At 38.2% G+C, this 144,179-nt stretch overlaps 1 protein-coding gene across 12 annotated transcripts; it reads right to left on the bottom strand.

The window, feature by feature from the left end:
- Nucleotides 1-69,736: 69,736 nt before the first annotated feature.
- PWWP3B (PWWP domain containing 3B) lies at nucleotides 69,737-134,866 on the bottom strand. 12 transcript variants are annotated; one of them, XM_061409329.1, is made up of 10 exons: nucleotides 134,726-134,866; nucleotides 131,587-131,772; nucleotides 128,856-128,935; nucleotides 127,051-127,156; nucleotides 126,241-126,339; nucleotides 124,634-124,808; nucleotides 123,428-123,545; nucleotides 106,586-106,717; nucleotides 103,702-103,780; nucleotides 99,035-102,954 (listed from the first exon to the last, which is right to left on the bottom strand). In XM_061409329.1, exon 10 carries the CDS (start codon nucleotides 102,727-102,729, stop codon nucleotides 100,645-100,647), a length of 2,085 nt encoding a protein of 694 aa, XP_061265313.1. In that variant the 5' UTR covers nucleotides 102,730-102,954; nucleotides 103,702-103,780; nucleotides 106,586-106,717; nucleotides 123,428-123,545; nucleotides 124,634-124,808; nucleotides 126,241-126,339; nucleotides 127,051-127,156; nucleotides 128,856-128,935; nucleotides 131,587-131,772; nucleotides 134,726-134,866; the 3' UTR covers nucleotides 99,035-100,644. The 12 variants fall into 12 exon arrangements, 11 of the variants coding, with proteins under 11 accessions (XP_061265313.1, XP_061265319.1, XP_061265318.1 ...); XR_009734943.1 differs by lacking the exons at nucleotides 99,035-102,954; nucleotides 123,428-123,545 and adding an exon at nucleotides 69,737-71,746; XM_061409335.1 differs by lacking the exon at nucleotides 123,428-123,545 and having other exon boundaries at nucleotides 127,051-127,184.
- Between the last annotated feature and the right edge of the window lie 9,313 nt (nucleotides 134,867-144,179).

The following is a 144,179-nucleotide window of genomic DNA, read 5'->3' as shown; positions in this document are numbered from 1 at the left end:
GTAGCCCAATCCCTTGGAATAACCTGGAAATTACATATTCCTTACAGACCCCAATCCTTGGGAAAAGTAGAAAAGGCAAATTCTATTCTCAAAAAGCACCTAACCAAACTCTCTCTAGAACTACAAAGGCCACAGACTGAACTCCCTTCCATGGCTTTGGCTCACGTTAGGGCTACTCCACAGGCCCCATCTTTCCTCAGTCCTTTTAAGCTCATGTATGGATGCCCTTTTCTCTTAGGTCAGTTCCCTACTGCCAGCCCCTTGCTGGGAGATTATCTTCCTACCCTTAACCTCATTAGACACCTCATGAGAGAACATGCAGATTGCTCTCTCCCAAAGCCTTATCAAAGGAATTCAGCCGACTTAACACTCATACCCCAGAGTCCTGCTTAAAACCTTACACCATAAGGATCTGCAACCTCGATGGACTGGTCCATTTGAGGTCATTCTAAACATACCAACAGCTGTTAAACTAGCAGGTCATTCCTCTTGGTTTCACATCTCTAGATTAAAGCAGGCCCCAGAAAACTCTCCATCTCTGCCAAGAAACATTCCCTGCTCAGACACTCCTTGCTACACCAGTACTGTTCTGGGACTCACCAGGCTTTGACTGGATCAAATTCCAGAAAAAACAGAACAGCCAAAAGCAAATATTGATAAGTAAAGCAAAAACAGATGTATTGATTACTAATTGGAATGGGATTTCCCTTACTTAGCCTATTCACAGTAGGATTTTACTTATGTCTTCCCCTGAGTGGACTATCATTCAAAAGCTTTCCCTCTGTTTTACCTACTTCTCCATAGTTCTTGTTTTTTGGGGCGTGGCCCTCCTCTTACTGTGATCAACCTAGATGAATTCATCATCCACTTTCCTTCACATAATAACACAAGCACTTACCTTTCCTGGAAACACCACTGTTACTGGTCTCCCCTAACTCCCTGACCTTATAACCGATCTTTGGCTACAGGGAGATTTCAGAGTTCACAACAACCCAAATTGATTTCTACACCTGGATTCTTAGTTTTATCATTTTCTCCCCTTAGTCATGACACGTCACATCATTATTTTACTCTTACTCCCTCTTCTTTTGCAGTTCAAACTTCACATTAATACCTTTCCTATAACTCACCCTGCCCCAAACCTTGCCTACCTATTAAGAACTCTATATCTGACCCATCGTTTACTCAGTACCTCGAACCCAACCTTGGCCAGTGATTGCTGGATTTGCTTATCCATCTCCTTGCCCAGAAGATCAGCACTCCCCATTTCCACAGATAAATGGGCTCACAAAAACACTTCTCTTTATCACAAAGATAGAGGAGAATCTCTCTTTTTATCATACATATGTTATTTATACTCAATTGATCAAATTCACAATCCCGACAAGATACTGACCTCCTTCCTTACAGATCTCACTTCTCCTCATAAAGGACCAGCTATAGGAGGACCCACCACTTCTGACATTTGTCTACAAGAACAGGCTCCTTTCTGTTTTTCCAGATAAAGCTCTATAAATAATTCTTACTCCCAACTAGGAACTATACCGCCACACCTCTGTAATCACATTTCACATCTCTCCTTCCCTTCAGGCCGATCTATTATGTCTCAGGAACTGCAGGACATTCTCTTACTTTCTCAGGGAGACTCACTTCTGCATATGTGGTAAATACTCCTCTTGTAGGGGCTTCACTGGTGAGTTCACTGTCAGTTTCAGAGACTACTAACAAGTTCCCAGAAAGACTCGTATTTGCTATTGATTTAAGCTGTTGTCTTCTTACTCGTGGAATATTTTTCTTATGTGGAACCACTACCTATTTATGTATTCCACTTACTGGACAGGAACATGTACCCTGGTATATCTGGCTCCAGATACTTTTATTGCTCCTAACAATTAGACCCTTCTATCCCACTAACTCATAACTGACCCAGATGGGAAATTCAATTCATTCCTCTATTAATCAGTTTAAGAATAGCTGCTGGGATTGGGACAGGGACCCCAGGACTCACAACCTCTTTAAATTACTATCAAAGCCTTTCTAAAGACCTCACTGAGAGCCTAGAAGAAAGAGCTACCAGCCGTCAGTTCAGTTCAGTCATTCAGTCATGTCTGACTCTTTGTGACCCCATGGACTGAAGCACACCAGGCCGCCCTGTCCATCAGCAATTCCCGGAGTTTACTCAAACTCATGTCCATTGAATCAGTGAAGCTATCCAACCATCACATCCTCTGTCATCCCCATCTCCTCCTGCCTTCAATTTTTCCCAGCATCGAGGTCTTTTCCAATGAGTCAGTTCTTTGCATCAGGTGGCCAAAGTATTGGTGTTTCAGCTTCAGCATCAGTCCTTCCAATGAATATTCAGGACTAATTTCCTTTAGGATGGACTGGTTGGATCTCCTTGCAGTCCAACGGACTCTCAAGAGTCTTCTACAACACCACAGTTCAAAAGCATCAATTCTTCTGTGCTCAGCTTTCTTTATAGTCCAACTCTCACATCCATACATGACCAATGGGAAAACCATAGCCTTGACTAGATGGACCTTTGTTGGCAAAGTAATGTCTCTGCTGTTTAATATGCTGTCTAAAATCCCACGGGCGGAGGAGCTTGGTAGGCTGCAGTCCACGGGGTCCCAAAGAGTCGGACAGGACTGACTGACTTCACTTTCACTTTCACTTTCACTTTCACTTTCATGCATTGGAGAAGGAAATGGCAACCCACTCCAGTGTTCTTGCCTGGAGAATCCCAGGGACAGGGGAGCCTGGGGGACTGCCGTCTATGGGGTCACACAGAGTTGGACACGACTGAAGCGACTTAGCAGCAGCTAGGTTGGTCATAACTTTTCTTCCAAGGAGCAACTGTCTCTTAATTTCATGGCTGCAGTCACCATCTGCAGTGATTTTGGAGCCCCCAAAAATAAAGTCTGCCGCTGTTTCCACTGTTTCTCCATCTATTTGCCATGAAGTGATGGGACTGGATGCCATGACCTTAGTTTTCTGAATGTTGAGTTTAAAGCCAACTTTTTCACTCTCATCAAGAGGCTCTTTAGTTCTTCTTTGCTTTCCGTCATAAGGGTGGTGTCATCTGCATATCTGAGGTTATTGATGTTCCTCCAGCCAATCCTGATTCCAGCTTGTGCTTTATCTAGCCCAGCGTTTCTCATGATGTACTCTGCATATAGGTTAAATAAGCAAGGTGACAATATACAGCCTTGATGTATTCCTTTTCCTATTTGGAACCAGTCTGTTGTTCCATGCCCAGTTCTAACTATTACTTGCTGACCTGCATACAGATTTTTCAAGAGGCAGATGAGGTAGTTTGGTATTCCCATCTCTTTCAGAATTTTCCAGTTTATTGTGATCCACACAAAGGTTTTGACATAGTCAATAAAGCAGAAAAAGATGTTTTTCTGCAACTCTCTTGCTTTTTCAATGATCCAGTGGATGTTGGCAATTTGATCTCTGTTTCCTCTGCCTTTTCTAGATCCAGCCTGAGCATCTGGAAGTTCATGGTTCATGTATTGTTGAAGCCTGGCTTGGAGAATTTTGAGCATTACTTTACTAGCGTGTGAGATGAGTGCAATTGTGGAGAAGGGAATAGCAAACCACTTGAATATTCTTGCCTTGAGAACCTCATGAACAGTATGAAAAGACTACCAGCCTTATCACTATCCAAAACCAGCTAGATTCCCTGGCAGCCATGGTCCTCCAAAACAGAAGAGGATTAGACCTTCTCACAGCAGAAAAAGGAGGCCTATGCCTATTTTTGAAGGAAGCCTACCAACTGTATGCCAATAAATCAGGCGTTGTTAAGGAAGCAGCAAGAAATCTGACAAACAGGGCCTTGAGAACATGTCAACACCTCAGTAACTCATGGGAAAACTGGTTAAGCAATTGGAATTGGATGCCCTGGGTCCTTCCTTTCTTGGCCCTCTCCTTCTACTTACCCTTATTCTAACTTTCAGCCCATGTTTAATGCATCTTTTTTCAAAATTTCTTCAGGATCACTTACAAGCCTTCACCAATCGAACTGTCCATGAGCTACTTCTAACTCGCTCAAATTATCAAAAACTTCGACCCCACACAAATCCCCTTGACCCACATTCCACCCTTTTCTTATCTCACCCCCATGACACCCTTGTCCTGCATGAAGCAGTTACAGAAGATTGACCTTCGGCCTTTATCCTAAATCAAAAAGGCGGAAATGATAGGGTCCACATGGGGTCTCACTGATAAGATGGTTCATTATGTTGACCTTGCAAACAAAGAATAAATCACAGTGATCCTTGAAACTGACCAAATTGCCCAAATGGCATCCTGTTAGCTCACTGGCGCCTATCTTCTCAAAGCTGCAAGACCACCAGATTCCAGACCTCCAGCTATGTGATCTTCCCTTCAAAGAATTTTTCATTGGTGGAGTATAAGAAAGACCCTGACAGAAAAAGAGAATGCTGGTTCTCCTTAAAGGCCAGTCACCCTCTCTTTTCCCTCTAATACATTTCCATTTCTTGTCTGACTGCCCGGCTTGCTGTCTTTTTCTCTGCACTCGCCTTACAGACTGCACCTTACATACACCTGGCAAAATTGGGCTTGACAGTAAATGCATCTGTATTGCCTAGTGACTCTGAAAGCCCATTAGTTCTGTATTTATGTCACCTTATCTTACATGGATGAGAACCCATGATCTGGACCAACATAATGGCTAAACATATCATTTCTTTCAAAGATAGAAAAGTTGGTGTGAAAATCAATGAAAAATGGAGAGAAGGAACAATAGTAGTTGAGGTTAAAAGAATGACTAAATGGGTTATAGAATAATGGAAATTCAATACTGATGTCTCAAGAGAGTCTCAGAGGAAGAAAAGGTTATCATCTCTTAGCACAACTAGACCCTAATGCTCAAAAGGATGAAGTCACATATTTTCCAAGACCACCCCTGCTTTTTGAACCAGATAGGTCAAATAGAAAGCTGTAAACCCAATTGGCATTACTCTTGGAAGGACTTTGGTCATTCAATATGATGAAACTTTCTTGCGCGCTAAATCGCTTCAGTTGTGTACAACTCTGTGGGACCCTATGGACTGTAGTTTTCCAGGGTCCTCTGTCCATGGGATTCTCCAGGCAAGAATCCTGAAGTAGATTGCCATGCCCTCCTCCAAGGGATCTTCCCTACCCAGGGATTGAACCTGCGTCTCTTACATCTCCTGTATTGGTAGGCAGGTTCTTTACCACTAGCACCACCTGGGAAGCCTATGATGAAACCTGCCCTATAGTTAATGACTGAGGTTGGGAAGATGCTCCAATGGAGTAGGAAATGGCAACGTGCTCCAGTATTCTTCTCTGGGAGATTCCATGGACAGAGGAGCCTGGTGGGCTACAGTCCATAGAGTCACAAAGAGTCAGACATGACTGAGTGACTGAGCATGGGTGGAATCACTAGCAATGTTCCAGTATCTTTTGACTCTTATGTTTAAGGTTATATCGAGTACAAAGGGTATCATTTGGGAAGGCATTTGCAGAAACTACTCCCTATTGAGCAGTTGGTCCATGGAATATATAGCTCCTGGCAGACTAATTAATCTGTGTTATAAAAAACTAGAAAGGTCCCTGGTTATAATGAATGAAAGGTACCAGCAGGCTTCCCACCATGCCACAATATATTGTGCACAGAAATATATTACTCTTGTTTTTGTGGATGGAATATAAAAAAGATTCTTAGTGGGAGTAAAGCAGTGGACATCACATGATATGTTCCAATTCCCCTAGGGAATGATCCCATCTTGAGCAACTACCTTAAATAAATGTCATATGACAATACTGATACAGATGAACCAATGTATTAGTAGCGTGAGTGAAAGCCTTCTTAGTGTATAATACTGATAGAAAATGACTGTCCTAGGATAGGATGGATTTAGCTAACCATTAGCTCTAGAGTATGTTAAATAGTTCTGCACAAATTTATCACAAGGTACAAATAATGGTAGATTAAGATGGAAAATGACTAATCAAAATAGTATAAAATATGAAAATATTTCCCTTGGTAGATGGATTAGTCATTTTATTAAATCTATCCCTTCCCTATGGTGGCTTCTCCAACTCTTAGGCATATTCATGATTATACTATTGCTATATTTGTTATATAAATGCTATACCAAATGTAGATGCACAGAAAAATATGATAATATTTCTACAAGGGGGTTTACATCAAGTGTCAGGAAGCTGACTGGACAGGAAAGGATTAACTAAGCTAGCCTGGATTCCTCAATGCCTGCATTTTCTAAAGAAAGTTCTCTCTTCAGAACCAGCCTTTGACTAACTCCTGGGAAATAGTCTCTGTATGCTGGAATATTCTACCTGACCAGTTTGATTTTGTATGTCAGGTGAGTTTATAATTTATGCTGAAGGCCCGTTTTGGCTTGGGAATAGGACGAGGGGCAAAGGCTTAAATAGGTGAGATCAGTCACATGCATGTGTGATTGACTGCCCTGTAATCCCTAGCCACCAAAGCTCAGGTGAGCTTCCTTGGTTGGCAATGCTTCACATGAGTTGTCAACACATTGTTTCTGGAGAAATTTAAGCATATCTTCGTGTAATCCACTGGGAGGGGTCACTGGAAAGCTTGAGACTGGTTTCTCCTGAATGTCATCTCATGTACCTTTTCCCTTTCATATTTTGACCCATTTGACCTGAATTTTCACTGTAATAAACTGTAACTGTAGACATAACAGCTTTAAAAAATTTACTTAAGTCTTTGGAGCAAATGAATGAGCATGAGTGTGAAACAACTTGTGTATTTAAAGGTAGGCCACGTGGAAGAAAATTTAAGTCAAGATAAATAAACCAAGTTCAGAATGTTCCTTAATGTGATTTTGTTCATTCATTATTTGGAGTGGTAGAGATTAGAGTGGTTGACCTCTCAACTATGAATCTGACCCTCAGAATGAACATATGTATCACAGTTTCCACACAATGCTACACTCATGTAGGAGGTATGGTAACATTTTGGTTTTATGAGCATCTGTGTTATTATTTTAGGCTGATCATACAGAATTACAGGCAGAGAAGGTGGAAAACCTGCATCATTTACAGGCCTATTCAAAATCTATCACCACAGTGTGTGTCTTGTTTTTGTGGGTTGAGGTGTATATATTTGGGGTTGAGGATGCTTTATTCATTTTTATTGTGGAAGACATACTGGCAGTTCTTATTAAAAGAATCCTGAAGAGGATGCATCACCTGCCTCTTAGTTGATTCTATGAACTAAGATGATAGGGCACCTATGCTAGATGGGGCAATTTGATATTTCATAAAACAGAGCTCTCTCTACTTTTCTAAGCAAGCTTACTTGTTTTAGAAACTTTCTTTATAGTGCCTTAATGATGTGTCATATGCTATTACATATCTGCATAGAATAATAATAATTTTCACACTAAGAAACACACACAGATGAGGTTATAAGACAGGAGTTGGTGTTTCTTTTCAGTGAATTGTCAGATATTAGATACCCTATAATATTTTGGAGGTCATACAAATATCTGTCCTAATTACTCAACTCTGCCATTGTAACAGGAAAACAGCTGTAGACATCAAGATAAAAAATGGGGAGGGTAACTCTGTTCAAATATGATAGATTTTTTTAAGGCAGTGGGCCAGGTATAGTCACCAGGATTTAATTTGTTGACCCCTGTTATAAAGGATTAGATTTTAAATGTTTGGGAAAATTTAATATTATTTTGGGGGGCTCCAATTCATCACCTTGCTTACAACTACTCATGTAGCTGAGCATTATTTTGAAAACCAGCTCTCTAAAGGAATATTTGTCTTTTCCCACCAGTCATTTAAATCTCAACATGGCTTCCCTTCACCTGTAGCATAAAGCACAAGACCCTTAACAAAGACTGTTTTATGTCAGTGCGAGCTGGTAGATATTGTTGATAATGCAGTAAGTAATTTATTCTATTAATTATTTTTTGAGGAAAAAGTATAGTCTTTTCAGTATGCGTTGCTTACTTTCTTGCATGAAAGAGGAAGCAGATGGTAGGTGAGAGATATCTGAATCTCTTAATCAACATTCTTTAGAGTGTGCATGGGTGCTGTGGCCAGGATTCTGATAATCGTGTTTGTCCTTTACCACTTGCCTCCCATTTGGATCTGATATTTGAGAATACCACAGGGAGGCAGGAAATCAAGGGAAGAGAGAAGCAGGTTTCATTTCCTTTCTTCTTCCTTTTGGTCTCAGTGTCATCCCAACAAAGGCCCTTCACACAGCAGTGGTTTAAGTAGGAGCACTAAGAACAGCTTTGATATTTCTTCTCATTACAGGGACATTGGACATCACACCCCTTCAGAAAATTCAGCAGCATCAGGAAGCTAGTTACTTCTGTCAACTTAAAAAAATACACAAGGTGAGAGTTGTGAGTTAAGTTTTATTTGGGGCAAAATGAGGACTATAGCCTGGGAGACAGCATTTCAGATAGCTCTGAGAAACTGCTCCCAAGAGGAAAGAGGGAAAGGTCAGTATATATGTGATTTTGGTGGAGGGGGAGTTCATGAAATCAAGCATGTATTTTTGAAGAAGGTTTCTGCTAGTCACAAGGAGCAGATGTTATCATGAAAACATTTACTGCTTTTCTAGACATAAGGAGATGCAATAATTAATTGGGCCCATAAAATCAGCTTTCTGAAAATATCTTATTTGAAGATCTGTTCTGCCAGATTTTCCAGAGCACAGAGGGCATCATTTCTGGCCTCCACCTTGAACTCCCTTCAAGAGGTGTTGAAGGTCAGCAGCTGTAGCAGCACATGTGATTTAATCCTTGTAGAGGTAGATGTTGTTGTTCAGTCACTAAGTATTGTCTGACTCTCTGTGACCCCATGGACTGCAGCATGCCAGGCTTCCTTATCCTTCACTATCTCCCTGAGTTTGCTCAAACTCATGTCCATTGAGTCAGTGATGCCATCCAACCATCTCATCCTCTGTTGTCCCCTTCTCTTCCTGCCCTCAATCTTTCCCATCATTAGGGTCTTTTCCAATGAGTCAGCTCTTCACATTAGGTGGACAAAGTATTGGAGCTATAGCTACAAGTGCCAGTTTGTAGTTGACACCTCTTTCTCCTTTACATCTGAGTTCTAGCACTCAAGAAGCCTCCTCTGAGATCCTAAGTTTCAGCACCAACCAAGCTTCTCTCCTTCCTCAGAGATAAGTTCTTGAGCTTGTGGGGTCACTTCTCAGAGTCCCTTTAAGAATCACCATTAGCTGTCTATCCCCCTTTCCTCAGAAGTCTGGGTTCCAGCAATTAGGGTCCTGTCTTCCGTCTATTTTGATATTCATATCCCGTTGGTTTGCCCTACCCTAGGAGTGGTAATTCCTTCTTGTTCTTCCTATCGCTGTATAGCATTAGTCTTCCTATTTGTCTATTTAAATATCACTAGCATGCTAAAGCTGAAACTCCAGTACTTTGGCCACCTCATGCGAAGAGTTGACTCATTGGAAAAGACTCTGATGCTGGGAGGGATTGGGGGCAGGAGAAGAAGGGGACGACAGAAGATGAGATGGCTGGATGGCATCACTGACTCAATGGATGTGAGTCTGAGTGAACTCCGGGAGTTGGTGATGGACAGGGAGGCCTGGCATGCTGCGATTCATGGGGTCACAAAGAGTCGGACACGACTGAGTGACTGAGGGTCACAAAGAGTCAGACACGACTGAGTGACTGAACTGAACTGAACTGAACTGAGCCTATTAAGCAATTCCTCCTATTAAATTCTCATTCTTACAAAAGTGTGATTTCTAAACAAAAATCCAACTTCAACCTACCTGATATGTCTGTGTTTCTGACTGGATCCTGCCTTTGCTTTTCATGACTACATCTTGGATCTGCTGTTTGAATATCTCTCATAATTGGTGTGTGTGTAAGGGGGGATTCTCTGTCAATTTTTTTTTTCTTCAAACATTTCTTCTTCCCATATTTGTCTCCATATCCTTCTGGAAATCCAATTATATATATAGCTTTGAAATCACATTTTGTCTCCTACATCTTTTATATAGTTTTTTTTTTTTTTTGCAGTTTCTCTAGTTTCATCTGTACTTTTAAAGCTAACATGTATCTCATTATTTCTCCCTTTGCTGTGTCTAATTTGTTATACAGTTGAATCCTGATTTCAGCAATTTGCAGGAGGGGAACTATGCTTCCAGATTTCTCCCACTATTTTGGGATAGAAGGGAGGGAATGCAGAAGGAGAAGCAGTCAGGAAACAATAGTGCAGATATAGGGCAGGGTCCAGGTTCCTCCTCAAGGGATATACATAACAATGTCTTTGAATTCTTCTGCAGGAACTAAGGCCCCCCCACGCATGTGGAGGATGACAACTTTGCTTGAGAACAAGATTCCTGAAGCAGTGCCTCACTATCAACCAATCAGAAGAAAGTCTGGACACAGTGGAAGATAATGAAGTCTTTGACCCTCTCACAGAATAATTAATTTCCTTTTCTCCCTTTGAAAACTTCCATGATCCATCAAAATATTTGGAGTTGGTTTTTGGATAGAATCTGCCTTCTCCCCAGGTTGCCAGCCTCCTGAATAAAGCAACTTTTCCTTTCCACCCAACACTGTCTCTCGAGTATTAGCTTTCAAATGTGAGCAGCAGAGCCTGAGTTCGTTAACAATAGGGCACTTAAATGGTTTTACTGAAGAGATTTTCATATCAATTGTTTATCTTAAGAATATGTTAGTCTTTTGGTAGAAACATAACTCAAATTATTATTCATGGGCTTTGTGGAATGTGCCCCATCAAAGTGATTCATATTAAGATGTAGACAAGTGAGACTTCTGAGGGATGTGAAAATATACCATGGAATTATTTTATTGGGTTGGCAAAAATTTTTGTTTGGGTTCTCCATAAGATCTTACAGAAAAATCAGAATGAAACTTTTGGCCAATCCAATAAAAGGCTATTCATATAGTTTATAAAAAACATATGTATGGATACAATATTTATATTTGTCAGTACTATTTCACTAAACATAATCCCTTCCAGGTTTTTCTATGTTGTTGGGAATGGCAAAATTAAAATTATTTTTTATTGGCAAATAATATTCCATTGTAAATATATACCACTGCTCCTTTACTAAATACTGTATGTTTTCACTTATATGTGGAAATTGAAAAATAAATGAATGAACATAACAAAACAGAAACAGACTCATAGATACAGAGAACAAACTAGTGATTACCATTGGGGAGAGGGGTTGGGAGGGGCAAGACAGGGGAAGGGGATTAAGAGGTAAAACTACTATGTATAAAATAAATAAGCTATAAGCTTCAGCAATACGTGAACCATAAACTTCCAGATGTTCAAGCTGGTTTTAGAAAAGGCAGAGGAACCAGAGATCAAATTGCCAACATCCACTGGATCATCGAAAAAGCAAGAGAGCTCCAGAAAAACATCTACTTCTGCTTTATTGACTATGCCAAAGCCTTTGACTGTGTGGATCACAATAAACTGTAGAAAATTCTGAAAGAGATGGGAATACCAGACCACCTGACCTGCCTCTTGAGAAAACTATATGCAGGTCATGAAGCAACAGTTAGAACTGGACATGGAACAACAGACTGGTTCCAAATAGGAAAAGGAGTACATCAAGGCTGTATATTGTCACCCTGCTTATTTAACTCCTATGCAGAGCACATCATGAGAAATGCTGGGCTGGATGAAGCACAAGCTGGAATCAAGGTTGCTGGGAGAAATATCAATAAGCTCAGATATGCAGATGACACCACCCTTATGGCAGAAATTGAAGAGGAACGAAAAAGCCTCTTGATGAAAGTGAAAGTAGAGAGTGAAAAAGTTGGCTTAAAGCTCAACATTCAGAAAACGAAGATCATGGCATCTGGTCCCATCACTTCATGGGAAATGGATGGGGAAACAGTGGAAACAGTGTCAGATTTTATTTTGGGGGGCTCCAAAATCACTGCAGATGGTGACTTCAGCCATGAAATTAAAAGACCCTTACTCCTTGGAAGGAAAGTTATGACCAACCTATATAGCATATTCAAAAGCAGAGACATTACTTTGCCAACAAAGGTCCATCTAGTCAAGGCTATGGTTTTTCCTGTGGTCATCTACGGATGTGAGAGTCGGACTGTGAGGAAAGCTGAGCGCTGAAGAATTGATGCTTTTGACCTGTGGTGTTGGAGAAGACTCTTGAGAGTCCCTTGCACTGCAAGGAGATCCAACCAGTCCATTCTAAAGGAGATCAGCCCTGGGATTTCTTTGGAAGGAATGATGCTAAAGGTGAAACTCCAGTACTTTGGCCGCCTCATGCGAAGAGTTGACTCATTGGAAAAGACTCTGATGCTGGGAGGGATTGGGGGCAGGAGGAGAAGGGGCCGACAGAGGATGAGATGGCTGGATGGCATCACTAACTTGATGGACGTGAGTCTGAGTGAACTCTGGGAGTTGGTGATGGACAGGGAGGCCTGGCGTGCTGTGATTCATGGAGTCAAAAAGAGTCGGACATGACTGAGCGACTGAACTGAACTGAACTGAACTGAAGGACATAATGAACAGCACAGGGTATATAACCAACATTTTATAACTTTCTATAAAATATCAAATCATTGTGTTGTACACCCAAAACTAATGTTACATTGTAAGTCAACCATAGTTCAATAAAAAATAATAGGAAGAACAGGATGGCGGAGGAGTAGGTGGACATGGAGTCCATCTCTCTCCACTGACACTTCAGGAGTACACCTTCAGACACAGAACTGCATGCAGAACACCAGCTGAGAGTGTACAGGAGACCTGACCAGTGGAAAAGAATACGTAGAACCACGCAAAACTCAGTAGGATGAAGGAACTAGGGGGAAAAACAGGAGTGTTGTAGGACTGGACCTGCCCTCAGCAGTTGGGGGAAAAGAAGTAGGGGTCTGATCCCCACATCAGGGCAATTATCTGAATTAGGGGAGAAACATTTAAGGCTGAGAGTGAAACAGCTGATCTGTGGCAGCCTAAATGGAATGAGACTCAGACAGTCCTTGCTGCAGCCATACATACCCCAGACAAGAACGCTGGTTCCCTGGAAAGTGCAGAGGTTAGGAGCTGAAGTTTAGGGATTGTGGGGCAATCCCAGGGCGAGGGCTGCTGTTGACTGTGGAGAGACAGATTCAGGAAATGTGAGGGAGGAGATTGTGGAAAATGCTGGTGGAGGAAAGCCAGGCACCCATGGAAGCAAGGTGATACTGCTGAGTCATGCATAGGGGGTGGAGCCATCACCATAGCCTCCCTCTCCCCACAAGCCAGCATCAGCTGCTGAACAATAGAGAGGCTGGCCCATCAAATGCCTGACACACTGAACCACAGAGTAAGACCCCAGCCAGGGTGCTCCTTTAAGTGACTGATGCACCTAACTACAGAGTAGGACCCCACCCAGGGTGCCGCTTTGAGTGCTTGATCCACCGATCTACAGAGTAGAACCCCAGGCAAGGGATCCCTCTAGTGGTTGAACAGGTGGAGCTACAGAGAAAGACTGGCCAAAGAGGCCTTCTGATCACCAGCTGCAAGAGGCTCGAAAAAAGACTTTGATAGGGCCTAACTCCTGTGGCAGAGGCAGTCCGTGTCCCTGCACACTTGGCGCTGCCAGGGTCCCCTCAAGACAAGCAGCTGCGCCACCTTCACGCTCAACTATCACTGGGGCAGAGCTGCCACAGGCAAAAAAAGTCTTGCATCTATGCACGCAGGGTCGCTTCGGTCATGTCCGACTCTGTGTCTCTGTAGACTGTGGCCCACCAGGGTTCTCTGTCAGAGAGGGGGTTCTCCAGGCAAGAATACTGGAGCATCTTGGCCAATACTGGTTACCACACCCTTATACAGCACTATATTTCCTGCTGCCCTAGCCTCCAACCCCGCTGAGTAGCCGGTGCTGCCAGAATCCCTGCGACCCAAGAAGCTGCACCATATCCACACCTGATCCTCACAGGGGCAAACCCAAGCCCTCCAGGGCAGCATCAGGAGCAAAACCCCAGTGGATGACCCACATGTGGAGGTGGAAATAAAGCCACAGTTGAAACCCAGGGGCAGAGCGGCTAAGGACGAAGACCCAAAACCTAACCACCAGTTGTACAAGCTGCAGATTAAATCCACACAATCAACTAGGCAGACTCAGTGTCTATGGAATATATAAAAGGTCATTGAGAGCACTCACAAAAGAAAACACACTAGTTCTGATAGCTGTGGATATTGGAGGCAAGAACACACAGGAGTAAGATCAGATTAGAATCTGAGCTGCCCCCACAGCAGGTCCAGAAATCAGCACAGAGTTGGAGGGCATCCTAGGGAGGTAAGGTAGACTGTGACTCCCAGCGAGGGCAAGGACTCTGACAGCAACGACTCAAGAAAAACATTTATTATTCTTATTTTTTGACTAGTTCTTTAGATTCTTTTGGATTTTTTCACCCTCCCCCACCCTTTTCACCCTCTGTTGTAGCTGTCAATTTTGTTGGCACTAAGAAATCCAATTAAGCTTTTGAGCTTTTTTTTTTCCTCAGTCACATTTTTTTTGTTGTCATAAACCTCTGCCTCTACTTTAGGCTTTTGCAGTTCTGTGGAGTTTACTCCTTTTTATTTTTTTCTCTCTCTTATTAATTTTAATTTTTTAAACCTAATATTATTTTTTTACATTTATTCCTTTGCTTTTCCTACTGTTCTTTTCCCCTTGCAGTTAAACTTCAATGTATATAAATCTTCTTTATCTATTTCTATATAACTTTGTATATCTATCCTTCCTTACTTTTCTTTCTCTCCTTTCCTCTCAACATATTTGTTAGTTTTATTTTCATTTCTTTATTCCCCAATTGGCATCTTGCTTTAGTTTTGTTTTCCTGTTTGTGCCTTAATTAGTTTTGTTCTGGTAAATATAATTTTTGATTTCCTTTGTTCGCTGGGTCAATCTATTGTAGTTTATTTTTATTGGACTCTTTTCACTTTGCTTATTGGGTATATATGTATATGTGTATATTCAATTATTTTAATTATTATTTGCCTGATTTTGTAACTGTGATTTATCTGGGGTTTATCTTTGATTTCTCATTTTTTGATATTTGTTTTAATTTTGCTTAATACTGTAACAAACCACTTGTGAAATCTTCATTCCTGACCGAGATCAAGCCCTGAGCCTTTGGAGTGGGAGCACTGACTCCAAGACCCTAGACTACCAGAGAACTAACCCTAAGGAGTATCAAATAGTGAGAACTCCCACAAAGGAAACCACTTGCTTACAAGACCCAGCATCACCCAACCACCAGTAGCACCCTGTGCAGGATGCTTCATCTAAACAACAAACAAAACAAAAATACAAACTCAGTAATCAGCATACAGGATTCCCACCTTACCCAGCCTTGCCCATCAGAGGAAAAACAAACAAACAAAAACTCAGCACAAATCTCACACTATATGAAGCTCACACAAACCACTGGACCAACCTTAGGAGGGCAGAAACCAAAAGGAAGAAAGAATTCAACCTTCTTCAAGGAAAGAATTCAATTTTACTTGAAGCCTGGGAAAAGGAGACCTCAAACACAATAAGTTAAAAAAAATAATGAAAAGGCAGAGAAATATTACACAAATGAAGAGACTAACTAGCAACAAAGAAGTCCAAATAAATGGAGAGGAAATAGGCAAACTACCTGAAAAAGAATTCAGAATAATGATAGTAAAGATGATCAAAAAACCTTGAAAACAAAATGGAGAAAATGCAAGAATCAATTAACAGAGACCTAGAAGAATTAAAGAATAAACATACAGAGACAAACAACACAATTACTGAAATTAAAAATGCTCTAGAAGGAACCAATACCAGAATATCTGAAGCAGAAGAATGAATGAGTGAGCTGGAAGATAAAATGGTGGAAATAACTTCTGAAGAGCAGAATAAAGTAAAAAGAATGAAAAGAACCGAGGTTAGTGTCAGAGACCTCTGAGACAATATCAAACACACTAACATTCGAATTATAGGGGTCCCCAAAGAAGAAGAGAAAAAAGAAAGGGTATGAGAAAATTTTTGAAGAGATTATAGTTGAAAATTTCCCTGAAATGGAAAAGGAAACAGTCAATCAAGTCCAAGAGGCACAGACATTCCATACAGGAGAAACCCAAGGAGAAACACATAAAGACACATACTAATCAAACCAGCAAAGACTAAACACAAAGAAAGAATATTAAAAGCAGCAAGGGAGAAGCAACAAGTAACATATAATGGAAACGTCATATGCTTAACAGGTGATCTTTCAGCAGAAACTCTTTAGGCCAGGAGGGAATGGCAAGATATATTTAAAGTACTGAAAGGGAAAAATATACAGCCAAGATTACTGTACCCAGCAAGAACCTCATTCAAAATTGATGGAGAAATCAAAAGCTTTTAAGAATAGCAAGTTAAGAGAAATCAGTACCACCAAACCACCTTTACAACAAATGTTAAAGGGACTAATATAGTCAAGAAATACAAGAGAAGGAAAAAGATCACAAAATCAACCCCAACAATTAAAAAAATGGCAATAGGAACATATATATCAATAATTACTTTAAATGGAAATGGATTAAATGCTCCAACCAAAAGACACAGACTGGCTGAGTGGATACAAAAACAAGACCCATATATATGCTGTCTACAAGAAACCCACTTTAGACCTCAGAATACATACAGAGTGAAAGTGAGAGGATGGAAAAATATATTCCATGCAAATGGGAAGCAAAAGAAAGCTGGAGTAGCAATCCTCATATCAGACAAAATAGACTTTAAAATAAAGAAGATTACAAGAGATAAGGAAGGACACTACGTAATGATCAAGGGATCAATCCAGAGGAAGACATAACAATTGTAAATATTTATGCACCAAACATATGAGCATTTCAATACATAAGAGAATACTAACAGGTATAAAAGGAGAAATTGACAGTAACACAATAATAGTAGGAGTCTTTAACACCCCACTAACACCAATGGACAGACCATAAAACAGAAAATTAATAAGGAAAACACAAGTCTCAAATGATACATTAGATGAGATGGATCTTATTGATATCTTCAGGACATTCCATCCAAATGCAGAATAATACACCTTTTTCTCAAGTGCACATGAAACATTCTCCAGGATAGACCACATCTTGGGTCACAAATCAAACCTCAGTAAATTTTAAAAAATTTAAATCATGTCAAGCATCTTCTCAAACCACAATGCCTTGAGACCAGATATCAATTACAAGAAAAAAACTGTAAGAAACACAAACACGTGGAGATAAAACAACACGTTTCTATGTAAACAACAGGTTACTGAAGAAATCAAAAGGGAAATAAAAAATTTCTAGAAACAAATGACAATGAAAATATATGGGATGAAGCAAAATTATATCAATACAATCCTACCTCGAGAAACAAGAAAAACATTGACTAGACAACCTAGCTTTAAACCTAAAACAACTGGAAAAAGAAGAACAAAAGAACCTTAAAATTAGTAGAAGGAAAGAAATAATAAAGATCTGAGCAAAAAGAAATGAAAAAGAAATGAAAGAAACAATAGTAAAGATTAATACAACTAAAAGCTGTTTTTTTGAGAAGATAAATAAAACTGACAATCCTTTAGCCAGACTCATCAACAAAAAAAAAGAGAGAAGAATCAAATCAACAAAATTAGAAATTAAAAAGGAGAGGTTACAACAGACAATGCAGAAATACAAAGATTATGAACAACTATATGGCAATAAAATGGACAACCGGGAAGAAATGGACATATTCTTAGACAAGTTCAATCTTCCAAGACTGAACCAGGAAGAAATAGAAAATATGAACAACCCAATTACAAGCACTGAAATTGAAGCTGTGATCAAAAATCTCCCCCAAAACAAAAGCCCAGGACCAGATGACTTCACAGGAGAATTCTATCAAACATTTATAGAAGAGCTAATGCCTATCCTTTTAAAACTCTTTCAAAAAATTGCAGAGAAAGGAACACTTCCATACTCATTCTATGAGGCCACCATCACACTGATATCAAAACCAAAGACAACACAAAGAAAGAAAACTACAGGCCAATATCAATGATGAACACAGATGCAAAAATCCTCAACAAAATTTTAGCAAATAGAATTCAGAAACACATCAAAAAGCTCATACACCATGATCAAGTTGGATTCATTCCAGGGATGCAAGAATTCTTCAATGTACACAAATCAATTAATGTGTTACACCATATTAACAAATTCAAAGGTAAAAACCTTTTGATAATCTCAATAGGCCTTTGACAAAATTCAGCACCCATTTATGATTAAAACTCTTCAAAAAATGGGCATAGAAGGAACCTTCCTCAACATAGTAAAGGCCATATATGATGAACCTACAGCAAACCTTATTCTCAATGGTGAAAAGCTGAAAGCATTTCCCCTAAGATCAGGAACAAGACAAGGTTGTCCACTTTCACCACTATTATTCAACATAGTTTTGCAAGTCTTAGCTACAGTAATCAGAGAAGAAAAAGAAATAAAAGGAATTCAGATCGGAAAAGAAGAAGTAAAGCTCTCACTGTTTGCAGATGACATGATACTGTACATAGAAATCCCTAAAGATAGTATCAGAAAATTACTAGAGCTAATCAGTGAATTTAGCAAAGTAGCAGGATATAAAATCAATACACAGAAATCACTTGCATTTCTATATACTAATAGTGAAAGATCAAAAAGAGAAATTAAGGAATCAATCCCATTCACCACTGCAACAAAAAGAATAAAATATCTAGGAATAAACTTACTTAAGGAAACAAAGAACTGTAAATAGAAAATTATAAGACACTAATGAAGAAATCAAAGATGAAATAAACAGATGGAGAGAATGGGTAGGAAGAATTGATATTGTGAAAATGACTAACCTACAAAACACAATTTACAGATTCAATGTGATCCTTATCAAATTACCAATGACATTTTTCACAGAACTAGAACAAAAAATTTCACAATTCACATGGAAACACAAAAGACTCTGAACAGCAAAAGCAGTCTTGAGAAAGAAGAATGGACCTGGAGGAATCAACTTTCCTGGGCTTCAGATTATACTACAAAGCTACAGTCATTAAGATAGTATGGTGCTGGCACAAAAACATAAATATAGATCAATGAAACAAAATAGAAAATCCAGAGATAAATCCACGCACCTATGGGCACTTTATCTTTGACAAAGGAGGCAAAAATATATAATTGGCAAAGACAGCCTCTTCAATAAATGGTGCTGGGAAAACTGGACAGCTACATGTAAAATAATAAATTTAGAGCACTTCATAACACCATACACAAAGATAAACTCAAAATGGATTAAAGATCTAAATGTAAGACCAGCAACTACAAAACTATTAGAAGAAAACATAAGCAGAACACTTGATGACATAAATCATAGCAAGATCCTCTATGACCCACCTCCTAGAGTAATGGAAATAAAAACAAAAGTAAACAAGTGGGACCTGATTACACTTAAAAGCTTTTGCACAGCCAAGGAAATTATAAGCAATATAAAAAGCCAACCCTCAGAATGGGAGAAAATATAGCAAATGAAATAACTGACAAAGGACTAATTTCCAAAATATTCAAGCAGCTCACACAACTCAATACCAGGAAAACCAACAACCCAATCAAAAAATGGGAAAAAGACCTACACATACATTTATCCAAAGAAGACATACAGATGGCTAACAGACACATGAAAAGATGCCCAACATCACTCATTATCAGAGAAATGCAAATCAAAATTACAATGAGATATCACCTCACACCAGTCAGAATGGTCATCATCAAAATGTCTACAAACAATAAATGCTAGAGGGTGTGGAAAAAAGGGAACACTCTTGCACTGTTGGTGGGAATGTAAATTGATATAGCCACTATGGAAGACACTATGGAGATTCCTTAAAAAACTATGGAATAAAACCACCATATGACCCAGGATTCCCACTCCTAGGCATATACCCTGAGGAAACCAAAATGGAAAGAGACATATGTATCCCATTGTTCATTGTAGCACTATTTAAAATAGCTAGAACATGAAAATAACCTGAATGTCCATCGACAGATGAATGGATAAAGTGGTGGTACATATATAAAGGAATGCATTTGAGTCAATTGTGATGAGGTGGATGAACTTAGAACCTATTATATAGAGTGAAGTGAGTCATAAAGAGAAAGATAAATATCACATTCTAACACATATATACATAATCTAGAAAAACGGTACTAAAGAATTTATTTACAGGGCAGCAGTGGAGAAACAGACATAGAGAATAGACATATGGACATGGGGAGAAGGGAGGAGAGGGTGAGATATATGGAAAGAGTAACATGGAAACTTATATTAACATGTGTAAAATAGATAGCCAATGGGAATTTGCTGTATGGCTGAGGAAACTCAAACAGGGGCTCTGTATCAACCTAGAGGGGGGGATTGGGAGGGAGATGGGAGGGAGGTTCAAAAGGGAGAGGATATACCTATGCATACTATGGCTAATTCATGTTGAGGTTTGACAGAAAGCAGCAAAATTCTGTAAAGCAATTATCCTTTGATTAAAAATAAATTTTAAAAATCTAAAAATGAAAAGAAAAAATATATTAAAAGTAACAGGTATATATGTATGGATAGAATAAAAATTTGGATACATAGATACTCATGTTTACTTTGAAAGTCTCTACTAGTTCTTAGAATTTTCAATAAGCTTTCCTATGATGAAGGGGGAAAAAGAGATGGAAATAATATATGCCATTGTGCTATACACAGTATTCTGTTTTGAGAGAAAGACAGTTAGACATGCAGGTTAGCCTTGTCATTAGGTGATGGTGAAATATTCCATGGGCTGGATAGTCTTGCCTGTAAACCTTGTCTCTAGTTGACCTAGTGTCCTGGGTATGTTTCCTTTTCGTTCTCATTGTGCTGAATACCAGCTCTGGTCAGCAGGTGGCACTTATACCTGTGATTTCTCAGAACAGAGAGGTATTACATTTACTTTTTGAAAAGAATGCTTAAGACACAACATGGAGCAAATTCCAAACACATATAAATCCATACATGCCTTGGAATAATATTGCTAATTTACAAAGCAAGGCGGAACACTATGCAGTGATGTGGAATAAGTTGCATTACAAATGAAAATTCTAGAATGTCATCATTTATTGAAAAAATGTGAGGGGGCAAAATGCCTCCAAAATAGGGTGTACACACTCTCATGTCTCCTTAACTAAGGAGGACAGATCCTATGAGCCTTTACATAGGCTAAGCAGAGACATGAGGGATATTGTAGACCTGATCTTACCACTTTGCAATGCAGGTGACATTTTGCATTCTGGTTGTTGTGTTGTACTTTTTGGAGATAAACGGTGAGAGTTTGATGTTTTGAAAGTCAGCTCATGACACTGTATGAAGCAGATTTACGGCTGCCTTCCTGAATTCTACAAAACAGCTTTCTCAAACTTTTTGTTCTGAAGACCCCAAAAAGCTTTATTTAGGTGGCTTATATTTGCCAGTATTTGAAAACGAGAAAATAATACTGAGCACTTTTAATGTATTTATTCACTTAAAGTAGAAACGTTAAACCCATTTCATGCTTGAATAAAAAGCATACACTTTTGGAAAAATAAGCATATTTTCGAAAACAAAAATATTCTATTTTCTTTAGTGACCTTTGATCAATCTTTTAAAGATAAGAGACATTATCACTTTATTTCACCAAAATGGAGAATAAGGAACAGAGTGGTTAAGTGGCATTGGGAAAGTCACACTGGGGGATGAATGACAGATCTGAGACTCAAATCCTCCTCTATTTTTCTGAAATTAAAATGAGTGACCACAGCACCTCACTATTTGCTCTCCCTGAGAAACTAAATAGGCCAGCTAGTCTTAATAGTCTTGATAACCACCTTCATTTCCTGTATGTTAAGAACCTTTTGAAATCCTTTATGTAGTTTGCACAATGGTGTATCTCTAATCAATAAGGGCCCTTCTCCTGTGGCTCCCACACAGTAGGGGATGATCTTGTTTTGCTCTGAAGTGGGTAGATCCAGTGGTGGGCTGGAGCTTGCTTAGACCAGGACAAGAAAGCTGGTTCTCTGCATCACTTGCTAACGCAGTTCTCATTGACATCATCTCAGTGGCTAAAAATAGCAGGTCACAGTGTGTGTGTGTGTGTGTGTGTGTGTGTGTGTGTGTGTGAAGGGGGTTGGTAAAGGGGTTAAACCAGGGAACCTGGAACTGCTGGAAACCAGACTGCACCGCCTCCTCCTCTGGGGGCCTGTTACATGTGCACTATTGCTCAGGACCAATCACATAGGCATTGCCTCTAGGCTTATTATAGGAGAAAGTGCTGCATCGCTTTGCTGCTTTGTTGAATGTGAATGACTATGAGACAGAACTTGTCCATGCTTGTGCACCCTGATGACTTTGTGCAGTCCTTATCAATCTTATTAGATTAAAAAAAAATCTCAAGGTGGTTGTAACAAACCTACTTCTAAGATTATCCCCTGACAGTGTGGTTTCAGCATCAACTGGGCAAAGCAGATTACAAATGTGAGATACTTCGATTTATCTCCCTGCTTCCCCAGGGCCCCGGCCACTTCGCGGTTGTTTCTCCTCGAGTTGTGGCTCTTCTCAGGAACCATTTTCTCCTCGAAGCCCTAATAATACACACTTGTCGAAATGTAGGCACAACTTCCTTTGACCCTGGCAAAAACCTGATTTTCTAGTTTGCCTTCATCTGACATCCAGATACTTTATGCTCTGTGGGTCATTTTAAAGTGACCAGCAACTCAAATACAACCTGTCTTGTATTTTGGCAGACCAAAAGGTGGTTTGTAACAGAAACTGGAACATGAGTCTGTGTCTCTAATAGGGAACCATACTGCTTAACCCTTCTTTACTTCCTTGCTAATCCCTTGTGTAAAAAGCTTGCTTTCTCTATAAGAAATGCCTCTACCATGGCAAGTATTGTCTCCAATATTTCCTTCATTAGATTGGGATGGCATAAGTGACTAAGATCAAGTATAACACTATGATTCTGAGAATGTGCTTTCATTTCCTGGTCTCCTTGAAAAGCTAGCATGAACAAGAGCATTTTGATGACATTCTGGTTTCTATGACAACTGGAATATGCCATTTTATCCTGCAGGCAGGAACATTTAACAAGGATGGTACAGGCTGGATGGACTAGCAGCAAAAATCTGCAGCCTAGTATGTGATTACTATCACTGTGAGATAGTGTATGTGTGTGCATGCTTGTGTACATGTCTTTGGAAAGGTGAGGTGTTTAGTTGGGGATTAGGGACTTTAAGCTCTCTTGTTTTATTGAAGAAATTGGAAATTCCCACTAAAGAGAATCTGAGGTGATGAGTCACCTTTCTGTGTTTTTCTGTGTCCTAAGATGACTCCTGTTGTGTGAGGGCATTGCGATCTGAGTTTTTTAAAGCAGAGACCTCCAAATATGTCTGATATTTGGACCTCCAAAGATGTCTTACATCTTTGTTTAAAAAAGGTTTTTGCTTAAACTCTTAAAGATGTATTTTGCTCATTTTATATCTCTACCAAGGAATTATTATGTGTGTCAGGGGAGTGTATTCTCCTCGGCTCTGTCTCATCTCAACAAAAATTTGAAGCAACGGTCGTTAGAGCCCTTGGCGTGTCATAGCTCTCAGACAGACCGTGTTATAGCTCTCGGGTCTTGGACAGACTGTGTTATACCTCTCAGGTCTCGAACAGACTGTGTTATAGCTCTTAGATCAATGTTACAGCTCTATGTTACAGCTCTATTTTATTTAGAAAATAGCAGGAAAATCCATCCTCAAGGTGTGAGGGCATGCCAACCCAAAGATGCGAAGAGAAGACAGTGGGGGGAGTGCACCAGTGTGCAGGAGAGAGAGAGAGACCCCTGGACCTTTGGCTCCTTTTTTTTTATATGTTTTTTCTTCCCCCTGGGCCTGCCCTATGTAAATCAGGCTAGCCAGGAGTGCTGTTTGTTCTACCTGAGGTCCTCACTCTGGTCCTCGGACCTTCCTGTGTTCTATTTTTGTGGGCTTTTCCCTTCCTTGTCTTTTAGCCACCACCATTCTGGACTCCTGTTTCCTATTCTAGCTACCTAACATGTGTATGTTATGGGAGAGAACATGTGAAGTCAAGATACAATGAGATAAATGAGTGGGATTAGAAAATCTAATGTAACTGTGTGTAACTTCAGAGTTGAAAGGTGTGCACCTTGAGCAATTGACACATAGATTAAGAAAGATCTTCTCTTTATAAAACAAACTTGCTGTCATCACACTACTAATTAAAATCCGTAAATGGCTCCCCATTTATCACATAAGCATAAGGTACAAGCTCTTTAACAAAGGTTCTGATTTTTGTTTTTGTGGTTTAGGAAGTAGCTGTTGCTGGTGTTGTAATTATTTATGTATTTATTATGTTTTAAAAGAAAGCCGTGGCATCTAAAGGAACTGCTGTTGTTCAGTCATGTTTGACTCTGCGACCCCAAGGACTGCAGCACCCTAGGCTTCCCTGTCCTTCACTATCTCCTGGAATTTGCTCAAACTCATGTCCATTGAGTTGATGATGCCATTCAACTATCTTATCCTCTGTGTCTCCTTCTCCTCCTATCCTTAATCTTTCCCAGAATTATGGTCTTTTCCAATGAATCAGCTCTTCACATCAGGTGGTCAAAGCACTGGTGCTTCAGCTAAAGGAATTATTGTTGCATTTGTTGTCAGAATATGAGCTTAGAAAGACATAAGTACTAGGTAAAGGGTATCTATGTCTCTTCTCTGCACCAAATCTTACACAGTGGTCTGTGATGCTGAGACTCTCATACTATTGTTAAATGAATTATTATTTGAGTTGTTATTTGTTTCAACAATTAATAAGGAAACCAGTAAACTACTGAACATTTTTCAAACAAGAAATTAAGATACTGATATCTTTGTGTATGAATTGCTAAGAATAGGAATCATTTGCATTGCCATGAATGGAAACAATGGCATTACTATCATTTTTCTACATGTCAATTTCTTTCTCTTATAGACTGGTAAAGTAGTCTAATCAATCAAAGATGATGAAAAGGTCATACCTCTATAGAATGAGCTAATCCCTGCAGGACCCATTAGCCAATGTGTGACATTCCACTGTAGGGTCCCAGGAATTTCTTGTGCCTATTTCTGAGTCTTTGACATGTTTTCCAGGCAGGGTGGTATTAAGAAAAGGGCTCATTTTAAGAGAATTCCTCACTAGAACTGGTTTTTATTTTTTTATTCCCTGCACAAGTGGTCAATGTCACCACTCTGATCAGCAGGTGGAACTTATTGTGCTCATTGTATGTGGCTGAAGAACAGATTACTGAATAGTCTCAATAAAAATTCTCTTTATTTATTCTCAGTAAAGGAAATAAGCAAATTTCCTGCCATCACACCACTAACTGAAAACTGTAAATGATTCTCCATTTATTATATAAGCATAAGAGTTCCTTAACAAATGTTCTGATTTTTGGTTTTGCGTTTTAGAAAATGGATGTTGTTAACATTACACTTAACCTCTGTATTTATTGTGCTTCAAAAAAAAAAAATACATAGCAGGAATTCCCTGGTGATCCTGGGGCTAAGACTCCATGCTCCCAGTGCAGGGGACCTGGGTTGGATACCTGGTCAGGGAAATAGATCCCACATGCTGCAACTAAGAGTTCCTGTGCTGCAACTAAGACCTGGTGCAGCCAAATAAATAAATATTTTTTTAAAAATATATAACATCTAAAAGATTTGCTTTTGCATTCTTTGTCAAGTATATGCTTTAGGAAGAAGTAGGTGCTTTGTCTCAATATGCCAGCAAGTTTGGAAAACTCAGCAGTGGCCACAGGACTGGAAAAGATCAGTTTTCATTCCAATCCCAAAGAAAGGCAATGCCAAAGAATGCTTAAACTACCGCACAATTGCACTCATCTCACACGCTAGTAAAGTAATGCTCAAAGTTCTCCAAGCCAGGCTTCAGCAATACGTGAACCATGAACTTCCTGATGTTCAAGCTGGTTTTATAAAAGGCAGAGGAACCAGATATCAAATTGCCAATATCTGCTGGATCATGGAAAAAGCAAGAGAGTTCCAGACAAACATCTATTTCTGCTTTATTGACTATGCCAAAGCCTTTGACTGTGTGGATCACAATAAACTGTGGAAAATTCTGAAAGAGATGGGAATACCAGACCACCTGATCTGCCTCTTGAGAAATTTGTATGCAGGTCAGGAAACAACAGTTAGAACTGGACATGGAACAACAGACTGGTTCCAAATAGGAAAAGGAGTTCGTCAAGGCTGTATATTGTCACCCTGTTTATTTAACTCCTATGCAGAGTACATAATGAGAAACGCTGGACAGGAAGAAACACAGCTGGAATCAAGATTGCTGGGAGAAATATCAATAACCTCAGATATACAGATAACACCACCCTTATGGCAGAAAGTGAAGAGGAACTAAAAAGCATCTTGATGAAAGTGAAAGTGGAGAGTGAAAAAGTTGGCTTAAAGCTTAACATTCAGAAAATGAAGATCATGGCATCCGGTCCCACCACTTCATGGGAAATAGATGGGGAAACAGTGGAAACAGTGTCAGACTTTATTTTTCTGGGCTCCAAAATCACTGCAGATGGTGCCTGCAGCCGTGAAATTAAAAGACGCTTACTCCTTGGAAGGAAAGTTATGACCAACCTAGACAGCATATTCAAAAGCAGAGACATTACTTTGCCAACACAGTTTCGTCTAGTCAAGGCTATGGTTTTTCCTGTGGTCATGTATGGATGTGAGAGTTGGACTGTGAAGAAGGCTGAGCACCGAAGAATTGATGCTTTTGAACTGTGGTGTTGGAGAAGATTCTTGAGAGTCCCTTGGACTGCAAGGAGATCCAACCAGTCCATTCTGAAGGAGATCAGCCCTGGGATTTCTTTGGAAGGACTGATGCTAAAGCTGAAACTCCAGTACTTTGGCCACCTCATGCGAAGAGTTGATTCATTGGAAAAGACTCTGATGCTGGGAGGGATTGGGGGCAGGAGGAGAAGGGGACGACAGAGGATGAGATGGCTGGATGGCATCACTGACTCAATGGATGTGAGTCTGGGTGAACTCCGGGAGTTGGTGATGGACAGGGAGGCCTGGCGTGTTGCGATTCATGGGGTCGCAAAGAGTCAGACACGACTGAGTGACTGATCTTATCTGAGGTGCTTTGTAAAAGATACCTAAGTCCGTTGGCTTCATATGCTATACTCTGTTCATGATGCTGGGACTAGGAGTCTCCCAAGCTCCTTTTTCCTTCACTAGCCTGCCAGTCAGGTTCACAAAAAGGAAAGAGAAGCAGAATGTGCCTTCCTCTCTGTTCTTATTCTTTTTAGTGTCACCTGAATAAAAGCTGTAAACAAAAATAAGGCCATATAATTTCAGAAGTGGTAGAATATTCAAAATAGAATTCTAAGTTAACTCTGATTTTGTTTTTAAAGGAAAGAAAATTAAAAAAGAGGGCCCTTGCTTGTTAATCATGACTGTTTTTGGTTTTGTATCTTCTCTTTTATGTTTTTCTCATTGGCTTTGTTTTCTAGGAGTTTTACTATAACTGGCCTACAGATGTGTTTGCACGTGTGCATGTATGTGAAATATGTTTTTGTTTTAAAGCACATGTGGAATATTCTGCTTGATATTCTTCATTATTTTGGAAAATTCTCAGCTATTGTTCTTGCTTTCCCAGGTTCTTTTCTGGTACTCTTTACAGATCTTTTAGGTATGTAGGTACATAAATTTTGATAAGAAATATTTCCTTTGATCAATATAAAATAGTAGCCTAAGAACTTTTCAAAGATATTTTTCTTACATTCTCTTTGTAAGGTATCATTTTGCTATGGTTACATTCTTTTCACACTTTTATCTGATATTTTATCTCTTATCGCCTTAAAATCTCTATAAAGTCATATTAAAGTGCATATGTACATATAAATGAATCCTCTGTGTAATATTTTATAGTATTAAAGGGAAAAAAATCAGGTCTACATTTGCTCTGCATTTCCATCCTTGTTGCTCTCTTGTTTCATGTGTTATCAGATTTCAGCTTACCATTCAAGACTCAAATTTATCCCATTTTTATCTTAAGATAAACATGCATATCATTGCTCTCTACTGGTAGTGTTTTACATTTGCACTTCATTGATCTCTAACCTGATTATATTAACCAGAATTTTTCTTCTGTGTCAGTGCATTTAGATCTGTATCAGTCTTTGTAATGGATAAATAATATATCCTTCTTGACTTAAACTCAATGTTTTAGTCTGTCCCATGGATAGCACTTTCCTTATACCCAATTTTGTCATTGTTATGATGAACTACAATGTGATGACCTATTTTGTGTACATGAGCAACTCCTTAAACTTGTGCACAACACAGGGAAATCAGTAAGTTCTGAAAGACACATTTTGTTCTCTCACTTGAATGTTGCAATTATAAAGGTCTCAACTTCAGGAAAATAAGATACTCTTGACTTTTAAACTCAGAACACTATGCATGATATTATTACAAATACAGGGTACACTAGATACCTTTCCTGTGGCAGAGTAATAGGTAACCTTTGAAAGAAACTTGGCCTGCTGGACTGGAGAAACAACCTGAATTTTTTATGAGCTTTGACAGGGAGACTATTCGGTTTAGTCAGTTCAGTTGCTCAGTCAGGTCCAACTCTTTGCAATCCTATGAACCACAGCATGCCAGGCCTCCCTGTCCATCACCAACTCCCAGAGTTCACCCAAACTCATGTCCATTGAGTCGGTGATGCCATCCAACCATCTCACCCTCTGTCATACCCTTCTCCTCCTGCCATCAATCTTTCCTAGCATCAGGGTCTTTTAAAAATGAGTCAGCTCTTCGCATCAGGTGGCCAAAGTATTGGAGTTTCAGCTTCAGCATCAGTCTTTCCAATGAACACCCAAGACTGATCTCCTTTAGGATGGACTGGTTGGATCTCCTTGCAGTCCAAGGGACTCTCAAGAGTCTTCTCCAACACCACAGTTCAAAAGGGAGACTATTCACTCTTAAAATAATGCCTTCAAGGTAAATCATGAGTGTGGTATGGTTCTTTTTCTGATGTGTTCATGCTTTTCCTTTTCTAAACAGGATATGGTCTTCTAAGGTGTATACCTGAACTTCAGGTTTTTCTGACTAGTTTAGAGAAAACTTGGGAGTCAGAGATTCAGTACTGAAAGTTCAGTAAATTGAATATGTGTATGCACATTTATGGTCATGTGATATAATTTGCAAAATGAGAAATGTCTAACTTTTATTCCTAATTAGCAAACTGAGGACAATTTTGTGAATCCTCTGTTTGTAATAGTTGCCATTTAAATGCTATGTACAAAAAACAACCCTCCTAAAATTATGCATGACCCCTCTGAAGAAATATATGAACTGGCAAACAACATGACAACACTTCTTATGATTGAAATTTCTTACCCAATTGTTCTAAAAATTAACTCCTAGTCTAGTACAATATTATAAGCTTTTTAAAAGGCACACTTGAAAATTTATGCTGAAATTGATTTGGAGATGATAAAGTGCAATAATAGGCAAGAATGCATTTTCTTTATAAAAGTAATTTTATACACTATGCTTTTATTATGATAAAGGAAACTTCTGACTCATTTTATGAAATTACTGTTTTTCAAGCCTTCTAAATGATAAAGCCTACCGCCTACAAGAAGCTCTACTAAATAGTACTTGTAGGCAAGGGGCATTGGGGTGAAGATGAAAGAAAATGAATTACTGCCTCCAGGTAATGACATGGTATGGTTTTTATCAAGAAAACTACCCCATTTTGAAAGAATTCCTTGATAAAGATTGTTTATCTTTTTTCCTCAGAAGTTATTTAAGCCCTCACTTAAGAAAGGAGTTAACAAACTAGAGCTTGTAAAATAATTCTTCCAAAACCATGCCTGTTGATTGGAGAAGCAAAGTTAATTTTCATCTAATTTTTCCATTTTTAAAGAGCAAATGTCATACAACAGAAGTTAAACAGGAACTTTGAAAAATTAAAATATTCAATAGAAAATTTTATTTTTTGTTTTATCTAAAATTGACTGACATTATAGATTTCAGAGCTGTCAGTTATGTTTCCCTTTTGTTTTAATCTCATTGTGTTTTCACAATTTTCAGACAGTATTTGGCTGAATTCTAAAGTCGATATTAGATACACTTTTATACCCATGGATCTATAAGAAATTCAATTTATTTTAAAAGTTAGTGTGGTGTTTTTCAACACTCTATGGCATTGGTACTGGTGTGCAAGTGGGAATCACTATTTATATCTTTATGTATTTTTCTGTCTCTTTCTCTATATGTATCTATTTATCTGTTCCCTCTAGAGGAAAAGAAGAGAAACATATTTCTATTCATACAAAATGTGAAAAGGAGAATATCTTTAAGATTATATATATGGGACCAAACAAGTGGTTAGAGAATAGTTTAATATTTTTATTTAGCATACTTCCATTTTGATTGTTTCTCTCAAGCATGCATTGCTTTGGAAATCAGAAAATAGCTATAATTGATGTTTTGGTTACATGTTAAAAATACCCTGATAAAAGGTCTCACTCTTTAAAAAATAAAAGTAAATGTGAAAAAAAGAGTGAATATCAACAAATGTTAAAATAGGCTGTGTAAGTTTTAAAATGTTTTTTTTAAATATCATATATATATATATATATATATATATAAACACACACATAGAATAGAACTTCTGTGGTATATGGACTCAAATCTTTGTAAAAAAAACATTTCTGTGTGATTGGAAAACTGAAAACTGATGATATATAGATATAATTTATAACACCATTTATATATATATTTTAAACAACAATTTCAGATTTTCTGATAAGCATTTAGATAAGAAAATAAGTGAGGCTGAAAATAACATTTATACATGAAACAAATATTTGTAGGCATGTGTACAAGCAGTAAGCATGGAATATATGTACCAATATATCAAGCCTCTTGTGAATGGTGTGTGTGTAGGGATGGCGGTGTTGGAGTGTGGTGAGGCATTTGTTTGAAGGCTGACCAATTTGATTTAATGGAAAATGTTTACAAATTCTGCAGAGGGGAGACTGGAGTGGCTGAGTCACCGTTTTTCTCTCTCCCTTTTTTTCCCCTGTGTCCTTAAATGACACCTGTAATTTGAGAGCCAATTTGTCTGAGTTCTCTAAAGCAGAGTCCTCCAAAGCTGTATGATTATGTACCCCATTCAACTGTTTGTGCAGGTTAACACCAAACTGCTGCTGCTGCTGCTAAGTCACTTCAGTCGTGTCCAACTCTGTGTGACCCCATAGATAGCAGCCCACCAGGCTCCCCGGTCCCTGGGATTCTCCAGGCAAGAACACTGGAGTGGGTTGCCATTTCCTTCTCCAATGCATGCTGTCGATGCACGATACTGGATGCTTGGGGCTAGTGCACTGGGATGACCCAGAGGGATGGTATGGGGAGGGAGGAGGGAGGAGGGTTCAGGATGGGGAACACATGTATACCTGTGGCGAATCATTTTGATATTTGGCAAAACTAATACAATTATGTAAAGTTTAAAAATAAAATAAAATTTAAAAAAATAAATAAATAAAAGCAAAAAAAAATTGTGTGTAAGCAAACATACATATACATGCATTTTCAACGAAGATCATGGCAACTGGTCCCATCACTTCATGGGAAATAGATGGGGAAACAGTGGAAACAGTGTCAGAATTTATATTTTTGGGCTCCAAAATCACTGCAGATGGTGACTGCAGCCATGAAATTAAAAGACGCTTACTCCTTGGAAGGAAAGTTATGACCAACCTACATAGCATATTCAAAAGCAGAGACATTACTTTGCCAACAAGGTCCATTTAGTCAAGGCTATGGTTTTTCTAGTGGTCATGTATGGATGTGAGAGTTGGACTGTGAAGAAAGCTGAGCACCGAAGAATTGATGCTTTTGAACTGTGGTGTTGGACAAGACTCTTGAGAGTCCCTTGGACTGCAAGGAGATCCAACCAGTCCATTCTAGAGGAGATCAGCCCTGGGTGTTCTTTGGAAGGAATGATGCTAAAGCTGAAACTCCAGTACTTTGACCACCTCATGCGAAGAGTTGACTCATTGGAAAAGACTCTGATGCTGGGAGGGACTGGGGGCAGGAGGAAAAAGGGACAACAGAGGATGAGATGGCTGGATGGCATCACCGACTAGATGGACGTAAGTTTGAGTGAACTCCGGGAGTTGGTGATGGACAGGGAGGCTTGGCGTGCTGCAATTCATGGGGTCGCAAAGAGTCAGACACGACTGAGCAACTGAACTGAACTGATTATGAAAATTTTTACATTATGAAACATAAAATTTTGAAGTAAATAATGCATGAGCTAAAATATACACGTGAATTATAATACATATTTCTAAAATGAATACAGAAAGCTGTAAAAAAATATATGCCAATCCATTAATACAGAAAATGACCAACCCATTAACAGAATATCTGGGTGGGAAGGTGGGAAGAGAGATTGAGGGAATGATTTCACCTTTCATATTATTCATGCCTGTTTTCATTGAATTTTTAAAAAAGACATTTTGGAAACATTGAAACATGTTGAAAATCGTTTTAAGAGACACTGATGTATAGAACAGTCTTATGGACTCTGTGGGAGAGGGAGAGGGTGGGAAGATTTGGGAGAATGGCAATGAAACATGTAAAATATCATGTAGGAAACGAGTTGCCAGTCCAGGTTTGATGCATGATGCTGGATGCTTGGGGCTGGTGCACTGGGACGGCCCAGAGGGATGGTATGGGGAGGGAGGAGGGAGGAGGGTTCGGGATGGGGAACACATGTATACCTGTGGCGGATTCATTTTGATATTTGGCAAAACTAATACAATTATGTAAGTTTAAAAATAAAATAAAATTGGAAGATTTAAAGGAAAAAAAAATAAAAATAAAAATAAAATAAAATTAAAATAAATAAAAGAGGTTTACTAAAAATGACTTTGAAAATAGTTATTTACGTTAAAAAGTACTCAAATATGCTGTTGAGTGAAGAAATATAGTATTATGTAATATGTGCATGTTATATGTATACAGATGCATAGGAAATGTGTTGGAAGAACACACACTATGATATTAACAGTGAGCATCTTCTCTGTATACCTTTCTACATATGTTATAGGCTCTCTAAGCTCTTTTAATGTTGTTTTAGAATAAAAATATGTTAACATCAAAAACCCCAGTTGGGTTTCATACACACAATCACACTGTTACATACACACACACACACACACACACATAGAGTAGTATTAAATCTCTGTGTCCAAAAAGGATGCTATCATGAAAGCAGTAGCTTGCATTGTTCTGAAATAGGAAAGAAATAGCATAATCTAAGAAACATAACATGGAAATACTTTGATATGTAGCAGAAGAAGGAAAATAAATACGACATCTACAATATGACTGAGATTAAGTTATCACTTCTCTTTCAGAATAACATATTTTCTAGAGTTGGGTAAGGAAATTGTTATCTTTAAAATTTTTTTTGATGTGGACCATTTTAAAGTCTTTATTGAATTTGTTACAATATTGTTTCCATTTTATGTTTTGTTTTTTTGGCCAAGAAGCTTGTGGGATCTTAGCTCCCTGACCAGGTATTGAACTCTTATCCCCTGGGTTGGAAGGTAAAGTCTTACCACTGGACCACCAAGGCAGTCCCTGGGGTGGGGAAAATTATTAATCAAATCCATTTGATATGGTTTTGTTCCTACTTTGTATTTTATAATAGAAATTAGACTTGTACCATACCTGGATTACCATATTTGAAGCACTTGACCCTGGGAAAGCAGTGTACTTCAGAAGTGCTGAACAGGGTAGAGGCTCTGGTGAATAGTAGTTGGAGTAAGGATCAAGAGATCTAGCTATTGATACTATTAATATGTATAAAACAGATAGCTAATGAAAACCTACTGTATAGCTCAGGGAACCTTACTCAGTGCTCTGTGTTGAACTAAATGCAAAGGAAATCTAAAAAAGAGAGGATATTGTATATGTATAGCTGATCCACTTTGCTCTACAGAAGAAAATAACACAACATTGTAAAACAACTATACCCCAATACAAATTAATTTAAAAATAAATAAATAAAAATAACCCTAAAAAGAGATCTAGCTAGCAGAACCAGACTTGATCCATGTAATAATGGGTAAGATTGTTTCCATTTTCCTAGACATGTTTTCCCAGTCACTTTATGTTGAGACTTTTGTGGTACTCCTTGCTCTTCAGCTACTTCATAATGTAATAGAAGAAATTTAGTGTTGGCAAACAACAAAATGATTTAAAACTATAATACAGGAATGAAGATAGACAGGTCCCAGTTGAAGACTTGTGTCTCAAGAAATCCTATATTTTAATCATGATAAAATATGTATATCATGCACTTTATCATTGTAGCCATTTTAAGTGTACAGCTCAGTAGCATTAAGTACATTCATAGTGTTGTACAATCATCACGATCATCCATCTCTAGAATTTTTTCATTCTTCCAAAACTGAAACGCTGTACCTATTCAATAGTAACTCCTCATTCTTTTTTCCATATGGCCCTGCAAACCACTATTGTACTTTCTGATTCTACGAATTCGATTATGAATTTGAGACACTTTCATACTCACATAAGTGGAATCATACATTAGTGGTCCTTTTGTGTCTTGCACTTAACATAATGTTTACCACTTTCAGCATTTTTAAAGCTTGTGTCAGAATCTGCTTCCTTTTTAAGGCTGGATAATTTTTCCACTGTATGAATATATGACATTCTGTTTATTATAATCATCTTACAATCAACATGGGTTCGACATTTTGGCTGTTATGAACAATGCTTCTCTGAACATGGGTGTACAAAAATCTGTTTGATTATCTGACTTCAATTGTTTTGGGCATATAGCTAAAAAGTGGAATTGTTGGATCATAATGCTATTTTTCATTTGGAAAATTATATTTAATTCTTATAGAAATAAAATATTTTTATTTTTATATGTAATTATATTTTAATTTAATTTATAACTTTTTGATATGCCATATTGTTTTCCATAATGGCTGCCCCAGTTTACATTCCCAATAGCAGTGCACAAGGGTTCCAATTTCTCCACATTTTTTCCAATGCTTGATACATACTCTTTTGTTTTTTTTTTGTTTGTTCATTGTTATTTGGATAATAGCCATCCTAATAGTTGCCATATAGTATGGGACTGTGGCTTTAAATTGAGTTTTCCTAACAAGCCAGGCTTCAGCAATACGTGAACCATGAACTTCCAGATGTTCAAGCTGGTTTTACAAAAGGCAGAGGAACTGGAGATCAAATTGCCAACATCCGCTGGATCATTGAAAAAGCAAGACAGTTCCAGAAAAACACCTATTTCTGCTTTATTGACTATTATGCCAAAGCCTCTGACTGTGTGGATCACAACAAACTGTGGAAAATTCTTCAAGAGATGGGAATACCGGACCACCTGACCTGCCTGTTGAGAAACCTATATGCAGGTCAGGAAGCAGCAGTTAGAACTGGACATGGAACAACAGACTGGTTCCAAATAGGAAAAGGAGTATGTCAAGGCTGTATATTGTCACCCTGCTTATTTAACTTATATGCAGAGTACATTATGAGAAACGCTGGGCTGGAAGAAGCACAAGCTGGAATCAAGATTGCTGTGAGAAATATCAATAAGCTCAGGTATGCAGATGACACCACCTTTATGGCAGAAAGTGAAGAGGAACTAAAAAGCCTCTTGAAAGTGAAAGTGGAGAGTGAAAAAGTTGGCTTAAAGCTCAACATTCAGAAAACTAAGATCACGGCATCTGGTTCCATCACTTCATGGCAAATAGATGGGGAAACAGTGTCAGCCTTTGTTTTTTTTGGCTCCAAAATCACTGCAGATGGTGACTGCAGCCATGAAATTAAAAGACGCTTACTCCTTGGAAGAAAAGTTATGACCAACCTAGATAGCATATTCAAAAGCAGAGACATTACTTTGCCAACAAAGGTCCATCTAGTCAAGGCTATGGTTTTTCCAGTGATCATGTATGGATGTGAGACTTGGACTGTAAAGAAAGCTGAGCACTGAAGAATTGATGTCTTTGAAGTGTGGTGTTGGAGAAGACTCTTGCAAGTCCCTTGGACTGCAAGGAGATCCAACCAGTCCATCCTAAAGGAGACCAGTCCTGCGTGTTCATTGGAAGGAGTGATGTTGAGGCTGAAATTCCAATACTTTGGCTACCTCATGCGAAGAGTTGACTCATTAGAAAAGACTCTGATGCTGGGAGGGATTGGGGGCAGGAGGATAAGGGGACGACAGAGGCTGAGAAGGCTGGATGGCATCACAGACTCGATGCACATGAGTTTGAGTGAACTCTGGGAGTTGGTGATGGACAGGGAGGCCTGGCGTGCTTCAGTTAATGGGGTCGCAAAGAGTCAGACACAACTGAGTGACTTAACTGAACTGAACTGAATGATTAGTGACAATGAACAAATCTTTTGAGGGATGCAATATCCAATGACCCAGGAATTAGAAGAAATATACAAACCTGTCCTTACTGCACCTACAGGAATCACATGGCTTTACCGGATGAAGGACCTTTGTTGGGCTAACACAGCAAAAGGAATCAGAAAGGAAAGGCTCTCTCCCCTCAATTTCCTGTCTCCCTATGGCAATCTGAATGATCAGACCCAAACAGGTAGTAAAGGACAAACAGGGCTGCCAAAGTCCTGGCCACAGCACCTGCACATATTCTAAAGAATGTTGATTAAGAGATTCAGATATCACTTGCCTACCATCTTCTTCCTCTTAAAGTATATTTCATACACAGAAGGAAGGAAAACTATGCTTCTATCTCAAAACATAATTAATAGAATTGATTACTAATTGCATCATCAACAACATCAAATAGCAGGCACTGAAGCTGACATAAGAGTCTTTGTTAAGGAACTTGTGCTTTATGCTACAGGTAAGGGGAAGTTATATTGAGATTTAAATGAGTGGTGGGAAAAGACATAAATATTCCTTTTGAGAATTGGTTCCCAAAATGATGCTCAGCTATGTGAGCAGCTGTAAGCAAAATGATAATGAATTGGAGCTCAGAAAGATAATATTAGATTTTTCCAAACATTTAAAATCTAATCCTTTATAACAAGATCACAAGCTAGAGCTTGGTGGTTATATCTGGCCTGCTCTCCTTTTTTAAAAAAATCAATTTTGGAACATAGCTATCTTCATTTTTTATCTTATTGTCTATGGCTGACCTTCTGTTACAATGGCAGAGTTAAGTAATTGGGACAGAGACTTGTATGGCCCTCAAAGTCTAGGTTATTGAATATCTGGCATTTTACTGAAACATTTACCAACTCCTGTTTCATAACTTTGTTTACTTGTTTCCCAAAGTGTAAAAAGATTATTTATGTAGATACTATCATGTCATATGACACATCTTTAAAGTATTAGAAAAAAGCTTTCTTAAACAAGGATGCTTGCTTAGAAAAATATAGAGACTTTTGTATCATTAAATTGGATATCAAATTGCCACACCTAGCCTGCCAGGCTCCTTTGCCCATGGAATTTTCCAGGCAAGAATACTGCCATTTCCTCCTCTTCCTGACAGGAAGATCTTCAGGGGATCTTCCTGACACAGGAATTGAACCCACGTCTCCTCTGGCTCTTGCATTTGCAGGTGGATTCTTTACCACTGAGCCACTAGGGAAACCTTCAAGGAGCATACTAGCAACTTTTAAATAGTAAGTGTTTCATGAACGAAACTTTTAAGCCAATGGTAATGGACCAATTTTTGGATTGTTTATAGGCTCAGATTTCTCCTCAGATTCACTGTTAGGATTAACTTGGAACTGACAATCTCACATGCTTTCTCCTGAAGGGATGCCCAAATCAAGCCTCCAACATTACCTCCAATACTCAGTTGCCAAAGTTGCCTCCTAAGATTCAAGAACAGGGAGTAGGCATTGGAAACATGCCAAAGATGCCCTTCACTTAGTGCCTCAGAACAGACTCTTCTGCCGAGAGGTCTCTAACTGTTACCATTGGCCAACAAAAGCACACACTCAGTTCTAATATAGCTGTTTCACAGGAATTCCTCATAGCAGACTGTGCTGCACAGAAGATCCAGTCCACTGAGTTCCTTGCAGTGCTCTATTACCTCAACCAACAGTTGTAGGTCAATGGAACCCCAAATCAATAAGAAATTCCCTTGGCACTTGAGTCACACGATGAATATGTACTTTTGGTGCCTCATTAGATTTAGTATTAGAATATCAGCATCGTCCCAGACCACAAAGTCTTAGATGTGACTCACATTGTTACAATAAAATAAAAGTAGAAGAGGAGATGTCAGGATCTGTCATTGTGATGACTCTGTGCACAACTAAGGGCTAAAGCAATATATAGGAAAGGGCTTTTTTTTTTTTTTTTTTTTTGCTCCTTTGAACAATGCTGGAGTTGTGATCAGAGGTACTCTTGTTATAACAGGCTGTCATAAGGTTAAGTAAGTTGCTTACTTACTTCGTGGTGGAATGCCCACGATTTCTCATGATACTTTGAATAAATTCATAGTGGTGAAAGTATCATTATGGTGACTTTTGTATCATTAAAATGGATATCAAATTGCCACACCTAGCCTGCCAGGCTCCTCTGCCCATGGAATTTTCCAGGCAAGAATACTGCCATTTCCTCCTCTTCCTGACAGGAAGATCTTCAGGGGATCTTGAAGAGAGGCAAGCAAGTTTCACATGGATTTAATGTTTGGGTCAAAACAGGCAGAACAATATACAGAAAAAATATATATGAAGAGAATAGCAAAAAGGAAAAGAATTCTGACAAGAGACTGAACTCCCACAGTCTGCCCTATCTTTGGCAAACACAGAGATGAATTTCAACCAGTTACATTTAGGGTTCGCTTCCTTCAGGACATGAGGAAATTTACATGCTGCCAATGAATAAGGATGTTCAGTTGTATGACTCTTACAGACACGATAGATTAAGAATTTTGAAAAGAAACTAAATGATAGTTGACAAAGAATACACAGATTTATCAATGTACACGAATATATACAGTTTCTGTCACACACAGCTCTTCAACTTAGAGAGACACAACTGTTCTATGTTATGTTAATCTCAGAATTAAAAAGCAAAGATAAAATTCCCTTTTTATTTCATAGTCTTGGGCTCTCTTAATTAAGAAGCCACCACATTCTTCCTGGGATACATAGGAATAAGGCCAGGTGGGACAGAGTCATACCTGCATATTAGTGAAGGAGAGTTTTCAACAGTTTCTCTGTGAGGAGAAAACCAAGACAGATATCACAACCCACATTATAGCTGTTACATTTTTTCATGGCTGTAAAACAGTAGGGAAATTCCATGGGTAGCTTTCCAACTAGAGAATCATTGAGTACACTAACTGAGGTTTGAGTGCATGGTTGTAAGCATTTTCCTTAGCTGATCTGTGTCCCAGTCTCCTTTTCTGACAAATAGACAAAATATCAATATCTCTTCAATGCAAGGCTTGATTAGAGGTCAGAAATGTATGCTATGTTTCATCTGGAATATCAAGGATGAATAAGAGTGTTTAAAAGAAGTCCAAAGCTATTTCTGGTAGTGTGGAAGGACCCACAGTTCATGGGAGCATAAGATTTCAGTCTAGAAATGCTGGACTACAATTTTCAGTATTTAAATTGCCAGTAGATAAACATTTATTTATTTATTTTTAAATTGGAATTTTAGATAAACAACAAATCATTTTTATTAGTATAAGTATATTCCAGCTATTGTGTGGGATATACTCATAGTTGAATTTTCCCCCATTTTTTATCTAAAATTCAAATTTAACTCAGCATCTAGTATTTGCCTGTCAATGCTGCCAACTAATCCTTCAGCCATTCTATGGAAGCACTTAACCTCAGGCTCATACACACTAGATATGTAGTCATATTTACTGGGTAGCAATCATCCATATTATTTTTTCAGTGTACATGTCCCTGCCTGTATGGATGTACCAAAGTATGTCTCAGGCAGTGGGCTCCAGGGGAAGGGGGCTAATTGCACAGCTTGCCTTTGTAACATGGTGAAGCCACTGGAAGGAAAGATGTGGGATGCCAACCAGTTCTGCCAGAGGCAGGTGGGTGAGACTTGAGGCTATTTACACTGAATTCTGAGATCAGAAACTGGCCAAGGGATTCACCGTGAGCTCAGCTTCCTGGAGGATGAAGGCCTTCCTCAATGTCGCCATCAGTTGTTGCCACAGCTTTTCTTGAGCCCCTCCCTGATAAAGAGGTTCATTATCTCATAAGCAGCTCACCACCTGTGGAAATAACAGTATCTGTTGGTCTACTCTTCAACCCAGCTCCTTCATCTCTGGCCAAGGAAAGCTTGCCTCTGGAGGGAAGGGAGTTTCCCTCAAATCAGGCTGTCCAATGAGGACTTCTGATCTTGAATTCTGCTCCTTTCCCTATGAACTCTGCTTTCTATTTTCTTTCTTCCTTTTAAAATTTTAATTGTGGTATAAGTGAAATTGCTCAGTCGTGTTTGACTCTGCAACCCCACGGACTGTAGCCTACCAAGATCCTCTATCCATGGTATTTTCCAGGCAAGAGTACTGGAGTGGGTTGTCATTTCCTTCTCCAGGGGATCTTCCCAACCCAGGGATTGAATCTGGTTCTCCCACATTGAAGGCAGACGCTTTATGAACTGAGCTACCAGGGAAGTCCTAATTGGGGTATGCTGCTAAGTCACTTCAGTCGTGTCCGACTCTGTGTGACCCCATAGATGGCAGCCCACCAGGCTCCCTCGTCCCTGGGATTCTCCAGGCAAGAACACTGGAGTGAGTTGCCATTTCCTTCTCCAATTGGGGTATAGTTGCTTTAAAATGTTGTGTTAATCTCTGCTGTACAGAAAAGTGAATCAGTTATACATATAAATAAATACCCTTTTCTTGGATTTCCTTCCCATTTAGATAGCCACAGAGCATTGAGTAGAGTTTCCTGTGCTATACAGTAGGTTCTCATTAGTTATGTTTTTTATACATAGTATCAATACTGTAAGAGGAGGGCATGGTAATCCACTCAAGTATTCTTGCCTGGAGAATCCCATGGACAGAGGAACTTGGCAGACTAAAGTCCATGGAGTCACAGAGTCAGACACGACTTAAGTGACCTAGTGTGCACATCAGCAGTGTGTGAAAAGTGAAGTCGCTCAGTCATGCCCGACTCTTTGGGACCCCATGGACTGTAACCTACCAGGCTCCTCTGTCCATGGGATTTTCCAGGCAATAGTACTGGAGTAGATTGCCATTTCCTTCTTCAGGGGATCTTCCCGACCCAGGGATTGAACCCGGGTCTCCTGCATGGTAGACAGACGCTTTACAATCTGAACCACCAGAGAATTCCTTCAATAGTGTATATGTCAATCTAAATCTCCCAATTCATCCCACCACCCTTGCCCCAAGCTGGTTTTAGAAAAAGCAGAGGAACCAGAGATCAAAATGTTAACATCAATTGGATTATCAAAAAAGCGAGAGAGTTCAAGTAAAACACCTATTTCTGCTTTATTGCCTATGCCAAAGCCTTTGACTGTGTGGATCACAAAAAAACTGGAAAATTCTTCAAGACATGGGAATACCAGACCACCTGATCTGCCTCTTGAGAAATCTGTATGCAGGTCAGGAAGCAACAGTTAGAACTGGTCATGGAAAAACAGACTGGTTCCAAATCGGGAAAGGAGTACGTCAAGGCTGTATATTGTCACCCTGTTTATTTAACTTATATGCAGAGTACATCATGAGAAACGCTGGGCTGGAAGAAGCACAAGCTGGAATCAAGATTTCCAGGAGAAATATCAATAAGCTCAGATATGCAGATGACACCACCCATATGGCATAAAGTGAAGAAGAACTAAAGAGCCTCTTGATGAAAGTGAAAGAGGAGAGTGAAAAAGTTGGCTTCAAACTCAACATCCAGAAAACTAAGGTCATGGCATCTGGTCCCATCACTTCATGGCAAATAGATGGAGAAACAGTGGAAACAGTGGCTGACTTTATTTTCCTGGGCTCCAAAATCACTGAGGATGGTGACTGCAGCCATGAAATTAAAAGACACTTGCTTATTGGAAGGAAAGTTATGGCCAACCTCGACAGTATATTAAAAAGCAGAGACGTTACTTTGCCAACAAAGGTCTGTCTAGTCAAGGCTATGGTTTTTCCAGTAGTCATATTTGGATGTGAGTTGGACTATAAAGAAAGCTGAGTGCCGAAGAATTGATACTTTTGAACTGTGATGTTGGAGAAGACTCTTGAGAGTCCCTTGGACTGCGAGGAGATCCAACCAGTCCATTCTAAAGGAGATCAGTTCCGGGTGTTCATTGGTGAGACTGATGCTGAAGCTGAAACTCCAATACTTTGGCCACCTGATGCAAAGAGCTGACTGATTTGAAAAGACCCTGATGCTGGAAAAGATTTAGGGCAGGAGGAGAAGGGGATGACAGAGGATGAGATGGTTGGATGGCATCACTGACACAATGGACATGGGTTTGGGTGGGCTCCAGAATTTGGTGATGGACAGGGAGGCCTGGCGCACTGCGGTTCATGGGGTTGCAAAGAGTCGGCCACGACTGAGTGACTGAACTGAACTGACACCTTGTCCAGCATTTATTTTTGTAGACTTTTTGATGGCAGCTATTCTGACCGGTGTGAAATGATACCTCATTGTGGTTTTGATTTGCATTTCTCTAATAATGAGTGATGTTGAGCATCTTTTCATGCATTTGTTAGCCATCTGTATGTCTTCTTTGGAGAATGTCGGTTTAGTTCTTTGGCCCACTTTTCGATTTTGTTGTTTGTTTTTCTGGTATTGAACTGCATGAGCTGCTTGTGTATTTTGGAGAATAATTCTTTGTCAGTTGCTTCACTTGCTATTATTTTCTCCCATTCAGAAGTCTGCCTTTTCACCTTGCTTATAGTTTACTTTGTCATGCAAAAGCTTTTAAGTTTAATTAGGTCCCATTTATTTATTTTTGTTTTTATTTCTATTGCTTTGGGCAGTGGATCATAGAGGATCTTGCTGTGATTTATGTCAGAGAGTTCTGCCTATGTTTTTCTCTAATAGTCTTATAGTTTCTGGTATTACATTTAGATCTTTAATCCATTTTGAGTTTATTTTTGTGTTTGGTGTTAGAAAGTGTTCTAGTTTCATTCTTTAACAGGTGGTAGACCAGTTTTCCCAGCACCACTTATTAAAGAGATTGTCTTTTCTCCATTGTATATTTTTACCTCCTTTGTCAAAGATAAAGTGTCCATAGGTGCATGAATTTATCTCTGGATTTTCTATTTTGTTCCATTGATCTATATTTCTGTCTTGGTGCCAGTACCATACTGTGTTGATGACTGTATCTTTGGGCATAGTCTGAAGTCAGGCAGGTTGATTCCTCCAGTTCCTTCTTCTTTCTCAAGATTGCTTTGGCTATTCGAGGTCTTTTTGTATTTCCGTACAAACTGTGAAATTATTTGTTCTAGTTCTGTGAAAAATACCATTGGTAGCTTGATAGGGATTGCTTTGGGTAATGTACTCATTTTCACTATATTGATTCTTCCAATCCATGAACATGGTATATTTCTCCATCTATTTGTGTCATCTTTGATTTCTTTCATAAAGTGTTTTATAGTTTTCCATATATAGGTCTTCTGTTTCTTTAGGTAAATTTCTTCCTAAGTATTTTATTCTTTTCATTGCAATGGTGAATGGGATTGTTTCCTTAGTTTCTCTTTCTGTTTTATCATTGTTAGTGTATAGGAATGCAAGGGATTTCTGTGTGTTAATTTTATATCCTGAAACTTTACTATATTCATTGACTAGCTCTAGTAATTTTCTGGTGGTGTTTTTAGGGTTTTCTATGTAGAGGATCATGTCATCTGCAAACAGGGAGAGTTTAACTTCTTCTTTTCCATTCTGGATTCTTTTTATTTCTTTTTCTTCTCTGATTGCTGTGGCTAAGACTTCCAAAACTATGTTGAATAGTAGTGGTGAGAGTGGGTACTCCTGTCTTGTTCCTGATTTTGGAGGAAATGCTTTTAATTTTTCACCATTGGGGATAATGTTTGCTGTGGGCTTGTCGCATATGGCTTTTATTATGTTGAGGTATGTTCCTTCTATGCCTGCTTTCTGGACAGTTTTTATCATAAATGGGTACTGAATTTTGTTAAAGGCTTTCTCTGCATTGTTGAGATAACCATATGGTTTTTATCTTTCAATTTGTTAATATGGTGTATCACATTGATTGATTTGTGAATATTGAAGAATCCTTGCAACCCTGGGATAAAGCCCACTTGGCCATGATGTATGATCTTATTAATATGTGGCTGGATTTGGTTTGCTAGAATTTTGTTGAGGATTTTTGAATCTATGTTCATCAGTGATATTGGCCTGCAGTTTTCTTTTTTTGTGGCATGTTGTCTGGTTTGGTGTTAGGATGATGGTGCCCTCATAGAATGAGTTTGGGAGTTTACCTACCTCTGCAATTTTCTGGAAGAGTTTAACTAAGATAGGTGTTAGCTCTTCTCTAAATTTTGGGGGTGGTACTCCAGTATAAAATAAATTGTCATTTTTTTAAAATATGTGATGCATATATCCAATGGAATGCTACTCAGGCATAAATAAGATCAAAGTTGTGCCATTTGCAGATACATGGAGAGACTTAGAGACTGTCATACAGAGTGAAGTAAATCAGAAAGAGAAAAACAAATATTGTATCACTTATATGTGTAATCTAGAAAAATGGTAGAAATGAACTTATTTGCAAATCAGAAATAGAGACACAGATGTAGAGAACAAACTTATGGATACCACTGAGGAAAGAGTTCAGTTCCATTCAGTCGTTCAGTAGTGCCCAACTCTTTGTGACCCCATGGACTGCAGCATGACAGGTCTCCCTGTCCATCAACAACCCCTGGGGTTTACTCAAACTCATGTCCACTGAGTTGGTGATGCCATCCAACCATCTCATCCTCTGTCATCCCCTTCTCCTCTTGCCTTCAATCTTTCCCAGCATCAGGGTCTTTTCAAATGAATCAGTTCTTCGCACCAGGCAGCCAAAGTATTGTGGTTTCAGCTTCAACATCAGTACTTCCAATGAACATTCAGGACTGATTTCCTTTAGGATGGACTGGTTGGATCTCCTTGCAGTCCAAGGGACTCTCAAGTCTTCTCCCAACACCACAGTTCAAAAGCATCAATTCTTCAGCATTCAGCATACATGACTACTGGAAAAACCATAGCCTTGACTAGATGGATCTTTGTTGGCAAGGTAATGTCTCTGCTTTTAAATATGCTGTCTAGGTTGGTCATAATTTTTCTTCCAAAGAGCAAGCATCTTTTAATTTCATGGCTGCAGTCACTATCTGTAGTGATTTTGGAGCCCCCCAAAATAAAGTTTATCACTGTTCCCACTGTTTCCCCATCTATTTGCCATGAAGTGATGGGACCTTTCCCAGTCCTGTGGCCACTGCTGAGTTTTCCAAATTTGCTGACGTATTGAGTGCAGCACTTTCACAGCATCATCTTTTAGAAATTGAAATAGCTCAACTGGAATTCCATCGCCTCCACTGTGGAGAAAAGGGAACCCTCTTATACTGTTGGTGGGAATGCAAACTAGTACAGCCACTATGGAGAACAGTGTGGAGATTCCTTGAAAATTGGAAATAGAATTTCCATACAACCCAGCAATCCCACTGCTGGGCATACGCACCGAGGAATCCAGAGTTGTAAGAGACACATGTACCCCGATATTCATTCCAGCATATTACAATAATTAAGACATGGGAGCAACCTAGATGTCCATCAGCAGATGAATGGACAAGAAAGCTTTGGTACTTATACACAATAGAATATTACTCAGCTGTAAAAAAGAACACATATGAGTCAGTTTTAATGAGGTTGATGAAACTGGAGCCTATTACACAGAGTAAAGTAAGTCCGAAAGAGGAACACCAATACAGTATATTAATGCATATGTATGGAATTTAGAAAGATGGTAACAATGACCCTATATGCAAAACAGCAAAAGAGGCAGAGATGTAAAGAACAGACTTTTGGACTCTGTGGGAGAAGGTGATGTTGGAATGATTTGAAAGAGTAGCATTGCAACATTTATATTACCACATGTAAAATAGATGACCAGTCCAAGTTCCATGCATGAAGCAGGGCACTCAAAGCCAGTGCTCTGGATCAACCCAGAGTGATGAGGTGGGGAGGGAGTTGAGAGCATGTTTCAGGAGGCAGAGCCACATGTGCACCATGACTGATTCATGTCAATGTATGGCAAAACCCTCCACAATACGGTAAAGCAATTAACCTCCTATTAAAATAAATAAATTAACTTAAAAAATAAATATTGGAGTATTGGTGATTAACAATATTGTGATAGTTTCAGGTGGACAGCAAAGGGATTCAGCCATACATATACATGTATCCATTCTCCCCGAAATTCCCCTTCCATTCAGGTTGCCACATAACTGAACAGAATTCCCTGGGCTACACAGCAGGACCTTGTCGGTTATCCATTTTAAATATAGCAGTGTCATATATGTATAATAATAATACATTATATATGTATTACATATAATGCCTGTCAATCCAAAACTCCCTAACTGTCTTTTCCCCCAGTCTTCCCTGCTGGCAACCATAAGTTAGTTCTTTTGAGTGAATTTGTTTCTGTTTCATAAATATATTAATTTGTATCATTTCCTTTTAGATCTGACATATAAGGGATATCATACAATATTTCTCCTTATCTGTTTGACTCACTTCACTCAGCATGATTATCTCTAGGTCCATCTATGTTGCTGCAAATGATGTTATTTCATTCTTTTTAATGGCTAGATAATAGTCCATTGTATATATGTACCACATCTTCATTATCCATTCCTCTGTTTGTGGGCATTTAGGTTGCTTCCATGCCCTGGCTATTGTAAATACCTGCCTCATTGAACATAGTGGTGTGTGTAACTTTTTGAATTATTATTTTATCCAGGTATATGCCCAGGAGTGGAATTTCTGGGTCATATGGTAATTCTGATGTGAAAATATTGGCTGTCTGTGCACCAATGCCAAAAAGAAATACAAAGACAGTGTTTTGGAGGAACAAGAGAAACTAGCTTTATTCTTCGTCAGGCAAAGAGGGAACACAAGAAGATACTGTCTGAAAAACTGTGGCCCCTTCCTTGGGAATAGGGAGAGGTTTTATATTGTATATAATGGTCTTGCTTTTTTTTTTTTTTTTCTTTTCCTTTTTTAAGATTTCAAAATGGCCACAGCTGGCATAGGCAGTTCTGTAACTAGGGTTTGCCTTTTCTAAAGTTATCAGCCTGTGACCTTCGTGAAACAAAGAATGCTACAAGGGAGTGTGTGTGTGTGTCGCGGGGGGTGGGGGGAGTGAGAATGCCAACTGCAGTGTGTAATTTACAAAGAGTCAGAGTAATTAACTTTGTGAAGGACAAACTAACTACAAGTGTTTGTTAGTAGTAACAGCTAAAGAATAACCAAGATTGCTTAAATCTCTTGTTTATGCTGTTTCCCCAACCTGTTCATTTTCTTATTTTCCTTATTTATCAGAAAAGACTCATTTTTATTTAAGAAAAGCCTCATTTCAGTTTTGTTGCAACAGTTCTATTTTTAGTTGTTTTCTTTTTCTTTTTTGTTTTTTTTTTTTTTTTATTTTTTTTTTTATTATTCCAATTTTATTTTATTTTTAAAATTTACATAATTGTATTAGTTTTGCCAAATATCAAAATGAATCCGCCACAGGTATACATGTGTTCCCCATCCCGAACCCTCCTCCCTCCTCCCTCCCCATACCATCCCTCTGGGCCGTCCCAGTGCACCAGCCCCAAGCATCCAGCATCATGCATCGAACCTGGACTGGCAACTCGTTTCCTACATGATATTTTACATGTTTCATTGCCATTCTCCCACATCTTCCCACCCTCTCCCTCTCCCACAGAGTCCATAAGACTGTTCTATACATCAGTGTCTCTTTTGCTGTCTCGTACACCGGGTTATTGTTACCATCTTTCTAAATTCCATATATATGCGTTAGTATACTGTATTTATGTTTTTCCTTCTGGCTTACTTCACTCTGTATAATAGGCTCCAGTTTCATCCACCTCATTAGAACTGATTCAAATGTATTCTTTTTAATGGCTGAGTAATACTCCATTGTGTATATGTACCACAGCTTTCTTATCCATTCATCTGCTGATGGACATCTAGGTTGCTTCCACGTCTTGGCTATTATAAACCGACAAACAACTAATCTCAAAAATATACAAGCAACTCCTACAGCTCAACTCCAGAAAAATAAACGACCCAATCAAAAAATGGGCCAAAGAACTAAATAGACATTTCTCCAAAAAAGACATACAGATGGCTAACAAACACATGAAAAGATGCTCAACATCACTCATTATCAGAGAAATGCAAATCAAAACCACTATGAGGTACCATTTCACACCAGTCAGAATGGCTGCGATCCAAAAGTCTACAAATAATAAATGCTGGAGAGGGTGTGGAGAAAAGGGAACCCTCTTACACTGTTGGTGGGAATGCAAACTAGTACAGCCACTATGGAGAACAGTGTGGAGATTCCTTAAAAAACTGGAAATAGAACTGCCTTATGACCCAGCAATCCCACTGCTGGGCATACACACTGAGGAAACCAGAAGGGAAAGAGACACGTGTACTCCAATGTTCATCTTTTTTGTTTTTTGAGGAACCTGCATACTGTTCTTCATAGTGGCTGTACCAATCTGCCAGTAGATAAATAGTTAGATATTATTCCAAAATTTTCAACAAGTTCCATGAGGAAGAAAAATGAGATTTATTGTGTACCCTCAGTTCCATAGTAAGGAAACATTAAAAAGATAATGGCCAGTGAATAGTAAAATTGTCTTCTTTGTTAATGAAGAATTTCAAATGCAAAAGTATCCCATATTTTTACCTCTTAAGATTGGTAAAACAACAAAAAATTGGCAAGGGCTCCCCTGGTGGCTCAGGGTAGCCACCTGCCAATGCAGGAGACACGGGTTTGATCCTTGGGATGAGAGGATCCCATTCACTGCACAGCAACGAAGCCTTTGAACAACTATTGACCCTGAGCACTAGAGCCCAAGAACTGCAACTACTGAGCCCATGTGCTGCAACTACTGACAACCGTGTGCCCTAGAGCCTGAGCTCTGCAACAAGAGAGTAGCCCCTGCTTGATGTAACTACAGAAAAGCCCACACAACAATGAAGATCCAGCACAGCCAAAAATAAATAAATACAATTTTAAAAAATTGGCAACATCAGATTATAGAAAGTTTGATGAAATAGACACAGGGGCATGGCGGGGGGTCGATTCTATTTCTTAAGGCCACACAGGTGGGATGTGAAGCACCCAAATCAGAAATCGAGTTAATCGGGCACCAAAGAAGATAGTTATCTCTCCTCAATATTCATTACCATAGAAATGCCTATTGGAAATGCTAAAAAAAAAAAAAAGTGGTAAAAAGATTAATGCCAACAGCTGAGACTTTTTAATTTATCTTTTCTTTAGGTCTTTTTTAATTTTTAGAATAAAAAATATATTTTGGGTTCTACACCAGATATTACCAAATATACTATATTTGTGTATCACTTAGAAAGTGTGACATATTGATGGTGTATTTCCTACATATCCTCAAAAATAAAAATATCAGTTCTTTTCCTGATTACAAATGATGCATGTTTAATATAAATGAATAATAGTAGGAAAATCTCTTTCATAAAAAAATGTCTAAATGAATTGGCACAGCATGCAGTGGCCCTTCTCAATATATCCTCTACTACCAAGTTGATATATAAAGTTCCAATAATTTTATTTCATATTCTGTATCTATAGAAATCTCATTCTGTAGCTTTTCTTTCTTCTTTTCTTTATTTCACTCTTTCTTTCTTTTACTTTCTTTCTTTCTCTCTCTTTCTCCCTGTGCTCTCTTTGTGCTGCATTGGTGCTTGCACTGAACAATATGTAGCCTGTTAAAGTATCCCCCAAAATCTCAGAAAATTTCAGCTCTTATCCAAACATTTATTCTGATCCAGATCTTCTAGAACCTGGTGTAATATTTAAATACAAAATCAAATTAATATAAATAACAAATATTAATCTTACGGAATCCATAACTCATTAATGCATAGTTTTTAATTATCAAGAAATAAAATATTCAAGAGTTACATCAGCAATGTGGTGGTGTAATAAGTCTTGGACCCTCCTTTCCCTCAGAAACACATCAATTTAGCAACTATTCATGGATTAATTCCCTTTGTTATAAATCCAGAAACTAAATGAAATGCTCTTGCACTGTGGGCAAACTTTAAACCAGACTCACTGAAGTCAACAGGCAGATTCAGGACACCTTCTCACCTCAGTCTCTGCCTCTGGCTCAGGGCTATATGATCAGGAAGAAACCATTTAAGTCTCAGCTTCTCTTGGGGGAGGGAAGAGATTGGCTCAGCACCCCAACTTTTCCTGAGGGGCTCCCCAAAGCACTGGCTTTTGGTCTTTCTAGTCATGGAGCTCAGATAGGCTTGATACAGACTAGCCACCTGGGGGAGAATGGAGACAATAGCTTAAACTGTTAGATACCAAAGACCCTTCCTTTCTGCTAGGCACAGGGTGAGTGAATGAAAAATTCTAGGTCTCAGCCTCCCGGTGTGAGGTTAGAAGTAGATTTACACATCTAATACTCCATCTATTCCAGGGATGCCCAAAGAAATGGCATCTGACTTTCCAGCCTTGGGGTTCTGATAGGTCTAGCACAGTCCTAACCATCTAGGGGAGAATAGCAGTTTGGACTTGTAGAGGCCATAAGATCCTCCCCTGCTCAGGACCAAGCGAGCAGACAAAATTCAACAGCTTGCTTCTCCTTGCAGAGGGAAAGAGTTGCTGGAAAGCCCCCAAATCTTCAGCCAGGGTGATGAATAGAGATCTTCTCCTGTGAAAGGCCAGTTCATGAACTGATTTGGAGAAGTGACTACTTTGTCTAATGTACAGACATCAACACCAAGAGTCAAAAAAAAAAAAAAAGAATCAGGCAAACACACCCCAAACTAAAGGAACACGATGAGTCTGCAGAATCTAACCTTAATGAAATCAAGATACATGATTCACAGAGATTGACAGAGAATTCAAATTAAGTGTCATAATGTTGTTCACCACAATCAAGAGAACAATACACGAACAAAGCAAGAATTTCAATAAACTGAAAGACAATCTTAACAAGTACCAAATAGAATTCATGGAACTGAAGTACACAATAACTGAAGTGAAAAATCTACTAAAGGATTCAACTGAGACTAGATCAAGTAAAAAAAAAAAAAAAAGATAATCAATTGGAAATAATTTAGTCAGAAGATTAAAAAAAAGAGAGTGGGAAATTGTATGGGATATTGTCACATAGATTATGCCTTTTGGGAGTCCCAGATGGAGAAGAGAGAGATAGAACCAGAGAGGTTATTTGAATAGCTTATTTTCTTCTTTGAAGAAATAATGGATGAAAACTTCCCAAATTTAGAGAAACAACACACATATCCAAGAAACCTAGTAGATCCCAAATAAAGAAACCCAGTAGATTCCAAACATGGAACCAAAGAAATACACAGTGAGGCACATTTTAATTAAACTGTCAAAGGTCAGAGATAATTTTGAAAGCACCAAGATGAGTGACTTTTCACATACAAAGGAACCTCTTAAGACTATGAGTGAATTTTTGAGGAGAAAACTTGCAAAGGGAGTGGAATGATATATTCAGACCGCTTAAAGAAAAAAAAAATGCCAACCAAAAAAATTACACCTGGCAATACTGTTCTTTAATAATTAAGGGGAGAAAGAGACTCTGCCTTACCAAAAAAGTAAATAAAAAGAAAAGCTAAGGGAGTTCATTCCTACTTTCCTGCTTCACAAGAAATGCTAAAGAGAGTTGCTTGAGTTGAAACAAAAGGATCCTAAACAGGAACACAATAGCATAGAAGAGTATGAAACTCTTTGGGAAAGGAGTATTTAAATCTCTAGAGAATACTTTATTACTGTAATGGTGTTGGGAAAGAAATGCTTTTAATTATAGTATTAAAGGCACAGGACAAAAGTATCAAGATAAATATTAAAACAACTATAATTTAAAAATACTTTAAAAGATACACAATATAAATACTTGTAAACTGTGACAACAGTACATGAAGCATATGTGGGAGGTGGTTTAAATGGTTTTTGTATGTGATTAAAGTTAAGTTGTTGTCAGCTTAAACTATATTTAAAAAAACGACACATTTACCAAGAATATTCAATGCAGAAAGGATAGTCTGTAACAAATGGTGATGAAAAACTGAGTATTCACGTGTAAAACCTGGACTCATGTTATACTACACACACACAAAAATCAACTCAAATGGATTAAATACTTAAATATAAGACTTGAAACTGCAAAAATCCTAGAAGAAAACATAAAGAAGAGCTTCATGACATTGATCTTGAAAATTACTTCATGGATTTGACATCAAAATCACAGGCAACAAAACCAAGTGAAACTATATCAAATTAAATATCTTCTGCACCACAAAGGAAACCCTCAACAGAGAGGACAGACCAGTCAGAATGGCTGTGATCCAAAAGTCTACAAATAATAAATGCTGGAGAGGGTGTGGAGAAAAGGGAACCCTCTTACACTGTTGGTGGGAATGCAAACTAGTACAGCCACTATGGAGAACAGTGTGGAGATTCCTTAAAAAACTGGAAATAGAACTGCCTTATGATCCAGCAATCCCACTGCTGGGCATACACACTGAGGAAACCAGAAGGGAAAGAGACACGTGTACCCCAATGTTCATCGCAGCACTGTTTATAATAGCCAGGACATGGAAGCAACCTAGATGTCCATCAGCAGATGAATGGATAAGAAAGCGGTGGTACATATACACAATGGAGTATTACTCAGCCATTAAAAAGAATACATTTGAATCAGTTCTAATGAGGTGGATGAAACTGGAGCCTATTATACAGAGTGAAGTAAGCCAGAAGGAAAAACACCAATACAGTATACTAACGCATATATATGGAATTTAGAAAGATGGTAACGATAACCCTGTATACGAGACAGCAAAAGAGACACTGATGTATAGAACAGGCTTATGGACTCTGTGGGAGAGGGAGAGGGTGGGAAGATTTGGGAGAATGGCATTGAAACATGTGAAATGTCATGTATGAAATGAGATGCCAGTCCAGGTTCAATGCACGATGCTGGATGCTTGGGGCTGGTGCACTGGGACGACCCAGAGGGATGGTATGGGGAGGGAGGAGGGAGGAGGGTTCAGGATGGGGAACACATGTATACCTGTGGTGGATTCATTTTGATATTTGGCAAAACTAATACAATTATGTAAGGTTTAAAAATAAAATAAAATTAATTAAAAAAAAAAAACAGAGAGGACAGGCAACCTATGGAATGGGACAAAATATTTGCAAAACATTTATCTGAGAAGAGGTTAAGCTCCAAATTATATGAAGAACTCCTACAATTTAATATCAAAAGAAGTAATAACTCACTTTAAAAATTGGCAAAAGAATTGAGAAGAATTTCTCCAAAGAAGACATATATGACAGCAGGGATATGGAAAGATGCTTAGCATTATTAATCATCTGTGAAAAGCAAATTGAAACTGCAATAAGATATCACTTCACAACTGCCAGATTGGCTATTATTTTAAAATAATAAAGGATTACAAATGGTGATAATGTGGAGAAACTGGAACACTTGCATATTGTTGTTGGGTATGCAAAATGATGCAGTCACTATGCAGAGCAGTGTGAAATATCATATGATCCAGTGATCCCATCTGGGTATTTGTCCAAAAGAACTGAATCAGGATCTTGAAGAGACATTGACATTTCCATGTTCACTGCAGCACTATTAACAATAGATAAGATGTGGAAACAACCTAAGTGTCCACCAACAGATGGATGAGTAGAGAAAATGTGGTGTATGCACAGTGGAATATTATTCTGCCTTTAAAAAGAAAGGAATTGAGCCATATATGACAACATAAATGAACCTTGCTTGCATGCTAGTCATGTCCAACTCTTTGTGACCCTTCAGACTGTAGCCTGCCAGGCTTCTCTGTCCATGGGATTTTCCAGGCAAGAATACTGAAATGGGTTGCCATTTCCTCACATAGGGGATCTTCCTGACCCAGGGATTGAACCCATGTCTCCTGCATTGCAGGCAGATTCTATACCCATTAAGCCATTGCGGAAGTCCCCCCACCATCCCCTGTCAAATGAACCTTGATGACATGTTAAGTGGAAAAATCCAGTCACAGAAAGATAAATACTGCATGCTTCTATTTACACAATATATATAAAACAGTCAAAGTCATAGAATCAAAGAGTGAAATGATGATTTCCAGTGTCTAGGAGAAGGGGTAAATGTCAAGTTACTAAAGTTTCAGTTAAGTGAGATGAATAAGCTCTAGAGATCTGCTACATAACATTGTACCTATAGTCAATAATAATGTATAATTTAATTGCATTGAAAAGCTGGATATCATGTTAAATGTTCTCACCACAATAAACTTAAAAAATTTTAAGTATTAAAATGTAATAATTAAGAGTTTTAATTCCTAAACTTTTAACAAAAATGAGTTGTTTTCTTCAATTGCTCACTGGTTGAAATAAAATCACTAATCAAAAAAGTTTTCATTTATCCAACTGATAGTCATGCTCTATAGAAATAGTATTTTGGAAGCTAAAATCTGATTACCATGTATCCAGGTGACTGATTAACATATACCTCAGGGAAAAGAAACCCTAGTACGGAGTTCTCTTTCAATAAGTGCACATGTCTTAAAATGACTCCCATGAATACCAACATCCATGGACTGAAATTCATTTTTTTCATTTTCACCAAATCCACATCACCAAAATTCCAAGCTATTATCTTAGAGCTTCTGGTAGCATGTAGCCTGTGGAAATTTATAGGCACCTCAATGGAGTATTTCCTAAAAGTAATGTGTAAGGAAACTTTATCACACTAAAAGATCAATTTGTAATGGTCTGAAATAGTAAAAATATTTTAGCTATTCTGGCACCTTACTGATACATTTTATAATTATTTACTAGATATATTTTATAATTGCCTTGTGTAATTAGAAGGAACTTTTGATAATTATTTTGGTGTTACATATATAGGACAATTTAAGGAGAATTTAGGTCATTACTAAATATTTTTTCTGGTAAGTTATACCCATGTTGTCAAGGGAGATCCTTTTTGGTTTTATTTTTTAACTGAAGGATAATTGCTTTACAATTGTGTCTTTGTATAAGTATATATGAATCTTCCCTCCCTCTTGAGCCTCCCTCCCACACCACCCCGCATCCCACCCCTCTAGATCATCATAGAGAAATGGGCTGAGCATTGTCAGGGGAGTTTTCAATACATAATGTTAAAACTGAAAAATATTACATACATTTTTTAAATCATGAAATTAATTTAATCCTCTTTTGAATTGCCCACATTTTACTCTATGTCCACCAACAGAATCTATTTGAAAGAATCAAAGGCTTAATAAAGCTCTCTGCTCACAGATGTCAGGCTATTTTAGAGCACAGAGGCAAGGAAATTGAATAAATAACTGATGACTCAGTTATTTACCACTCTCCTCATTAGGGCCTGACAGGCTCTCCCAAATTACAGGGGGGATCAGAAATTCAGGCTGTCCAATAAAATAACTTATTCCCTCAGACTCATACACATGAAAAGACACATAATAACAGTTATAGTGATGGTAGAAGCCTTAATAGGTCTGTTATAGATGCATGGATACCATTCTTTCTCTATGAATATCTTTGCTAACTGTTTCTACCTCTGACCATTAGATAGCATATTCCAGTTGTCATGGAAACCAGAATATCAGCATAACAATCACTTTTACATTAGCTTTCTTAGGAAACTGAAGTACAAATTCTTCCTCAGAATCAATGCAGTAAATGAATACATGAATAAAATATTAAGAAAGATTATTTCAGCAATTCTCCCAAAATTTATTATTGGAATAAAATAAAAGGATTTTGAACCAATGAGTTAAAGTGGAAGAAAAGGATAGTTAATTATTCTGGATTTCCTGTCAGACACACAAAAACCAGGTTCACTGTCTGTTGTGGACCACCTTAGAACCTGAAGAAACAGATGCTTGTGCTGAAAGGGATTTCAAAATACATATAGCCCCAAACCCAGTGTCAACATTAAATAGCTTCAAATGATCTGATTCACAAGATTATCATTCTTCTATTGTACCTTAAATTTATCATCAAAATCAAAGCATTGTACAACAGCTTAGTGGTTTATTTATTACTCAGATGCTAAAACTAAATGATTGACTGACTCAATCAATGAATGAAGTAGAATAAAAATGTTAAAATTTGGACATCTAGATGACCCTAAGGAGGAAGCAGAACCTGAGTAAAATGTGAGCAGGAGATTTTTCCCTCCACCAAAATTCTTGTTGATAATGGAGACAGTTGATTAAAGCAGTCCCCAGGAATGTACTGAGGCCATGTCCAAGAATTTTTGGTACTTTTGGAACAATATGGTGAGGAGAAAATTTAGTGACTGTTAACTTTTCAGATATAGTACTAGGAAAACCAGGCATGGAAGAGCTGCATGGGCTAAGGAAACTGGCAAATTTTTGCAGAAATGCTTATGAAAATGGTAGGATGAAGAAAATGGTTACAGAAAAGATAAAAAAAAAATTGGCACTGACTAACTTTCCATTTTTCTCTTCTCTAAATACCATGGGAGCAAAAGGCAAAGGGGAAAAGGAAAGATATACCCATCTGAATGTACAGTTCCATAGAAGAGCAAGGAGAGGTAAGAAAGCCTTCTTAATTAAACAATGCAAATAAAGAGGAAAACAATAGAATAGGAAAGACTAGAGATCTCTTCAAGAAAATTAGAGATACCAAGGGAACATTTCATGCAAAGGTGGGCACAATAAAGGACAGAAATGATATGGACCTAACAGAAGCAGAAGATATTAAGAAAAGGTGGCAAGGACACACAGAAGAACTATACAAAATAGATCTTAATGACCTAGATAACCATGATGGTGTGGGCACTCACTTAGAGCCAGATATCCTGAAGTATGAAGTCAAGTGGGCCTTAGGAAACATTGCTATGAACAATGGAGGAAGCTAGCAAGGTGACGGAATTCCAGGTGAGCTATTTCAAATCCTAAAAGATGATGCTGTTAAAGTGCTGTACTCAACATACCAGCAAATTTGGAAAATTCAGCTGTGGTCATAGAACTGCTAGAACTGAAAAGTCAGTTTTCATTCCAATCCCAAAGAAGGTCAATGCCAAAGAATGTTCTAACTACCTCACAATTGCACTCATTTCACATGTAGCAAGGTAATGCTCAAAATCCTTCAAGCTAGGCTTCAACAGTACATGAACTGAAAACTTCTAGACATACAAGCTGGATTTAGAAAAGGCAGAGGAACCAGAGATCAAAATGCCAACATCCACTGGATCTTAGAAAAAGCAAGGAAATATCAGAAAAACATCTACTTCTTCTTTGTTGACTACCCTAAAGCCTTTGCCTGTGTTGTTGTTGTTCAGTTGCTAAGTCATGTCCAACCCTTTGCAACCCCATAAACTGTAGCATGCCAGGCTTCCCTGTCTTTCAGTTTCTCCCCAGTTTGCTCAAATTCATGTCCATTGAGTCAATGATGCCATCCAGCCATCTCATCCTCTGTCACCCCCTTCTCCTCTAGCCCTCAATCTTTCCCAGCATCAGGGTCTTTCCCAATGAGTCGGCTCTTCGCATCAGGTGGCCAAAGTATTGAAGTTTCAGCTTCAGCATCAGTCCTTCCAACAAACAGAATATTCAGGGTTGATTTCCTTTAGGATTGACTGGTTTGAACCCCTTGCTATCCGAGTGACTCTCAAGACTCACAATTCAAAAGCATCAGTTCTTTGGCACTCAGACTTCTTTATGGGACAACTCTCACATCCATACATGACTACTGGGAAAACCATAGCTTTGACTAGACAGATCTTTGTTGGCAAAGTGATGTCTCTGCTTTTTAATACACTGACTTGGTTTGTTATAAATTTTCTTCCAAGGAGCAAGCGTCTTAATTTCGTGGCTGCAGTCACCATCTGCATTGATTTTGGAGTCTAAGAATATGAAATGCTTCCACATTTTCCCCATCAATTTGCCATGACATGATAGGACCAGAAGCCATGATCTTCATTTTCTTAATGTTGACTTTTAAGCTAGCTTTTTCACTTTCCTCTTTCACCTTCATCAAGAGACTCAAGTTCCTCTTTGCTTTCTGCCTTTAATGTGGTATCATCTGCATATCTGAGGCTGCTGATATTTCTCCCAGCAATCTTGATTCCAGCTTGTGAGTCATCCAGCCAAGTATTTCATATAGTGTACTCTGCATATAAGTTAAATAAGCAGGGTGACAATATACAGCCTTGACTCACTCCTTTCCCAATTTTGAACCAGTCCATTATTCCATGTTCAATTTGTGGATCATAGGTAACTGTGGAAAATTCTTAAAGAAATCACAAAAACAAACAAACAAAAATTCTTAAAGAGATGGGAATACCAGACCACCTTCCCTGCCTCCTGAGAAATATGCATGCAAGTCAAGAAGCAACAGTTAGAATCGGACACAGTATAATGGACTGGTTCAAAAATGGGAAAGGACCCTGCTTATTTAACTTCTATGCAGAGTGGCATTGTGCAAAATACCAGGCTGGATAAAGCACAAGCTGGAATCAAGATTGCTAGGAGAAATATCAATAACCTCAGATATGCAGATAACACCACCCTATTGACAGAAAAAAAGAAGAACTAAAGAACCTCTTGATAAAGGTGAAAGAGGAGAGCAAAAAAGCTGGCTTAAAAGTCAACACTCAAAGAACTAAGATCATGGCATCTGATCCCATCACTTCATGGTAAACAGGCATGTAAACAATGGAAACAGTGAAAGCCTTTAATTTCTTGGGCTTCAAAATCACTGTGGATGATCACTGTAGCCATGAAATTAAAAGACGCTTGCTCCCTGGAAGAAAAGCTATGACAAACCTAGACAGTGTATTAAAAAACAGAGACATCACTTTGCCAACAAGGGTCTGTCTAGTCAAAGCTATGGTTTTTCCAGTAGTCATGTATGGATGTGAGAGTTGTACCATAAAGAAGACTGAGCACAGAAGAACTGATACTTTTGAATTGTGGTGTTGGAGAAGACCCTTGAGAGTCTCTTGGACAGCAAGGAGATCAAACCAGTAAATCCTAAAGGAAATCAACCCTGAATATTCATTGGAAGGATTGATGCTGAAGTTGAAGTTCCAATACTTTGGCCACCAGATGCGAAGAGCTGATTCATTGTAAAAGACCCTGATGCTGGGAAAAATTGAGGCCTAGAGAAGAAGGGGGTGACAGAGAATGAGATGGTTGGATCGCATCATTGAATCAATGGACATGAATTTGAGCAAACTCTGGGAGATAGTAAAGGACAGGGAAGCCTGGTGTGCTATAGTCCATGGGGTCACAAAGAACTGGACAAGACTGAACGACTGAACAAAACAAAAACAAATTCAACAGACAATCATAAAAGGACTCTAAAGATAGAAGAAAGAGCTGACAAGCCATAGAACTTATGACTTGAGGAAAGACACCACTGTGAATCTCTTGGACTTTCTCCATATCTCTTATATATCCCTAAGTTCCAAAGAAACCCACAACCTGGAAGTTCTCACAGGCATAAAACAAACACATAAGAAAACAAACTCTTTCTTTCCCAAGGAATTGACATAAACCAGCCAGTTAAACACCTGGAGGGAAGAGCCACCGTATCCAGCAATAGAAGCAGTGGTGACCCAATCAACAGCAGGGGTGCAGTCATGAAGGCCCAGCCAGGGACCTGTTCCAGAGGCCATGCATGGAGCAGTGGTGGGTTAGACCACCACAGTATCAGCAACCAAGACCCAATATTTCATCTGCTCCCACACAGTGACTTTGGGTACACAGGTGAAACCTGCAGAGATTGAGAGGGAGCCTAGTAGAGCCAGAACGAAGCCAACCAGCATAATACTGAATTGGGCTTGAAAATTAAATTACCATTTGAACTAAAGGTCACAAAAGTTGACCAGGATATATAAGTTAGACCTAAAAAAGGATGAGTGCCTATGTGTTGAAATAGAATGTTTACATAAAATCAAGTATGTCCCAACAGAGTAAAGTGTCCAGGATTTGTTGGAAAGTCACTCATCATACCAAGGACCATGAAGAACAACTTGAATGAGATGGATTCACTGCTCCATAGTGCTCAGGAACACAGGACAGAAGATAAATATGAGGCTGCTACATTAGGGATTATGCTTGTCCCTAGGCAACTATAAAACCTACAGATTATCATTGATAATATGTTCATAGGTGCTTTACATTTATGCTATTTTAAAATTAATTTTAAAAACAAAATTTAGGTACATTTGGTGAATACCACACTAACTTATCAACAGAATACATAAGCACACACACAGTTTCTATAATATATATTTATTCAGGTTAGAGAGACTGAGATTACCACAGTTTTACTTCCTACTAGCAAGCATAAGCGGATAAGGCAACGGCACCCCACTCCAGTACTCTTGCCTGGAAAATCCCATGGACGGAGGAGCCTGGTAGGCTGTAGTCCGTGGGGTCATGAAGAGTTGGACACTTACTGAGCGACTTCACTTTCACTTTTCACTTTTCACTTTCATGCATTGGAGAAGGAAATGGCAACCCACTCCAGTGTTCTTGCCTGGAGAATCCCAGGGATGGCGGAGCCTGGTGGGCTGTCATCTATGGGGTCACACAGAGTCGGACAAGACTGAAGCGACTTAGTAGCAGCAGCAGCAGCAGCAAGCAGAGGAGCATCCCCTGAGTGGCTAGCCAAGGAACTCAAAAGCAAGAAAAACCTGTCTCAAACCTCCTAGGACCCATAGTGTATGTCCCAGGCAAGTTCAGAAATATACCTGTATATAAACCAAAAGAAGATTGTCACACTTTTTCTTTGTGTGAGGAAAAAAATGAAAAAGGAAACCAAGGCACATAGCTTTTATACATAGAAGATAAATATTGGTAGGATTGCCAGATTTAGCAAATAAAATAACAGAAAGTCCAGTTAAACCTGAATTTCAGTTACACGGCAAATATTTTATGGATCATGCTTACACTAAAAAAATTCCTCATATGACATTGAAATTAATTGCGTGTTCTGTATTTTATCTGGCAACTTCTGCCCTGAGATCATTCACAACTGTACTTCCTAATCAGAGAGATCCACAGAGACATTTGTGGGCTTGAATCCTAGCTCTGCCACTCACTACCTCTGTTACTTTCAGTATAACCTTTCTGTTTCTTAGTTTTATCTTCCTAGTTTTATTTGCAGGGAGTATTTTTTAACACTGCAGAGAATTCCTTTTAATTTAACACTCTCAATAGTTTTCTATATAAAACTCACAATTAGTCCAAGTTTCACTGGGCCAACTTTCTTTAAATAATACATTTCATTTCTTCCTTTCTCTATAACCTCAAAGACAGGAGATTTCCTAAAGCTCATATAATTGTAAATTACTCAGGCATCAGCTTGGGGATTTAAAAACTAGTTATCTCCTTTTTTTGGAAGTGAGAGGTATGTGAATTGCATGCGTGAGTCTTTCAGCATTTATTGATATGTCTTTGCTGTGCTTCAGGAGAGAACTGACTATTGCCATGACTATTCATTGCATTGGTTTTGTAATACAACAAAACAAAACAACTGGTAACAAAGTAGCACTAGAAGGGATAGAATAATTGATATAAGGTCTGTGTGTGTGTGTGAGTGCTCAGACGTGTCTGACTCTTTGAGATCCCATGGACGGTAGCCCGCCAGGCTCCTCTGTCCATGGAATTTCCCAGGTAAAAATACTGGACTGGGTTGCCATTTCCTTCTCCAGGGGATCTTTTAACCCAGGGACTGAACCTGCATCTATTGCATCTCCTGCATTGGTAGGTGGATTCTGTATCACTGCACCACCCTATGCATCCAACAAAAGAATGAGATGGATTTAAATATATTAATATAGAAAGAGAATCATATTACATACCAAAAGATAACATGTCATTAATTTAAAATCCCATACAGATGGAAAACAATATTCTCTCTATTATTTTAGTTTAACATAAAAGCATCTATATTTATGGAAAAAGATCTTTAATGGCATATACAAAACTGATAAAATAAATTTGATGTGAAAGAAGTGGAGGAAGAAGAGTATACTCAGGTAATGAGTATCTAGTTAGATACTAATATTATAGTCATATTGTAAGATTCAACTAGGAGAATGTACTTCTATTTAATTTATGCATCTGAAAAATAATGCTTTGTGAAAAACAATAAAACAATGAAAACATATAAAGCTTATGTCAAGAATATATTTAAAGAATTGAAGAATGGGATATTAATACAACAATATTAATACAACATAATTATTAATGGGATAAGTATTAATATAAGTATTAACATAAGTATTAATGGGATATTAATACAATATTAATACAACATAAAAGAGAATTCAAGGGGAATCGCTTTGAAAACACATAGAAGACACTTTATATTTAGTAAGAAATTGTGTACAACTAAGAAAAAAAGCTAAACAAAAACATTAAAAATTAATAGAATTGGAGATAGTGACAAGTTCAACAATAAATAAAATTTACCAAAATACAGAAATCAAGAATTTTTAAACAGATTAGTCAGAGTGAAAAGAGAAAAAAGTGGATAAAAAGTAAAAAGAACTTTTAGTAATAAAGCAGAGGCAACAAAATAAAAGTGTAGAAAATGACATAAATTTGTAAGTCACAGTGCAAAGAGTGAGAGAGACTGAACAGTAAGCAATATTTGAAGAGAGGATGGCAAAAGTGCTCCAAAAAGTATTGAGGAAAATCAAGTACCAGATTCAAGAGGTGATCCTGAAAAGCACAGGCTAAGAGGAAACCTGAAAAACCACCACAGAAAAAAAAACCCTTAACATTTGTCAGGGTCCAATCAGAAAAAAAAAGCATATCAGTTAGACTGTAGTCAGGAAACAGAAACCACACATGCTGATAAGAGTGAAGATTAAATAGAGGAAATTGGCTAAACAGTCTGGGAGCATTTAAATAAACATAAAAGGAAGACTAAATTTATATAGAGACAAAAAGGAATGCCACTCCTAAAGCTGGGCCAACCAAAGGAAGATCTGGGTGTTCTGAGAACTCTAAGGGGAGGATGATTCCCTCAGTGCTAGAACTCAGACCTCTGAGGAAAAGAGACTGCATAGCTAGTGTCGGTTCCTAAAATGGTTCAGCAAAGGAAAACCACACACCAGGGAACGCTATCTTTGAGAAGAGGGAGCTTCCAGGCTTGAGAAGAGGGAACTTCCAGGCTGGTGCCGAGCCTCAGAATCTCAGAGGAGGATCCCACTCCACACACTAGTTGGGAACCAGACCTCTGAGTAAAGCAGATCCCAGAAGACTTGCTGTTGGTCTTTCTGAGTGGTGCAATCATGAGTGCCTTGGAGTTGGAGGATAAACAGAAGAAAGGACATTGCTGAAGGTCCTTTACTAATATGACACTATGAATGGGAAGCAGAGAAGAAACCCTTTCTTTCTCTCCCCGCTTTCTCCCTTCTGTTTTAACCATTTTAGCCTTGGTTGAGTTATGGTGAGGTTTGCATGTATTTCAATTTTTGGTGCACCTATAAAAATACTCTTTGTTCATTTCAATTTCCACTTTTTGTTGATTATACATAGAAATATGATTGATTTATATATATTCCAAACCTGCAACCTTGTTAAACTCAACTATTAGAATGGCTTTTTAGTAAATTCTTTGGGATTCTTTATGTCAGGAAAAAGACAGGTTTTTTTTTTATGTTTTATAAAATATCTTTTCCTTGTTTAATTTTAATACCAAAGGACACCAATATGTTAAAGACGAGTGTTGAGAGCACACTTCTTTGTCTAGTTCCCAAACTTAGGGGGAAAAGCATTGTCATTCACCATTAAATACAATGTTGAGTGTAAAAACTTTTTATTAGTACCTTTCATGAGTTTGAGGAAGTTTCTACTTATTACATGTCGTTGGATGATTTTTGTCCATTTGATTTGGAAAAATTCATATTGAATGTTGTTAAATGCTTCTGTATTGATTGAAAATACTTTTTTTTTCTTTTGTCTTCCTATAGTGAATTGCATTAATCGATTTTTGAATTTTTGTTGTTGTTGTTGTTTAGTCATTAAGTTGTGTCTGACTCTGCAACCCCATAAACTGTAGCCATCCTCTGTCCATGGGATTTCCCAGGCAAGAATATTGAAGTGGTTTGCCATTTCCTTCTTCAGGGGATCTTCCTGACGCAGGAATAGAACCCTGGTCTCCTGCATTGCAGGCAGATTCAGTTTAGGCCAACTTGAAATTCATGAGTATTTCCCATTTGTTGATGATAAATTATCATTTTTCCATGTACTGTTAGATTCAATTTGCTAGTATTTTGTTAAGGATGCTTGCCTCTATATTAATGAGTCATTAGTCTGTAGTTTCAATTGTTTAACATGTTTTTATCTTTTTATGCCTTCAGTAAAATTGTGTTCTCATGAAATGAGTGTGAAGTAAAGCCTTTATTTTTTATTTTATAGAAGAATTTGTGTAGAATTGGTAATATTAAGCATTTTGTAGAATTCTCCCCAATGAAGTCTGGTTCTGAAGTTTTCATTGTTGGAGTGATTTTCACTATGAATATAATTTCTGGAAAAGACATAGAATTATTAATTCAGAGGAACCAGAGATCAAATTGCCAACATCCACTGGATCATGGAGAAAGCAAGAGAGTTCCAGAAAAACATCTATTTCTGCTTTATTGATTATGCCAAAGCCTTTGACTGTGTGGATCACAACAAACTGTGGAAAATTCTGAAAGAGATGGGAATACCAGACCACCTGACCTGTCTCTTGAGAAATCTGTATGCAGGTGAGGAAGTAACAGTTAGAACTGGACATGGAACAACAGACTGGACATGGAACAACATGGAACAACAACAAATAGGAAAAGGAGTACGTTAAGGCTGTGTATTGTCACCCTACTTATTTAACTTATACGCAGAGTGCATCATGAGAAATGCTGGGCTGGATGAAGCACAAGCTGGAATCAAGATTGCTGGGAGAAATATCAATAACCTCAGATATGCAGATGACACCACCCTTATGGCAGAAAGCAAAGAAGAACTAAAGAGCCTCTTGATGACAGTGAAAGAGGAGAGTTAAAAAGTTGGCTTAAAGCTCAACATTCAAAAAACTAAGATCATGGCATCCAGTCCCATCAATTCATGGCAAATAGATGGAGAAACAGTGGAAACAGTGGCAGACTTTATTTTTGGGGGCTCCAAAATCACTGCAGATGGTGATTGCAGCCATGAAATTAAAAGACGCTTACTCCTTGGAAGGAAATTTATGAGCAACCTAGACAGCATATTAAAAAGCAGACATTACTTTGCCAACAAAGGTCCATCTAGTTAAATCAATGGTTTTCCCAGTAGTCATGTATGGATATGAGTGTTGGACTATAAAGAAAGCTTAGTGCTGAAGAATTGATGCTTTTGAACTGTGGTGTTGGAGAAGACTCTTGAGTGTCCCTTGGACATCAAGGAGATCCAACCAGTCTATCCTAAAGGAAATCAGTCCTGAGTATCATTGGAAGGACTGATGCTGAAGCTGAAACTCCAATACTTTGGCCACCTGATGTGAAGAACTGACTCATTTGAAAAGACCCTGATGCTGGGAAAGATTGAAAGCGGGAGGAGAAGGCTATGACAGAGGATGAGCTGGTTGGATGGCATCACCGACTCAATGGGCATGAGTTTGAGTAAACTCTGGGAGTTGGTGATGGGCAAGGAGGACAGGTGATTGACAGTGTGCTGCAGTCCATGAGGTAGCAAAGAGTTGGACACGACTGAGCGACTGAACTGAACTGAATGCTGTAGATTTCTTCTTGAATGACTGTCGATAGTTTATTTCAGACAGTAGTTGATATAAAGCATGTTGTTGAATTTATGCATAAAAACATTTATAATATTTCCTTATTATATTTTTAATGTTTACAGTATCTTTAGTGATATCCTACCTTTAACTTCTAGTAATTGGTAATTTTTTCTTCTTTTTTGATCTCCTTTTTTTTTCTGGTCAGTCAGGCTAGGGTGCTATCAATTTTCTTATAATGAAAGAGTCAGCTTGTATTTTCATTCATTTTCCTTATTGATTTTCTTCTTTCAAATTCATTGATTTCTACTCTTATTTTTATGATTTCATTCTTCCTGCTTGCTATGGGTATAAGTTGCTCTTCTTTTGCTAATTTTTTAATGTGGTAGTTTAGATAATTGATTAGGGATCTTTATTTCCTCTTCCAAATATTTCATGCTATAAATTTCTCTCTAAATATTGCTTTAAAAAGCATCACAAAAATTTGGATATCTTGTGTTTTATTTTTATTCCTTTCAAAATAGTTCCTAACTTTTCTTATGGCTTCCCATTTGACATATTATTTATGAATGATGTTTAATTTTAGAACAATGGAATTAAAAATTTTTTTTCTGTAATTTATTTCTAGTTTAATTTCATTATGGCCAGAGAAGATATATTGTATAATTTTAACATTTTAATCTTATTGAGGATTTTTAGTGGTCCAAAATATCATTTATCTTGGTAAATGATGCATATGCATTTGAAAAGAATATTTATTATGCCAGGTGCCATGTGGAGTGCTTCATAAATATCAATTAGATCAGTTATTTGATAGTCTTGTCTAAATCTTATTCAAACTTACTATTTATAAGTTATTCAGAAAATAGTGTTAGAACATCTAACTACAAATGCCTAATTTTCTATTTCTTCTTTAATTTCCTTCTTTTTTGTTTCAGTTATTTTGAAGCTCAGTTAAGCACATATCTGGGCTTCCCAGGTGACGCTAGTGGTAAAAGATCTGCCCTCCAAGCCGGAAGATGAAAAAGAGTCATGCTTGATCCTTGGAGTAGGAAATGGCCACCCACTCCAGTATTCTTGCCCAGAAAATTTCATGGACAGAGAAGCCCGGGGCTGCAGAGTCAGACTGAGCACACATGCAAGGCACATATCCATTTGGGATTTTCAATCCTTCAATTGAATCCTTTAGCATTGTTATACCCTTCTTCATCCCTTAAATGAACCTTGTTTTGAAATATAATTTTTACCATAGTAATATATCCACTCCAGCATTATGTTTAATGTTTGCATGGTTTGTCTTTTTCCATTATTTTACTTTATTAAATGGATGTATGAGGATATGTTTGACATAAAACATGCTGTTACACATTTAAACTATACAGTACAGTTTTCAACATATATGTGTGTGTGCGCTCAGTCACTTAGTTTTGTCTGGCTCTCTCAGACCCCATGGAATGTAGCCCACTAGGTTCTTCTGTCCATGGAATTTTCAAGCAAGAATACTGGAGTGGGTTGCCATGCCCTCCTCCAGGGGATCTTCCAGACCCAGGGGTCTAACCCATGTTTCCTGCTGTAGGTGCATTCTTTACTGCTGAGCCACCCAGGAAGCCTTTTGACATATATATGAGCTCATAAAACTCTCTCCACTCTCAAGATGATGACATTTCATTTCATTGATTCCTAGAAGCTTCTTCATTCCTCTGATAATCCTTTCTTGTTCTCTCTGCACCCTCCCTCCTGTTCCATGGTTACTCACAGGTCTTGAATTTTGTATGATTTCATACTAATGCAATAATGCAGTGTGTGCATATATTTTGGTGGTCTTGTTTCACTATGATAATTGTTTTGAGATTCATGTATATTGTAGCATATATTACTAACTCATTTCTATTACTGATATATTTCTATAGATATCTGGATAGATAGGTATAGAGATGTAGCTGTAGGTATAGATGTAGGTGTGTGTGCATGCTCAGTCGCTTCAGTCGGGTCCGACTCTTTGTGACCCTATGGACTATAGCCCGCTAGACTCCTCTGTCCATGGGAGTCTCCAGGCAAGAATACTGCAGTGGGTTGCCATGCGCTCCCCCAAGGGATCTTCTTGACCCAGGGATCTAACCTGAGTCTAGGTGCATCTCCTGTATTGCAGTTGGAATCTTTACTGCTGAGCCACTGGGGAAGCTGAGGTAAAGGGATAGGTATCGATATATTACAGTTTGTAGTTTATTTTTAAAATTGAAGTATAGTTGATTTACAGTGTTGTGTTAACTACTGCTGTGCAGCAAAGTGATTCAGATATATACCTACATACATTAATTTTAAAAAATATTATTTTCCATTATGGTCTATCACAGGATATTGAATATAGTTCCCTGTGATATACAGTAGGAATTTGTTCTTTATCAATTCTATGTATAATAGTTTGCATCTGATAATCCCAGCGTTTCATTCCACCCCTCTCCCACCACCCTCCTCCTTGGCAATACCAGTCTGTTCTCTATATCCCAATTCTGTTTCATAGATAAGTTCATTTCTTCATTTGTGTCATATTTTAGAATCCACATATAAGTGATATCATATGGTATTTGTTTTTCTCTTTCTGCCTTACTTCACTTAGTGTGATAGTCTCTAGTTACATCCATGTTTCTGTAAATGGCATTATTTTTATGGCCAAGTAGTATTCCATTGTATATATGTAACACATCTTCTTTATCTATTCATCTGTTGATGGACAATTAGGTTGTTTCCTTGTCTTGGTTATTGTGAATAGTGGTGCTATATTTATTTACTTCTCAGTGGACATTTGAAATGTTCCTGTTTACAGTATTTTTTACTAATTCAAATTAAATTGCTATGAACATTCATGCGCATATCTTCTATGGATGTACTGTTTCATTTCTCTTGGGAAATATCTAAGAGTGAAATGTCTAGATAATATGATAGGCATGTGTTTAATTATTAAAGAAATGGCCAACCTGTTTTTTTTTTTCCAAGCAGTCATGTTTATTTATAACCCTGTGATCAGAAAGAGGCCAATTAGAAGCCTTTGAGAGAGGTTGAAATCAAAGGAAAAGAAAAATATTAAAAAATACAAAAAACACCTACCACAAAAACATAACATTTGTATTTATACATAACCATTCATTTCATATAGATGTCTCTGGTGATACTAGTGATAAAGGACCCACCTGCCCACTAATGCAGGAGATGCAAGAGACGTGGGTTTGATCCCTGGGTCAGGAAGATCCCCTGGAGGAGGGCATGGCAACACACTCCAATATTCTTGCCTGGAAAATTCCATGGACAGAGGAGCCTGGTGGGCTACAGTTCATGGGTTCACAATGAATCAGACATGACTGACCACAACAGCAATAGAGGAATAACAAAAAATGGGAGGTAAGAAGCAAATGCCCCATTCACCACTCAGCTGGCACAGAAGACCATAAAGCCAGCTGACAAACATTTTCCATAGCATCAATCCCTTAGAATTCTTTCTTCCTCTTTATTTTTATCAATATATAGTTGATGTACAACATTATGTAAGTTACAGATGTACAGCATAGTGATTCAATATTTTCATAGATTATACTGCATTTATATTTATTATTAAATATTTGCTATATTATCTGTGATGTATAATATATCCTTGTAGTTTATTTATTTTATATATAACAGTTTGTACCTCTTAATCCTCCACCCCTATCTTGTCCCTTACCCTTTCCTTCCCCACTGATAACCACTGCTTTGTTCTCTACATCTGTGAACAGATATCCATTTGCTTTTTGTTACATTCACTAACTTGTTTTACTTTTTAGATTCCACACATGATATTACATGGTATTTCTCTCTGTGTGTCTGAATTATTACACTTTAGCATAAAACTCTCCAAGTCAATCCACATTGTTACAAATGGCAAAATTTCATTCTTTTTATGGCTGAATAGTATTCAATTATATATATACATATATATGTATATATATGTATATATATATATAATTTTATTTATCCATTCATCTTTTGATGGACACTTAGATTGTTTCCATATCTTGACAATAGTAAAGATGCTGCTATGAACACTGGGGATGCATGTATCTTTTTGAATTAATGTTGTTTTTTTTTTTTCAGATATATACAGAGGAGTAGAATTGCTGGGTCATTTGGTGATTCTATGTTTAGTTTTTTAAGGAACCTCCATATTGTTCTCCACAGTGGCTATACCAATTTACATTCCTATCAACAGTGAGTCAGTGCTCTCTTTTCTCTACATTCTCAGAGACATTTGTTACTCGTGGTCTACCAAACTGTTTTTTAATGTGTCTGTGACATTTCATATTCCCACCAGTAGTGTATGACAGTTCCAGTCTTTCTACATCCCATTCAATACTTATGTACATCCCATCCAGTACTTAGTGTGGTTAATATTTTTAATTTTATTCATTCTAAAATGTGTGTGATGCTAACACATTGTGGTTTTAATTTGAATTTTCCTGATAATTAATAGTGTTAAACATCTTTTGATGTACTAATTTGTGATTCCTATATATTCTTTAACAAAATGTCTGTTAAAATTCTTTTCCCATCTGATGTTTAATGTTTATTATCATATTATTGAGTTTTGTGATTTTATGTTGGTTTGTTTATTTGCTTCCTGAGTTCTGAGTTTGTGTGTGTGTGTGTGTATGTATTCTGGATACATGTCCTTTATCAGGTGTGATATGAAAATATTTTCTCTCTGTAGCTTATTTTTTTTCATTCTCTTAACAGTGTTTTTCAAGGAGAATAGCTTTAATTTTGATAATGTCAAGTTGTCATGGATCATGTTTTTGGTGTCATATCTAAGACGTCTTTGCCTCCCTGAAGGTCATAAAATTTTTTCCCTATATTTTATTTCAGATGCTTTACAGTTTCAGATTTTGTATTTAATTTAATGATGCATTTTGAAAAAAAATGTATGTAATGTGAAATGTGGGCTTCCCAGGTGTCTCGGATGGTAAAGAATCTGACTGCAATGCAGGACACACAGGTTCGATCCCTGGGTTGGGAAGATCCTCTGGAGGAAGGCGTGGCAACCCACTCCAGTATTCTTGCCTGGGAAATCCCATGGACAGAGGAGCCCGCAGTCCATGTGTTTGCAAGAAAGTTGGACACAACTTAGCAATGAGAGGTGCTAACAATGAGAGGTGTATTTCAAAGAAAGGAAGGAAAGGCTATATCGGTAATCTCAATGAATGTTAGACATTTTTCATCCAACTATTTTAATCTCTCTAAACTCTCACTTTCTACACCACAGTACTCACTTTCAGAGTGTATTACATTCAAGACAGAGAGTACAAGAAGTAAAAAATATGTTAAACTCACTGTCAGTTCCCTGATATTTTGAATTTGGTTGTCCTTTCTCAACTTGCCCGCTGCTATTTATATTTCAAAGTCCTCAGCTTCTCCACTCATTCTTTCCCAGCTGTAGCTGTATTCAGTGGCAGAGATGGGTGGCATGTTTTCATTTTGTATTACCTGAAATCAGAATCAACATTCCCGTTTCCATATGTTTCTACCACTATGTTCACCTCGCAAGCACACGCATAGCTTACAAAACAACTCCCTGTTCTTCGGTGGACTAAATATAAATGTTGATCAGTCCAGAAGTCAATAGCCAACTCTTGCTTTGGATGCCAGAAGCACCAAAAAGTAAAGATGCATAAAATATACTCTATTGTTCAATGAATAAGCCCTATATACATGAAAGAAAAGTGAAAGTGTTATTTGCTCAGTCGTGTCTGACTCTTTGTGATTCCATGGACTGTAGCCCACCAGGCTCCTCTGTCCATGGGATTTTTCAGGCAAGAATACTGGAGTGGGTTGCCATTGCCATTTACTCCTGACCCAGGTACTGAACCCGGGTCTCTTGTGTCTCCTGCATTGCAGTCAGATTCTTTACTTTCTGAGCCACCAGGGAAGCTCCAATAATGCAATGAAAGAATTCTGTTTCTCACAAGTGTGCACACAAAACTGTCCCTTGTTGTTGTTGTTTTTTTAAATGTACATTTTACTCTGCTAAGTAGTTCAATTGCATACGTATCTGCTGGACTCTCAATCTGGATAAACAGAATGCCTTCTCATTGCATACCATTTGTGCCAATAACTTACCCCAAACTTCTCAATTTCAAGGGAGGATTTTTTTAAACTTCTCATTTAGTATAATATTTCCTTTTATCCTAAAATTCCAAATATAATTGAATTTTCTCTTTTAACACAAAGACAGGTTTATATAAAGATGATATATAAATACATCTGAAGACAATTGCTTTTGAAAAATATTCTGGGATTAGAAGTATCTCAGACTGTAGCCCGAGTTCTATATTGCTCACCCAGGAACAGAAGTGACAAAGGTCTTTCAAGAACAATCTCACAGAAAAAAAAATGTATTCTCAGTGTCTAGTACAATGATTTTTAAATTTGAAGCTTGAAATATCTTCCAAAGTTCCTGAAATGGAAGAGTCCACAAAAAATATTACCACTTTTATCTTCCTGCTAATTATTTATATTTATATTAAGCCATTCCGATTATTTATATTTATATTAAGTCATCCTGGAAAACTCATGAGATTTGAACGGCTTTATTTTTCTTTTTGAGGTTAATACAGCAGATGTGTTAAGCACTTTTTAAATGTTTCCTAATTAGAATCAATAAAAAAATAAGACTTGGGTGACAGAGAATAGTCAAAATGAAAGTCGCTCATTTATGCCTGATTCTTTGTAACCGCATGGACTATACAGTCTTTGGAATTCTCTAGGCCAGAATACTGGAGTGGGTAGCCTTTCCCTTTTCCAGGGGATCTCCCCAACTCAGGGATAGAACCCAGGTCTCCCACATTGCAGGCAGATTCTTTACCAGCTGAGCCACAAGGGAAGTCTACACAGTGAGGTGAACATCAAAATGTTAGCTTTATTCCTGAGACTTAACCAAAGTGTTTGCAAATAATTCCCCCATTGAGCTAGACAAATTTAGTGACCCAGTCTCTGTTACTGCTAGAAAATTGCTGCCTTCCTCAACTCCTAGCACCACAGAACAAGTCCATTTTAACTTACAGCATAAAGAAAGCCAGACTGAATCCTCATTGTAGACAGTAAGATCCAAAGACAGAAGACAAGACCGACCTAGGAACTCAATTTCTTCTCCCAAGCTCATCAATCATCCTCCCCAAGGGAGGGAAGCTTAGGGAGAGAGATCAGGAGTGCAATTGTGAAATCTTTCAATGTGGAAACAAGTAGCCAGGGAAATGGAGGACCTTTAATCCACCTTCATTCCAATGTTTCATAAGGTCTTTGCTCTTCTAACTCACATATCTTAATCATTAATTAAACTTATGATAAGTCAAGTATGTAGCTGCATATCCCATCACCAGATTTTATTAGAGTTGTCTTTTCACTCAGCATATGAAAACTTTTTATTAATAATTGCTGATTGAGCCCTGTGCTCCTGGTGCTATAGTTAGTAGTACCATGGATTCATTCTGGATTTTGTCTAGCCACCTGGCTACCATGCTCTCATTAGCAAGATTTCCCACACCTATAGCAGTAAATTATTCATTTACAAAGATAGTCTTTCTCTGTAGTTCTAGTTTTGCTCTCCTATTTCTCATCCTTCCTTACATCCACCTATGTTGTAATAAAGTTCATCAGAAGTTCTAATATTAGATCACATTTAGATAGACCAATAATAAAATGACCAGAATGTAGAGATGCCCTGAATTTGAAAACAAACAAAAAACCCTCTCCTTTTCCTTTATGAATTTCCCATAAATAAACTCCAAAAAATTTAATAAAAATTAATTTGCTCCTGTGTCAAATTAAATTAAAATCCAAGGATTTGGGGAGCTTCCCAGGTGGTGCTAGTGGTAAAGAACACATCTACCAACACAGGAGATGGAAGAGATACAGGTTCAAGCCCTGGATCAGGAAGATCCCCTGGAGGAGGGCATGCAACCCACTCCAGTATTCTTGCCTGGAGAATCCCACGGACAGAGGAGCCTGGCAGGCTATAGTCCATAGGGTCACAAAGAGTTGTACACAGCTGAAATGACTTAGTATGCATGCACTAAGATCTTACACTCTTCCATCATATTTTACTTTCTATTTAATTTTTGCCAAAGGTGTTCCCGATGCTTGGATAATGCTGGGCTTATGTCAAAAGCTCCATCCTCCGATATATCTCATTGGAATGAGTATAGTGCTTTTTTTAAAAATCACTCTATTGAGATACAATTTACATAAAAAGCTTTACATTTTCCACCTATACAACTTTGAATATGGAGGTAAGTATACAGCCATGAAAACATGGCCACTATCTGTTATAAATATATCCATCACCTCCAAAAGTTTTTTCCTGTCTTCTTTATTACTATCATTTTGTGATAAAAATACTTAACATATGATCTAGCCTCTTAGCAAAATTTTCAGTATTAAATGTATTATTAGCTACAGGAACTATGCTCTATGGTAGACCTCTAGGACTTATTCATCTTGCATAACTGTTTGTACCTTTTGGTTAATACCTTTCTGTTGGTAAAGTATTTTTAAGCCTCAGAAATCACAGGAGTTGAATGACAGGTTTCTCAGGAGCTTCACTTTTTGAAAAAAGTACAAATAAAGAGCAGATCTCAAGAGACATGATTTCCATTTCCTTCATTTAACAAATATTTTGAGGGTACCTCTTATGTGCCAGGCACTGCTCAGAGCATTAGATATTAAGCAGAAATAAAAGAGCAAAAATTCCTTTGAAGCTGGTCCTGAAGCTGACATTCAAGCTCATAATAAGTATAAGTAGAATACAGAAGCAAATTCCAGATTTTTAAAGCAATTATGCCATGGAAAATTATGTTCCCATAGCACAGTACATGATGTTGCCAAGGACCATAGCAACAACTGAGTGGTACTTGATGAAAAGAGGGGACACGGACAAAGTCTTAGCTTCAGTACTGCCAATCATTTATGTGACCTGTTTAGATGATAAAGCCAAATTGTAAATTCAATGAAAGAAATGTCCTTTTAAGAAGGAAATATGAAAAAAAAAGTCAATATGGAACCATATTATTTAAACATCTGTGGTTGGTTAGGAAAGATCTACTCATGAATACTGAATTCTGACTCCTCTATTAGAGGTGTCATTTGAAACACTGTTATCTTCTAAGATTAGAAATTTAGAGTTATTGGCAGCCTCAATGACAAGTTCTTACCTGAAGTGCATGTCTTTGTTATTAAGTATATTTACGTCTTCTTAATTTCCATTTCTACTCCATGTTTCTCATATGACGATACATAGTGCATGTGAGTTTTGTTTAGTGACATAGTTTCTAGGCTCTTTCAGAGTGTACATTTTTATTCTATGCCATAATAGATCATAAACTCCTTATTATCTAACTCACTTAAATTGAAGAAAGTAGGGAAAAACCACTAGACCATTCAGGTACGACCTAAGTCAAATCCTTTATGATTATACAGTGGAAGTGACAAATAGTTTCAAGGGATTAGATCTGATAGAAAGAGTGCCTGAAGAACTATGGACGGAGGTCCATGACATTATACAGGAGACAGGGATTAAGACCGTCACCAAGAAAAAGAAATGCAAAAAAGCAAAATGGTTGTCAGAGGAGGTCTTACAAATAGCTGTGAAAAGAAGAGAAATGAAAAACAAAGGAGAAAAGGAAAGATACACCCATTTGAATGCTGAGTTCCAAAGAATAGCAAGGAGAGATAAGAAAGCTTTCCTTAGTGATCAGTGGAAAGAAATAGAGGAAAACAATAGAATGGGAAAGACTAGAGATATCTTCAAGAAAATTAGAGATATCAAGGGAACGTTTCATGCAAAGATGGGCACAATAAAGGACAGAATGGTATGGACCTAACAGAAGCAGAAGGTATTAAGAAGAGGTGGCAAGAATACACAGAAGAACTATACAAAAAAGATCTTCATGACCCAGATAATCACGATGGTGTGATCACTCACCTAGAGCCAGACATCCTGGAATGTGAAGTCAGGTGGGCCTTAAGGAGCATCACTGCGAGCAAAGCTAGTGGAGATGATGGAATTCCAACTGATTATTTCAAATCTTAAAAGATGATGCTGTGAAAGTGCTACACTCAATATGCTAGCAAATTTGGAAAACCCAGCAGTGGCCACAGGACTGGAAAAGGTCAGTTTTCATTCCAATCCCAAAGAAAAGCAATGCTCAAACTACTGCACAATTGCACGCATCTCACATGCTAGCAAAGTAATGCTCAAAATTCTCCAAGAGAGGCTTCAACATTACGTGAACCATGAACTTCCAGATGGTCAAGCTGGATTTAGAAAAGGTAGGGTAACCAGAGATCAAAATGCCAACATCCACTGGACCATGGAAAAAGCAAAAGAGTTCCAGAAAAACATCTACTTCTGCTTTATTGACTATGCCAAAGCCTTTGACTATGTGGATCACAAAAAACTGTGGAAAATTCTTCAAGATATGGGAATACCAGACCACCTGACCTACCTCTTGAAAAATCTGTATGCAGGTCAGGAAGCAACAATTAGAACTGGACATGGAAAAACAGACTGTTTCCAAATCAGGAAAGGAGTACACCAAGGCTGTACATTGTCACCCTGCTTATTTAACCTATATGCAGAGTACATCATGCGAAACTCTGGGCTGGAGGAAACACAAGCTGGAATCAAGATTGCCTGGAAGAATATCAATAACCTCAGATATGCAGATGACACCACCCTTATGGAAGAAAGTGAAGAAGAACTAAAGAGCCTCTTGATGAAAGTGAAAGAGGAGAGTGAAAAAGTTGGCTTCAAACTCAACATTCAGAAAACAAAGATCATGGCATCTGGTCCCATCACTTCATGGCAAATAGATGGGGAAACAGTGGAAACAGTGACAAACTTTATTTTGGGGGCTCCAAAATCACTGCAGATGGTGGCTGCAACCATGTAATTAAAAGACGCTTACTCCTTAAAAGAAAAGTTATGACCAACTTAGACAGCATATTAAAAAGCAGAGACATTACTTTGTCAACAAAGGTCCATCAAGGTAAAGCAATGGTTTACCCAGTGGTCATGTATGGATGTGAGAGTTGGACTATAAAGAAAGCTGAGCACCAAAGAATTGATGCTTTTGAACTGTGGTGTTGGAGAAGACTCTTGAGAGTCCCTTGGACTGCAAGGAGATTCAACCAGTGCATCTTAAAGGAAATCGGTCCTGTATATTCACTGTAAGGACTGATGCTGAAGCTGAAACTCCTATACTTTGGCCACCTTATGTGAAGAACTGACTCATTTGAAAAGACCCTGATGCTGGGAAAGATTGAAGGTGGAAGGAGAAGGGGATGACAGAGAATGAGATGGTTGGATGGCATCACCAACTCAATGGACACGAGTTTGAGTAAACTCTGGGAGTTGGTGATGGACAGGAAGCCTGGCGTGCTGCAGTCCATGGGGTCGCAAAGAGTCAGACACAACTGAGTGACTGAGCTGAACTGAACTGATAATCATTGTTACCACATATTTACACAAAGGAATTGTAGAGCCATATGAAATCTGCTCAGAACAAATATTAGTTCAATAAGGTCACAGGATAAAGGACTAACATACAAAAATCAATTGTATTTTTAGATGATGACCATGGACATGCAGAAACCAAAATTGAAAATATCAGATCAGATCAGATCAGTCGCTCAGTCGTGTCCGACTCTTTGCGACCCCATTAATCGCAGCACACCAGGCCTCCCTGTCCATCACCAACTCCCAGAGTTCACTCAGACTCACGTCCATCGAGTCAGTGATGCCATCCAGCCATCTCATGCTCTGTCGTCCCCTTTTCCTCCTGCCCCCAATCCCTCACAGCATCAGAGTCTTTTCCAATGAGTCAACTCTTCGCATGAGGTGGCCAAAGTACTGGAGTTTCAGCTCTAGCATCATTCCTTCCAAAGAACACTCAGGGCTGATCTCCTTCAGAATGGACTGGTTGGATCTCCTTGCAGTCCAAGGGACTCTCAAGAGTCTTCTCCAACACCACAGTTCAAAAGCATCAATTCTTCGGGGCTCAGCCTTCTTCACAGTGGGGACATAGATACAAAGTTCAAGGTAACAGAATTGACAACCCAGAAATAGACTCATACAACTATACCCAAGTGATTTTTTACAAAGTTGCAAAACAATCCACTTTTCAGCAAGTAGCATGGAGCAAAATAAGTAAACTGTCACCTAAACATCATACTTTATTAAAAAGCTTAACCCAAAATGGAGCACAGCTTTAAATGTAAAACCTAAAACTACAAAATCTCTGGAAAAAGATAAAGCATAAGGAAAAATCTTTGAAAAATAAGGCTAAGCAGTGTTCTTAGTTCTTAAATTAACAACACAGTGGAAAAAAGGGAAAAAATGGATCAATTAGACATCATTTAAATTGAAAGCTTTTGCTCTCGAAGGTCCACGTGAAGAGGATGAAAAGTAAAGCTACAAACTGGACAAATATTTGCACAGTACACATCCAACGAAGGACTAGTGTTTAGATTATATTAGTGAACTCTGAAAACTCAAGAGTAAATAGAAGCTAGAAAGTAGGCCAAAGATATGAATAGACATTTTACCAAACAGAATATACAGGTACAAAACAAGCACATAAAAATGTATTCAATATATTTAAACATTGGAAAAATACAAGTTAAAACCACAATGAGATATTGCTACATACTTAACAAGACAGGCTATAACTTCCAACATATTATTTCAAAGAACTGGTGAAAGCAGACATTATCATCTGGCTTCTGATCTCAGGGGAAAAGAGTTCAGTCTTTCATCAGATATATATTAGGTGTGTATTTTTCTTAGAAGACTTTGATCAGGTTGAGGAAGTTCTTTACTATTCTGAGATTGTTGAGTGTTTTTATCACGTTGAAAATTGTAAATATATTTTTCTACATTAGTAGAAATGATCATTTGGGGTTTTTTCCTTTATTCTATTAAGATGATGTATTACAGTGCTTGATTTTTATATGGTGAACAGCCATTGAATTCCTGATACAAATTCCATTTGGTCACAGTGTCTAATCTCCTTAATTTGCTGTTGTATTTAGTTTGCCTGAATATTCATTGTAAGGACTGATGCTGAAACTGAAGCTCCAATATTTTTGCCACCTCAAATGAAGTGCGGACTCACTAGAAAAGCCTCTGATGCTGGGAAAGATTGAGGGCAGGAGGAGAAGGGGGCAACAGAGGATAAGATGGTTGGATGGCCTCACCAACTCGATGGACATAGTTTGAGCAAACTCCAGGAGATAGTGACGGGCAGGGAAGGCTGGCGTGCTGCAGTTTATGGGGTTGCAAAGAGACATGACTCAGCAACTGAACAAAAATTCAGTTTGCTAGTCTTTTTTGGAAGATGTTTGCATTTATATTCATAGGGATATTAGTCTGTAGTTTTCATGTGTAGTTTTTGTCTGGCTTTAGGTACAGGGTCATGCTGGCTTCACAAAATGAAGAAGGAAGAATTTCCTATTTTTTCGAAGATTCTGAGAAGGATAAATGTCCATTCTTACTTAAAAATTTGGTAGAATTCACCAGTGAAGACTGGTCACGGGCTTTTCTTACTTGAGAAAAAACTTATTACTTATTTTAATATCCTTATTTATTACAGAGCTATGCATATTTTCTACTTCCTGAATCATTCAAAAATATTTATTTATTTTAATTGGAGGATAATTACTTTACAATACTGTGATGTTTCTTGTCATACATCAATATGAATCAGCCATAGGTATATGAGTGTCCCCTCCATCCTAGGACATGGAAGCAACGTAGATTTCCATTGGCAGACGAATGGATAAGGAAGTTGTGATATATATAGACAATGGAATATTACTCAGCTATCAAAAGGAATGCATTTGAGTCAGTTCTAGTGAGGTGGATGAACTTAGAGCCTATTATACAGACTGAATCACTTTTGATTCAGTTTATTTCTAAGAATTTTTCCATTGCAGGTAACATACAATTTGTTGACATTCAGGTATTCATAGTATTCTTATTACTCTTCTGATTTCTATAAGTTCAGTAGTAATGTACTCACTTTTATTTCTGATTTTAGCAATATTTATCTTCTTTTTTTGTTAGCCAATCTACATAAAAGTTTCTTAATTCTGTTGATCTTTTCAAAGAACCAATTTTGGCTTTGTTGATTCTTTCCATTGTTTTTCTATTCTTTATTTTTATATCTTTGCTGTAAGTTTTATTATTTTCTCTATTCTGTTAGCCTTGAATTTAGTTTGCTCTTCTATTTATAGTTCTTTAATATATGAAGTTAAATTATTGATTTGATACTTTTCTTTTTATTATAGACAATTATGATCATCTTCTCTTTGAGCCTTGCATGTTTTGCACCCTATGATTTTTACATATTGTGCTTTTCATTTTTTCATTCATCTCAAATTAACTTTCAAATATCTCTTGTGTTTTATTTTTGAGCCAGTGGTTGTTTAAGTGTCTGTTTCATAATTTTCACACCTTTGTGAATTTTCAAGTTTTATTTCTGTTACTGATTTCTAGTTATATTCTTTCATGTTCAGAAAATATACTTTGTATGATTTCAATCTTTTTACATTTATTGAGGCTTGTTTTGTTGTCTAATATATGATTTATCCTGGATCCATGTGCACTTGAGATGAATGTGTGCTCCACTGTTATATATATATATAATATATATATATATATATATATATATATATATATATATATATATTATGCTTTGTTGGTTTATAGTGAGTGAAGTTGCTCAGTTGTGTCTGACTCTTTGCAACCCCATGGACTGTAGCCTACCAGGCTCCTCCGTCCATGGACTTTTCCATGGAAGAGTACTGGAGTGGGTTGCCATTTCCTTCTCCAGGGAATCTTCCCGACCCAGGGATTGAACCCATCTCCCGCATTGCAGGCAGACACTTTACTATCTTAGCCATCTGGGTTTATAGTATTGTTCAAATCTTCTATTTCTTTACTGATCATTTCTGTAATTCTATCCATTATTGAAAGTGGGACATAGAAGACTATATTATTGTAGAATCTATTTTCCCCTTAAATTCTATCAATTTCTGTTTCATATATTTTGGGGTTTTATTTTTAACTGTGTATATGTTTTTAACTGTCAAATATTCTTGCTTACCTGACCCCTTTATAAATATATAATGTCCTTCTTTGTATCTTAATTTTTAAAAGCTAATATTAATATAAACAACTAGTTCTCTTTTGGTTATTCTACTCAGGTTTATTTTATTTTTTTCTGCTGTTGTATATTGTAGTTTTCTGTTAGTGACTTTTCTGATTTTTCTGTCTTTGCAAAGAGTGTATTGTTTGCTGTGTGTGGTCACTGAAGTCTCTGTTCCATCAGCCTAGTGGCCAGCTAGTAATTTGACAGAGATTTCCTTAAAAGCCTGGAATCAATAGAAAAAGAGAAAGTACAAGTAGAAGAAAGAGAAGGAGGAGAGGGGGAGGAAGAAGGAAGAAGAAGAGGAAGAAGGAGATGAGGAGAAGGAGGAGGAAGACAAGGAAGAGGAAGAGGAGGAGGAAAGGAACAAAGCACAAACAAATAAGCAAGAAAACCTCTCCTGTTCTTTGTGCACTGACTCTGAGTTGGGGCATGCTTTCAGTGCTTAGCCAGGCCATTAAGAACTCAGCCTTAGGTTTTACTTCCTGCCTTTACTGAGGCTTAAGATTGAGCAGAGGTTAAAGCTTGGGCCTTCTTAGGTCTTTTATAACTATGCATCTATTCTTGGGTATGCATGTGTCCTTCGAGAGTCCTTAATATAAACAAAAGCATTTCAAAACCCTTATTCCTCCATGTTTCTCCTTCCCCAGCTTCTTTCTTGCAAGACTTTTCAGTTTGTCTGCTTCTTGCCATGTCTGTTGTTCCTTGCTCCAGATGGTGACTTGTATACCTTTACACGTGTGCTTGGTTGCTCAGTCATGTCCAACTGTTTGCAACCCCATGGACTGTAGCCCACCAGGCTCCTCTGTCCATGGAATTTTCTAGGCAAGAGTACTGGAGCAGGTTGCCATTCCTTTCTCTAGGGGATCTTCCCATACCAGGGATTGAACTCAGGTTTCCGAAGATAATCACAATGGTGTGATCACTCACCTAGAGCCAGACATCCTGGAATGTGAAGTCAAGTGGGCCTTAGAAAGCGTCACTATGAACAAAGCTAGTGGAGGTGATGGAATTCCAGTTGAGCTATTCCAAATCCTGAAAGATGATGCTGTGAAAGTGCTGCACTCAATATGCCAGCAAATTTGGAAAACTCAGCAGTGGCCACAGGACTGGAAAAGGTCAGTTTTCATTCCAATCCCAAAGAAAGGCAATGCCAAAGAATGCTCAAACTACCGCACAATTGCACTCATCTCACATGCTAGTAAAGTAATGCTCAAAAGTCTCCAAGCCAGGCTTCAGCGATACGTGAACCGTGAACTTCCAGATGTTCAAGCTGGTTTTAGAAAAGGCAGTGGAACCAGAGATCAAATTGCCAACATCTGCTGGATCATGGAAAAAGCAAGAGAGTTCCAGAAAAACATCTATTTCTGCTTTATTGATTATGCCAAAGCCTTTGACTGTGTGGATCACAAGAAACAGTGGAAAATTCCTCAAGAGATGGGAATACCAGACCACCTGACCTGCCTCTTGAGAAACCTATATGCAGGTCAGGAAGCAACAGTTAGAACTGGACATGGAACAACAGACTGGTTCCAAATAGGAAAAGGAGTCCATCAAGGCTGTATATTGTCACCCTGCCTAACTAACTTCTATGCAGAGTACATCATGAGAAACGCTGGACTGGAAGAAGCACAAGCTGGAATCAAGATTGCCAGGAGAAATATCAATAACCTGAGATATGCAAATGACACCACCCTTATGGAAGAAAGTGAAGAGGAACTAAAATCCTCTTGATGAAAGTGAAAGTGGAGAGTGAAAAAGTTGGCTTAAAGCTCAACATTCAGAAAACGAAGATCATGGCATCTGGTCCCATCACTTCATGGCAAATAGATGGGGAAACAGTGGAAACAGTTTCAGACTTTATTTTTGGGGCTCCAAAATCACTGCAGATGGTGACTGCAGCCATGAAATTAAAAGAGGCTTACTCCTTGGAAGGAAAGTTATGACCAACCTAGATAGCATATTCAAAAGCAGAGACATTACTTTGCCAACAAAGTTCCGGCTAGTCAAGGCTATGGTTTTTCCTGTGGTTATGTATGGATGTGAGAGTTGGACTGTGAAGAAGGCTGAGTGCCGAAGAATTGATGTCTTTGAAGTGTGGTGTTGGAGAAGACTCTTGAGAGTCCCTTGGACTGCAAGGAGACCCAACCGGTCCATTCTGAAGGAGGTCAGCCCTGGGTGTTCTTTGGAAGGAATGATGCTAAAGCTGAAACTCCAGTACTTTGGCCACTTCATGTGAAGAGTTACTCGTTGGAAAAGACTCTAATGCTGGGAGGGATTGGGGGCAGGAGGAGAAGGGGACGACAGAGGATGAGATGGCTGGATGGCATCACCAACTCGATGGACGTGAGTTTGAGTGAACTCCGAGAGATGGTGATGGACAGGGAGGCCTGGCGTGCTGCGATTCATGGGGTCGCAAAGAGTCGGACACGACTGAGTGACTGAACTGAACTGAACTGAACTTCCCACATTGTAGGCAGATTCTTTACTGTCTGAGCCACCAGAGAAACCTTTGTTCCTTTCTTTACATGCTTTCGACATAGCACCAGAGGCTACTCAAAACCTTGAGGAGGTTCTGAGGGACGCAAAACAAAGGGAAGCCTCAGAACGGCTTTCAGGGAGCTGCCAGACAGGTCACAATACACAGCCACATTTCTCTGAACAAAAGGTTCATGTTGCTCCTCTGGCACTAGCAAGCCATATCAGGTATGTAGACTATCATCCTTATGGACATCTCCATGCTGACAAATGGCAGATGATAATCAGGTAAATAAAAGTGTTTCAACACGCTCTTACCAGCAATTATCAACTTCTTTCTTCTTTATGGACTCTCCAAGTGTCATGTTTTTAAAATTGTGGTTGAAAAAGCCACATAACATAAAGTTTATTTTTTTAATTTAATTTTATTTTTAAACTTTACATAATTGTATTAGTTTTGCCAAATATCAAAATGAATCCACCACCGGTATACACGTGTTCCCCATCCTGAACCCTCCTCCCTCCTCCCTCCCCATACCATCCCTCTGGGTTGTCCCAGTCAGAATTATTGGTAATTGTGTAGTTCAGCAGGGCTACATATATTCATATTCTTGTGAAATAGATTTTCAGAACTTTTTTATCTTGCCAAACTGAAACTCTGTATCTCTTACATAACGATTCCCCTTTGCCTTGTCTTGTAGCTACTGGTAACTCCCATTTGACTTATATTTCTATGAATTGAACTATTTTAAATACATAGTGAAGTGAAGAAGATGCTTGAGAGTACCTTGGACTGGAAGGAGATCAAACCAGTTAATCCTAAAGGAAATCAACCCTGAATATTCATTGGGAGGACTGATGCTGAAGCTGAAGCTCCAATACATTGGCCACCTGATGCAAAGAGCCGACTCATTCGAAAAGACCTTGATGCTGGGAAAGACTGAGAGCGGGAGGAGAAGGGGATGACAGAAGATGAGATGATTGGATAGCATCACTGACTAAGTGGACATGAGTTTGAGCAAACTCCAGGAGATGGTGAAGGACAGGGAAGCCTGACATGCTACAGTCCATGGGGTCACGAAGAGTCAAATACAACTTAGCAACTGAACAGTAATAACAGTAGAAGTGGAATCATACAGCAATTTGTCTTTTTGTAACTCACTTATTCCACTTAGCATAGTATCCTCAAGGTTCATCTATGTGGTAATGTGTGATAGGATTTCTTTCCATTTTAAGGCTGAATAATAGTGCATTGTATGTATATACCACACTTTGTTTACTTGTGCATCTGTTAGTGGACATTTGAGTTCATGTTCAATGTGTTTGATTAAATTCAATAGTTTCAAAAGTGTTGATTCTCACAGTTTTTGGAAGCTTATTTGTTGCTTCAGTGGATTGAAAGTTCCTTGGACTTCTCTACACCACAATTTCAGCAGAGCCACTTAATAAATATTTTAAAAATATTATCTGTCACACATTGAAATGAATAATGAAATGTGTATAACATTTAACAATTTTTATTTGCAACTATTTACCTAAATGTCTATCTTTTTCATAAAACATTAACTTATGAAGTAGAAGGAAAATGGATAATCACCCATTGAATAGGAAATGCAATATAATTTTTATTAAAGGAGCTTCTGTAAAGTAAGGGAGAAATCAAGACAGTGGTCTCATTCTTTAGATAAACTCAGTTACAACAGTCATTATTGTGAAAAAATGTGTAAATGACATCATATGTGAGGGCAGTTCATGTACCATAAAGCTTAAAAATGCAGTTAGGCCTAGGTTAAGATCTTAGTATTTATTTTCACATCAAGTTTTTTTTTTAAATAATTTATCTAACTTCTTTTTTTAAAAATCTTGTTTCAAGCTAAGATAAACAATTAATTGGCTTTAGATTTAAACTTTTAATTGTGTATGCAGGCATATGTCATTTTATTGTATTTCATTTTATTGTGCTTCACAGATATTGTGTTTTTAATTGAAGCATAGTTGATTTAAAATATTTTTAGTTTTAGGTGCACACATAGTGATTTGGATATTTTTGCAGGTTATATGCTATTATAAGTTATTACAAGATATGGAATATAATTCCATATCTGTGCTATACAGTAAACAACAACTAATCCCAAATTCCTCATTTGTCCTTCCCTCTCCCTTTTGGTAACCACTAGTTTGTGTTCCTGGAGAAGGCAATGGCACCCCACTCCAGTACTCTTGCCTGGAAAATCCCATGAATGCAGGAGCCTGGTAGGCTGCAGTCCATGGCGTCGCAAAGAGTCGGACATGACTGAGTGACTTCACCTTCACTTTTCACTTTTATGCATTGGAGAAGGAAATGGTAACCCACTCCAGTGTTCTTGCCTGGAGAATCCCAGGGACGGGGGAGCCTGGTGGGCTGCGGTCTATGGGGTCGCACAGAGTCGGACATGACTGAAGTGACTTAGCAGCAGCAGCAGCAGCAATTTGTGTTCCGTGACAGAAACAGACTCACAGGTTTCTTGCATACACATTCATTTGCATTATTTTTTAGCTTCCACATGTAAGTGATACCATATGCTATTTGTCTTTGACTGGCTTATTTTACTAAGCAAAATATACTCTAGGTCCATCCATGTTGCTGCAAATGAAATATTGTCCTAAGTCGCTTCAGTCACGTCTGACTCTTTGTGACCCAAAGGACTGTAACCCACCAGGCTCCTCTGTCCACCAGATTCTCCAGGTAAGAATACTGGAGTGGGTTGCCATGTTGCTTTCCAGGGAATCTTCCCAACCCAGGGATTGAACCCATGTCTCTTAGGTCTCCTGCATTGGCAGGTAGTTTCTTTACCACTAGTGCCACCTGGGAAGCCCCATTTTCCTTATAAACATACTTGGATATGTATTTTCTTACATACTTGAATAGGTAAGAAAATGAAATATTATATTGTATCTTTTACAAATTGAAGGTTTGTGGCAACCCTGAGTCAAGCAAATCTATCAGTACTATTTTTCCAGCAGCATTTGCTCACTTTGTGTCTCTGTCACATTCTGGTTAATTCTCACAAAATTTCAAACATTTTAATTATTATTATATTCACTATGGTGATCTGTGATCAGTGACTTCTGATGTTACTAATATAATTGTTTTGGGACTCCATGAACTCATTAAGATGGCAATCTTAATAATTGTGTGTATTCTCATCGCTTGACCAACTGGTCATTCCTCTGTCTCTATCCCTTTTCTTAGGCCTCTCTATTCTCTGAAACACAACAATTTAAGATTAGGTTAATCAATAATTCTACAATGGTGTCAAAGTATTCAAGTGAAAAGAAAAGTCACTTGTCTCTCACTTTAAATCAAAAGGTAGAAATAATTAAGCTTATTGAGAAAGGTGTGATTTTCCCCTCACTTTAAATCAAAAGCTAGAAATGATTAAACTTAGTAAGGAAGGTATGTTTTGAAAGGTGAGATAGGCTGAAAGCTAGGCCTCTTGTGCCAAACATTAGCCAAGTTGTGAGTGCAAAGGAAACATTTTTGAAGGAAATTAAGAGTGCTGCTCCAGTGAACACATGAATGATAAGCAAGTGAAACAGCCTTATTACTGATATGGAAAAAGTTTCAGTGATCTGGATGGAAGATCAAACCAGTCACATTTCCTTAAGCTAAAGCCTAATTCAGAGCAAGGTCTTAACTTCAATTTTGTGAAGGCTGAGAGAGGTGGGGAAACTGTAGAGGAAGAGTTTGAAACTAGAGGTTGGTTCATGAAGTTTAAGGAAAGAAACCATCTTAATAACATCAAAGTGCAAGGTGAAGCAGCAAGTCCTGATGTAGAAGTTGCAGCAAGTTATCCAAACCATCTAGCTAAGAAAATTAATGAAGGCAGGTACATGAAACAACAGATTTTCATTGTAGAGAAAACAGTCTTATGTTGGAAGAAGATGCCATCTAGGATTTTCATAGCTAGAGAAAAGTCAATACCTGGCTTCAAAGTTTCAAAAGACAGGCTAACTCTCTTATTATGGGCTTAAACAACTGGTGACTTTAAGTTGAAACCAGTGCTCACTTACCATTCTGAAAATCCTAGGGCCCTTAAGAATTATGCTAAATCTAATCTGCCTGTGCTTTATAAATGGAACAACAAAGTGTGGAAGACGGCACAACTGTTTGCATGATTTAGTGAATATTTTAAGCCCTCTGTTGAGACCTACTGCTCAGGAAAAAAAAAAAAAAAAAAAGATTCCCTTCAAAATATTATGGCTATTGACAATGCACCTGATCATCCAAGAGCTCTGATGGAGATGTGCAATGAGAAACTGTCCTTGAAAGAAAGTCAATCAATGTGGCAAATTTCGTTGTTCTTAGTCTAAGGAATTGCAACAATCACCCCAACCTTCAGCAACCACCACCCTGATCAATCAGCAGTCATCAACATAGAGGCAAGACCCTCCATTAGCAAGAAGATTATGGCTTGTTGAAGGCTCAGATGATGGTTTGCATTTTTTAGCAGTAAAGTATTTTAAAATTAAGGCATGTACATTTTTTAGACACAAGACTATTGCACACTTAAGACTACATTGTAGTGTAAATATGACTTTAATATGCCCTGGGGAACAGAAAAATTTGTGTGACTAGCTTTAGTGTAATATTTATTTTATTGAGGTGGTCTGGCACTGAGCCGGCAATATCTCTGAGGTATGCCTGTATTTAACCATGTTTGGGTAACTGTCATATTTACCTAACTGGAGTCTTTTTTATGTAACACATTTCTAAATTCTTAAATCCTGGTTCATTTACTCCTTCTAGGAACTTGGAATGACTTACCAGTCAGCATTTATATTACTGAAACTTATTGGAGCTACTCTATGAATAGACCAGATGATAAAACTTGCCTGGCTTATAACTATGTTTTTGGAGATACAGAAGTCAGAACAAAGTGCTTAAATTTCCTACAGATTATATCAAACTAGATGGGCTCTTAAGCAATCAGCCTGGCCTCCTACTCATAGAGTAGCCTAATCATTGAATATAACGATTCTAGCTGCTTTTTACATGTCAGATGGCTATACTAAGAAATCCAGACACTTTAATTTAGGAAGACAAACAAAAATCTGTCTGTTTTAAGAAGTCACCCAGCCACTGAAGAAGTGATACTCCTATAAGTGAAATTTCAGAGAAGTATATAGTGAACAATCTTTCTCAAGGCTGCCAAAATGATTTATTGCATGCTGAGATTTCATACACACACATATAGACAGCATTAATACTATTTTTTAAACACAAGTTGTTTTCTTGCAAAACCGACTGAATTTAGTGATAATATATATTATCTGTCATTGGTTTGATATCTAAAAGGTAGTTTTTCAAAAATAAATAGTCATAGTGGCAAATTTAGGAATTATGTTAAAAAGAAACCCAATAATTTATATCAATTATGCCTACTACTGTGGGCAAGAATCCCTTAGAAGAAATGGAGTATCCCTCTTAGTCAATAAGAGTCCAAATGCCATACTTGGATGCAATCTCAAAAACTACAGAATGATCTCTGTTCGTTTCCAAGGCAAATCATTCAATATCACAGTAATTCAAGTCTATGCCCCAACCATTAATGCTGAAGAAGCTGAAGACAAACAGGTCTATGAAGACCGACTTTCTAGAACTAAAAATACCAACAAAACAGATGTTCTTTTCATCATAGGGGACTGGAATGAAAAAGTAGGAAGTCAAGACATACATGGAGTAACAGGCAAGTTTGGCCTTGGAGTACAAAATGAAGCAGGGTAAAGGCTAACAGAGTTTTGCCAAGAGAAAGCATTGATCATAGCAAACACCCTCTTCCAACAACACAAGAGAAGATGCTACACATGGCTATCACCAGATGGTCAATACCAAAATCAGATTGATTATATTCTTTGCAACCAAAAATGGAGAAGATATATACAGTCAGCAAAAACAAGACAAGGAAATGACTGTGGCACAATAAAGATCATGAACTCTTTATTGCAAAATTCAGACTTAAATTGAAGAAAGTAAGGAAACCACTAGACCATTCAGGTATGACCTAAATCAAATCCCTTATAATTATACAGCAGAAGTGACAAATAGATTCAAGGGATTAGACCTGATAGACTGAGTGCCTGAAGAACTACGGACGGGGTTTCATAATATTGTACAGGAGGCTGTGATCAACACCATCCCCAAGGAAAATAATTGCAAAAATGCAAACTGGTTGTCTGAGGAGTCCTTACAAATAGCTGAGGAAAGAAGAGAAGTGAAAGGCAAAGGAGAAAAGAAGATATACCGATCTGAATGCAGAGTTCCAAAGAAGAGTAAGGAGAGATAAGAAAGCCTTCCTAAGTGATCAGTGCAAAGGAATAGAGGAAAACAATAGGATGGGAAAGACTAGAGATATCTTCAAGAAAATTAGAGATACCAAGGGAACATTTCATGCCAAGATGGGCAAATTAAAGGACAAAAATGGTATGGACCTAACAGAAGCAGAAGATATTAAGAAGAGGTGGCAAGAATACCAGAACTATACAAAAAAGATCTTCATTACCCAGATAACCATGATGGTGTGATCACTCACCTAGAGCCAGACATCCTGGAGTGTGAAGTCAAGTGGGCCTTAAGAAGCATTGCTATGAACAAAACTAATGGAGGTGATGGAATTCCAGCTGAGCTATTTCAAATCCTAAAGACGATGCTGTGAAAATGTTGCATTCCATATGTCAGCAAATTAGGAAAACTCAGCAGTGGCCACAGGACTGGAAAAGGTCAGTTTTCACCCAAAGAAAAGCAATGCCAAAGAATGCTCAAACTACTGCATAATTGCACTCATCTCACAGGCTAGCAAAGGAATGCTCAAAATTCTCCAAGCCAGGCTTCAACAGTACGTGAACTGAGAACTTCCAGATGTTCAAACTGGATTTAGAAAAGGCAGTGGAACCAGAGATCAAATGGCCAACATCCATTGGATCATAGAAAAAGCAACAGAGTTCCAGAAACACATCTACTTCTGCTTTATTGACTATGCCAAAGCCTTTGGCTGTATGTATCACAACAAACTGGAAAATTCTTAAAGAGATGGAAATACCAGGCTATCCTACCTGCCTCCTGAGAAACCTGTATGCAGGTCAAAAAGCAATAGTTAGAACTAGACATGGAACAATGGACTAGTTCCACATTGGGAAAGGATTACGTGAAGGCTGTATATTGTCACCCTGCTTATTTAACTTATATGCAGAATGCATCATGTGAAATGCCAGGCTGGATGAAGCACAAGCTGGAATCAAGATTGTTGAGAGATATATCAATAACTAGCCTCAGATATGCAGATGACAGTATCCTTACTGTAGAAAGCAAAGAGCAACTAAAGAGCCTCTTGATGAAAGTGAAAGAGGAGAGTGAAAAACCTAGCTTAAAACTCAATATTCAAAAAACGAAGATCATGGCACATGGTCTGGTCAGTTCATAGCAAATAGATGGGGAAACAATAGAAACAGTGACAGACTATTTTCTTGGGCTCCAAAATCACTGCAGATGGTGATTGCAGCCATGAAAGTAAAAGATGTTTGCTCCTCGAAAGAAAAGCTATGACAAACCTAGACAGCATATTAAAAAGCCGAAACATTACTTTGCCAACAAAGGTCTGTCTAGTCAAAGCTGTGGCTTTTCCAGTAGTCATGTATGGATGTGACAGTTGGACCATAAAGAAAATTGAGCCCTAAAGAATTGATGCTTTTGAACTGTGGTGTTTGAGAAGATTCTTGAGAGTCCCTTGGACTGCAAGAAGATCAAACCAGTCAATCCTAAAAGAAATGTCTTACATATTCATCAGAAGGACTGATGCTGAAGCTGAAGCGCCAATACTTTGGCCACGTGATGCAAAGAACTGACTCATTGGAAAAGACCCAGATGCTGGGAAAGACTGAAGACAGGAGGAGAAGGGGACAGCACTTGATTAGACGGTTAGATGGCATCACTGATTTGATGAATGTGAGTTTGAGCAAGCTCCAGGAGTTGGTGATGGACAGGGAAGCCTGGCATGCTGCAGTCCATGGGGTTGCAAACAGTTGGACACGACTGAGTGACTGAACTGAACTGATACCAGTTAAGTAAAAAAAAAAGGAATAGTTATGGGGAAATATACATTAAATTTAAACAATTACTCTTACTTAGTATCTGACACCAATGAATTTTTATGTTAAAAAAGAGAATGTGAATTTTATTATAAAACATTAAGTATACATAAATGAAATACATATTTTATTTTAAATTTGAGGAATTGAGTCATTTCATCTAAGTTTTAAAATCTGTGCTTATAGTGTTATTGATAGAATTTTATCATTCTTTTAACATCCAAGGAATCAGTAGTGATGTCCCCTCTTTCATTCCTGATACTGCTCATTTGTATCTTCTCTGTTTTTCTTGGTTATCTAAGCTAAAATCTTATCAAAACCTTTTCAAAGAAGCAGATTTAGGTTTCATCGATTTACTCTATTATAGTTTCCTTGTTTTCAATTTTGTTGATTTCTCTAATATTTATTTGATTTCTTCTACTTGTTTTGGATCTGATGTGCTCTTCTTTTTCTGGTTTTCTAATGTGAAAACTTAAGTTATTGATTCTGGTAAAGGGGATGGGGGAAATGTTGGACTCCATTGTTGCCAGAACTGGAAAATTACTACTTTTTAATAGTTTTCATATATGAATAAGTTTTAAATCTTTAATAAACATTTTGATCCAAAGATGCCTTATATTTTATAAAATATTTAATTATTGCAGGTTATTTTAGCCTGAGTGTCCACAAAAGAGAGTTTGACACAAAAGTTTTCATTTGAGTAGCTCATTTGGAAAGTGGTTCTAGTAAGTCAGAGTAAGGAAAACATATGTGAGAGCTGGACAATAAAAAAGGCTGAGTGCCAAAGAATTGATGCCTTTGAACTGTGGTGTTGGAAAAGACTCTTGAAAGTCCCTTGAACAACAGGGAAATCAAACTAGTCAATCCTAAAGGAAATCAACCCTGAATATTCATTGGAAGTACTGATGCTGAAGCTGAATCTCCAATACTTTGGCCACCTGATGTGAAGAGCCAACTCATTGGAAAAGACCCTGATGCTAGGAAAGATAGAAGGCAGGAGGAGGAGGGGACAACAGAAGATGAGATGGTTCGATGGCATCACCAACTCAATGGACATCAGTTTGAGCAAACTCCGGGAGATGGTGAAGGACAGCGAAGCCTGGTGTGCTGCAGTCCATGGGGTCACAAAGAGTCAGACATGACTGAGTGACTGAACAACAACATGGTTAAGCAAGGAAGGAGGAAAAGTCAAACAGCGGTATGTTAGACATTGCACATCACTATAGGCAAGTGGTGCTTGACCCTATGGGGCTCAAGTTGGCATCCATATTTGTGATGATGAATAACTACCACCTCTAAGATAGAGTGGATGCAGTGTATTCTATGTAGAATGAGGTAGCTGAATGATATCCTTGAAGGAAAGGATGGAATTGAGTGTCCAGCATCAGATGTTGCTCTTGGGGAGTTATACATTTAGAAGTGGGAGTAGCTTGATCACCCATGGAGAGAACCAGTGTTGTTGAACTCAAGCTTAGGCTCCAACCCTGCCACCAAGATAGTTCATGGGCTCATTGTGCCAGAACCACGATGACTGAGGAGAGAAGCTGTTTGATATCCACATGAGTCATCAGATACACTTGGTTTTTAACTGCCTTCTCTACAGTCAGTTCCTTGGGTGACCATTAATTACAGAGTGAAGAACCTGATGTAATGCTCACATTTCCGCCAACTGGAAGTTTCCTGCTTCAACATTATTCTACTCTGACTGAAACTGAAGTGTGGCGGCAGTCCATTTACAGCTATCATCAATATTTAATGCTCACACATCTGTGCACTAAGTTTGAGATTAATAATTTCCTCTTCCAGTAGTTGTTCAGAGACTACCCCCTGCCTCATGAGGAGCATCATTGTAACAGCAGTCAAAGGCATGAGGGTTTGTGCAGTCAGCCAATTTATTTGTGCTTTCTCAGGCTGGATCCTGGAGCATGTCCATGGTACTATGGACTGCTGTTGAGTTTGCCAGATCTTATCACTTGGTGAGTATCATAAGGTTCAGCTTGTGGTGGCCAGATCCTGTCGTATAGCACCTTACTTGCTATCTCTTGGTAAGGCACTCCATATATATTTCTACTGAACTCAATAGCATGTAAGGAGCTATGTTTTAATTGGCAAGCAGTTTACTGACATAGGAGATATGAATTTTGCTCAGAACCTCAGGATTCTGTGTTGTAACTCCCATATTATGGCTTAGAATGACTTAGATAATGCTTCCTTATCCATCATAGATTCTGTAAGCATTATAAGATATACTGAGGCATATGGCCTGAGTAACAGAAGAATTTGCACTGCAGATCTGAAAACGTGATAGGGGACCAAGTCTGTTAACATCAAACTTTTTGACTTGTCAAGTCTCATGTTTTTCTTTTCATACAAAAGAACTGTTCATATATCTAGCCCTGGAATACTATCAATAAAGCATTACCACAGACTTCTGTCAGTCAAACTAGTTTGATTCCCCTCTAACTGTGCTTCCCATTATGGTAACTATACTTGTCCCTGAGATTTTGTGCAGCAACCTGGGCTGTGAAATCTTATTATTTCCATTTGAACATAGTTTACTTCTAATGATGACTTGCAGAGGAGAGCATGACTTTTATAAAAATGTCAAATGTTTCCCTTCACCAATGTCAAGTGTTCCTCCTCACTACTTTATTATAGTAGTGTCTTCTTTGCCCTCTCAAGGAAATATACTTTAGAGATAGGTCCTCTTTTCTCATGTTATTCATGTTATGAAGGTAATTATTTCTAATGCCTTCATTCCTTTTGACCTTTTCAACAATTCCTCAGTATTCTGGCAAGCAAGTTCTAATATCTTCTATCTCATTTACCACACATAGCCTGTTGCCCAAGCTTCAACATGTCACCCAAACAGCATATGTAAAGGCAGCTCCAGGTCATTGACCTCTGAGTCATAAGTATGTACTCCCATGTCAGTGAGTCCTCAAAATTCATTCTAACATGTACTATCCCAGTTCACACAAGTACCTATTAGCCTGTTCCTAGAGCTCATTCTGGATATTCCACCTGAACAGAGACTGCATTTTGGTCTTGTGCTGTGATAACCTTACCCTTGCCATGAGTTGGAAGCAGTGAAAAACATCAGTGTTGGCTGTTGAGTAAGACAAGCAGTCTTTTCGAGGCAGCTGCCTTAGGTGAGGCTATTGCCCTGGTTTCCAGGGACAGGGAGGTTGCTCTCCAATAGTTAGGGTTAGGGGGCTACTTTTGCCAGACTGAGTGTACAGAGGATGATAGGGATTCAAATTTTTTCACTCATTACTATTCCAGGTCTCAGAGGTCTACTCTTTCCTTATTAGGATGCATATATTGATATAGAGATCTAAGTGTTATGTGGAAAATTCTGAAAGAGATAGGAATACCAGACCACCTGACCTGTCTCTTGAGAAATCTGTATGCAGGCCAGGAAGCAACAGTTAGAACTGGGCATGGAACAACAGACTGGTTCCAAATTGGGAAAGTATGTCAAGGCTGTATATTGTCACCCTGCTTATTTAACTTATATGCAGAGTACATCATGAGAAACAGTGGGCTGGATGAAGCATAAGCTGCAATCAAGATTTCTGGGAGAAATATCAATAACCTGAGACATGCAGATGACACCACCCTTATGGCAGAAAGTGAAGAAGAACTAAAGAGCCTCTTGATGAAAGTGAAAGAGGAGAGTGAAAACATTGGCTTAAAGCTCAACATTCAGAAAACTAAGATCATGGCATCCAGCCCCTGCGGGGAGCGAGCTCCACCCATGGCAAAGGTCATGAGGAAGGAGGCTCAGCATACGCAAAGGCGGGATCGAGCCTCAGGAGTCCCCCTGGAAATTCTCAAGCATTTACACCCAAAACCAGAGTCTGCCTACTTTCTGCTTTGTGCCTTCACCTACACCTCTGACTTTACGGGGGGCTGTCCCCCACTACCTCTCTGAAAAAGAGTTAGCTTACAGCTCCAGTTAATAATTCCTGGGTGTGACACTGTTTCAACCTACAAACTCCTTTGGAAGTCCTCTAGCCTGCCTGAATAGGTTTTTCCGGCCACATGTGATTGTTCAGAGCCTCCCAACTGTGAGAGGCAGGAGATGTTCTAAACTGTCTAAACACAGATTCCTTTGAGTAGTTAAAAGATTGATTAGAAATTGTATTGGTGAAGGTTTTTTCACTTATTGGGCCAATGTTTGCTGCTAAGTCTCCATACTCCTTACCTACTGTGTCCTTGGCAGTGTATTGACTGATATAATGGGTGTATAGAAATGTAAGTAGTAGCCTCAATGTTTGTAACCTTGGACCCTTGAGTTAATTCTTTTCTTGATTGAGCCCACCTCACCTTTGCCCTATAGGAATGCAGCTTTGTCCAATGCTTTTTTGGAGGCTGGTGCCTGACTTTGGAATAATCACCTTTAGAGAAAGATAAGTTTCTTAAAATGTTAACAGGCCTCCTGGCCAGAAGATGATGTAATTCACCTGAACTTTTGCATATGATAAGTTTGAAAGCCTGGCTTCGATTAGGACCAGGAACTGCTGTCCTTGCATGACTCCACCCCTTCCCCCATTATCCTCTATGCACAACTTAAGGTATAAAAACTACTTTGGAAAATAAAGTGCGGGCCTTGTTCACTGAAACTTGGTCTCCCCATGTCGCTCTTTCTCTCAAATTCTGACTGAGTCTCCATCTGGAGAGCGGAACCCGCCATGCTTACTAATTATGCCTGGGCTTCTAAGATCGACCGGGGAGGCCTCAGTGTCTCCTCTCCTTCAGGAGAACGGAAGGACGCCTGCGGCCTACGTAAGTGGTGCAAACTTCTTGTCTTGAAGTTTTATTGGTCTCCCGCGTAAACCAAGCTACTCAGCCCCTTTTCTCCACTAAAATTTTCCTACTGGGCTATCCTCATCCTATTACTCTTTATATCTTTGATAAAATATTTAAATAAATAGGTTGCCGACGCCGTCCCCACTTCGAATACCCTGGATCAGCCAGGGCTGGTCCCCGGCAAGCCCCATCACTTCATGGCAAATAGATGGGGAAACAGTGGAAACAGTGGCAGACTTTTATTTTTGGGGGCTTCAAAATCACTGCAGGTGGTGACTGCAGCCATGAAATTAAAAGGTGCTTCTCCTTGGAAGGAAAGTTATGACCAACCTAGGCAGCATATTAAAAAGCAGAGACATTACTTTGCCAACAAAGGTCTGTCTAGTCAAGGCTATGGTTTTCCCAGTAGTCATGTATGGATGTGAGAGTTGGACAGTGAAGAAAGGTGAGTGCCAAAGAATTGATGCTTTTGAACTGTGGTGTTGGAGAAGACTTGAGTCCCTTGGACAGCAAGGAGATCCAACCAGTCCATCCTAAAGGAGATCACTCCTGAGTGTTCATTGGAAAGGCTGATGTTGAAGCTGAAACTCCAATACTTTGGCCACCTGATATGAAGAGCTGACTCATTTGAAAAGACCATGATGCTAGGAAAGATTGAAGGCAGAAGGAGAAGGGGACGACAGAAGATGAGATGGCTGGATGGCATCACCTACTCAATGGACATGAATTTGGGTAAACTCTGGGAGTTGGTTATGGATAGGGAGGCCTGGTGTGCTGCAGCCCATGGGGTCACAAAGAGTCAGACACGACTCAGCGACTGAACTAAACTGGTGTTATGAATGCAATTTCCATGCAGGTCTGCAACCTTGGAATTAGAATCAGGGTCTGCTATTCAGCATTCTCTCTTTATGACTGGCAATGAGGGTCTTCTTAATCCAATGGATTAGGGTGAATGACAGGCTGTGTATTCCCATTAGACACACAAACCTAGATTACAGATCCAGTTTAGGGCACTCTTAGAGCCTGCCCTAAAAACCACTTGAGGCTGAAAGGGATTTCTGAATTCATGCTGAGCTGGAAGCCAAATTCATCTATTTCCACATTCCAAATGCCAACTCACTCAAAAGTGAAAGTGTAAGTCGCTCAGTTGTGTCCGATTCTTTGCAACCCCATGGACTATACAGTCCATGAAATTTTCCAGGGCAGAATACTGGAGTGGGTAGCCTTCAGGAGGAAAATAAATGTATATTTGAGGCACATCACCCTTATTTCAATATATGCCACAGTATAAAAAACATCCTAGGAGCAATTTAGGTGCTCTTCCTTTACCCCAAGGTGCAATCCCTGGTAACTCAGACAGTAAAGTATTTGCCTACAATGCCGGAGACCCAGGTTCGATCCCTGGGTCAGGAAGATCCCCTGGAGAAGGAAATGGCACCCCACTCCAGTATTCTTGCCTGGAAAATCCCATGGACTGAGGAGCCTGGTAGGCTACAGTCCATGGGGTCGCAAAGAGTTGGACACAACTGAGCGACTTCACTTTCACTTTCTTTCACTTGCCTTTACCCCAAACCAGACACCCAGGAACTCACAAATATGGGGAATCCTGGGGCTCTGTTTTTCAAATACAGACAGTCTATAACATTAAGAAGTATTTCCCACTATTATGATGAAGTGTATCACTATTATAAGGAAGAAGTGATCTAAGATGACTCAGGTCATCTGGTTCACTTTAAATCTGGCATCTTAAATCCCCAGAGTAGAGCTTTAAACCACACATCGCTTTTTTTCTGACTCACAATCGTATGACTAAATGAATGAATAAATGAACTAGGTAGTAAAGAGATATGAGAACCAAGGAGATAGAGTTAGCTCCACTGAGAAAATAGAAGGTGAGTAATATATTATATTCAAAGGAACACATTATAGAGTAAATACAGTGTGTTTTCCCAGGGTATAAGGCCCACATATACTGTGGTGGTGGTCTGTTGTCAAATGATCCTCAGGATCATGAGGAAACAATGTGGATTGATTCAGGCTGTAGGCCCGAGGAGTCTTGGTCATTGTCAGGCAGGAGACAGGGTCTAGATAAGGTTCTGTGGAATCTGAAGCTTATATACTTTTGAAGGTTTTCTTTTAAAATAACACAAAATCAATCACAACAGTGAGTATTTATTTAGAATGATAATGTATAACAAGCATTAAAATTATGACAACTGCAATAAGAAAAATTCCAAACAAATCATGTGTGTGTGTGTGTGTGTGTGTATGCAGAAACACCTGCACAATCTGAAGTATGGTGAAGTGAACATCCAAGGTGAAAGGTATAATAGTTTTATTGAAAAGCAAAACATCAAATTTCTGCAATTTTTACATAAACACAAGGCCATGTGAACACATAACAAAACCCCAGGAGTGACATTTGTGCCACTTTCAAAAATGCAGACAGGTTCACATTAAGCCTTTAGGATTTAATTTTACATCAAGCTTTTAAAATAAAATAGCTCTCAATATTTATTCTCACTAAAAGTCTTGTTTCAAGTTAGAATAAACAGTTTATTGACTTCAGACTTTAATTTTCAATTGTGTATTTTTAAACATGTTGGGATAATTGTCATATTTGTCCAAACAGAGACTTTTTATGTGACCCATTTCCAAATTCACAGATTCTGGTCCATAATTCTTTCTAGTAATGTGGAATGATTTACCAGTTGGAATTTATATTATTGAAAGCAACTGGAACTACTGTACAAATAAGCCAGATGATAAAAAAATGCTTGGTTTGAAGCAAGCAACTCTGTATTTGGAGATACAAGATTCAGAACAAAGTGCTTGCATTTTCTACAGTTTATATCAAACTAGGTGGGCTCTTAAGCAGTCAGTCTGGACTCATACATCTAGAGTAGCCAGACCATGAATATAATGATTCTAGCTGCCTTCTATATGTGGTCAGAAGGCTATATTAAGATATAGCCAATGTTAGTTATGAAGGCAGGAGAAAGCCTGTCTGTTTTAAGAAACTGTTCTGGCTATTGAACAATAGACACTCCCACACATGGAACTTCATGGAACTGTAGAATGAATAATCCTGTTCAAGGCTGCCAAAATTATTTTCTGCATGCTGAGATGTTATTCACACACACATCGACTGCATGCAGATAATCCATTTACTTTATTTTTGAAGTCCAGATTGTTTTCTTGAAAAAGCAATTGCACTCAGTTGTAATATATAGCAAAGCATCTCTATCTTTGGTTCTATATCTCAGAGATATTTTTCCAAAAATAAATAAGCTTGACAGGAAAAATAATTCAGCTATCTTAAGAGAAAGTCTAATATTTTATAAAAATTAAGCAAAAATATATGATTGATGCTTTTTTTCTAATTATCTTGCTTAATATCTCATACCAGTGCAACTTTAATATTAAAACGATCGCGCACAGTATATTTAACTATACAGCATAGACACAAAAATGTCAAAAAACAAAATAGTACTCTCTGTTATTAATCATATTGGAATTATGCTTTCTAAAAATGCACAGGAAAGTAGAACTGCTAAAATATGTTAATAATTTGATGTTGAAGAAGTGAAAGAAAAGGAAATGAAGATGCAGAACAGGTCATAGATCCTAGATATTGCAAAAAGAAGTGAATATATCACCCAAAGTCTCCCATTTCTGGAAAAAATATGTTAGAATAATTCAGAGATTTTTCTTTTAAACTAGAATCTATGGAAGCTCCCTGTTACTGGACCCTCAGAAGATTTAATGATCTTCCTTTGTTAATGGTTTCCGCCTCTTTTCAAACAAGATTTTTGAATCAAATAATTCTCTTTCCCTGTATCCTAGAGATGGCCCCTTCAGATACTTTGCTTCTGCTGCCTTGTAATCTAATCCATCAACAGCAGAAATTGAACAGATGATTGCTTCTGGCAGAAGAACTTCCAGGATAAATTTAATTTTATCATTTCTTATCCGAGTCAGCATTTTTTCATCTATTTGTTTGTAGACTTCTTGTAAATATTTCACCACCTCATCCAACTGATCTTCATCTTCAAAGTATGTTTCAATACAGGGTGTGAATCTATGTGCATTCAAGAATGATTTCAGCCACCTGGACCCTTTCGTGCCATTTAAAATGGCTAAGAGATGGCTCTCTGTTCCCTTTGCATTCACGATGAAGTCCACTAGGTTTTTGTTGGCTCGGTCCCGAGCAGACTTCATTCGGTCTGGAAGAAGTTTCTGGAAGGACATTTTCTTGGTCTGGGAAGTCACAGACATTGATCCCCCAGTATTTTCATTTTGCAGCTTTGGAAATAAATTCCTGAAGGTATCCTGTTTGATTATTTTCCTAACTGGATAACTAATGTCAGCAGCGTAATACTCAAAAAATGAGCCTGCAAAAGAACCACAACCTAATCTAACTCTGTAGTCACAAATAAGCGAGATGCACCAGTCAATACTTTCACTGTATTCCTCCCTGGCTTTCTCCACTAGTGCCTGCTTCTCTTTACAGTCAAATTTCTTTAATCTTCTAAAAGGCACTCTAACGCCTCTTTTTTCAGGATTCATATTTGCCTCAACAAAAACCACACTTGCTTTTCTCTCTTTTCGCCTGATGCTTTTTATCACTGATGGCCAAAATGGATATTTTTGATACTTAAACCAGACAATCATCCCTGTCTCAAATGAACGTTGCTCATAATTAAAAAGGAAACGTGGAAGTTCTTCATCTTCTTCATCGTCATCTAATATGGATGCAGCAATCGAACTTATACGCGCTGACTTGTCAGAAGCTTGAAATTCTTCCTCAAATTCCTCAAAATCCAGTCTCTGAAGATTTCTTTCATTACTCCCGAGGAGTGAATAATCCCCAGAATGGCTAGAGGCACTAAATGAAACCTGCTGTTCCTGTGAAGAAGGCTGAGGGAATGCCTCAGCATCCATCTCTGATTCCACAGTAGGTTGATTCTGGCTGGCAACTGAGCATGGATCAGAGGGACCCTCTCCAGGATCTTCAATATTCTCTGAGAAGGCAGAGCATTCAGAAGAAGCAGCCAGGGCCTCTGGGTAGATGTCTTCTGGCTCCTCTTTTAAAGCTTTGGGCACAATGAAGCCATCTGATGGTAAAGTTGGACTGAATTTTTCTTCTTTAACATATACATCTTCCTCTTTAATTGTGGAAAGCAAAGGCAAAATTGAGAGGTCAATCTTTTTCTTGCTCTCTTTTTCATCCTCATCTTCCAAAAGTGAAGGGAAAGTCTGGCACCAGCTGAGGTTTTGTGATGATTTTGTTTCCGTTTCATTTGGAATATTATCAATCATTGCATGCACCTGTGATTTATCATCATCCAGGGAATCATCACTCTCTGATGATACTAACAGGATTGTTGAATTTTCATTTTCCTCCAGACACTTTGGTAAGTCTCCTTCTCCTTCGTGCTTCCGATACTTTTTACGAGGGGGTGAATCAGATGGCTTTTGTGGTATGTTTTGAGACAGTATAGTGGTCTCTTCCTCATCTGAACTGCTTACTTGAATCAAATTTGTTCTCTCATTCAGAATATCCAGTGCCATTTTTAGTGACCTGGCATAGGCTGTTTCCTCTCCAGGTGGGTCACTGACCTCTGACTGTGTGGCTAGTGAGGAGGCAATAGCTTCAACTTGAGATTTAGTTAGGATCTTTGTTTCTGTGCTTTCCATTTGAATTTTTTCATCCAGTGAGAGTATTTGAACTTCCAGGGAAAATACCTTTTTTCTCTTACTATTTGATGAAGCCTCGGATCGGGACAAAACTTTTGCTGGCCACAACTGGTCTTGCCAATTGCATAAGACATACTCAGCATCCATTATGATTTAGATTTATGTGCCAAGAGGTTAATATTAGAGATTTATGTGTCTGGCTATTCTCGTCACTGTGAAGGAAGTCCCTACCACAAACAATACTTTGACCAATGCCCCTTTTAGAACTACAAAGAGTTACAAAGTGTTTATAGCTTGTGTAGCCTGTTGTCCTCCAGCTGAACTTCCCAAGGATGCTTGAACACGTTGTTTGAATGGACAATATGGAAGATACTGAAATAGCAAAAAGGAAAAGAAAAGTATCAGCAAATAAAATTATTTTGCCAAAGTAGGTGAGCAATTGCAAATAGAGAAGAGACAGACAGACAGTGGGGTATCAGATGGAGGAGGAAAATGCAGAATAATATAAGGTGCGGGATAAGAATTGGAAAAGTGTTTTTATAACATCTCAAAGAACTTGCTTTCATTATTGCACATGATTATTAAAGTGTGACTCTATGTGCGTGATGACAGAAGTGGTGTGTCAGGAACTCTATATATTAGACATTTTGGGACTGGTGCCCCTAATGTTATACCTAGAGAAGCAGGACTCTGAACTTGGTGTGCATCAAACTCATCTGGAGAATTCTTAAAACTAGATTTCTAGGCCCTATCCTGAGAATGGCTGCCAGGTTCACATATTGGATGAGGTAATTATCAAGGATTTTTTGAGAGTCAGGTGGCTGGCTAGGACTTCAGGTAGAAATCTGATTAGTCTCTGGCATGAATTCTTCATAGCAGTTTGACACATGAGATTCCTCCCCCAAAGTAGAAGCTACTACTTTTAATTACAAAACATTATGGCTACAGAACAGGGAGCAAAATGAATTACATCTTAAATTCTCAACCTAACATGATTTTAATATGAAATGTAGTTTTTAATATTGCTAAGGCTTTAGAGAAAGAAGCAAAATAAATTATACCCTGAGTTCTCAACATGTTTTTAATGTGAAGTATTTTGCAAAATGAAAAGAGCCTTACCCAATGTCACGTGGATCAGGAAGGGTCTGTCTCTGTGATCTGGTTGTCTTGATTCTTACTCCAAAAAGAGACAGGCTGTCTAAAAGGAAACAGGGAATTAAATTAAGTGGCCAAGGCATAAAGAAACTTTTCTACCAAAACTTTAGCACACATGTCATTTAGAAACACAGGAATGAAATGAAATCTTATCTATGATGTAGATATTTATTGTCCTCCTTGTTTATATTATTTTAACTTCTCTCTGAGTGATACAGTTATGATATCTGGTTCATGTTTAAATCATATTTCTCAGGAAAAGTGAGAGGCAAAGACAAGAAAGGGAAGTAACAATTGCCTTGTGTCTACTATGCCCTTCCCTGATGGCTCAGAGGATAAAGAATCTGCCTGCAATGGAGACACAGGAAACAAGGAATCAATCCCAAGGGAAAATACCCTGGAGAAGGAAATGGCAACCCATTCTAGTAGTCTTTCCTGAAAAATCCCATGGACAGAGGAACCTGGTCGCAAAGAGTCAGACATGACTGAGCGACTAAACACATACACACTACTATGAACAAGACTACAGGTTTTGTTTGAATCCTCAAATCAACCACTATGTGAATTTTTCATCCTTTACACATATAATTTTTTCAACAGAATTTTATTCACACTATACCTGCTGTCTCCCAGTTCACTCATACAAAATATGTTTCATTGCTTTATTGTCCACTTCATAAAAATGGTTGCCTGGAGAAAATTTAGGAAATTTGGCCACCGCCATCTTGTGACCAGAAGCAGAACTGCAGATCTTGCAGGTGCTGAACACAGAGCTTCAGTTGCTCAGATTTTTCTTATGAGAGAAGGATGGGAACTACATTTAGCCAGCCAAGAGTCTTTCCAGGCTTATGCTATGCTATGCTAAGTCACTTCAGTCGTGTCCAACTCTGTGCGACCCCATAGACGGCAGCCCATCAGGCTCCCCGTCCCTGGGATTCTCCAGGCAAGAACACTGGAGTGGGCTGCCATTTCCTTCTCCAATGTATGAAAGTGAAAAGTGAAAGTGAAGTCGCTCAGTCGTGTCCGACTCTTAGCGACCCCATGGACTGCAGCCCACCAGGCTCCTCCGTCCATGGGATTTTCCAGGCAAGAGTACTGGAGTGGGGTGCCATTGCCTTCTCTGTACCAGGCTTAGAGAACTTTCTAAGTTCAAGGGGTTTGCTGTGTAGGATAAGAGGATCATAATGTCTTCAACTATAATCTTTCTGGTTATAAAACATGCAGAAGCTTATTAAAAATAAAAAAGATGCAAAAAGATGTAGGTAAAACTAAGTACAAGCTTCTATATAAATAATCTGAATATTTTCCAGACTTTTTTACATGTATAGATAAATGCATACCATTTCAAAACAACATCAGATCTCTGATGTTGAGCAGTCTGAACATTATTCTACCTAAGTGTTTTTCACATGATTTATGAATTACTTTAAATGAGTTTTTTTTTTCTCACATTTGTAACATTTTATCTCAGTATTTTCCCTGATGATGTAAACAAGTAAATGTGTAAGAATATATTAATACTCTAAAATTAGACAGCAGTAAAGCTAGTCCTATCTGTCCAGCTACACAAATAAATATTCATGTTAATAGTATGGCAGGTATATTTTCCCAGAATTGGCTGCATGAATTATATAGTAGCATTATATGTTCTGCTAACACACATATTTAATTTTGTGAGATAATGTTACAATTGTATGCTACAATTTACTTTTTTTACTTTATTTCTCAGACATTTCAAATCTCTACATGTAGAGATTTACGTTTTTATTTTCGAGACACATAGTATTCCACTGTATGAATGCACCATGACCTATAATATTTTTTAAAACTGCTAATAGAAATAAACCAAATCCTCTGTCTCAGTCTTAAAAAACTTTAAAGATACAGAAAATGGTTATTGCTGACCACATCTATACCTGTGATCTGAAAGAATGAGTTGCAAGGAAGATACAGACAGGGCTGTAGCCAACACAGCAACCAGGCTACACACTTGATTATGTCCAGGAAAATTTCCACTATTGGCAAAACATGGGGGATCATGTCTGCATGTCTGTGTGTGTCTATGAATGCTTATGTGTTTGAAGCAAATTGGATATGCTGTCAGCTTCATTTTTCTTTCATGATTATAAAAGTAATCATGGGGAGATGCTAATATTGGCTAGGAATTAATATTAAAATAGTAACTTGACTATCCAGAAATGCTGAATAACATGGGAGCTTATTTTCTCCCAGATTTTTTAAATCATGCGAATATACATGCATATATATGTATAAGTGTCTTCACTCAAATACATACTTGTTCCCCTTTCCATGTTCATGTACAGGTGACACACACATAGTCTATGTGCCAATCAAATTATAGAAGTTATTCCCCCCCAAGCTGCCATACATTTTTATCCATCATTTTCTGTGTAAATTAATAAATGCTTAAACATTCAAACAGTAACAGAATGTCTAGCAATATAAACATGGAATGACAAGTCAATAAATTAGCATGAATGCCTGTGCTGCACTGAAGTCTTAATATACAGGCTGTAATCTGATCACTCCTTCTTCCACTTGTAGACTTTTAAAGGATTGGGAGATACACAAATTCCAAAGGATTAATTCTTTCACAATGCCAACAATTATCTCAAATCCACACACCTTTCCCACCACTTTAAAACCACTGTTCCTATTTCTCTCATCTTCATCCTAGGGTCCTGAGAAATCCCTATAAAATAACTAGATTTAAGACAGCCATTACATCCCAGGGACGGGGGAGCCTGGTGGTCTGCCATCTATGGGGTCACACAGAGTCGGACACGACTGAAGTGACTTAGCATAGCATAGCATAGCATAGCATTACCTTGAAGCTTCTTGTCAGCTGCAGCCTGGTGAAATGCTGCTCCTCCCCCAAGACTGGCCAGGTAAAGCTCACTCCGAACCTTCTCAGAGAACGCTGCGCCCCCTCCCTGTGATGAAGTCAGATGATCCTTCTCTGAATTAGGGGAGGGAGAATTGCCAAATTAAATTGCTGAAGTATAAAAGGGTAGAACGGAGAAGGCGATAGCACCCCACTCCAGTGTTCTTGCCTAGAAAATCCCATGGATGGAGGAGCCTGGTGGGCTGCCATCTATGGGGTCGCACAGAGTCGGACACGACTGAAGCGACTTAGGAGCAGCAGCAGCAGCAACAAAAGGGTAGAAATGTTCCTTTTTAAAGAACTTGAAAGTGAATTAGCAACAAGTGTCTGTTTAATTTCCCTTAGGGTGGTGATTTCTTGGGGGAAAAAGGGTGTAAATCACTTTACTTTAAAAAAAAGTCTGATTTAAACTATTTCACCATGTTTTTTTTTTTTTTTCCTTGCCTTCTCTTCATCTTACCTTGGTAGGTCAATTTAAAACCCAGCTGGTCATGCTTCATTAAAACAGTTCACTAAGGATGTTGATTTGGATCGCACTAAAACTGTACACAGTTTTAGGGAACATGACTTATAATTTTCAAATCTGTTTTCAGGACATGGTATGTCTCTCCTTTTATTCAGTTCTTTTCTTAAATGCTTCAGAAATTTCTAGTATATCTTCAAGGAACATGGATATTTCTGACCAGAGGCTGGAAATCACTGGTTTGCAGGCAAATACCCATTTCATATACCCTCATCAATAACTGGCAAATCCTCCTTCTTATATTTTATTAGTATTTTTCACTCACACAAATCTATGTGGGGAAATTAATTTTTAAAAATTTACAAGTATTTGTTTTCTGTATGTCTGAAACATATCTTGCACACTTTTTTCATTAAAATTCTCCTGTGTTAGATTAAAATTCAGCTGATTTAACTTAGAAAGCTAATTTAAAATATTGCTAGGGATAATTTTGGAAATGAAAATATTTGGGAATGAAGTGTTTTATTTGACTTCTGTATTATCTAATACATATTTATATAGAAATTTATTGTTATATATTTTATTTTATATAAAATTTATTTATATAAACTAAATACACACACACACACACACACATATATATATATATATATATATATATATAATCTCCTATTACAGTAGAAAAAGTAAACTAATACATTGGCCAAAGAGAATGACTACATGCTCCTGATTAATTTAGAACCCAGTTCAACATCTAGAAATACACATACTTAACAAATGTCTGACAGCATTCAATGTGTAAGCCCCTTTCAAATCTAGAATGTGAGATGTAAAGGGACACAAGATATGATGGGTTGTTAAGATCTCAGTTCTAGGGTTCTCCCAAACTTTGGATGATGTTAGATATCCCTCTGACAAAGCAGCCAAGGCCTTTATTTTCTGTGGTTGGTTAGTATCTACAGTAAGTTTTACTTTATTTCTTTTTTAGAGAGGTGTAGAAAACACTTTTATTAGTCTTGACTAGGTATCTATGGAAACAACTCTATATTAGCACTCAAAATACATAATCATTTTTTGTTGTTAAGTGTACAGTATAGTGGGTCACGGGCTTCCCTGGTGGCTCATCTGGTAAAGAATCCGCCTGCAATGTGGGAGACCTGGGTTCAATCCCTGGGTTGGGAAGATCCCCTGGAGAAGGGAAAGGCTACCCACTCCAGTATTCTGGCCTGGAGAATTTCAAGGACTGTATAGTCCATGGGGTCTCAAAGAGTTGGACACGACTGAGCAACTTTCACAGATAGTGGTTCACAATTTTAAAGATTATACTCCATCTACAGTTATTATAAAATACTGGCTATATTCCTTTTGCTGTACAATAGTCTTTGTAGCTTATTTTATACATAGTAGTTTATACCTCATAATCCCTCACTCCTATATTGTCCCTTCCCACTTCTCTATTTCCACTAATAATCATTAGTTTGTTCTCTTTATCTTGTGAGTCTGTTTCATTTTTGTTATATTTACTAGTTTGTGGTATTTTTTAGATTCCACATGTAAGTGATATCATACAGTATTTGTCTTTCATTTAGCATAATACCCTCTAAGTCCATCCATGTTACTGCAAATGGGAAAAGTTCACTCTTTTTTATGGCTGAGTAGTATCTCATTGTATATATACCACATCTTCTTTATCCATTTATCTGTTACGTACAGTTAGGTTGCACTCATATCTTGGCAATAGTAAATAATGCTGCTGCTACAAACATTGGAGTGCATGTATGTTTTCAAATTAGTGGTTTTGTTTTGGTTTTTGGATATATACACAGGAGTGGAACTACTGGGTCATATGGTACTTCTATTTTTAGTTATTTTGAGAAACTGCCATACCGTTTTCCACAGCGACTGCACCAGTTTACGTTCCCACCAACAGTATACAAGGGTTTTCTTTTCTCCACATCCTCACCAAAATTTGTTGTGTTCTTTATTTATAATAGTGATTCCGATAGGTGTGAGGCGGTATCTCATTGTGATAATTTGGGGGATGCAGTGTTTTATTTGGCCTCTGTATTATATAATATGTAAATGTATATAAATATATATTTATATATAAATTTTATTTTATATACTTTATATATAAATGTGTATGTAAAACCACCTCTATGTAAGTATTAATATTAGAAAATATATAATAATAATGAAGATAATCCCCAGGCTAGTATTTTATTGACAGCTCTAATAGTTACAGGATGTAATCTTTTGTACTATGCTGCTGCTGCTGCTGCTGTTGCTAAGTCGCTTCAGTCATCTCCGACTCTGTGCAACCCCATAGACGGCAGCCCACCAGGCTCCTCCGTCCCTGGTATTCTCCAGGCAAGAACACTGGAGTGGGCTGCCATTTCCTTCTGCAGTGCATAAAAGTGAAAAGTGAAAGTGAAGTCCTCAGTCGTGTCTGACTCGCAGCGACCCCATGGATTGCAGCCTACCAGGCTCCTCCATCCATGGGATTTTCCAGGCAAGAGTACTGGAGTGGGGTGCCATTGCTTTCTCCGTTTGTATTATAAACCACCCCTAAATCTCAGAGGCTCAGCCCCAAAAGAGTTTCTAATGCTGATGTCAATGTTCAACGGAGGTCATCAAGCAGCCATAGAGGGAGAGGAGTCTCCGTTCTAAGCAGGCATTAAAAGACTCAAACTTCCTCCATTCTATGACCCTACCATATTCTTTGGCCTTGAAGTCCTCCACAGTTTTGCACCTGGCTAACGAGGGTCACAAAAGATTCAGACACAACTTAAGTGACTAAACAACAACTACAAAGGATCTTATGAAGATGGTCATTGGAGAATCCCAGGAAAGGTTTCAGAGGCCAGGACCAGCAACATCATTATTGGTCACAGTCAACTAGATAAAACTGTTATAGAGGCTGGGGAATGTAGTCTCCTTATGACCCAGGGGGAAAATGAAACACAATTTGGTGAACACATAGCATTCTCTCTGCCAGAGGAAGTTTTCCCTTTCCATCTTTTATGAACTTTTGTTGTTTAATGTTTTTTTTCTTTTCTTTTTCGGCTATGTAGCATATTTATAAAGACCAGGGCAGACATTTCTATTTGCCCACCCTACATTCACTTTCTGCATTCTTTGTCAGTAACAGAACTCCAGTTGCATTGAAGGTGGCAGTGTAAACTCTTAAAATATTTTTTCCCCACAATCCTCCAAATAAGCCCTGGCCACAAGATGGAATTTCTTGCCGAAGAATGTAAGCAGAAATAGTTGTGAAGATTCTAGAGAAGGTACCTCCAAAGGGAAAAACTGTCTTCTTGGGCTTTTTCTTTTTCCCTCACTTTCCCTCTTTCTCTTACTCCCCCCTAGAATTTGACCACAACAGGATTCAGACAGCCAATCTGGACCAAGAAATGATTTAGAAAAAGGATGCAACTCATTAGGGATGAAAGATCCTGAACCCCTGAATAATGGGTCCATCCCATTCCAATCACTTTAACCCAATGGAACAATACCTTTCTACCTTACCTAGGTCAGTGTTTTCAAGTCTCTAGTGGTAGGAAATAAAGTTGATCTTATATACAATTACCAACAAAAATAATAATATTATTATAGAATTAATCTTTTCAAAGCTTTCAAATTATTATTACATAATTTAAAGAGGATTACCAGGTTAGTATAAATATGAATTTATATAAATGAAGAGATATATTCAATTATATATTTTACAAGTAATATTTCTCATTCCGTCTTCTCATTTCACATGTTTTAGAAAAGTCAAGTGCACACAAAATGTGATCATTACATTAAGATTATATTCTTCTGTGTTTATTTTGTCTATTTTCTATATTGCATGCTCAGTCACTAAGTCATGTCTGACTCTTGGCAACCCCATGGACTGTATCCCACCAGGTTCCTCTGTCCATGGAATTTTCCAGGCAAGAGTGGGTTGCCATATCCTTCTGCAGGGGATCTTTTTCACCCAGAGATTGAACCCACATTTCCTGTGTCACCTGCAATGGCAGGGGAAGATTCTTTACCACTGAGCCACTTGGGCTAAATCAGAAAATACTACAACACCTCACCATTTTTCAAACAAAATACAAAGGAAAAGATTAATTCCTTGGACAATATTTTATGTTTCATTGTTCTATAGAAGGAGTGGGAGAAGAAGGATAACCAATAATAATTAATGCTACTACTACAACTACTATTAATGAAGATATAGAATAATTACAGATATAATAATATCTAACATCTATAGTTTTCCATGTGCCAGGTATTGTTCCCAGCACTTGACATATTATTTTATTTAATTATTAGATGGCTATTTCAGGTAGGAGAGTCCCATGCCCGAGTCATTCTGCATAACACGAGTAGTAATATTACTAATAATAATGACAAAGAATGAGAGAAACCAAAAGTGTTTTCTTACCATGAGCCAGGCCCTCTGCCAAGTGCTCTGTTTACAGAGTGCTCCCTCTATTCTCGCAAAATCTTGTTAGGTGGGTATTCTGAGTATTACCACTTTATAGATGAGGCATTAGAGAGGTTAATTAACTTTTACAAGGATACCTAGAGACTATTGGGCACATGGGATTTGAATCCACGTACTCTGACTCTCAAGTCCATGTTTTTAATCACTAAAACACACTGAACCTACCTCATCCAAATGAAAAATGCTCTATAAATGTGGACTGGATGAATGGTGAATTAGTGAATTTGAAATAGCTATGTACTAGAAATCATGGAAACTTAAAAGAGAATCCTGTATTTAATTTAACATAAATTAGTCTTTTATAACATAATTATAAGAGTGAGTGACATCCCATCACTTTTGCCATATTCTACTGATTGGAAGCAAGTCATAGGTTCTGGCCATACTTAAGGGGAAGGAATTACATAAGGGGGTGGGTCACTTAGGGTGTGCCCACCGCAATACTGTATGATTCCACTCATGTGACATTTTCAGAAAGAGGAAAACACAGTGACGTGATCAGTGGCTGTCAGGGATTACAGGTAGATGGAGGGTGTGATTACACATGGTTGGCACAGAAAGTTGTCAGGGTGATAGAATCTTCCACATCCTGGCTGTGACAGTGATTTTATGAATTTACACATATGTAAAATCCAAATAAGTGTATACAAAAAATCACATATTGTGTATGATGATTTAAGTATGATTTTAACATATATAATAAAAAATAAAAATTTAAATGGAAAAATTTAATAATTATTGTATAAAAATAAACTATTTATAAAAACATGCTTTAGAGATATGCTTCTCCCTGAAGCATATTTCATAACAAAGGAAAAAAAAATAACACCCATACATGTATTATTAGAAAGAATCAGTTCCATTTTGACTTAAGATACAATAAGCCATAAGAGAATGTCACCCATAATTTAATGATAAAAAATGTAAGTAATCCACAAAACCATAATATCCCTTGAGCTCATCACAGAACTGAGGTAAAATGAATTCCAAAGGGTAACCAGCCCCTTTGGCAAAGCATGGAGACAGAAGTAGCTGTCATGCAAGCAAGTTTAAAAAAAAATCAGCTGAACGCTTAATGAATTTTTAAAATCTTAAACTCTTAATGGGCTAGTGTCTCAGTAGTTTGGAATATGTGGCACCCAAGACACTTATACATTCACTGCCAAGTTATTTTTCAGTCCTTAACCAGAAGCACACAAACATGACTGTGGACAATGCAGAAGACCAAAAGAGCCCATGTCAGTGGTTCAGGTATGCAGGAGGCAATCAACTGTTGCTGGCAGACAGACATGAAGCCCCACACACTTATACAAACCCTTCTATGATGGGAAGCAAAAGTCTTAAGTCACCAGGGAAAAAGCAAAAGCCACCTTCCCAGGGAAGGGAAGATAGGAAACCCTCCTATCCCCAAAACAAAGGCAGAAATCCATAGCTGTTGGGGAGCAGTCAAAGCAAAAAACCTCTGCCCTTGAGGAGGAGCAGGAAACCTTTGAGTTCAGGATTCTCTATGAATAAAAAGCAGTGGTCAGCTACTGCTGAGGAAGGGGCAAGATATCAACCTTAGATCCCTGGTTGTTCAGATGGTAAAGAATGTATCTGCAATGCAGGAGACCTGGGTTCAATCCCTGGGTCAGGAAGACCCCTTGGAGAAGGGAATGGCAATCCAACTCCAGTATTCTTGCCTGGAGAATTCCATGGACAGAGAAGCCTGGTGGATTATAGCCCATGGGGTCACAAAGAGTCAGACATGACTGAGCGACTAACACTAGATATAAAACAGAGGTTAGCTGCCATTTGGAGAGGAAAGAATGCTGAGAAAGTACAACCATCAGATCTAGCTACATAGGGCCTCCCTAAAGCTGAGGCTGGACAAAAAAAACAAAGAACACTCCCTGCCTCACCAGGAACCTAGCATCTAACAATAACAGCAGCTCACTGCTAGAAAACAGGCAAGGGCATGAAGAGAGATACCACACTCCCCAACATGTGGCACAGATGTAAAGGAACTATTGAAAATTTAGAATTGAAAAAGACCACTGAGGAAAAACCTCTGGCACTCAGGCTGCACTCTAAGCAAAAAGTTTATTATGCAAGTCAGATGATAATGAAATGAGAAAAGGAGGACACAATCTTCAGCTTATTTTATGATATCAGTATTAACCTCATACTAGAGGAAAAAGTATAAAAGGAAAGAAAATTACAGATCAACTGTGCCTCAGAAACAAAGACACAAATCCAATGATACAGATATAGAAATGATATAGAATTACATAGAAAATGATTATAAAATTATTATGGATAAATCATAAGGATAAAATATTATGACTAAATGGTGTTTATCTTGGAAGCGTAAGGATGGTTATACATTTGCCAATAAATCAATGTAATTCACCATATCAACAGACTAAATAAAGAATAGTAGAGGTCCTCTCAACTGATGCAGAAAAGCATTTGACATAATTCCACAGACATTCATGATAAAAAAATGTTGGCGTACCACTAATTAAAGGGCTCTCAATGGCACCCCACTCCAGTACTCTTGCCTAGAAAATCCCATGGACGGAGGAGCCTGGTAGGCTGCAGTCCATGGGGTCGCTAGGAGTCAAGACACGACTGAGTGACTTCACTTTCCCTTTTCACTTTCATGCACTGGAGAAGGAAATGGCAACCCACTCCAGTGTTCTTGCCTGGAGAATCCCAGGGACAGGGGAGCCTGGTGGGCTGCCATCTATGGGGTTGCACAGAGTTGGACACGACTGAAGCGACTTAGCAGCAGCAGCAGCAGCACTCAACTTGATCAAGGGCATCTACAAAAAAGCCTGAAGTTAAAATCCTACTTAATAGTGAAATATGGAATGATTTTCCCCTAAAATTAGGAACAAGGATTTCTGCTTTCAACACTTCTATTCTACATTATATTAGAGATTCTAAAATAAATAGCAACTGAAAAATAAAGGCATGCAGAATGAAAAGGAAGAAATAAAGCCGCTTTTAATTGCAGACAACATGATCATCTATGTAGAAAATTCCAATGAATTTAACAAAAGAAAACAAAAGCTACTAAACCTAATACCTGTTTATCAATATCATCAGTTATAAGGCCAACATTATTTATTTCTATAGAATAAAAATTAGAAGTTGAAATTTAACAAAGTACCATTTGTAATATCAAACCCAAGGAAATACTAAGTTAGAATAAATCTAACAAATATGTCCATGATTTGCACACTGAAGACTTTAAAAATGGTGAGAGAAATTAAGAAGAGATGAATAAATGGAGAAAGATATCAAGTTCATTGACTAAAAGATGAACTATTTCTAGGCTGTAACTTCTCCCCAAACATATCTATAGAAATCATTGCAATTTCAATCAAAATCCCAGCAGGCTTTATGTAGAAATTGAGAAGGTATCTCTAGAATGTATATGGAAAAGCAAAGGAAATAGGAGAACAACCAGAGTAATTTTGAAAAGAAAACACAAAGTTGGAAGACTTACACTACCTGATTTAAAGACTACAGTAAACAAAACAGTGTATTGAATATTATTGGCACAGGATAAACATACAGATAAATAAAATAGAAACAGACCAGCAAATATGGTCTATGGCAATGGTAATTAAATGGAGAAGTGATGGCCTTTTCAACAAATAATGCTGGAAAAATTAGACATTATATGCAAGAATGTTCACCCTGAACCCTTAGATAAGACCATACACAAAAATTAGCTCAAAATGACAGACTGACTTTAATGTAAAAGCAAAAACTATGAAACTCATGGAAGAAAACAAAGCAGGAAATCTTTGTAGACCTTCATTTAGACAAAAGATTTATCAGACCACAAAAAACATGGACCATAAAATTTTGATAAATTTGACTTGAAAAGTTCTCTGCTCTTCAAAAAATAAAATGAAAATCCAAAGTGGGAGAATATACTTGCAGAACAAGTATCAGATTAAAAAAAAAAAACTTGTATATAGAATATATAAATAACTCTTACAATTCAATAAGATTAATGGCTCAATTTAAATAGATCCTCATCAAAGAAGATATATAAATACCAAATGAACACATTAAAAGATGCTCAACACTATTAGCAATTAAGGATATGCAAATAAATCTACAATGAGATACCACTAACATCTTTATAAAATAGCTAATATTATAAAGAGAAAATATCTGACAGTATCAACTGCTGGCAATGATGCAGAGCTACTGGAACTTATACAATGCTGGTGGAAATACAAAATATCACAGCTACTTCAGAAAACAGTTTGGCAGTTTCTAATATATTTAGACATACATTTATCAAAACCAGCTAAGAGAAATGAAACTTATGTACAAAGATCTGTTCTGGAATGTATGTTGCTGTTGTTTATTAGCTAAGTTGTGTCTGATTCTTTTGGGATCCCATGGACTGTAGCCCACCAGGCTTCCCGGTCAATGGAGTTTTCCAGGGAAGAATATTGGAGTGGGTTGCCATGCCCTCCTCCAGGGGATCTTCCTGACCCAGGGATCAAACCCATGTATCCTGCATTGCAGGCGGATTCCTTATTGCTGATCCACTGGGGAAGGCCTCTGGAATGTATACAACAACTTTAACCATAATCAGCAAAAACTATAAATCTACTGGTGAGTGAATATATAAGTTGTAAAATAACAGAATACCTGTAAGCTAATATAAGAAATAAACCTCTGATACATATACCAACATGAGTAAATTATCAGAAACATTATGGTAAGTGAAAGAAATAGATGCAAAAGGGTAGAAACTGTATAATTCCATTTATATGATATTCTGGAAAATGAAAACTATAGGGACAGAAATCGGACAAGTGGTTGCTAGGAACTGGGGTAGAGAGAGTATTGACTACAGTGAGGCAGTAATGGAACTATTCTATAGCCTGACTGTACCGCTTATTACATGACTGTATATGTTTGTCAAAACTCATTGAATTACATACCAAAAAGACTGAATTTAACTCTGTGTAAACCATACCTTAATAAATCTGAGTCTTAAAAAGGTGTCCAATCAGAATATAACCTATATAACCAGTTGATGTTTTACAGTGAGCATAATGGGAATATATATAGGAATTTTGTTTGTACTTTGGTCAATGATTACCTAAAGAGGTTGCGAGTACCGCAGGTAAGTGTAAAAATATCCTCTGTAATGTATAAAGAACATATTAAATATTCTATTTGTTTAACCTCTTTAAGTAATTTTTTTGTTATGCTTAGCCTAGCATCTTTATTTTTTTAATTTTTATACTGAAATATGGCTGCGCGGGTGCAGGAGGGCGTAGAGGAGCTATTCCACGTTCAAGGTCAGAAGGGGCGGCGGTGAAGACGTAGCCCCCGTCCAAGGTAAGGAGCAGCAGCTGCGCTTTGCTGGAGCAGCCATGAAGAGATACCTCACATCCAAGGTAAGAGAAGCCCAAGTAAGATGGTAGGTGTTGCAAGAGGGCATCAGAGGGCAGACACACTGAAACCATACTCACAGGAAACTAGTCAGTCTAATCACACTAGGACCACAGCCTTGTCTAACTCAATGAAACTAAGCCATGCCCGTGGGGCAACCCAAGACGGGCAGGTCATGGTGGAGAGGTCTGACAGAATGTGGTCCACTGGAGAAGGGAATGGCAAACCACTTCAGTATTCTTGCCTTGAGAACCCCATGAGCAGTATGAAAAGGCAAAATGATAGGATACGGAAAAAGGAACTCCCCAGGTCAGTAGGTGCCCAAAATGCTACGGGAGATCAGTGGAGAAAAAACTCCAGAAAGAAGGAAGGGATGGAGCCAAAGCAAAAACAATACCCAGTTGTGGATGTGACTGGTGATAGAAGCAAGGCCCGATGCTGTAAAGAGCAATATTGCATAAGAATCTGGATGTTAGGTGCATGAATAAAGGCCAATTGAAAGTGGTCAAACAAGAGATGGCAAGAGTGAACATCGAAATTCTAGGAATCAGTGAACTAAAATGGACTGGATTGGGTGAATTTAACTCAGATGACCATTATATCTACTACTGCGAGCAGGAAACCCTCAGAAGAAATGGAGTAGCCATCATGGTCAACAAAAGAGTTCGAAATGCAGTACTTGGATGCAATCTCAAAAACGACAGAATGATCTCTGTTTGTTTCCAAGGCAAACCATTCAATATCACAGTAATCCAAGTCTATGCCCCAACCAGTAATGCTGAAGAAGCTGAAGTTGAATGGTTCTATGAAGACCTACAAGACCTTTTAGAACTAACACCCAAAAAAGATGTCCTTTTCATTATAGGGGACTGGAATGCAAAAGTAGGAAGTCAAGAAACACCTGGAGTAACAGGAAAATTTGGCCTTGGAATATGGAATGAAGCAGGGCAAAGACTAATAGAGTTTTGTCAAGAAAATGCACTGGTCATAGCAAACACCCTCTTCCAACAACACAAGAGAAGACTCTACACATGGACATCACCAGATGGTCAACACCGAAATCAGACTGATATAGTCTTTGCAGCCAAAGATGAAGAAGCTCTACACAGTCAAAAAAAAAAAAAACAAGACCAGAAGCTGACTGTGGGTCAGATCATGAACTCCTTATTGCCAAATTCAGACTTAAATTGAAGAAAGTAGGGAAAACCACTAGACCATTCAGGTATGACCTAAATCAAATCCCTTATGATTATACAGTGGAAGTGAGAAATAGATTTAAGGGCCTAGATCTGATAGATAGAGGGCCTGATGAACTATGGACTGAGGTTCGTGACATTGTACAGGAGACAGGGATCAAGACCATCCCCATGGAAAAGAAATGCAAAAAAGCAAAATGGCTGTCTGGGGAAGCCTTACAAATAGCTGTGAAAAGAAGAGAAGCGAAAAGCAAAGGAGAAAAAGAAAGATATAAGCATCTGAATGCAGAGTTCCAAAGAATAGCAAAAGGAGATAAGAAAGCCTTCCTCAGTGATCAATGCAAAGAAATAGAGGAAAACAACAGAATGGGAAAGAATAGAGATCTTTTCAAAAAAATTAGAGATACCAAGGGAATATTTCATGCAAAGATGGGCTTGATAAAGGACAGAAATGGTATGGACCTAACAAAAGCAGAAGATATCAAGAAGAGGTGGCAAGAATACACAGAAGAACTGTACAAAAAAGATCTTCACGACCCAGATAATCACAACGGTGTGATCGCTCACCTAGAGCCAGACATCCTGGAATGTGAAGTCAAGTGGGCCTTAGAAAGCATCACTACAAACAAAGCTAGTGGAGGTGATGGAATTCCAGCTGAGCTATTTCAAATCCTGAAAGATGATGCTGTGAAAGTGCTGCACTCAATATGCCAGCAAATTTGGAAAACTCAGCAGTGGCCACAGGACTGGAAAAGATCAGTTTTCATTCCAATCCCAAAGAAAGGCAATGCCAATGAATGCTCAAACTACCACACAATTGCACTCATCTCACATGCTAGTAAAGTAATGCTCAAAAGTCTCCAAGCCAGGCTTCAGCAATACGTGAACCGTGAACTTCCACATGTTCAAGCTGTTTTTAGAAAAGGCAGAGAAACCAGAGACCAAATTGCCAACATCCGCTGGATTATCAAAAAAGCAAGAGAGTTCCAGAAAAATATCTATTTCTGCTTTATTGACTATGCCAAAGCCTTTGACTGTGTGGATCACAAGAAACTGTGGAAAATTCTGAAAGAGATGGGAATACCAGACCACCTGATCTGCCTCTTGAGAAGTTTGTATGCAGGTCAGGAAGCAACAGTTAGAACTGGCCATGGAACAACAGACTGGTTCCAAATAGGAAAAGGAGTTCGTCAAGGCTATATATTGTCACCCTGCTTATTTAATTTATATGCAGAGTACATCATGAGAAACTCTGGACTGGAAGAAACACAAGCTGGAATCAAGATTGCAGGGAGAAATATCAATAACCTCAGATACGCAGATGACACCACCCTTATGGCAGAAAGTGAAAAGAAACAAAAAAACCCTCTTGATGAAGGTGAAAGAGGACAGCGAAAAAGTTGGCTTAAAACTCAACATTCAGAAAACAAAGATCATGGCATCTGGTCCCATCACTTCATGGCAAATAGATGGGGAAATACTGGAAACAGTGTCAGATTTTATTTTTCTGGGCTCCAAAATCACTGCAGATGGTGACTGCAGCCATGAAATTAAAAGACGCTTACTCCTTGGAAGGAAAGTTATGACCAACCTAGATAGCATATTCAAAAGCAGAGACATTACTTTGCCAACAAAGGTTCATCTAGTCAAGGCTATGGTTCTTCCAGTGGTCATGTATGGATGTGAGAGTTGGACTGCAAAGAAAGCTGAGTGCTGAAGAATTGATGCTTTTGAACTGTGGTTTGGAGAAGACTCTTGTGAGTCCCTTGGACTGCAAGGAGATCCAACCAGTCCATTCTGAAGGAGATCAGCCCTGGGATTTCTTTGGAAGGAATGATGCTAAAGCTGAAACTCCAGTACTTTGGCCACCTCATGCGAAGAGTTGACTCACTGGAAAAGACTCTGATGCTGGGAGGGATTGGGGCAGGAGGAGAAGGGGATGACAGAGGATGAGATGGCTGGATGGCATCACTGACTCAATGGACGTGAGTCTGGGTGAACTCCGGGAGTTGGTGATGGACAGGGAGGCCTGGCGTGCTGCGATTCATGGGGTCGCAAAGAGTCGGACAAGACTGAGCAACTGAACTGAACTGAACTGAATTGCTTATTTACCCCCTGGAGGAGGAAATGGTGACCGAATCCAGTAGTCTTGCCTGGAAAATCCCATGAAAAAAGGAGCCTGGAGGGTTACAGTTCATGGGGTTACAAAGAGTCGGACATGACTGAGCACACATCGTTGATTTACAATGTTGTGTTAGTTTCAGGGGTATAGCAAAGTGATTCAGTTATACATATAATATATGCATTCTTTTTCAGATTCTCTTCCCATATAGGTTACTGCAGAATACTGAGTAGAGATCTGTGTTCTATACAGCAGGTCTTTTGTTGATTATCTATTAGTATATACAGTAGTGTGTATATGTAAATTCCAAACTCCTAAGGTACCCCTTCCCCACCTTTGCCCTTTGTGTACCATATGTTTGTATTCAAAGTCTGTGAGTCTGTTTCTGATTTGTAGATATGTTCACTTGTATCATTTTAAAAGATGCTACATATAAGTGATATCATATGATATTTGTCTAAATTACTTCATTTAGTACAATAATCTTTAGGTTCATCCATGTTGCTGCAAATGACATTACTGCATTCCTTTCAATGGCTGAGTAGTAATCCATTGTATACAGGGACTGCATCTTCTTTATTTATCCCTCTGTCAATGGACATTTAGGTTGCTTCCATGTATTAACTAATTTTTATTAACTTCTATTTTTGAATTTGCTTTAAAAATGTTGGTGGGTACCTGACTTTTGATGCAGTTCTGTAACTCTTTGCACAAATTCAAATCTCCACTAAGTATCTGTTTCATTGACGTTAGTTAACACAAGACAAATGTCAAGAATCTGGAGGACATCAGTACTCTACAGCTTGTGAAATTTATCCTTATTGGCAGAGCTTTAACTCCACTGACATTCTGGCATGCCATTCAAGCATATGAGCAGAAGGAAAGGAAGGAGCAGAAGCCAAAGTGCTATAATCTGGAGACAAAGGTCTGGTTAAGAATACATCCCCAGTGAGAAAGTGGAAGCCAAATAACATATGAAAGACAGAATGGTTATAGAATAAACAAATGTCAATATTTTTTAGCTTATAAGGTCCATGTAAAAGAGTAGAAATTGTACATTTGGAATACTACCAAATACCATGAGGGGGCCATGAGTACAGGTAAAGCAAGACATTTTCGATTCTAAATGGATATTCCAAATATTGAATGACTGCTAAGGCACAGGCACAAAGAGTTGAAACTGCCTGTAAACAAAGTTAAGTTCTTATTATTAATGTTCACTGGCAGAAAGTGAAGAAGAAGTAAACAGCCTCTTGATGAAAGTGAAAGAGGAGAGTGAAAAAGTTGGCTTAAAGCTCAACATTCAGAAAACTAAGACCATGGCATCCGGTCCCATCACTTCATGGCAAAAAAATGGGGAAACAGTGTAAACAGTGGCTGACTTTATTTTTCTGGGCTCCAAAATCACTGCAGATGGTGACTGCAGCCATGAAATTAAAAGACGCTTACTCCTTGGAAGGAAAGTTATGACCAACCTATACTGCATATTAAAAAGCAGAGACATTACTTTGCCAACAAAGGTCCATCTAGTCAAGGCTACGGTTTTTCCTGTGGTCATGTATGGATGTGAGAGTTGGACTACAAAGAAAGCTGAGCGCCGAAGAATTGATGCTTTTGAACTGCGGTGTTGGAGAACACTCTTGAGTGTCCCTTGGACAGCAATGAGATCCAACCAGTCCATCCTAAAGGAGATCAGTCCTGGGTGTTCATTGGAAGGACTGATGTTGAAGCTGAAACTCCAATACTTTGGCCACCTGATGTGAAGAGCTGACTCATTTGAAAAGACCCTGATGCTGGGAGGGATTGGGGGCAGGAGGAGAAGGGGATGACAGAGGATGAGATGGCTGGATGGCATCACCAATTCGATGGACATGGGTTTGGGTGGACTCCGGGAGTTGGTGATGGACAGGGAGGCCTGGCGTGCTGCAGTTTACGGGGTTGCAAAGAGTCGGATACACTGAGCGACTGAACTGAACTGAACTGGTCAAATGCCAGTCCACCTAAAGGGGAAAGACATCAGAAGAAAACTCACTAAGGGTAAGAAAAAGGCAAGCCAGACAGAAAATCACTGCCAAGGCCAAAGGGACATGTTAATTTCTGGTCAAATGTATGTAAACATGATAAGGAAAAAAGAAAAAAAATGACCAACCAGTGACCTAGAGATCACAAGAATATAAACTTGTCACGTTTGGAGAATTTTGTATCTCCTGAGTAATGCAAAAGCTTAACACAGTGCCCATGGATGATGCTACTAGGAATTCAAAAATTAGGATGATGGGATGGAAAACATTAAAAGAAATAAAATGAAAGAAAGGTAGATGAGGACCCCACAATGTAATAATCACAGCACACAGCAAATAAACTTTTATTACTCTCTCAGTATTTAAGCAGATAAACTAGGCTGCAGTGCTCTTCACAGGATTATCAAGCAAAGAGAAAGAACTTCATTGGATTTGCCTTGGTGGATTTAAAGATAAAGGGAATTCCCTTCGTACTGTGATCCCCCATCATCCTCTGAGAATCCATAGTAAAAGAGAGATCCAGGCTGGACCAAATTTATTCCTGTCAGCACTCTGAATAAAGGTACTTATCAGTTCTTTACTGAAGAGATATGAGAGACTGTTAAAGATATACTCTCTAAACTTCAGAGTTTCTCAGACAAGTGTTATGGCAAGGTTGTTATGTGTTAGAAGTTCTCAGACAGATATTCAGGCATGGGTTTGGGACTAAGCTCTAACTTTAATAGCTCACCAAAGAAATCACTGGTACTACCATATATCAAAATAGATTACAAGGTTAAAATAATTGGTAAAAGATCAGTTAACAGTCTAAGTGCATAGCAAGAAGTAGATTTGAACATAAGGACGAAGGGAAAAAGATGTTCAAAATGAGCACTAATGATCTGAATGTGCATGTGATTGATTGGTACATCTAGATATAAACTGGAAAACAACCAGTGAACTCTGAGTCATCTAGAAAAATCTTTAGGTCATTGGTCTGTGTACCTGGTTAACCACAAAAACAGTAATTTAAGAGGCATCTATTGCTTAGGTCTGGGGCTTCCCAGGTGGCTCAGTGCTAAACTCACCAGGCAATGCAGGAGATGCAGATATGGGTTAGATCCCTGGGTGGGGAAGATCCCCTGGAGAAGGAAATGGCAGCCTGCTCCAATATTCTTGCCTGGAAAATTCCATGGACAGAGGAGCCTGGTGGGATACAGTCCATATGTCACAAAGAGTTGGACACGACTGAGTGCCTGAGCACACAAAGGCACACACATTGCCTTAGGGCTACTAACTAGTTTCCTCCTTCTGTGCTTATACATATTCTCCTGAAAACTTGCAAGGAAGCTTAAACAAACATTCTGAATGAGCGATATTCACTTAAAGAAAAAGGAAAGAGAATAAGCAAAGGGGTTTCCCCTGTCAAAGGAGAAGGAAGGTGGAAAATAAAAATAGAGCAGACAAAAAGATGAATAAATACTGGGCACCAAACAAACATACTGTGGTTGGGGAAAATATTTAACAATATAAGAAAAGAGAAATAGCTCTATAATGCCCCTGTATTTAGGCATATTATAGCTATTAAATATAAAGAATGAATGAGTGTGTGATGACAAGAGCTTCAGGAAGGGGAGTGTTGAACAATGAAATGCATCAGGGACACCATTGCTTTTATGGGGTGTTTTGAAATTTTGGGACCTCTTGAGGTTTATTCTAAGGTAATCTTTTAATTTTTTAAAGATATCATACTGCCCTATCTACCCAAGGCAGCCAGACACAGATCCTGAGGTTTGTGTCTCTTGCATGCAGATAAGAGCACAATGATCTCATTAAGAGGATGAGCTTAGGAATCAGATATTTGGAATGACTGTCATGGCTATTTACTGGATAGGGTGGTTTTCAAGAATTTATTGAGAGTCAGACAGTTGGCTGAAACCTGAAAGTCTTCCATAAGTAGACATCATCATACTCATTTGCAAAACTTCTTTTAAAAAAAAAAAAAAAAAACGAAGATATCTACTTTAACTTCAAAGCACAGAAATATTCTACCTGGTAGAATAGCTCTCCTCAGATGGCCAGCACTGGCCTTGGGGGACACAAGGGTGGTATGACCTGGACTGGGGCTGTGTCATTTGTATAATTTCTTTACAGGAGTTTAATACTTCTAATTCTTTACTGAACATAATTTGTGATTTTTCATTTAAAACATGGTCACTGAACAGAATCAAAACAAATTGCACTCCATATTCTCAATTTAACCATGTTTTAACAAGAGATGTGCAGAGCCTTACCCAATGTCACATGGATCGTGCAGAGTTGCCCCTGTGATCCTGTTGTTTTTATTCTCACTCTAGCTGCTTGTCTGCAGCAGGGCCTTCTCCTTGTTCAGCACTTCTGTGGTCACGCTGCCCTTCTGGGGCTCAACTGATGTCACAGATTCCTGAAGATTCCCCAGGTCAAGCTAAGCTGTCCAAAAGGAGACAGGGAAGCGAACTAATTAAATGGAAAAGGTGTAAAGAAGCTTCCCTACCAAAACTTTTAGCAGGCATGCTCTTCTGAAGCACAAGAATGATATAAAATCTCAACTGTGATGTAGAGGCCTTGTTTATTTTCCTTCTTGTTCTTGGTATTTGAAATGTTCTCTGTGACACAGTTATGTTATTAGGTTGATACTAAAATCATCTTCTTCATGAAAAGTATGCTTTGGGGGCAGGAAAGAAGGAAAGTAACAATTGCATTATTCCTTTTTATAGGCCAAATTTGTGTAGCTCTCTCTCTGGTTTTTTTTTTTTTTTTGGGGGGGGCTTTGTTTGAGTTCTCACATCAGTCCTCATGTGGGGCTTTGTCTTCCGGACACGTACAATTTTTTTAGTGAAACTAAAACCACATTCTACAAGCTGTCTTGTAGTCTGCTAATATAAAATAGGTTTCACAGCTTTGTTTGCTCACTTCAAAAAAATAGTTGCCTGGAGAAAATCTGGAAAATCCTAGAAGCGCCATCTTGTGAGCAGTACCAGAGTTGCATCCTGTTACTACTAGATCCTTAGAGCAAAAGGGTGGGAACTTACATCCTGGCAAGCCAGCAGTTTTCTCAGGCTTCTAGGATATACCATACTAAAATTTAGAGTTTCGTTATGCATCACAAAAAATGGAATGCTAATGCCTTTAGTTGCAATGGTCTGACAAAAATATGCATGCTTACTGAAAAGTGAAGATATGATTTTTAAAAGAAAGTATAATTCTGTAAGAATAATCAATATTATTGTTTTCTGAATTACCTTTCAATATCTTTTATATATATATGTACATACACACACACATATATATATATATATATATATATAAACGTGTGTGTGAATACATATTACTTTAAAACCAGCTTTTTACTGTGCTCAAGCACAGTTTGAAAAATTTCCCTTATAAATATTTCCAATGTGATTTTGTTTGAATCACTTCAAATGTAATTTCTCCCTAATTTATAACATTTTACCTGAAGCTCTTTCTCTGATATTGTTAAAAAAAATTTTTAATAGAGAGAGTAAGAACTGTACTGTCTCTCAAACTATACAAATAATCCCATTTAGTGAAAGTACCCTTCTATTTTTCCTGATGTTACACATATTGTATTAACACAGTCCTCTATCTTTAAATGACATAATGTGGTGTTTGCCATTCTGCAATTTTCATTTTCACCTAATACTACTTTTCAGACATCTTTTCAAATCACTACATGCTCATATTTCTGTTTGTCAGCTATATAACATTCAATTGTAATTGTATGGATGTACCATGTCACACATTTTTAAAATGGCTAGTAGAAACAATCCAAATCCTCTTCCTGATTCACTATTAAACTTTAAAGATACAGAAAAATGGTTATTGCTGACCACGGTCATACCTGTTGTCTGAAAGAATGAGTTGCAAGGAGGACACAGACAGGGCTGTAGTCAACACAGCAACCAGGCTACGCACTTGATCAGGTCCAGGAAAATTTCAACTATCGGCAAAAGATGGGGGGATTAGTTATGGCTGCATGTCTGTGTGTTTATGAAAGATTATGTGTCTAAAACCAAACGGTACAAATTTGTTTCAGTATCATTTTGCTCTACTTTTTTTTTTTTTATCATTTATCAATGATAAAAATGATCATGGAATAAAGCAATTCTAAAAATGCTGAAACTGGTTAAAAATATATTTTGAAATCCCCAGTAATCTGAATACTCCGGAGATGCTGACTATTAACATGTAAATCTAGTTACCAATAACACGTTTTTTTAAAACAAATTGTTGATCACTCAACAGCATATGTGAATCCCTTCCATGTTCCTTGTACATTTATATTTTACATGTCAAGCACTTTTTATGGTTACATTTTTCTTATCAGTTATTTTTTGAAGAATAATAAACACTTCAATAAAACCTGTACCAAAGATAGAAACATGGAATGCCATGTAAAAAATTAACATGAACAGCATGCCTCACTGAAGTCTTAATTTAGATGCGGTAATCTGATCACCCATTCCCACACTTCAAAAAATATCGGAGAAACTGAATTTTCAGGGGATTGATTCTGTCACAGTAACGGGAATTTCCCCCAAAATATATTATATTCCCACCTCTCCCAGGCAACAGCCTCTATTTTCTTCCACCGTAACACTAAAGCCCAAAGAAATCCCAGAAAAAAAACTAGCTTTAAGACAGCCATTACCTTGAAGCTTCTTGTCAGCTGCAGCCTCGTGAAATGCAGCCCCTCCCCCAAGAGTGGCCAGGCACAGCTCAAATCCAAGCTTCTCAGAGGATGCTCCGCCCCGTCCCTGTGATGGGGAAAGGAGGGGGCCTTTCCTCAATTAGAGGGAGGAGAATTGCCAAGTTAACTGAAATTCACTTAAAGGAGAAAAACGTTCATTTCTAAAGGACTTGAAAGAGAAATGGCAACTTGTGTCTCTTTCATTTCCATTCAAACCACAAGGGTAGGTGACTTCCTAAAGGGAAACAGCAAATCCCTTTATCATATAGTAAAGACCCAGCTGAAAATATCTCTTACATATTTTCTTGCCCTTTCTGTTAACATTTTTACAAAAGATTTTAAGACTCAACTGGTCATGGTCCACTAAAAAGACCTGCTAAGTCCTTGCTTGTGATTATAGTGAATGAATACACTGTTTTGTGGAGAATTAAAACTGTACAGTGTTAATTCTTCTGGCCCTGGGACATGATACGTTTCTCTGTTACTCAGTTTCTCTCATTCATCCTTCAGAAAGTTTCAGCTTTTTTCAAGTCAAGTCACTTTTTAAACATAAACATCTACCAAAATCCTTAATGAAGAGAGATATGAGAAATATATCTCTGAATATACTAAAACTGAAGGAAAAAAACCAACTATTTATGGTTTAAAAACACTATAAAGCAAGTTGAAAACACAAGAATAAATTTGACAAACTGGTTCTGATTCAAAAAATAGCCCTAAAGTAGCTCTTATATATTAATAAGGAAAAGAGTGAAGTTAAAAAAATGAGCAAGAGACATAAACAGACAATTCACAACGTTCTGAGGGAAAAATTCTTACCCACTCCCAATATTAACTTCCCTGTGAGCAAGCTCATACAGTGCAACTACAGTGACCTCTGTCCTTCCCATATAGTTGCAAACCTCCAGGCTGTTTGGTAAAATTGTTTAAATTTGCTGTTTTAAAGTCCACTTGACTCAATAATCAATACCCTGCAGCTTACTTTCACCTTGTACAAAAGCTGATGTTTAGGCTTCCATCTGCAACTTCATTTGTTTTGTATCAGTTTGTTCAATTTGTTCAGCAGAGAAAGGGGATATGCTGTTCAATGGGGCTCCTCAAAATTCAAATATCCAAAATAAAAATTAAAACTAAACAATCCATAAAGATATTCACCTTCCTTAATAAAGAAATGCAAATGTAAACAGCAATGAAATTTCAATTTTACTTATAATGAAGTGGGGAAAAAATGATTCAATGGAGAGTTGAAAAGAGTAAGAAAATGAGTACTCTTGCTCATGTGCAAGGTCACAAAGCTGGGAAGAGGGCAAAACAAAATTAAAGCAAAAGCCTTAGAGACTTTCCTAGTGGTCAGTGATTAAGATGTCACCTTTCAATTCAGGGGATACAGGTTTGAAGGCTTCCCTAGTGGCTCAGACGGTAAAGAACCCACAGTGCAGGAGACCTGGGTCTATCCCTGGGTTGGGAAGATCCCCTGGAGAAGGAAATGGCAACCCACTCCAGTATTCTTGCCTGGGAAATCCCATGGACAGAGGAATCTGGCAGGCTACAGTCCATGAAGTCACAAAGAGTCGGACACGACTGAGTGACTAAGCACAGGCACAGGTTTGAGCCCTGGTTGGGTAGCTAAGATACCGCATCTCTCGTGGCCAAAAAGCAAAAACATAAAACAGGAGTACCATCACAAATTCAATAGAGACTTTTAAAAAGATGGTTAAGATGGTAAATTGAAAAAACAAAATAAAACACCCAAAACCCAGTTTTACCCGAGTTCCAAACAGAAAGATATGTTCTCTTGATCAGTACTCGTGGCTTTCTGCACTTGGAATCCTGTCTCTTGAGGATTCTGGAGTAGAACAAAGGATTATGTCATTCACTTTCTGATTGTAGGGGAATTAATGACTGCAACCCCCAGTGAGTGTTAATTAATCTATGTCCTTGGTGAACATGCTGGTGAACCACAACAATTTTCAATAATTGCCACACTTATCTATGAACCCCCATCTTTCACATACATCCACATTTTCACACAAATTAAAAAATATATTTCTGCACTATGCTTTTACACTGACCATATCTGCATTATAGTTTCACTCAACCATAGACTAGTTACGACATATTTCTTCTGTGTCACAGGCACCTAGCAGTATAACAATTGATAATCGTTGGTTATGGAGAGAAATGTTCATTTCATCCAATCCTCATTTAAATTGGCAACTCCTTGTTCTTGTGCTTTTGTTGTTTGCAATTCAATATCCTCTTTATTGAGCATTTTTGTTCACAAAATATTCAAGAAATTAAGAGTTAAGTTTAGTTTTTATTGCCTTTAACCTAGGGGTGTCATTTCCCAGGAAGGGACAAAACCTACATACTGCCAAATGGATCATTCTCTGAGGGTTAGTTCTCTTAAGATAATGTTTTGCTAATTCACAAACTATTTATATATATATATATATATATATATATATATATATATATATAAAGTGTAGGTAAAGTTGGTGAAGCCCTCACAACACCATCCATCATCACAATGAACAAGTAAACACGACCCCTGTCTCTTGGCACCTCTGACTAATTCAGGTTAGACAAACAGAGCTGCAGTATGACACAGCTCTTCCTGTGATTAACAGAGAGGAAGAAAACTGTGCATCAGGGGATCTAAAGAGAGAAGCCATCATTCTTTCACAGACATATAACAGGAGGGTCAGACTAGATCAAAATTATTCCATTAAGCAATCTAAGTAAAGGACATCAAGGGTTCTTTAGGGAGGAGATATGGATTTCTCTCAGCAGAACCCAATGTTTACCCTTTAAGTTTGTCACAGAGGCATTATGACAAGGAAGCAGGCAGACAGTTGTGGGTTTGAGATAGTAATAGCCAAGTGGAGAGAACATTTTCAAATGTTGATAACTATGCTAACTTGTCATGTCTCCATACTAGATCCCAGTTAAGAAACATGCATAACTCAAAAGCATCTCTGACAATAACCTAGGTTTTCTAAATATGAAACCACATTTAAAGGTACAATAATTAAAAAAACAAAGAATTCAGTAGCTAAGTGTGTAGTGAGAGCTAGATCAGACAGGAAGGATACGGAAACGGGTAAAAGAAATCCTAATTTAACCACAGAGAAACTGAATTTGCAAACATACTGTTAGTGTACCAGGATATAGACAGGAACTCAATCAATAGATATGCAGTGTCCTGGAAAATTCCTCAGGACACTGATCCAGTTCTAGCTGCCTAGTTTTGTAGAAAAGCAGTTTTTGAAGGGCCCTTAACTCTACTGCAGTAGGGCTAGTAAATGGATCTCACTGCTGTAGCCTCTTCTTATCCTCTGAAACCCACAAAGTAGCCGGAATAAAGTGTTTTCAATGGGCGCCAACTGGATTAGATTAAAATATGGCAAAAAAAAAAAAAAAAAAAGGATCAGATAAGAAGTTTACCCTGCTAAGCAGAAAGAACATGGACAATGATGATGGAGACAAGATACAAATCAGAAGAATAATATCAGAGAGAGATTAGAGACTTGGACATCTTTTGGAGGGGAGGGGAAGAAAAACAAGAAAATTATGATAACACAAACCCAATATCACATCTTTATTATTTCTGTTGTACTGTGAGAAAAGAATGCACGTGGGAAGGGCTTTGGAAGAGGCAGGTCATTATTTATGTTCCTGGATAATTTGGGCCTTTTAAATCCCACAGGGTTATCACAACGGAATTCTGGGCTTTAATGTTTCCAAAGCTGCTAGTGCTGCCTTGCCTGTCCAAAGCAATCAAAGATCTCATGGACACAGACAATGAGGTTCGGCATCAATAGCCTTATTCAAGAGAGTGTACAGAAGTCTATTTGAGGAAGGCTGTGAGACTTTAAGCAGGTCTTAAGAAATACTTGTAACTACGCTATCTAGTGCTTCCCTGGTGGCTCAGTGGTAAAGAATCTGTCTGCCAGTGCAGGAGACTTGGGTTCAATCCCTGGGTCAGGAAAAGCCCTCGGAGAAAAAAATAGCAACCCACTCCAGTGTTCTTACCTGGAAAATCCCATGGACAGAGGAGCCTGGTGGGCTACAGTCTACAGGGTCACAAAGAGTCAGACACAACTTAGTAACTAAACAACAACATGCTGTCTAGTATGTGGTGACAACAACTGAGCAAAGCTGTCAAGGATTGTAGAGTCAGGTCCCTGGCTGAAACCTCTGGTAGACACCTGAATAGCCTCTTCAATTATTTCTTCATAGTGGTTAAACACATGAGATATTCTCCCCAAAACTAGAAGCAATGGCTTTTAATTACAAAACATTAGGGCTGCAGAACAGGGGCAAAAGAATTGTATCTCGAATTATCAACCTAACATAATTTTAGTATGAAATGTGTCTTTTAATTTAAAATGTTATGGCTACAGAGCAGGAAACAAAATAAACTATACCTCTTATACCCCAAGTTCTCAACATGTTTTTTATGTGAAATATTTCATGAGATGGGAAGAACCTTACCCAATATCACATGGATAGTGCAGGGTATGCCCCTGTGATCCGGTTGTTTTTATTCACACTCCACCTGCTTGTTCAGCAGAGCCTTCTCCCTGTTTGGCCGTTTTGTGGTCGTGCTGCCCTTCTGAGGCTCAACTGGTGTCATACACAGATTCCGCAGGCCATGTGCATCTCAGACATTAACCTAAGCTGTCCAAAAAAAGACAGGGAAGCAAACCAATTAAATGGAAAAGCTGTAAAGAAGTTTCCCTACCAAAACTTTAGCAGGCATGCTCTTCTGAAACACAGGAATGAGATAAAAATCTCGACTGTGATGTAGAGGCCTTGTTTATTTTCCTTCTTGTTCTTTGTATTTGAAATGTTCTCTGTGACACAGTTATGTTATTAAGTTGATACTAAAATCATCTCCCTCATGAAAAGTATGCTTTGGGGACAAGAAAAAAGGGAAATAACAATTGCCTTGTGAATCTCTATAGGCCCAATCTGTGTAACTACCTTTTTTTTTTTTTTTTTAAATGCTTTCTGTTTGAATTCTCATATCAGTCTTGGTGTGTTTTTATTTTATACATGTACAATTTTTCAACGAACTGCAATCACATTCTACATATTGTCTCATAACAGAAAATACATCTCATTGCTTTGTCTGTCCACTTCATAAATATGGTTGCCTGAAAGAAAATTTAGGACACCTGGCAAGTGCCATCTTGTGATTAGAACCAGAACTACTGCAGATACTCAGGTCTTTGGTCAGGAAGGGTAGAAACTATACCGACCAGACTGTAGCCTTCTCAGGCTTCTAGATGGGTTTTTGTTTTGTTTTGTTTTTTTGCTTCTAGACTTGTTAATTCTCAACTTCAGAGTTGTGTAGGTGTCATATAAAAGTGGGATTATATTTCCTCATTTTAATGTTTGTTGTTATATCCTTCATGCATATTGCGTATCTTCCTTCATGTTTTGATATTTCAAGAAAGAAAGCAAATTCTCACAATAATGGTCAAAATATAATGGCTTGCTCTATATATTTTCCTTAAACATATTAATAAATGTGCATGTTTTTGGAAACCAGAACTTTATCCTTCCTAAGAACATATTTTAACATCTTCTCACATCAATAAATATTTTCTACATCATCTTTTGAGCTTCCCTTATAGCTCAGTTGGGAAAGAATATGTCTGCAATGCAGGAGACCTGGGTTCGATTCCTGGATCAGGAAGATCCCCTGGAGAAGGAAATGGCTACCTACTCCAGTATTCTTGCCTGGAGAATCTCATGGACAGAGGAGCCTGATGGCCTACAGTCCATGGGGTCGCAAGAGTCAGACATGACTTAGTGACTAAACCACCACCACCACCACATCATCTTTTTGTTAATAACTTTTACAAGATAATCCTACATTTCTCAAATTTTATCTCATTTTCTCATAATGAATCTGATTCAAGCTTACTATTTTCAGAATAAGATTTTTTAAATGGAGAAATGTAATATATAAAAAGTTGAAATGTTCTGTTTCCAATTATACTTATATATCTCCAATTAATAAAGTACACACATATTTCCAAAATTTTCTTGCATAAAATGTACCTATATTATTACAGGCCATTCTGCAACATGCTTATTTTTAGAATATACCTTCTATATATTTTCTTATTTTTTGCACTTAGCTCACTACATTAGCTTATTCTTTTTACAGCTGCATAGTATTCAAAATTATGGTGAACTATCCTACATGACTATTCCATAATATGCTTTGAACATTTTTTGAATTCTTTCTCAAAAGTACATAAAAATACAAATAAATATCTTCTGCTTGAACCAAAGTCTGGACATAGTCTAAATATTTGAACTGCAAGCAAAGCACAAGCAACCAGATAACCAGCTTTCTCAGATACACAGAAAAATCCACCTTTAGTTAAAGACAATGGAGTATGTTTGAATATTTACATGTCTGTAACAAAATGGATTTTTCTCTTTCAGCTCCATCCCGTGCTTCCAAAACAAAACAAAACAAAACAAAACTAAAGGTATATAAAAGTCTAAAGAAGAAAATACACATCATTCTTACTCCAACCCCTGAATTGGTTTACTGCTTATATTTGAGCAAAATCCCCTTGATTTTTCCCTCATCATATGTGTTTGTCTGTGTACATATGTATTTCAAATAATGTTTTCATATATATATATATATATATATATATATATATATATACACACATACACATATATGTCCTTTTCTCATTCTAAATACTAGAATACACTACTTTAAATTATATTTCTCCAGTAACAAATTGGAACACCTTTCCATGTTTCCATATTTACTCATTTTTTTGGCAGGTAGCTTTTCCCCCCATGTTTCTAAATTCTCATCTCAATTTTTTTATGCTGACATAGCTACTCATGCTAAGTGAAATCTGGGCAGAGTAGTGGAAATTTTCCTCTTTTTTCCTTAGACATCATTACTAGATATATTGTTGTGTTTTATTATATCAGTATAAGCCTATTATTCTTCAGCTCATGAGCTTACAGATATTTTTCATATTACAGTATAAATTGGAATATATCATTCTTTTGATAGCTAGGTAGAGACACAGACAATGATCATCTTTTACACATCCATAAAAAAAGTTATCCTTTTAAGACACTGAGTATTCCCTGACAATAAACTAAACTTCTAACTGTCTTCAGTATTTAAATTCGCAGTTATACACTATTTCAGATTATTACTATACAAACTCCACCAAAACAGCAAGATTTGTTGGAAATACAATCAACAACCAAAGTAATATAAAAACCCAGCACTCCCAACTAATAACTTCATTTCTCATTTGGCATTATCACAACATAATCTCTTTTTTTTAAATAAGGAAGATTAATTTTTCAAGTTTTGTTTCATGATTTATCTCTGTTACTACCGCTTTTTGACTGAAACATAAAATGCCCTACTCGAATGTCAGCTTTTGCAACCTCCCGAAGTATTTTTTCCGCAGGTGTAATCTGATCACCTCCCCCACTCTTAAAGTGTGGAGTTTTAAAATATCTCGAAGGAATACAAAATTCAGTCAGAATTCCCTCAAAGAAACTACGACTCTCACAAAACAATGCTCCTTTTCCACGACTCCAAAGCAGCAGTCCCTTCTTTTCTCACCTTTACTGCCAAGTCTCCAGAAATCTCCGAAAATAACTATCTTTTCACGACAGCCATTACCTCCAAGCTTCTCTTTCTCTCTTCTGCGAGGCCTCCGAAGTCTGTATGTAATGCAGCTCCTCCCCCAAGACTGGCCAGGGCTGGCTCACTCTTCTAAGCTTCTAGAGGATGCTCCGCCCCTTGCCTGTGATGGGGAAAGCAGGAGGTCCTTCCCTCATTTAGAGGGAGGAGAATCTCCAAGTTGAGCCGAAATACAATTAAAGGAAAGAAGTGTTCATTTTAAAGAACTTTAAAGTGTATTGGAAACATATGCCTGTTCAGTTTTCTTTCAAAACCCTAGGGTCTGTGTTTTCCTGAAAAAAGGAGAAAGAAAAAGAAATAGCAAATCTCTTTTTCATGTAATAAAGATACAGTTAAATATTCCTTATATTTTTTTTTCAGGCTTTCTCTTGTACTTTATCTCTGGTAAATTTAAGACCTGATAGTCAAGCTTCACTAAAATCATGCTAAGTGTCTTGACTGGGATTGTAGTGGATTAATAACTTTATTTTAGATAGAATTAATTTTTTACAATTTTGAATCTGAACCTGGACCACATTATAGTATGTCTCTTCTTTCATTCACGTCTACTAATACTTCCTTACTTCAGCCATTTCTGAAGAAAAATCCCCAAACAAAATCTGACTATACTGAAATTGAAAAAAAAAAAAATAGTAAAATCACAATAAGCCACAGTCAAATATCAACCACAAACAGAGATGCTTTTAATGTATATGACTGGATAAACAAAAATATCCTTAAACTAGCTGTTATATTTCAATAAGAAAGAAATGATCAACATAGTAGAATCAGGCAAAGAACACTAGCAGACAATGCACGATGTTCTTTTGTACTTCTGATATTTGTGTGCCCAGTCTTGTCTGACTCTTTTCGACCCCATGGACTGGAGCCTGCCAGACACCTCTGTCCATGGACTTTTCCAGACAAGAGTACTGGAATGGGTTACCATTTCCTACTCCAGGGGATCTTCCTGACCCAGGGATCAAACCCATGTCTCCAGCTTTGGCAGGTGGTTTCTTTGCCACTGTGCCACCTGGGAAGGTCCTATTACTTCCCTATTAAGAAGTTCAAGCAGTGAAACTCCTAGGTTCTCTCTGCTTCTTCTAGACTAGAAAGGCCTCTAGGTGATGAATAAGTTGATAAATTTGTGATTCTATTACTCATTTATTCTCATAATGAGAGTGTATACATGCTAAGTCACTTCAGTTATGTCTGATTCTTTGCGACGCCGTGGTACGGTAGCTTGCCAGGCTCATTTGTCCATGGGATCTCCAGGCAACTGGAATGGTTGCCATGACCTCCTTCAGGGGATCTTCCCAACCCAGGGATCAAATCTGTGTTTCTTACATCTCTTACATTGGCAGATGGGTTCTTTACCACTAGCAGCTTCTTTAGCACTAGCAGTCACTTGGAAAAACCCCAAAATGAGCAATATCTTGCAATTTATTTTCCCTTCTTAATAAAGCTGACATTTTGTTTTCATTTACTAATCCATTTGTTTTATTTTTATTTGTTCATTTTCAAGATTTGACAATTTTCTAGACTTTTGTGAACCCACTAAATAACCTCAGAATGTGTAATACTGCAGAAATATATAGAAATACATGACTCTATACATGGACATCACCAGATGGTCAACACCAAAATCAGATTGATTATATTCTTTGCAGCCAAAGATAGAGAAGCTCTATACAGTCAGCAAAAACAAGACCAGGAGCTGACTATGGCTCAGATCATGAATTCCTTATTGCCAAATTCAGACTTAAATTGAAGAAAGGAGGGAAAACCACTAGACCATTCAGGTATGACCTAAATCAAATCCCTTATGATTATAGAGTGGAAGTGAGAAACAGATTTAAGGGCCTAGATCTGATAGATAGAGTGCCTGATGAACTATGGAATGAGGTTCATGACATTGTACAGGAGACAGGAATCAAGACCATCCCCATGGAAAAGAAATGCAAAAAAGCAAAATGGCTGTCTGGGGAGGCCTTACAAATAGCTGTGAAAAGAAGAGAGGTGAAAAGCAAAGGAGAAAAGGAAAGATCTAAGCATCTGAATGCAGAGTTCCAAAGAATAGCAAGGAGAGATAAGAAAGCCTTCTTCAGCAATTAATGCAAAGAAATAGAGGAAAACAGCAGAATGGGAAAGACTAGAGATCTCTTCAAGAAAATTAGAGATACCAGGGGAACATTTCATGCAAAGATGGGCTCGATAAAGGACAGAAATGGTATGGACCTAACAGAAGCAGAAGATATTAAGAAGAGATGGCAAGAATACACAGAAAAACTGTACAAAAAAGATCTTCACGACCCAGATAATCACGATGGTGTGATCGCTCACCTAGAGCCAGACATCCCGGAATGTGAAGTCAAGTGGGCCTTAGAAAACATCACTACAAACAAAGCTAGTGGAGGTGATGGAATTCCAGTTGAGCTATTTCATATCCTGAAAGATGACGCTGTGAAAGTGCTGCACTCAATATGCCAGCAAATTTGGAAAACTCAGCAGTGGCCACAGGACTGGAAAAGATCAGTTTTCATTCCAATCCCAAAGAAAGGCAATGCCAAAGAATGTTCAAACTACTGCACAATTGCACCCATCTCACACGCTAGGAAAATAATGCTCAAAATTCTCCAAGCCAGGCTTCAGCAGTATGTGAACTGTGAACTTCCTGATTTTCAAGCTGGTTTTAGAAAAGGCAGAGGAACAAGAGATCAATTGCCAACATCCGCTGGATCATGGAAAAAGCAAGAGAGTTCTAGAAAACATCTATTTCTGCTTTATTGACTATGCCAAAGCCTTTGACTGTGTGGATCACAAGAAACTGTGGAAAATTCTGAAAGAGATGGGAATACCAGACCACCTGATCTGCCTCTTGAGAAGTTTGTATGCAGGTCAGGAAGCAACAGTTAGAACTGGACATGGAACAACAGACTGGTTCCAAATAGGAAAAGGAGTACGTCAAGGCTGTATATTGTCACCTTGCTTATTTAACTTATATGCAGAGTACATCATGAGAAACGCTGGACTGGAAGAAACACAAGCTGGAACTGAGATTGCCAGGAGAAATATCAATAAGCTCAGATATGCAGATGACACCACCCTTATGGCAGAAAGTGAAGAGGAACTAAGAAGCCTCTTGATGAAAGTGAAAGTGGAGAGTGAAAAAGTTGGCTCAACATTCAGAAAATGAAGATCATGGCATCTGGTCCCATCACTTCTTGGGAAATAGATGGGGAAACAGTGGAAACAGTGTCAGACTTTATTTTGGGGGCTCCAAAATCACTGCAGATGGTGACTGCAGCCATGAAATTAGAAGACGCTTACTCCTTGGAAGGAAAATTATGACCAACCTAGATAGCATATTGAAAAGCAGAGACATTACTTTGCCAACAAAGGTTCGTCTAGTCAAGGCTATGGTTTTTCCTGTGGCCATGTATGGATGTAAGAGTTGGACTGTGAAGAAGGCTGAGTGCCGAAGAATTGATGCTTTTGAACTGTGGTGTTGGAGAAGACTCTTGAGAGTCCCTTGGACTGCAAGGAGATCCAACCAGTCCATTCTGAAGGAGATCAGCCCTGGGATTTCTTTGGAAGGAATGATGCTAAAGCTGAAACTCCAGTACTTTGGCCACCTCATGCAAAGAGTTGACTCATTGGAAAAGACTCTGATGCTGGGAGGGATTGGGGGCAGGAGGAGAAGGGGATGACAGAGGATGAGATGGCTGGATGGCATCACTGACTCGATGGACGTGAGTCTGGGTGAACTCCGGGAATTGGTGATGGACAGGGAGGCCTGGCGTGCTGTGATTCATGGGATCGCAAAGAGTTGGACCCGACCGAGTGATGGAACTGAACTGAACTGTGCAAGCAAGAAAATTTTGTTTAGGTTTAACAGAAAAGAGATTAAGCATGGCCAGCTCTTCCTGAGGCTCTTATAGCATACAAAGCATTTTGATCTCTCCCAGATTGAAGTCTATGTATTTGGGTTCTCAGTGTCAAATATGATTTCTAACAGCACATTCTCTCAAGTGCTCTGATACAGTTTCAAAAACCAAGGCTTCTCAATACTGCCACTCTATCAAAGCAGCTTTCTTTTCATGAGAATTTCTGCAAAATTGTGAGATCAGTTCTGCTCTTTATCAAGGACATAATACTAAGAAACATTGTTCATTGTAACATAACAATATCGAGAACAGAAAATGGATAAACTTTGTTCTTTAAAATTGTAAGACCTTGAGAAACTTTGATATCTAGAATGAAAAGATTTTATTTGAGGGTTGCTCTTTTATTGATGTTATTTTAATTTTATTTGATATTAAAATGGTTTTAAAAGAAATTAGTGGAATATAGAAAAAAGATATATCAAAATATAAAATATCAAATATTTCAGTTGTTGGTAAGGGATGAAGAACAACTTGAAGGTACATACACTACTGGAATGTAAATTGGAATCAATATTTTGGGAAGTGTTTGATATTATCTCCTAAAGTTGTACGTTGTAAAGGTTAACAGAGAACATTTCAGGCTTTCAAACGGCAGAGTTACATGTCTAAACTGGTAGTAGAGAAATGATCCCCACAGAAAGTTATGCATATTCCAGAGCACATATAAGACTATCCAGTGGGATATATGAAGTATATAGTTGAAATTAATTTATTTTCATTTTTGTTTCAAAAACTTAATTTATAAGTATTTTTAAATATTCTTAAAAATTATTGAACTATGGGAGGTATCAACAAGTCTTTTGCAGTAGTGATGGCAAAAAAAAAAAAAAATATGTGGAGATCTCTGCTTTGTAGTCTCATAGCCCAAGTAGTGCTCCCATTTGTCTTCTCTCTGATTTGCATATTTTTGGATTATAATCTCATAAAAAGACTACTCTGAACTTCCTAGATTGCCTATACACTGGTTTCACTGCTCAGAAAAGCTACTGAGCTTTAATTTACTTTCATTAAATATTTAAGATAATAATGAGAAAACTGCTGACTGCAAGCATGTAGATCTCAGACAGGTTGAAAGCAGAAGGTTGGTGACACTTTAAATATAACTTTGCCAACAAATCTGAGAATTGTGCACAAGCTGATCAAGCGCCCTGTAGCCCCTTCCTTAACACTGCCTTTAAAACTCCTTTCCTGAAAGCCATTGAGGAGTTCAGGTCTTTTGAATATGAGATGCCCGTACTCCTTGCATTTGTTGTTGTTGTTCAGTCACTAAGTTGTGTCTTACTCTTTGCCACTCCATGGACTGCAGCACACCAGTTTTCCCTGTCCTTCACTATCTCCCAGAGTTTGCTCAAATTCATGTCCATTGAGTTGGTGATGCCATCCAGCCATCTCATGCTCTGTTGTTCCCTTATCCTCCTGCCCTCAATCTTTCCCAGACCCTAAGGTCTTTTCCAGTGAGTCAGCTCTTCACATCAGATGGCCAAAGAATTGGAGTTTCAGCTTCAGCGTCAGTCCTTCCAATGAATATTTAGGGTTGATTTCCTTTAGGATTGACTGGTTTGATCTCCTCACTGTCCAAGGGACTCTCAAGAGAGAATATCAAGCATTTTCATCTGGTGGGGGTCTGCTTCCTGTAAAAACAATTTAGGAATGTGTGTCAGACCTTTATCTATATCTTTCAGGGAACAGAGAGTTTGGTGATTCTGCTTTGTGGTGGATTTACAATCTACATTGTTACCAGTTTCTCTGCTCAACAGCTACTCTTGGTTTCTACATCTTCACATTTTCTAATCATTAACTTTTGAGCTGGCCTTTCAAGACTCTGGGGAGGCCTGGGAGACTAAAGCCAATCTTTTGTTTCAGAAGACAGGGACACTGGGGTTTGTATATGGTTTCAATACCTTCTTTACTTTGATACTCCTTAATCTTTTTTTAAAAAATAATTTTTATTTATTGATTTATTTTTGGCTCTGCTGTGTCTTCATTGCTGCTCAGGCTTTTCTCTAGTTGTGGCAAACAGGAGCTACTCTCTTGTTGCAGTGCATGGGCTTCTCATTGTGGTGACTTTTCCCATTGCAGAGCATGGACTCTAGGGCATATGGGCTCAGTAGTCGCGCTCCCAGGCTCTAGTTGCTGCTGCTAAATCACTTCAGTCGTGTCTGATTCTGTGCGACCCCACAGACGGCAGCCCACCAGCCTCCCCCGTCCCTGGGATTCTCCAGGGAAGAACACTGGAGTGGGTTGCCATTTCCTTCTCCAATGCATGAAAGTGAAAAATGAAAGTGAAGCCATTCAGTCGTGTCTGACTCTTCGCGACCCCATGGACTGCAGCCTACCGGGCTCCTCCATCCATGGGATTTTCCAGGCAAGAGTACTGGAGTGGGTTGCCATTGTCTTCTCTGCCCAGGCTCTAGAGCACAGGTTTAATAGTTGTGGCACCTGGGTTTAGTTGATCCTCATCATGTGAGATCCTCCCAGATCAGGAATTGAATCCATGTCCCCTGCATTGGTAGGCAGATTGAGGAAGACCACTAAACCACCAAGGAAGCCCCCATACTCTTCATTCTTGAGGGGAACAGGCACAGGAGAAGAAAGGGAATAAAGTTGTGAATAGAGAGGTTAATCACAAACTTAGCTTTAGGGGGAATTCAGTTTTGGTAACACTCTTGATGCATTTATGTAAATATATCAAGGTATATAGAGAAAGAACACAGTTTAAAAGCCCAGATTCATAGATAAAATTAGTTTGTTACCATTAAGATTGATTTACTTTGGAATTTTATTTGGACATTCTTCCTAGATGTTGGAGATACAAACTTTACTGATTATCATGATTGTAATAACAGTGTATAAAGTAAACCTATGTTCAATTTTTGCTAAATTCAAAATTGTAAAAAGCTAATTAATCAAACAGTAAGTCAAAATGGGAATGAATTGTTTTTTGGAGGGGGAAACCAAGAGGAGTGATATCTAAAGAAAAAAAAAAATCCTCAAACTAAGAAATGGACAAACTTTATATTTTGCCTCTTCATTTCAGTTTGAAAAAAAATTGCTGATGCTAAATTATTATTTGGTATTTGTTTCCAATCTCTATTGACTGTTTCATGCTTTCCTGATAGGTGGTCCTCTTATTTACTATTGCTGGAGGATGCAAACATAATCCCAATCTCAGGCAGATATATTCAGAACATTTGCTGCATAAAGGCACTGCTTTTTAAAAATCTTCTGACTGATAGTTAGCGTGTACCCTATTGCTACAAGCTTTCTTAGTAACAACTGGCAAGGACATTATGTGTTTAAGACTTACTAAAATGAAGCTTGAATTAGTATAAAAAACAGCTCGTATTTATCTAAGTATTCATAGTCTCCAACTTTGTAACATTCCATTTCAATGTCCTTTTGGAACAGGCACATTCTGTTCTAAGCGTTTTTGTTGTCTTGTTGTCTCCCTCACTAGCAATTTAATAAAATTTGACACATGTTACAGATAACTTTATCTAAAGAAGAATTTTTATCAGACTATATACAAAGTATATAACTGTCCCTAAGTCATTGGCCTTGACCAATATCCAAGCCTGGCTATGAACAAACAGCATGATCATAGGCATGCATACGGCCTAAATGTTGGCACATCTTAAGTGCAAGAGCAGGATAGAAGAATTTACTGGAGTTGAGTCCTCACATACAGAGAAATGCAAGCTAGTTAGTGTCACTGCCAGGGCCAAAGTGGGCTGAGAAATCCCTGGTCAATGTGGGGGAACATGGCAGTGAAGGGAAAAAGTGCTTCTAGTGTAGAGAAATGAGCTCCCACAGAGAACCCTCTGACCTATGACATCCAAGAATACAACTTTGAGTTGCCCTATTTGGAGATTTTGTTTTGCTCAGTCAATACTAAAACTTAGATACTGCCAATGGCTAATGATCCTATGAGTTAGACCACTTAGGGTGATGCTACAGTAAATTTCTTTAAAAATTTAAGTAAAGGTGATGAAGAATTGACAATTACATTATCACAATGTGTGTGTGTATGTGTGTGTGTGTGTGTGTGTGTGTGTGTGTTAGTCACTCAGTTGTGACCAACTCTTTATGACCTGATGGACTGTAGCCCACCTGGCTCCTCTATTCATGGAATTCTCCAGGCTAGAATACTGGAGTGGGTTGCCATTCCCTTCTCCAGAGGATCTTCCCAACCCAGGGATTGAAACTGAGTCTTCCACATTATAGGCAGATTCTTTACTGTCTGAGCCACCAGGGAAGTCCCAATCACAGTACATAGGTAATTTGAAAAACAACAACCAATTCTTGCCACACTCTGAGATCACAGGTGAGAGCTGCAGTGTGATACAATTCTTCTTGGAATTAACACCCCAAAGCTGGTCCCTTTCTGGTCTTTCTTGAGGACTGTAAAGTAAGAAGGAATTATCTTACTCTCTAGGGGGCCCATGAAAGAAAGACCAAGCTGGACCAGAATTATTCCTGTATGTACTTTGAATAGAGGTTATCTTCATTTTCTAGATGAGAAAATCTAGAAAATGAGATGATAGATATCATCTAGAGATGATAGATAGGTAGATAGATAGATAGATGGATAGTTGTTCACAAGGCTTTCTATTTAGTCTGTGAGAGTTGTCAGGGAAGTGCATGCAGGATTGTTATGTATTTGATATTCTCAATAAGACACACAATCTGATAAATATGAATTTATTCCCCAGATTGCCATTTATTAGTCATGTGATCTCATGACTCATAGAAGTTTTTTAACTTCTATATACCTCAGTATTTTGAGTATATATGTATAAAATTAGAGTAATCTTAATACCTATCTCTGGAGTTGATAGAAGTAATCAAAACAATACTATAGCTCAATTGAAAAGAAAATATCTTGGAATTTTCAGGAAACTTATGGAAAAGAATTGCAAGTATGGAACTAACACTACCATATAAAGAAGGCATAGCAAGAAGAGGAGAAAGGGAAAAAGAAGCCCAAAATGAACCATAGAGTATTTGAAGATACACATGGCCCATTAATGCATGTGAATACGGACAAGAAATCTAGCGTAGATTTTCTATGCTCCAGAAAAGTCCTTGGGGTATTGGTCCGCATTTAATTCCTGGTTTTCTTTTAATCAGACTCTTTTGTTTTAGGATTACTAGTTATTCTCACCTTTGAGGCCCTTGTCTTTTCCTCCTAAAACTCCAAGGGGGCTTGAAAACTTGTTTTGAATGGGCAATATTTGAACATACTGGATTAAGGACAAGACAGAGAAGAAGAATCAGCAAAGGAATGTCTTATGTCAAAAAATGAATCTTGTCAATGAGAATGCAATAGATATATAAAAATGAAGAGAAAAGTGTGGGGATCAGACAGGAGGCCTCACGCATGAAAAGTAGAGGGGGCTTCCACTTGAAAGAAAAGAACTATATGAGTAGTATAATATCCCAAGACC

This window comes from Bos javanicus, chromosome X (assembly GCF_032452875.1).
Source record: "Bos javanicus breed banteng chromosome X, ARS-OSU_banteng_1.0, whole genome shotgun sequence".
Classification (NCBI taxonomy): Eukaryota; Metazoa; Chordata; class Mammalia; order Artiodactyla; family Bovidae; genus Bos; species Bos javanicus.
Note: the sequence above shows the minus strand (reverse complement) of the source record. Positions and strands in the feature narration are given on the sequence as shown.

Excerpts from the sequence above, each read along its gene's own strand:
- PWWP3B (XM_061409335.1), bottom strand. The coding sequence starts at position 102,729 with ATGGATGCTGAGTATGTCTTATGCAATTGGCAAGACCAGTTGTGGCCA.